At 37.9% G+C, this 144,179-nt stretch overlaps 2 protein-coding genes and 1 pseudogene across 4 annotated transcripts in view; all 3 read left to right on the forward strand.

Moving 5' to 3' along the window:
* The first annotated feature begins 36,437 nt into the window (after nucleotides 1–36,437).
* Nucleotides 36,438–49,952, forward strand: LOC114299987 (uncharacterized). Its single transcript, XM_082913781.1, has 5 exons — nucleotides 36,438–36,560; nucleotides 37,423–37,533; nucleotides 37,916–37,939; nucleotides 49,448–49,560; nucleotides 49,648–49,952. Exons 1-5 carry the CDS (start codon nucleotides 36,438–36,440, stop codon nucleotides 49,736–49,738), a joined length of 462 nt encoding a protein of 153 aa, XP_082769907.1. The 3' UTR covers nucleotides 49,739–49,952.
* A 15,995-nt stretch (nucleotides 49,953–65,947) lies between these two features.
* Nucleotides 65,948–91,588, forward strand: LOC114303035 (rust resistance kinase Lr10-like). 2 transcript variants are annotated; one of them, XM_082883842.1, is made up of 3 exons: nucleotides 65,948–66,946; nucleotides 90,035–90,089; nucleotides 91,283–91,588. In XM_082883842.1, exons 1-3 carry the CDS (start codon nucleotides 66,235–66,237, stop codon nucleotides 91,305–91,307), a joined length of 792 nt encoding a protein of 263 aa, XP_082739968.1. In that variant the 5' UTR covers nucleotides 65,948–66,234; the 3' UTR covers nucleotides 91,308–91,588. The 2 variants fall into 2 exon arrangements, with proteins under 2 accessions (XP_082739968.1, XP_082739964.1); XM_082883838.1 differs by lacking the exons at nucleotides 90,035–90,089; nucleotides 91,283–91,588 and adding an exon at nucleotides 77,233–78,510.
* A 45,826-nt stretch (nucleotides 91,589–137,414) lies between these two features.
* The window catches only part of LOC145819858 (rust resistance kinase Lr10 pseudogene), an 11,269-nt pseudogene continuing 4,504 nt past the window's right edge, over nucleotides 137,415–144,179 (forward strand). The window contains exons 1-2 of the transcript XR_014360619.1: nucleotides 137,415–137,454; nucleotides 137,798–138,413. The product of XR_014360619.1 is annotated as a rust resistance kinase Lr10 pseudogene (transcript). The remainder of the gene's footprint in view (nucleotides 137,455–137,797; nucleotides 138,414–144,179) is intronic.

A 144,179-nucleotide genomic window follows, 5' to 3' on the forward strand; every position in this document is an offset into this window, starting at 1 on the left:
AGAAATGGAAAGTGAATTGTAACATAGACTTGACTGTCATGAAATTGTAATAAGATGTAAATGGAAGTGTAAGTATTGACCATATACCAGTTGCTAATCTTTTAGGCATTGTTCATAGTCGGTTTAGTATATTTCTACTGGGCTGTGGCTCACCCTATATAGGAAAATCATTTTCAGGTACAGGTAGCATGCCACCTCTGAGGACATAGCTTGGGAGGCTAGAGGCAGACATGCTTTTGTTGCCTTATTTTCCTTGATTGTATTACATATAGATTCAAGCCAAGGACTTAATGTGTAATTAAGTTAGCACTCTCTTTGGTAACCAAATGTTAACTTGGAAAGCTGTAAGCCCGTAGGGCGTTTGCTTTTGTTGTAAACATGTAATACTTTTGTAATGAAATACTCTGGTGAATAGATGAATGTGGATTTTTTTTTTTTTTGTATCAATGCATGTCTCTATATGGATGGGTTTAATGTTATTATTTTGAGGGCGTGACAGGTGAGGTGCATACTGATCGATCAGGGCAGCTTTTGTGATAGCATGTATGTTAGATGTTACAAGGAGCTTGGCCTTCACCAAGATGATTTGGAGCAATCTAACAGCCCAATGGTCAGATTCAATTTGACGTGGCCTTTAGGAGCCACAAGTCTGGAGGTACAGGCAGGAAGTAAAAAGGTAACAACAGAGTTCACTGTGATAGATACTCCATCCCCAAACAATATCATTTTGGGACGACCTTAGTTGCATGCAATGAGTGTTGTTCCATCAACTCTGCACCAATTGTTGCGATTCCCAACTGAGCAGGGGATTGAAGAAGTAAGGGGGGACCAAGTACAGGAAAAAAAATTACTCTATGGTAGCAATGAAGTACACATATAATGTAAAGGAAGCAGAGAGCGAAGAGATTGAAAGCGAAGACCACGAGGTTGTGGATGATGTCGACAAAGCACCTGCCGAGAAAAGTGAAGAACCATTGAAAAAGGTTCTGGTGTAAGAATGAGCTAATGAACGATTCTTCCTCCTCGACTTTGGCTTAACCGAGGAAGAAGAAAGAGAATTTGAGGCTTTCTTGAGGGAGAACATCGAGGTGTTTGCCTAGATACCTTATGAGATGCCGGGGATCAGCCCCGAGGTCACTTGTCATAGACTTAACGTAGATAGGTCGGCCAAACTAGTCGTCCAGAGAGCAAGAAGGCCAACATTGATATATGCACATGCAGTTGAGGAAGAAGAAGACAAGCTACTAGAGGCACAGGCCATTAGAGAAGTGAATTATCGTACCTGGTTGTCCAATACAGTGGTGGTAAAGAAGAAGAATAGGAAGTAAAAAGTCTGTGTATACTTCACAAGCTTGAACAATGCTTGCCCCAAGGACAGTTTCCCACTATCCAAGGTTGATCAATAGGTAGATGCAACATCGGGGCATAGGAGGATGAGTTTTTTGGACGCATACAGAGGTTATCACCAGACAGCAATGTATGCCCCAGATGAAGAGAAGACAGCATTCATCACTCCTAAAGGACTCTATTGCTATAGAGTAATGCCTTTTGGGTTGAAGAATGCAGAAGTGACATGCCAAAGACTGGTCACCAAGATGTTCAAACATCTGACTGGAGGACAGTGGAGGTTTACATAGATGATATGGTTGTTAAAACCAAGGAACCTGGAAACCATTTGACCAACCTAAAAGAGGTCTTTGACATCCTGAGATCATATCAATTTCGACTCAATGCCTCGAAGTACGCATTTAGAGTAGGATCCGATAACTTCCTAGGGTACTTGGTTATTAGGAGGAGTATTGAGGCAAACACAGATCAAATCAGGGCCATCCTTGACTTGAAGAGCTCGACAACAGCCAAACAAGTCTACATTTTGACTGGAAAAGTTGAGGCCCTGAACAGGTTCATTAGCCGAAGTTCAGATAAATGCAAACAGTTTTTTGGCTTATTGAAGAAAGCCATAGACTTTTTATGGACAGAAGAATTCGAAGTCACCTTGGCCGACTTGAAGAAGTACCTAACAACCCCACCAGTGTTGTCGGACCGAGTACTGAGAGAAAAGTTCTTATAACTAACAATTTCATACCATGCCGTGAGTGCCGTGGTTACCAGATAAGAAGAAGGTAAGCGGAAGGTAGTGTACTATGTGAGCAAGACCCTAGCAAATGCTGCAACCAGGTACCTACCTCCAGAGAAGTTAACATTGGCCTTGGTAATGGCCTCAAAAAAATTGAACCACTACTTTTGTAATAATTCGCCCCTCTCATATGTTTTAATTCCCTCATTATATGTGTGATTATAAGTGTGCTTATGTGTTTGATGTGAAATGCCATTTTTTAATGGGTGAATTACATGTTTATAAATTTGTATCTGTCGGTTATGAGAAAATTTGTTGAAATTACGCCCTTTGGACTGAAAATTGAAAGCCTTCGAGGTGCGATAAGCTAAAACTAACCACATAGATATGATCAACATGATTTTTAGAGTCTAATATGAATTTTGGTAAAATTTTGATTCAGAATGAATCCTTGTGTGATTTCAACTCGGACTCTGAAATTGACAGCCTGAATAGGTTCAGAAACTGAAATGGTGTGAATAGATAGGTTAACTGGAATTTTTGGGATCATTTGGGAAGTTTAATTAAAAATTTATTTTGTTTGATTCATTAAGGTATGTTTGGGCCACCTTTAAGTATGTGTATATATATATATATATAAGTGATATAAGTCATTTGGGGCTCATCTATATCATGTTTTAAAAACACAAAAATTTGAGAGAGAGAGAGAGAGAGAGAGAGAGAGAGAGAGAGTTCTGGAACGAGAAAGAGAGAGGGAGAGCTCAAGGAGAAGAAGGAAAAGAGAAACTTGAAGAGATAAGCTAATCTGCAACAAAGTAGCCAACTAAGGTAAGCATCTTCCTCTAATTTTATGAATACAAGTTGTATTCTTCATGAGATTATGTAATCTAGGTTGAAATAAGAAGTTGGATGGTGTAAATTGGTGGAAATTAAAGTAAGAACCCTAAAGAAGAAGATTACTTGGTGTTAGCATTTTGAGTTCTAAGCTTACTTGATATATATATATACACAAATGTGAAATTGGACTTGGATTTGTTTGATTAAGAGTTGATTGCTTTGGAATTACTTAACTTGGGTTAGATTGTGAGAAGTTGAGCCTTAATCTTGAGGCTTTATATGAGTTGAACTCATAAAATGATATATGAAATGAAGATTTATGTGGCTTTCGAAGAAGAAATTTTGAAAAAGTTTGGAAAAGAACTAAACAAGGATTTTGATCTTTCTTGCTTAAAGATTCATTGTGTTTTTGAGGTTTGATTTAGAAAATCATTATAATCTCATGTTTTACATTGGTATTACATATTTTGGGATGGATATGGAGTGAGCCCTAGGTGGGAAATTTAGAAATTCAACTTGAAACCAACAGGTCTTGCTCAGATAGGTTTTTCTCACCTAGCGCCGCATATGCAGCGGGGCTTCCCACACGTGTGGTAGTCCATTTCCAGCACCCAATTTGATTATGCTAAAAAAGAACGTTATCCCACCCATGCGGCCCTGTTTCCCGCAGGTGCAGAACACCCCTATTTCAACCCAACTTCAAATAAGCATAGCTCTCTCATCCGGACTCTGTTTTAAGTGATTCTTGAACCTAAATTCAAGCCCCAAAAGTCTAGTTTCCAATGGTGGTGCTCTTACATCCAAATTCTAAGTACACAAAAAGATATGTTTAAATGAGTGAAGATTGTTCACTTTCCTTTTACCTGTTTTATGCTATTTCCTCTCCCAACCCAGTTTCCTTTCATTTCTGAGGACTAATGAGTTTAGAACCAACATAAATAATTGGTTGCAGAGCAAAGTAAGGGATTTGTTCATTTGATTAAGAAAAGATTATGAAAAGTAAATTTGATCAAGAGAGTAATTCCATGTTTCAATATGTGTGCTATGTGTATTGTGATTACAGGTTAATATTTGAGGACCAATCAACCATTTTTGGAACCCACTATGAGTAATAATATTGCAAAGATATGTTCATTTATATTTATTTTGATACATAACTGTTGTGATGATCTAGAATTATGTTTTATGTGAATGAATGAGTTACAAGACCTATGATATGGAATATGGATATGAAATATGAAATGTTTGTAATATGATATGGTAGGCCCAAGGCCATTCCGTTTATGCTATGACATGATATGAACTGTTCGGTCTTTAAAACCTATGGATTTTTAGTATGGAACAAAGTGTTGTACGGAACTAAGTGCTATAGTGGGAGTCACCTTTAAAGTCCGTACAAGTCACCTCTTGGGTCCATACATACATGAATTGGGCCCGAGGCCGTTTTGATATATGATTGGGCCTGAGGCCGTTTTGTTATTATTAAGCCCGAGGTTGTTCTATTATTATTGGGCCCGAGGCCATTCTGTTATTATTGGGCCTGAGGCCGTTTTGTTATTATTGGGCCCAAGGACGTTATGTTATTATTGGGCCCGAAGCCGTTATGTTATTATTGGGCTCGAGGCCGTTCTATTATTATTGGGCCTGAGGCCGTTTTGTTATTATTAGGCCTGAGATCGTTCTGTGGACCCGAGGTCGTTCTGTAAATGTGATTTAAGAAAAGTATGAGTTTATATTATTATGCTTACTATGATGTTGGGCTCATTCATTTAAACCTCTTTATTGTATTATTACTCATTGAGCTTCGCTCACTCAGTATTTTATATGTATGTAGGTGATCAATCTAGAGACCAACCATAGGTTAGCCTCAGGAGTTCTTTTGTGGATCTGTTATGTCAAGCCATTCAAGATACGCCTCTGTGTTGAGGCTTTAATTTTGTCTTGTTGGAGTTTTGTCTTTTCTTGAGTCTTATGTGTATGTGTGTGAGATACATAAGATTTATATATGCATATAAATTACTAGTGTGTCTGCATGTTTTAATTATTCCAGTTATCATGTATGCACAAGCTCAATGGACATTATTATTTGTTTTGCTTCCGCTTTAGGCCCTGATATGATTTAATATTTTGAAATTTTGTCTCTGAGGCCTAAGCACAGGCCGGTCATGACCTAAACTTTTAGGGGCAGGTTTGGGTTGTGACAACTTTCAAGCCTACAAGATTGTGGTGCTAACTGAACATCCACTAAAGTCCTTATTGCAGCATGGAGACCTGATATGCAGAGTAGCTCGATGGATTGTAGTTCTAGGTCAGTATGACTTAGAATTCAGACCAAGAATAGCAATAAAGGGCCAAGTTTTAGCTGACTTTGTGGCAAAATTCTCTCCTGGCGCGATCCCAAGGCGGGCACCGGTAAGCTACGACCAAGGATGTCTAGGAGAGGAAGAGGAAAACCAACTTGGGCCATGGAACCCCACGTCTGTAGAACAAAAGAAGGGGGAAGAAAGGCTAAAACCCTGCGATATTTACATCGGCGACTCATTCCGCCTCTTTATCGATGGTAGCTCAAATCGACAAGGAACAGGGGTATGAGTGGTTTTGGTGTCACCAGATGGGCATATGATAGAACAGTCAATCCATTTGGGGTTCAAGGCCTCAAATAACAAAGTAGAGTACGAGGCACTGATCATTGGACTGAAATTGACAGCAACTATGGAAGCCGAGGAGGTGGTAGTCTTCTGTGACTCTCAGCTCTTTGTAAATCAGGTGACAGGCGAGTACACAGCCCGGGATAAGAGAATGATAGCCTATGTCAAAGAGGTTGTCAAGTTGTTAACATGTGTTTCAAAATTGCCGATTACAGCAAGTTAGCCGAGATGATAACAGCCATGCCGCTGCCCTGGCTAACCTCACCAGCACAATGAAATTGGGTAAGGCAAGGACAACAATTGTTGATTATTTGTCAGGCCCAAGTATAGAGCCCCTAATAACAGAGTACGAAGGGATGTGCGTGGAAATTGATCCAAGTTGTATGGCCGCCATAGTTGTGTTCCTTAGAAATGGCAGGCTACTAGCAAACAGAAATAAAGCGCATAAGATCAGGTTGAAGTCAGCTAGGTTCCGCCTGTCAGCAAAGGGCCATCTGTACAAAAGATCCTTCACTAGACCACTTTTGCTATAACAACCCTGATCCATAATTAATTACTAATCCGTAATTAAGGATGTTAATCAAGTGATTAAGATAAACTATGTGTTTATTGTGCATTTTGTGTGCTATGTGGCTTTCTATCTATTACTCATAGAACTATCTGTCTGGAATTCTGCTTTGATCTGAAAATTGAAAGCCTTATTGGCCTCCAAAACCGAAATTGGTTACATCAATATGTTATTCAGAATTTTTAGAATCATATGGAAAATTTTATTAAAAACTGACTCAATTTACTTAATTAAGTTGTGTTTGGTTGGCCAAATGTTTTAATTACTGTAATAAGCCATTATATCTATATAAATGTGGTTTGTTTGAGTCTAGAACTCATTTGTGAGCTCAACTTCACCATTTTGAGAGCAAAATATAAGATTGTATTCTAGAGAGAGAGTGAGTTCACTTTTAGAGAGAGAAAGAGAGGAATTGAAGGCTTTGGCTTTCATTCTTCAAGATTGTGAAAGAATCCAGCTAATTAAAGATTCTAGGTAAGAATTCAACATCTAAGAAAGCTAAGCCATGTATGGCCATATGAATGAGTAATAATGAGGCATATTTTGTGCTATGTACATTTGTGTTTGTAGGTCAAGACTCGAAGACTGACCAACCATTTCTGAAAGCCCACTGTGAGTAACGTTATTATAAAGATATGTTCATATGAACTATGTTGCAAATGTGATTTGAGAAATTATGATTTCTAAAATGATATTTATTTACGTGAACAAATTTTCTATGTTTGAAATCTATTATGGCATCCATAGATAGTCCCAAGTCATGGGAGACGGCATGTTAATGCGGGTCCATGACATATATGTGATTACGAGATCTCGTTAGCCACTTGTCAAAGTGTTGATGTGTTTAATCAGTATCCGGAACTGATTACTCTAGTCGAATAACAATGTGATATGTTCTATTGGATGTACCATTATTATGTTCGAATATGAGGATGATTATGTTATGTTCTATTTTATGATTATGAAATGTTCAAAATTCGTTCACTAACCTCTTTACCTTAATGTTATTCAATGGGCTTTAGCTCACTGTGTATATATATATGTAAATGAGTGAGTGCAAGATCAAGTCTAATGACACCTATCCAGATCTGTGTTTTGTCAGCCAACTTATGCGCCTCCCGTGAAGGTTCCCGAAATGTAAAGTGATCAAGTTTTGTGATCAAGATACAAGTTTATTTTCTTTGTTGTTGGTCAAGTTTTTGTATACTTTGTACCTGAGGCTAAGTCTCGTTTTGGTTTATCTGTATATAAAGACAACATAAGACTGATGTGATAATGACATGTATAATATTTGTATATAAAGTTTAAATTTGATCTGTCCCATATAAGTCGGCACAGCTCGTTAGACGATTATATTTTTGATATTTGCTTCTGCTAGCCTCTTATATTTTGTTTAATCTGTTCAGAGGTCGTAGGTAATCTTAGGATTATTGGCTGGTTATGACAGTAAACCTATAGGGGCAGGTTTGGGTCATGACATTCGCGATGTGTGAATCCATCCCAGGTAAAGGACTTTCTATACGAGATCTATAAGGGAGTACATGGAAGCCATGCTAGAGGCAGATCACTTGCTCAAAGGGCTATATCTCAGGCATACTGGTGGCCCTACATGCAAAAGGATATTGAAGCCTATGTAAGGAAATGTAAGAAGTGTCAAATGTTTGCACCTTTGATACACTAGCCAGCTGCAGATCTGAATCAAGTGTCCAGTCCCTGGCCATTTGCCCAATGGAGCTTGGATTTTGTTGGGCAATTGCCCCAGGCAACTGGACAGAGAAAGTTTCTACTGGTAGCAACTAAGTACTTCACGAAGTGGGTAGAGTCTTAGCCTTAGCTAAAATCTGAGATGTGGACGTGAAGAATTTCATTTGGAGAAACATAATTACTATATTTGGAATCCCGAGTGCCATAGTAACAGATAATGGCACTCAATTCGACAACAAGTTGATCAAAAACTTATGTAGGAAATACAAGACCAAGACCTATTATTCCACTCCTATCTTCCCTAAGAGCAATGGACAAGCAAAAAGCATCCAACAAGACTATCTTGGATGGAATCAAGAAAAAACTAGAAGCTGCCAAGGGCAAGTGGGTCGAGGAATTGCCTAATGTCCTATGGGCATATCAGACTATGCCGAGAAGATCTACTAGGAAATCACCTTTCGCCATGGCGTATGGCACTGAAGCAATCATCCCACTCGAGATCGGCATCCCTGGAATCAGAACCCAGGGAGTGGAGAATGGAACAAATGAGGCATTCCTTGCCTAAGATCTTGATCTGAAAGAAGAAAGAAGGGAGAGAGCAACAATTCGACTTGGGGCATTCCAGCAGCAACTTGTTAGGGCATACAACAAAAAGGTCAATTCCAGGGAGTTTCATATTGGGGACCTCATCCTATAAAAGGTTTTCGACAATAAGAAAGATCCTAAGGAAGGCAAGCTTGGCCCAAACTAGGACATCTCGATTGCTGGCAATGGCGCGTACCGGCTTGAAGACATTGATGGCAAGGAGTTGCCAAGACCCTAGAACACCAGCAATTTGAAGTTCTTTAACCATTAATTCCTGTTTTCAAGTTTTTCCTTATGTAAAGGTTGTTAGTCGAAGTATTAATGAAATACTAGCTTGATTTTGTTTTATGAAAATGTTGTTTTAAGGTGATGTTCCCATGGTGAACATGACGATTAACTTAGACTTGCCATGATGGTAGAGTTGAACTAAGTATGCGATGTTTTAGCATGAAACATGACGATTAACTTAGACTTGCCATGGTAGTAAAGTTGAACTATATCTGCGATGTTTCAACATGAAACATGATGATTAACTTAAACTTGCCATGATGGTAGAGTTGAACTAAGTTTGCGATGTTTTAGCATGAAACATGACGATTAACTTAGACTTACCATGATGGTAGAGTTGAACTAAGTTTACAATGTTTCGGCATAAAACAAAGCAAAACTAGCCGCTGTTTGGTTAGTTTGAAAGGAAAGCCGAGGAGAATGATACTCTCGGCGCACTAGGTTTAAGCCTTAAGTGCTTCGTTTGGGCGAGCCAAACATAAGGACCTCGGTTAGGAGTGTCTACGTAAAATGATACATCCCTAATGTGAACATAAGTGGTACTTACGTTCACATTAGGGGGCAGGAAGTAGGAATGAGCATAACACTTGTGAAATTTTTTTGAAAATTGTGCAAGTTGAAGTTATCCGAGACCATTGACAATAGACACTATCTGAGATAAGTTAATCTGAGATAATAGTACTGTATTGTACTCGATGTGTATTTATCCGACATACCCAGTTAGGTTGTTAGGCTTGAAAGGATGAAGTCTTGCTAGAAGACAACAAGTACAAGTAAGGAAACAACACTTGTAAAAATTTGATGAGAAAATTTTATAAGTGTGGTTCTAATTCGAGATGTGGTTGTATCTGAGGCCTTAGTATCCGAGTTGAGGAACCAAGTTGTCAGACTTGAAAAGGCAAGAAAAATTCTAAGTCTGAAAATATGCAAGGCATAAAAGAAAGGCCGTTAGCACACATGAATGCAACATTCAACACTTAGGAGGAAAAGGACAAACTTGCATTGAGAAGAAACAACTTGTTCAACTACACAAACAGGCACAACGGCCTGACAAAACAAACATTGTTCAAAAGAAAGACTCCAAACTATTCAAAACAGGAAAGAAGAAGTACAACCACAAAATAAAAGAACAATTAGAGAACAGAAAAAAAATCCTAAGTATGAGGGTCTTTAGCATTTTTCTTAGATTGTCCTGCCTCGGCAATTGATGTTGTTTCAACCTTGGCAAATAGCTGGGCAGACTTCTCGGCCGTGACCTTGGCATCAATTTCAAGTAGGGTTTGGTCTAGGCTCTTCTCGGCGACAAGGACTTCGACTTTAGAGGTAGCCTTCTGGGAAGAGGTGCCTTTGGAACCCTCGTTATCTTGCTCTCCAGTCAAGTTCAGGACTTGATCATTCAGAGTAGGGAACTTGGTCCCAGCAGCAACTTCAGATTTTTCAATTGCAATCTCGGCCTCTACCTTTTCCTTGTCTTCAGCCTCCTTCTTGTCGGCCTCTTATGCTTCCTCTGCCTCATCCTCAGATTGGTTGGGAGAGGGAAGAAAAGAAATGTTAAGATGGCCAATGTCACGAAGGGGAGAATCCTTGGGGATAGACAGCTTTTTGAGGGCTGCCATCCAACCAAGATAGTAGCCCTTGTTGTAGGAAATGTTAAGTTGTGTTTTTTGTACGCATCTCGTATGTCGGTCTGCTCTTCAGTATAGGCCTTTTCATCGACTGCTTTAATCTCTGCTTTTTTGGTCTCCAAGGCCTCTTTCAGTCATGTCTCAACTTTAGCAAATTTCACCTCGACTTCCTTGACCTCATCTTTGGCAACCTCAGTCACGACTTGCTCTTTCTTTGGCTAAGTCTTGGGCATTCTAGGCACCTTTGGCCTTGTCCAGCAGTTCGTAAATGCGAGCTTCAGCTTGGTTGAGCGAGGCAAGATGACCAGTAGCCTCTTGAGTTTTCTTCGTCAGGTCTTTCTTCATTAACTCGGTCTTGACTGCATGGGCGCGCGCATGCTGGATGGCCTAGAAAAGAAGAAACAAACAAGTTAAAAGATGGCATTAAGGATAGGCAACTGAAAAAAAAAATTGAATCAAGAAAACATAAAGTCATACCAAGACAAAGTGCTGCATCATGAAAGCAAAATTCTCATATTGATTGAGCTCATATATGCGGTTCACGTCGGCTGGCAGAAGTACTGCGGTGCACAGAGCGACGCCGACTTCTAAGCTGTCGATGGCACTGTCACTGGCTCTCATAGGTCAGTCTCCGACCATGACTGCTAGAGCTTGCAGAAACCCCATTTTGACGGCCCTTCAAGAGTTGGATGTTCTTGCAGGTGTATCCGATGACGAGTTTGTTTCCTCATCGAGCACTCAAAGTCCTCAACGGAATGCTACAAATTTGAGCCTTTCAAACCCTGCATCCATTTTGTCTTATTTTTGGACCATGCCTTGGTCTTTCCATCTTGCAATCTCTAACGGCTTGCTGGACATCCCTGGAGGCTACCGACCATCAATGATGCCTTGCGCCACTGATGGTTGACCGGCCACCAGTGTTTTCTGCAGATATTTTATGCCAATTGTGCCAGCTATTTGCACAGATGCTTACATCTATCCACACGTAAAGGGCTAAATCTCCTTGTATAGATTTCATGTTTTCTATATATTGGAGGCCTCTCTCTCATGTTTTGGGGTTATAAAATTTTAGACTCAAAATTTTCCTCTCTCTTTACAAATTTTCTACACTTTTGCCTACAATTCCTACACTCTTGCCTATACACCCTTAACGAAATCCTCTCATCTTTGAGCTGAGGTGCTCTTGGGCTTGATTTGAGCTCTTGAAGTTGGTTTTGGCTTGAATTGTTGCCTAGAATCACTCTTCTCTTCAAGAGGTATAATACTAGCTTTGTAGGCATGTTTTACATACTTGTTTTCCTATCGTTTTCTTCTTGTTTTTGAGTTATTTTTGGGCTATAAAAACTTTGTTAAAGTGGGCTGAAATTTATGGTTTGAAGCCATTTTAAGGTAGGGGTGATTCACCCTTCTTTATACCTTGTTTGTAAGGCTTTCCCACTTGTGTTTCCCACTTTCAAACTATCTTTCTCTAAGATTTTAACTACTGAATTTCAGAGCTTTTTCAGTGGTAAAAATCAGGTTTTGAATTCCAAATTTGGAGGGGTTAGCCTCCCCTCCTTGTGTCTTGTTTGCTAGCCTAGTTTGTGCCATGTGTTAACTTATTTTGCTAGCTTAATTCCAGCATGTTTTTGCCTTTGTTTTAGACTACTTTAGCTCTGTTTTAGGTTGTTTGGGTCAGCTGAGTCTTGTTTTGTATGATTGTAGTGTAAAGGTCCTCACAAGAATGGTATTTTAGGCCATTAGGCACCTCTTGTTTGAGTTGATTGCATGTTCTAGTGTCATTTTGCATTTAATTTTAGCACCTAAAGCTCTGCAACCTCCCGAATTTCTTGACTTTTTTTAATTTGCTTTGAGGGTTGTTTCAAACTTAAGATTCCTTAAGCTTGAGATTGAGGTCCATGCTTAATGGTTTAATCCTCTTTTGAGGGTTCATTACGGCATGAAGCTTCTCTCATGCCTCAAACCACCTCTTGGTTAACACTTCCTTCTCTTTAGAAGACTCTCACCAATGGACTTAATTGAATTAAAGAATGGTTGGTAAGTTAAAATGACTAACTAAAACTTGGGACTAAAATAGTGCAAGATAGTAATTGGTTGTGTTCAATCCAACGTTAATTGAACACATGGAACTTGGACCATTTCATACTTGCTAGTGATGAAATGATCCAAGTCTCCAAGGTCAACTTCTTCCCTTGATTTTTCATGAAAGTGAGGAGGTTTGTGTCTCATTTTGCATTTATTGAACTTGCACCTCTTGAGTCACAAACCATCATGCAATGAAATTGCTTTAGTTGGTGGTTTGTGGCTTGAGTTCACAACTCCTTGGATTTGTTCATGAATAGGAGGGGTGAGTTATGCAAACAATCTGTGGGAATACCCTCTTTTTGCTCTGTTTGTCCTCTATTATAGCAAGATGAACTAGTGCATCAGTGGCCGGCAGGCCACTATCTATGGCTGGTAGGTGGCCGGCAGAGCACCTTTGATGGCCGACAGGCCACTTACATGGCCGGCAGATGGCCGACAAGCTTTACCAGTGGCCATGTAAATCTCAGCAGAATGTGGGTAAGGTGGAGCAAATTAGTTTTGGAAAGGTTCAATTCTGCAAACAGAGGCATTCGGGAGTGAAACGGAGGTCTTTTCGGGGGACATCTGAGCATGCGCATGCAAATCTTCTATTTCATGGGGCAGAGTAGTGGCAGAATAATTTAATACTTTAATTACTTGCTTTTTTTCATTTGTGTTGTAACTATTTAATTAGTTAGCTTACTAGCTAGTTAGTTAAAGTTAAAGTGTTGTAATAATTAGTTAATTAATTTAGCTATTTATTCGGTTTGTAATAATTAGCTTAATTAGTTTAGCTCAGCTTAATTAGCTTAGCCTTAATTAGTTGCTAGTTAGTTTTCCTTTATTCATTCGGACTCTCTTTCATGAGAGCGCAATGTAATAATGTGTATGTCTTCCAACCCCACATATTTCTCCATTTTATTTAATTGCTTTTGATGGCTAGATTAGGGACATGTTTCAATTAGCATACTTTATGCTTGCATCCATTCATCTTGTATTGCATGCACCGAGGCTCGGCGCATCATTCAAATTACATTGCCGTTTTAATTATTTCATTGAATACGTATTTAACCGCATGTCTTGAATTGAATCATATGCCATATTAGTACCTGAGCCTATTAATTGCATATCGCATGTGTTGCATTAGACATCTTGCATAAGTTAGGAATCATGCATATTTTCTAACTCATATCTTCTTAGCTTGGAGTACTAGGTGAGTTTTAACGCTTTAGCATACTTGCATGAGTGTGAGTGATTGCCATGACTAGCATGCTTACTGTCACGACCCAAACCGGTCCCTATAGGTTTAGCATCATAACCGGTCAGTAACCCGTGATTACCAAAGGCTTGCTTAAAAGTAATGACAACAGTACAGAGTAAGGGGCTGGCGGAAGCTAAACAGTAATAAAAAGATGTCCAATGAGCTGTGAAAATCTAAATGGAAAAAGACTTTTATAGACTAGTCCACATTCATAACCATAAACATATATACATATCGGATACATGTAACATGTAGGTTAGGGATCCAATCCCTTTACCATAACTGTACAATCAAAAGTCTTAAACATACATTACATAACAAAGACAAAAGGGTGAATCTGGAACACCCCAAAAACAGCCTTGGCTTGAACGGACTCGGAACCTCAAAGTGAGGCACAATGGTTGGCTTAACAAAACATGAGCTTAACTTGACGCTCCTAGCTTCGATCCGGTGCCTGGCCACCTACATACATATATATAACAGTGAGTTAAAGCCTAGTGAATAACAAATGCGTAAAGGGTTAAAAATGAATGTCCTTTCAGTAATTAAAACAGTCATTTGCATTTGTAGATCAATTATTCAATCAGTGACTGATTGTTCATATCATAACAGTCGTTTAGAAACCATAGCAGTCATATGTGGTACATCCAATAGCAGAACAGTACAGTAGATTTTAATAGACCAAACAGTCAGTTGATGGCCATTAATACAGTAACAGTAGTTCCAATGATAGGTACTGACAGAGATCTTTGTAACAGTAACAGTAACAGTACAGTAGTAGTAACAGTAACAGTAACAGTACGTTGCTATGGATGCTACAAATACAGTTCACAAAACAGGACAAACATTCATTCAGTAAACCATGCCACTTCAGAAAGCCGTACAGTCGATCATTTAGAAAATAATTACAATTGAACATATTTTTACAACATTGTTACTCACAGATTACTGGGATATAGGCAAGCTAATCAGCGTCCTCGGGTGCCATCCCTACACAGTTGCAGAAGAAACACACACTAAATTACACACTTGTGATTAATAACATAGCCCCTTAACTTGACTTAGTGTGGTTCAATAACATTATCCTCATTAAGATGCCTTAAACATGGCCTAGGAATGCCTAGGATGGAATGAGGATGCAAAAATGTACTTTAAAACATTTTCAAAATTTGCTAAAAACAGGGGTCTCGCTCGAGCGTGGCTTTCCCCGCTCGAGCCAGCTTACCAAAACAGAGGGGTCGCCCGAGCGTATACTCCCTCGCTCGAGCGGTTTGTAAATATTCAAAAAGTACTGGTTGCTGAAATTCTCCGCTCGATGCTCGCTCGAGCGTGAGACACAGTTCCTTGCTCGAGCGTAGGTTTCGTCACTCGAGCGTACATCTGCACACGCAAACACCTGAGAGCTTGCAATCTACGCTCCTGCACACGCAAACACCTGAGAGCTTGTAATCTACACTCGAGCAAGCATTCCATCGCTCAAGCGGAGCTCTGAACACAAAGGTAGTCGCTCGAGCGTGGAAGCCAAAATCTGGGATTTCCATATTTGCTCCCAAAGCTCAAACTAAGAACCAAACATGCCAAAACTCATCTTTTTGGGCCAATTTTCTGGGAAAACGCTAAGAAACTCATAATAGAACATGTTTTGAAGATCATTTTATAAAATCAAAGCCCAAAAGTATGTCAATTGAACACAATTCCAATGAAACTTTCATGAACAATGCAAGAACATAACATGCATGAGTTCTCATGAACTCTAATGCTCCAAAACATGATCAAATGCAAGATTGAACTCTAAAACATGGTGAATTCTTAGACCACAACTAAAGGATGAACATGAATGTAAGAATTTCATGAGAAATAGCTTCAAACTCTATGATATGGACATGCATGCATGAATTCACTCTCAAATCAACACTTTAAGCTAATTCTTGACTTAAATCACCAATTTTTCCATAAACCAAGCATGTAACAACTTAAATTCATAATTAAGGGAATGAATTTCTACCTTAAGTCTTGAATTCCAAATGTGGTAGCCTAATATGCAATTCTCCTTCAATTCCTCTAATTTTCCAAGCCAATTCTCTAGATGAATCAATTTTCCTCTATTCTCCCTCTCTCTTTCACGATTTTGTCAAGAAGATGGATGAAGAATGGTGTGTCAAACGTGTGAATCAAGCTCCAAACAAGGTTTGTAAAGGTGGCCCGCTCAATGGAAAAAATGTAATAACTCAAGCTAATGTAATTTAACATTAATGATTCTAATTTAATCATTCCAATTTGAATTTTAATTAAACCTACCATAAAATCATATAAATCCTAACTAGCATATAACACTAATCAATTTTTGAATCGGTCGCCGATAAGGCTTTCAATTCGCAATTCGAAATTAAAACATGAACAGATCATTTCAGTAACAAACAGATATAAATGCGTTTAAAACAACACATTCATGTAATCACTTTAGGATCTCCTCTTAATCAATTTCTTATCATGCTTAATCACAATTTATCGCTATTCAGAAGTGAGGGTTGTCACAGTCTTCCCCCCTTAAAAATAGTTTGGTCCTCCAAACTCGAATTACCTTCATTTTGGAAGAACACTGGATCCAGAGGAAACAATTCAGGATATCACTTCATCATATCGTCTTTCTTTTCCCAAGTGGCATAAACGCCACCATAGTTTTGCCAATCCACTTTCACTAATGGGATTTCCTTATTTCTCAACTTCTTAATTCGTCGGTTTACAATCTGAATAGGCCGTTCTTCGTAAGTGTAATCATCACTTAACACCACACGGGTAGGTTCAATAACATGGAAGGGATCTCGAAGATAATCCCTCAACATTGAAATATGGAAGACATTATGCATATGCTCCATTTCAGGAGGAAGCGCTACTTGGTATGCCACTGGATTGGTCTTTTCAATGATTTCATACAGCCCAACATATCTTGGTGCTAGCTTACCCTTAGCCTAAAACCAGTCTGTCCTTTCATTGGTGTCACTTTAACAAAAACATGATCACCCACTTCATATTCCCTGTCTCGCCTTCGTACATCCGCATAACGTTTTTGTCAGCTTTGTGCGGTTTTCAATCTTTGTTGAATCAGTTTCACCTTTTCTGTGGTCTCGTGCACAATCTCGGGCCCAAGTAAAGGCCCATCTCCAACTTCTGCCCAGCAAATAGGAGACCGACATTTTCTGCCATATAAATCCTCAAAAGGTGCCATACCAATGCTCGAGTGAAAGCTGTTGTTGTAGGAGAATTCAGCTAAAGGTAAATGACTTTCCCAATTTCCTTGGAAATCAAGAACACACATACACAGTAAGTCTTCCAGAGTCCGGATGGTTCTTTCTGATTGCCCATCTGTCTGAGGATGGTATGCACTACTCAGTCTCAATTCGGTACCCAATGCCGTTTGCAGACTTTGCCAGAATCTCGATGTAAACTTCGAGTCCCTATCAGAAACAATTGACACAGGCACTCCATGCAATCTGACAATCTTGTCAATATAAATTGCAACCAATTTGTCTGCATTATAAATTGTTTTGACAGGTAAGAAGTAAGCAGATTTAGTCAATCGATCAACAATAACCCAAATTGAATCCATACCTTTATTGGAGCGAGGCAATCCAACAATGAAATCTATGGTGATATGTTCCTATTTTCACTCCGGTATTGGTAAGGGCTGAAGTAAACCTGCAGGTCGTTGATATTCAGCTTTGACTTGTTGACAATGAAGGCATTTCGATACAAACTCGGCAATTCTTTCTTCATTCCCGGCCACCAGAAATTAAGTTTTAAGTCTTAGTACATTTTTGTATTTCCTGGATGGATGAAAAGTTTTGAATTGTGGCCTTCCTGCAAAACTCGTTTTTTTAGTTCCGAATCATTTGGTACGCACAACCTTCCCTGAAATTTCAATACATTGTTTTCAAATTTAAAGTCTGTCGTTGGTTTGGATTCTCGTTCGTCAATGATCTTTTTCAAAAAAAATCATCGTGGTATTGTTTCTCTTTAATGTCCGCAATAAGTGTCGGTTGAGCAGAAATAGCAGCCAATGTCCCACCTTGTTCTCGTAGAACAATCTCAACTTCAAATTTCTCAAGATCACATAGCAGTTCTTTCTATCTGGTGAGTGAATAGGCCAAATTCCTAATTGATTTCCGACTAAGTGCATCAGCAACGGTGTTAGCTTTTCCCTGGATGGTACAAAATTTGCAAGTCATAGTCTTTTATCAGTTCTAACCATCTCTGCTGTCTCATGTTCAACTCTTTCAGTGTAAAGAAATATTTCAAACTTTTGTGATCTGTGTACACCTCACATGTTGCCCCATATAAGTAGTGGCGCCAAATTTTCAGTGCAAACACTGCTGCAACAAGTTCCAAGTCATGAGTTGGGTAATTCTTTTCATGCGGCCTCAGTTGCCGGGAAGCATACACAATAACTTTACCATTCTGCATTAACACTCATCCCAAACCCTTAAAAGAAGCATCACTAAAAATAGAAAATCCATCCGTACCTGAGGGTAGGGTGAGAATCGGTGCAGTCACAAGTCAAGTCTTTAATTCTTGGAAAGCTAATTCTCTTTGATCGGTCCAATCAAATGATATTCCCTTTTGAGTCAACTGAGTTAATGGTAGAGCAATTTTGGAAAAATCTTTCACAAACCTCCTGTAGTATCCGACTAAACCCAAGAAACTCCGAACTTCAGTAACATTAGTTAGTCTAGGCCAATTCACCACTGCTTCAATCTTCTGTGGGTCAACTGAAATGCCATCCTTACTAATCACATGCCCCAAAAACATGACATTATCAAGCCAAAATTCACACTTCGTTAGTTTTGCATACAGTTTCTGTTCTCTTAAGGTCTGTAAAGCAATACTCAAATGACGTTCATGTTCTTCCTTACTCTTGGAATAATCAAAATGTCATCTATAAAAACAACCACAAATTCATCGAGGAATGGTTTGAAAATTCTGTTCATAAGATCCATAAATGCAGCAGGCCCATTAGTAACTCCGAAAGGCATAACAAGAAATTCATAATGTCCGTAGCTCGTTCGGAAGGCGGTCTTTTCAATGTCCTTTGTTTTGACTTTCAACTGATGATAGCTGAATCTAAGGTCAATTTTGGAGAAAACCTGAGCACCTTGCAATTGATCAAATAAATCATCAATACGAGGCAATGGGTACTTGTTTTTCACTGTCACCTTGTTCAACTCGCGGTAGTCAATGTAGAGTCTTAGTGAGCCGTCTTTCTTTTTCACAAATAAAACTGGTGTGCCCCACGGTGAAGTACTGGGCCTGATGAACTTCTTATCCAACAATTCTTGCAGCTGAACTTTCAATTCTTTCAATTCAGTAGGTGTCATTCTGTATGGAGCTTTGGAAATTAGCTGTGTACCCGGTAACACTTCAATAGTGAACTCAATCTCCCTATCAATCAAATCCCCTGGCAAGTCAACTGGAAAAACATCTGAGAATTCTTTGACTATAGGAATATTGTCCACATTAGCTTTAGTATCAGCAGGTACAGTCAATATGCAACATAAATACCCTTTACACCCCTTTTTAATTAATTTGAATGCTTTCATGGATGAAATCAGATATGAGGGAGGTACTACACCAACTCCGTTAAACACAAATTCAAGCAATCTAGGTGGACAAAAAATAACTTGTTTCGTTACACAGTCAGTGGAAGCATGATATTTTGTTAACCAGTCCTTCCCAAAATTACATCGAAATGATCAATATTCAAAGGCAGTAAATCAATATACAAAAGCACATCCCCAATAACAATCTCACATGCAGGATACACATAAGCACAAGTCATAGATCCCCCAGTAGGTGTAGATACAGCTAACAAATAGTTCATGGGTTCTAATGGTCTATTTAATTTTCGTGAAAAAATATGTGAGACAAACGAATATGTAGACCCCAAATCAATTAGAACATAGGCATTTTGAGCACAAATTGAGAGTATACCTGACACAACTGTCTCAGTGTTCCGCACGTCTCCCGGTACGAGTGCAAACACCCGGCCTTGCCTTAAAGGCTCCTTTCCAGTAGCTTTGGGATTAGGTTTCGGTGTAACAGTTGATGTTGCGGCACTAGATGCATCCTTACTATTGCCTTGAGACGTGGAAGGGAAATCTTTGACCATGTGACCCACCTTGCCACACCTGTAACATGCCCTAGAAATTTTGTAGCAAACCCCCTTATGTCTTTTGCCGTATTCGGAGCAGGGTGGTATAGAACTGTTTCCCTGACTAGAGCTGCTTGTTGACCCTGTGTTTTGCTTTTTATTCAATGAATTATTCCGGCCCTTTTTGAAATTGAAGCCTCGCCTCTTGCCCCGCTATTCGGTCACTAGTGTCTTAGTCTGTTGCAATGCAGTGACATTTGCCTTGGCCATAATTGCTCGGTCAAGGACATCTTGAGTAGTTTCAAAACATTAATTCGATCAAGTATCTCTACATTAAGCCCGCCTTTAAACTTTCTGGCCTTTTTATAGTCAGTATCAACCATGTGTGGTGCATATCGGGCAAGTTCAGTGAACTTAGATTCATATGACATGGTACCTTGCTTCAATTGTTCAAATTCGGTCACCTTGCGGTCTCGGACACACTAGGGAAAGTATTTTTCATAAAAGGCCTCTTTAAACTGAGCCCAAGTCATGGCATTGTTAGTATCACGTATAAGCATCCACCACTGTCTAGCTTCTTCTTGTAAAGTAAACGTTGCCAGTAATACTTTGTGTGCTTGGGAACACGGAAACACTTCAAACAACTTTTCGGTTTCTAAAACCCATGCTTCGGCCTTCAATGGCTCAAGGCCTCCTAGGAATGTTGGTGGCTTCATTTTGTTGAACTTCTGTGTCAAAGTAATTACATCATCATTGATATTCAGTTCTGGCTGTACTGGAGGAGGTGGGAGTTGTTGGTTCTGTTGTTGCCCTAGGGCCTCGGTCAACAGTTCGACCATTCTTTCTAATCTTGCCATTCTTGCTTCAGATGATTCAGATTCATCGGCATTTCTTGCATTCTCCATTTCACTATAAGAAATACAGTAATAATAAACATAGAAAATTGCTTACTTAAGCACATTAGCACACATATTCATATCGTGGCCACACACACTTTCTCATGCATATGCAATGCCCTAATTACTTTTCTAGGACATCTTATAGCTCATTTGGACACGTGTATGCAGTATAACTCGTGCTCTGATACCACTCTGTCATGACCCAAACCCGCCCTATGGGTTTAGCATCGTAACCGGCCAGTAACCCGTGATTACCAAAGGCCTGCTTAACAGTAATGACAACAGTACAGAGTAAGGGGCTGGCGGAAGCCAAACAATAACAAAAAGATGTCCAATGAGCTGTGAAAATCTAAATGGAAAAAGACTTTTATATACTAGTCCACATTCATAACCATCAACATATATACATATTGGATAAACATAACATGCAGGTTAGGAATCCAATCCCTTTACCATAACTGTACAGTCAAAAGTCTTAAACATACATTACATAACAGAGACAAAAGGGTGAATCTGGAACACCCCAAAAACAGCCTTGGCTTGAACGAACTCGGAACCTCGAAGTGAGGCACAATGGTTGGCTTAACAAAACATGAGCTTAACTTGACGCTCCTAGCTTCGGTCCGGTGCCTGGCCACCTACATACATATATATAAACAGTGAGTTAAAGCCCAGTGAATAACAAATGCGTAAAGGGGTTAAGAATGAATGTCCTTTCAGTAATTAAAACAGTCATTTGCATTTGTAGATCAGTTATTCAATTAGTGACTGATAGTTCATATCATAACAGTCGTTTAGAAACCATAGCAGTCATATGTGGTACATCCAATAGCAGAACAGAACAGTAGGTCTTAATAGACCGAACAGTCAGTTGATGGCCATCAATACAATAATAGTAGTTCCAATGATAGGAACTGACAGAGATCTCTATAACAGTAATAGTAACAGGAACAGTACAGTAGCAGTAACAGTAACAGTAAGTTGCTATGGATGCCACAAATACAGTTCACAAAACAGGACAAACATTCATTCAGTAAACCATGCCACTTTAGAAAGCAGTACAGTCGATCATTTAGAAAATAATTACAATTGAACATATCTTTACAACATTGTTACTCACAGATTACTGGGCTATAGGCAAGCTAATCGGCTTCCTCGGGTGCCAACCCTACACAGTTGCAAAACGAACACACACTAAATTACACACTTGTGATTAACAACATCGCCCCTTAACTTGACTTAGTATGGTTCTATAACATGATCCTCATTAAGATGCCTTAAACATGGCCTAGGAATGCCTAGGATGGAATGAGGATGCAAAAATATACTTTAAAACACTTTTCAAAATTTGCTGAAAACAGGGGTCTCGCTCGAGCAAGGCTTTCCCACTTGAGCGAGCTTACCAAAATAGAGGGGTCGCTCGAGCGTAGACTCCCTCGCTCGAGCGGTCTGTAAAAATGCAAAAAGTATTGGTTGCTGAAATTCTCCACTCGATGCTCGCTCGAGCGTGAGGCACAGTTCCTTGGTCGAGCGAAGGTTTCGTCGCTCGAGCGTGAATCTGCACACACAAAAACCTGAGAGCATGCAATCTACGCTCGAGCGAGCATTCTATCGCTCGAGCGGAGCTTTGAACACAAAGGTGGTCGCTCGAGCATGGAAGCCAAAATCTAGGATTTCCATATTTGCTCCCAAAGCTCAAACTAAGAACCAAACGTGCCAAAACTCATCCTTTTGGGCCAATTTTCTGGGAAAACGCTAAGAAACTCATAATAGAACATGTTTTGAAGATTATTTTATAAAATCAAAGCCCAAAAGTATGTCAATTGAACACAATTCCAATGAAACTTTCATGAACAATGCAAGAACATAACATGCATGAGTTCTCATGAACTCTAATGCTCCAAAACATGATCAAATGCAAGATTGAACTCTAAAACATGGTGAATTCTTAGACCACAACTAAAGGATGAACATGAATGTAAGAATTTCATGAGAAATAGCTTCAAACTCTATGATATGGACATGCATGCATGAATTCACTCTCAAATCAACACTTTAAGCTAATTCTTGACTTAAATCACCAATTTTTCCATAAACCAAGCATGTAACAACTTAAATTCATAATTAAGGGAATGAATTTCTACCTTAAGTCTTGAATTCCAAATGTGGTAGCCTAATATGCAATTCTCCTTCAATTCCTCTAATTTTCCAAGCCAATTCTCTAGATGAATCAATTTTCCTCTATTCTCCCTCTCTCTCTCACGATTTTGTCAAGAAGATGGATGAAGAATGGTGTGTCAAATGTGTGAATCAAGCTCCAAACAAGGTTTATAAAGGTGGCCCGCTCAATGGAAAAAATGTAATAACTCAAGCTAATGTAATTTAACATTAATGATTCTAATTTAATCATTCCAATTTGAATTTTAATTAAACCTACCATAAAATCATATAAATCCTAACTAGCATATAACACTAATCAATTTTTGAATCGGTCGCCGATAAGGCTTTCAATTCGCAATTCGAAATTAAAACATGAACAGATCATTTTAGTAACAAACAGATAGAAATTAGTTTAAAACAACACATTCATGTAATCACTTTAGGATCTCCTCTTAATCAATTTCTTATTATGCTTAATCACAATTTATCGCTAATCAGAAGTGAGGATTGTCACACTTACCATGAGGCTAAATGCTTACTTGATAAACTGCTTGAATGCCTGTGGATAAAGGCTTGTTGTTTGAATTGGAACGATTCAACGAATGTACGTTTTAAGCCCACTTTGTTGAGTGGCAAATCAGTTTTAAGCCCACTATGTTTGGTGGCAAATTCACAAACTTTAAGCCCACTTAAGGTGGCAAATTCAAACCATTTTCACAAAACAAACATGAAGTTGAATCATTTCAATTCGGGCAAACTAGTCAATATTTGCTTGTGCGCATCACATAGAAAAGTAGCTTAATAATAGGAACAAGGGCACATAATTTTTATAAAAAATCATATCATGATTAGTAAAGGCCGATCTTTGATCGGGCGAGTGGGGGTGATCAATTCATGACCTTCCCCTCTCCTATCTAAGTTCCCGAGCCGAGGCAACATTGGTGATGACGGACACATGGCCTTTGGCACGAGTCATGGGTTTCCTAAATTTTCCTAAAATAAAATATTTAGGTGGCGACTCTGTATCTAGCAAAGCAGTCCAATTTTGGCATTTTTATTCAAAATCGATTTTCCAAAAGGATTTGCCAGATTTGGACTCTTTGGTGTTTATCAATTTCACATTGCACTTGTGAGATTAGATTCAGAACCACAGGAGTCTGAATTGTTCGGCTTTTTTCGAGCTTCTGAAAGGGGGCGCAAAAAAGTCGAGCTATAGAGCCCAGATCTCCTTGGGGTGGAAACCGTGCAGGCCTTCCATGCCCTCGGATCTTGACTTCTTGGACAGTGACACATTGATTGATTTGGCCTCGATAGGCCGTTTTTCGACATCAGCAGCCCCTTTTTCGACCTCGGCCAATTTTGAGATGGGCAAAGTGTCTTCTAAATCGGATACGATGGAAGTGACCTTGGCTTTTGTCTTAGACTTTTTCACTCTTTTTTGTTTGGGTTTTTGTTGGGATTCAGATGAGGAAGACTGGACCGTCAAGATGCCAGGAATATCGTCCAGGAGATCGTCGACGACAGCTGGCTTTCGGCTCATCTCCTCAGTGGTTACAATAACGGTAACTCTGGTGCTGAAGTTGATGGCGGGTAGAGCAATGAGAGGATTTGTAGGATCATAGACTGATGTCTCCAAATCTTGACACTTTCTATTACGCGTCCTTCCGGTAGGAACGTTGGGAGATTGACGATGACGTTGGCGTTATGCTGGTGAAATGAGTTGAGCTACAGCAGAAGTAGAGGGTTGCTCTATAGGATTAGAACTAGATGCTTGGTCTGGCCTTGGAAAAGAGGCAGCTAGTGGAGTCGAGGTAAGTGCAGTGGCCCTGTTCCGTCTAGGAGTGTCGGGGAGAGGTGAGCTGTAGGTTGACACGTAGTTCAACAGTAGCGGAGCCTTTCGTTTGAAGATGGGAAGGTCCAAGAGCCGTTTGAGATCTCGACTAGGTACGTATGACTCCCAAAATGATTTGCTCGATTGAGGAAGAGCTGCAAAAAATAGGAAAAAGTACCAGACATCAGAACAGATATAAGAAATAAATGCATAAGTGGAAAAGAATTGCATTTGTACAAAGTTCTTACCCTCATCCTCTCTAAAAACTTCCTCGGCTCAAAGGGAAGAGATGAAGATTATCATCAGGTGCAAATTCCCAATTGCTCGAGACAATCAAATAGTCATTTTCAGCGCCTTTGTTGGAGTCTAGGAGGTTGGCTATGAGTTTATATGCGGTAGATCTAGGCTTGAGGTAGTAAGTGTAACCACTAGAAAATTTGAGGCTACACATGGTATAGAAGAACTGGATGTCAGCGAGGGTGATCCTAACATTTTCTCGATGTGCCAACTTGACAATACTGTTGATAACCCTGAATGTGTTGATGGCTAATTGCGTGGGATTAAGCTTGTTAAAGTGTAAAACTTCTTGGAAAAGAATATCAAGGGGGAATCTGATTCCCCCCTTGATGATGGACACTACAGGAAAAGGCATGTAAGGTTCACCAAGCATGATAAAGTCTTCCTTTCTAGTCAGCCTGAGATAAACGTCGATGGGAATGGAGAACTCTCGGCGGAAATGTTCTAACTTACTAGGAGAATCTACTTGCAACTTAAACATGCCCATGATCACGGCTAGGGTGATTTGGGTACTGTTGTCTATGAAGAAAAGTTTAATATGGGTTTCAGGACCTCGGCAGAACCCTAGACGAGCACTAGGGTGAGGGTTCTGAAGATCTAAGGGAGGATTTGTTTCAATTTTCCTAAGTATATGATTGATATGTCAAATCCCAAACATAAAATCTATGCAAGTGAACAATATTCGAAGGCAAGAATCTGGAAAACAAGCCAAAAAAACAAAAGAAAAATCTAGTTCATAATCAAAAAGTGCAATCAAAGACATTGATAGATTTGTGAACATCCACAATTGAGAACAAGAAGAACATTGAAAAAATCAAGAGCATGAGGAAAGTTGATTGAATCAATGCATATACATGTAAAACGACAATACAGGAGAGAAATGCATTCAAGAGTAGTAAGAAACCAAAACTAAAAAATAAAAAATTGAAAACTTATAGGATGGAGCCGAAGAAATGGTTGCCAAACTCATGTTCGCCGAAATCAGACGGTCAAAGCGATCTAAACCGAATGGTGAAGAGCTCGCCAGAGGAGCTGACGGGAACACTTGTAGAAACTTCAAAAGTTCAAAATTAGCGATTTGAGGGCTTAGAGAGAGAAAATATGGAACAAGAGAGAGATTGTGATTGCAAAAGTGAAAAAAAGAAGAGAGAGAGAGAAGGAGTTTTGTCATAAACGCGAAAAGGCGACAAAACGTAATGAAGGTGCCTTGGACGACATGCCTATTTGGCAACGTGGGTAGAAATGATGTGACCAGAAAGTGGGTGTCTGGTACAAGCCAGTACGAATGGGGCATGTGAAAGAAATGGTTGAATTGACGATGCATGACAGCTCATGCGCAGTTGAAACTCTTGAAATTCTTGAAGTAATGAGGCAATAACCTCGGCTAGAGGACCGATCTCGGTTGAGATTCTTAAAGAACTTGTTTCTTAGTTCTTGATTCTTGATAAAGTGGCAATTGAGTCCTGGTAACTTGAAGTCGACGTGTCATGATCTCGGTCGGAGTAGTTTCTGCGTTTTGAGCCGACATGTTATGTGGATAGACTATGTAGGTTCTATCACCTCAGGTTGCCGAGGTAATAAAACCTAGGGGGCAGTTGTGGGGAAGTATTTTGCGAATGACGCCACGTGGCCAAGATAGCCCTGAGATGTCGGCTAAGGTGCCACGTGGATGAGTCATGTTGCCGGAGTGATCATGGCATTGTCGAGATGTTCTGCGGTAATGTCAGAATCTTGAGGTATCCAGATAAAGGACAAGAGTCTTAGAACATGAGAGGATCTCAGTCTGGATAAGGATAAGGCTTATGAGGAGTTTATCTCTATCTAGCCGAGAGTCCAAGATAAGCATTGAGCTTGAGTCTAATGAAGTGAGGCTTCTAAAGGATCGGGTCACTAGTAGTTATAAAAGTGAGGTACCTTCGTGGTTCTGATGTGAGTTCTTTCTTCTTGTGAGTTTAAGCACTACTTTGATATCTCTGAGAGATAAGATTAACTGACTTGATCGTCAGAGTGTCCCCAGGTGGATGAACCACTGCAGTATTCTCATCTTCTTGTTGGCAAGTAGTTGGCTTAATCTATTCTATCGGTGCTCTCCAATTGAGTTCCCTGTTTGATTGTGTGGTCAAAAATCAACACCCACAACCATATTGATAAGAAATCAATACTTTCATTCCATGTGTCCTTTTATAATTTATAAATTCAATAATTTGAGAAATTTATTTCAGGGCATTACAATCTACATTCATAATATGAATGTTTATCATGACATCTAAAAATATGAATGTTCAAAATACCATGACCAGAAAAATGTCCATGGATTTCATAATGTGAACATTCACAAAATCATAAATAAAACACAATGATGATACTCACATGGCCATGATGAGAAAAATGTCAACGGATTAAACATGTGCAAAAATCATAATGTATGTGGGGATATATTTTCTGAATACCAACACGTGGCCAAGGTGATGCCGACGTGTCAGCCGAGGTGCCACGTGTCCGGGGTCATGACGCCGAGGTGATCTCGGCAACGCCGAGGTAATCTCTGAAGATATCAAAATCCGAGATAAACGGATAAGGGACAAGAGTCCTAGAATGACGAAGGACTTTGGCATGGATAAGGATAAAGCTTTTAGGGAGTTTATCTTTATCTCTTGAAGAGTCCAGGATAAGCACTGAGCAAGAGTCCATTGAAGCTAGGCTTCTAGTGAGACAATGATTGAGTTAATTATAAAAGAGAGGCACCCCCATGGGTCTAAGGTACACAATTTTTATTCTGAATAGTAAAGTTTAGCACTATTGATTATCTTTGAGAGATATACTGACTTGATCGTCGGAGTGCCCCCGGGTGGACGAACCACCGCCGGAATCTTTTCTTTCTGTTGCAGGTCAGCTAGGTGTCATCTATTCTGCCAATTCTCTCCAGTTGAATACTGAGTTGGGCAGTGTGATCGGAAAATCACTCACACAATTTGGCGCCGTTTGTGGGAAAGAAAAAAGAATAGATGGCCAGTGACGGACAGAAGGAAAAGATTAGGGACGACACTCCCACTGGAAGTGGCAGACCTATCAGCCTTGACGTCGAAGGAGACAACCGCAACACAGAAACTCCTGACCAGAATCATAGCAAGAAAGACATCGGCCAAGATGGCGACGTACCAAAAAAGCCAGATCGAAGTGGGTACTACAATGAGGATGACCTCCGGGTATGGAAGGATAGATACCTACGGAGGGATGAAGAGGTAAAGGAGATGGCAAACAAATTGGCAGACCTGCAATCGGTCGTCAATTTCATGATGCAAAACAATGTCATGCAGCCACCATACCCACTGCAGGACACGCCGATTCCAGCGGCCAATACCCAGAAGGGAGGGCAGAAGACAATCCCAATAGCCCCGCAGCACACCAGAAGTGAAAAACACTCTCACCAGCCTTCTAGGGAGGTCGGGCGAGGAGAGTCGAGGAGAGAAGAGTCGCGGAGAACGCACCACGCCAAGGAGGCAGACCCCAAAGAACATCGGCATATTCAGAGGCAAGCACTCTACTTCGACACAACTCACGGAGAAAGATCGAAAAGGACCCACCATGAAGCTGAGAGTAGTATGCCAAAAAGACTGAAGTCAGGAGATAGCCAAGTTCCTGGGCGGAGCAAAGAAGACTTGAGAGATTACCTCAAGAGGAAGTAGCAGAATGCCGATGCCGAGGTAACTTCCCCAGAAAAGCCGAGAACACCTTTCTCGGTGGAATTAGACAAATTTAAGGCTCCGAAAAGATTCAGTATGCCAAGGTTCCAAATATACGATGATAAGTCAGACCGCAACTTTCATGTTGGATTATACCTAAATTCAATTGCGTTGTACAGTGGGAACGAGCCATTGCTCTGCAAAGTATTCCCCTCATCTTTTAAGGAGATTACATCAGATTGGTTCCACAAATTACCAAAGGGGAGCGTGAAGACTTGGGAAGGCCTGGCTGACATGTTTGTGGCCAGGTTCATGACAAACAAGCTGCAGCCATTGAGGGTGGATGCACTAATGGCTCTAAAGATCAGTAAGGATGAAGGCCTTAGGGCCTATGCAAAATGGTACTACGAGGTGTTCAACCGAATACCAGAGTGTAATCAAGAAGTGGCGGTCGTATCTTTCAAGAACGGCCTAAAAGACAACTGTCCACTACGAAAATCTTTGGCAAAGACATTGCCAAAAAGCATGGAGGAGCTCATGGCGAGGATCGAGAAGTACGCCAGGGCCGAAGAAAATACATCGGGAACCAAGGAGGTAAAGCAAGAAAAGGGAAACGGCTCACCGAAGCGAGGCCGAGGTAACAACGGATCCAGCAAGCAGAAGACAGAACTGAGGGTTGCACAGGCAGTGACTACTGTGTTCCGAATCCCAATTCACAAAGTCCTGGATCAAATTCGGAATCAACCCTATTTCATAACACCAGCAAAGACACCAGGAGAATTCATAGGAAGAAACCTTGGCAGGCATTGTGCTTTCCACAATGAAAACAGGCATATGACTTAGGGCTGCAGAGCCCTGAAAACACATTTGGAAGACTTGGTGAGACAAGGCCATCTGAGAGACCTTGTTGATGAGGCCAGAACAAGGGAAGAACAAGCAAGATTGCCTCAGGCGACAGCATCTCCACCTCCCCCAGCACAGCAACCACAAGCAGGAGGACCTCGGGTAATTAATGTAATTCACTCGAAGGCCAACGAAAATGAGATTTGGGGGGAGACCCAGAAGGTAAAACATCTGCAGCATGTTTACTAAGTCGGGGAGAAGAGACATCGGGCAGAGAAGTGCCAAGGCAGCTCTTGTGACATCATGTATGTCCGATGTTACAAGGAGCTCGGCCTTCACCCAGATGACATGGAACAATCCAATAGCCCAATGGTCGGGTTCAATGGAACGCCGACATGGCCACTGGAAACAACCAGCTTGGAGGTGCAGGCAGGCACCAGGAAGATAACAACAGAGTTCACCGTAATTGACACACCCTCCCCTTACAACATCATTTTGGGAAGGCCATGGTTACATGCAATGAGGGCTGTTCCCTCAACCTTGCATTAACTATTGCGATTCCCAACAGAGTATGGGATTGAGGAAGTCAGAGGAGATCAGCTGCAGGCAAAGAATTGCTCCATGGCAGCAATGAAAACCATCTGCAGCATTCGAAAACCAAAGAAGGCAGAGATTGAAGACAAAGACGTAGAGGTCCTAGAGGATGTCAGCAAGGAGCCGACCGAAAAAAGTAAAGAAACACTGAAGAAAATCCTCGTCCAAGAGGGGGATGAAGAACGCTTCTTTCTTCTCGGCTCGAGCCTAGCCGAAGAAGAAGAAAGAGAGATAGAAGCTTTCCTGAGAGCAAATATTGAGGTGTTCATATGGACGCCCTACGAAATGCCTGGCATTGACCCCGAGGTCACTTGCCATAAGTTGAACGTTGACAGATCGGCCAAACCGGTAGTCCAACGAGCAAGAAGACCGACGTTGATACACGTCGAAGCAGTGGAGGAGGAAGTTGACAGACTTCTCGAGGCCAGGGCCATTCGAGAAGTAGATTACCTGACATGGCTATCAAACACAGTGGTGGTAAAGAAAAAGAATGGTAAATGGAGGGTCTACGTAGACTTTACTAACCTGAACAAAGCCTGTCCCAAAGACAGCTTCCCTCTACCCAAGATTGACCAGTTGGTAGACGCCACTTCGGGGCCTGGAAGGATGAGCTTCCTGAATGCATACAGGGGGTACCATCAGATAGCTATGTACCCCCCAGATGAAGAGAAGACTGTGTTTATCACTCCCAAAGAGTTGTACTGCTACAGAGTAATGCCTTTCAAGTTGAAAAACGCAGGAGTAACTTACCAAAGACTGGTAACCAAGATGTTCAAACACCTGATTGGCAGAACGGTGGAAGTCTACATTGATGACATGGTCGTGAAGACCCAGGAACCTGAAGGTCATTTGACCGACCTGAAAGCAGTCTTTGACATCCTTAAAACATATCTGCTCCGACTCAATGCAGCGAAGTGTGCATTTGGAGTAGGATCTGGTAAGTTTTTAGGATGCCTGGTGACTAGAAGAGGCATTGAGGCCAGCCCAAATCAGATTAAGGCCATCCTGGAATTGAAAAGCCCGACGTCGGCAAAACAGGTACAAATGTTGACTGGAAGGGCCGCGGCCTTGAATAGGTTCATAAGCAGAAACTCAGACAAGTGCAAACCTTTCTTCAACTTAGTAAAGAAAGCCACAGATTTCTTATGGACAGAAGAATGCGAAGCCGCCCTGAAGAAGTATTTGACCACAGCTCCAGTTCTTTCAAATCCAGAACTTGGGGAGGAGTTGTTCCTATACTTAGCAGTTTCAGAACACGCAGTAAGCGTAGTGGTAATCCGAGAAGAAAAAGGGGAGCAAATGGTTGTTTACTATGTAACCAAAACCCTGGCCGATGCAGAAATGAGGTATCTACCCTTAGAGAAACTGGCGTTGGCTTTAGTAATGGCTTCAAAGAAGCTGAACCATTACTTCCAGGCCCATAAAATTGTGGTGCTAACTGAACACCCTTTGAAATCCTTACTACAATAAGGAGACTTGACAGGAAGAATAGCCAGATAGGCAGTCGCCTTGGGACAGTATGACTTGGAGTACAGACCCAGAACAGCAATCAAAGGCCAAGTTTTTGCCGACTTCGTGGCCGAGTTCACACCAGAATCCATCGCACATCGGGCTCCATTGAGCCAAGGTGAACAATGTCCAAACAAGCAAGGAGAAGCCCAGCCAAATGCAACAGAATAAAGAAAAAAGGAAAAACTCAGACCCTGTAGCATTTACATCGGTGACTCCTTTCGACTGTTTGTCGATGGGAGCTCAAACTGACAAGGAGCAGGGGCAGGAGTAGTACTGGTATCTCCAGATGGAGAAGTGTTGGAACAGTCCATTCGATTGGGGTTCAAGGCCTCAAACAATGAAACAGAATATGAAGCATTGATTGTAGGACTAAAGCTGGCAGTAGCAGCAGAAGCAGATGAGGTGATAGTCTTCTGTGACTCCCAGCTCATAGTCAACCAGACAACGGGCGAATTTGCAGTCCGAGATGAAATAATGTCAGCCTACGCAAAGGAAGTCAACAGGTTAATAGCTTTGTTTCATAATTGCCGACTACGTCAGGTTAGCCGAGATAATAACAGTCACGCCAATGCACTAGCCAATCTGGCCAGTGCAATACAACCTGGAAAAGCAAGGACAATAATGGTCGAATACTTGTCGGGCCCGAGCATCGAACCACTGACCACAGAGCACGAAGCAATGTGTGTAGACATGGGACCAAGCTGGATGGATGCAATTGTTGCATTCCTGAAAGAAGGAAAGCTGCCAGACGACCACAAGGAAGCACACAAGATCAGATTGAAGTCGGCAAGATTCAGTCTAATAGCAGAAGGACATCTCTACAAAAGATCTTTCACTGGACCCCTTTTAAGGTATGTACACCCATCAAAAGTTGAAGATTTTTTATATGAAATACATGAAGGAATCTGTGGAAGCCACACTGGGGGCAGATCACTTGCCCACAGGGCCATTACCCAGGGATGTTAGTGGCCTTACATGCAGAAAGATGCAGAAGCCTATGTGAAGAAATGTGAAAAATGCCAAAGGTTTGCACCATTGATACACCAGCCAGCAGCAGACCTTAACCCAGTATCCAGTCCTTGGCCGTTTGCCCAATGGGGCATGGATTTCATTGGGCAACTGCCCCAACCAACTGAACAAAGAAAGTACCTGCTGGTAACGACAGATTACTTCACCAAGTGGATAGAAGCTGAGCCCTTAGCCAAGATCCGAGATATAGACGTGAAGAACTTCTTGTGGAAGAACATTATCACCAGGTTTGGGATTCCGAGAGCAATAGTTGCTGACAATAGAACACAATTTGACAGCAAGCTAATCAAGAACTTCTGTGCAAAGTTCAAGATCAAGAACTACTTTTCAACCCCAAGCTTTCCTCAAAGCAACGGTCAAGCAGAAGCATCCAACAAAGTAATCCTAGATGGGATAAAGAAGAGGCTGCAGGAAGCAAAAAAAAAGTGGGTGGATGAACTACCAAATGTTCTCTGGGCATATCAGACTACGCCGAGAAGATCAACAGGGGAATCCCCTTTGCCATGACCTATGGCACAAAAGCTGCCATTCCGCTTGAAGTCGGCATCCTTGGGATCAGAACCCAGGGAGTAAAAAGTGGGACTAATGATATACTCTTAGCCCGAGATCTGGATCTACTAGAAGAAAGAAGAGAGAAAGCTGCAATTCAGCTCGCAGCCTACCAGTAGCAGCTTGCCAGAGCTTATAATAAGAGAGTCAACCCAAGAGAGTTCCAAGTCGGCGACCTAGTCTTGAGAAAAGTCGTCGACAACAAGAAGGATCCCAGGGAGGGCAAGCTTGGCCCAAACTGGGAGGACCCTACAGAATCACTTTGATATTGGGCAACGGGGCATATCGGCTTGAAGATAGTGAGGGCAAAGAGTTGCCAAGACCTTAGAATACTTGTAATCTGAAGGTTTTTTACCATTAGATTTTCCTTGTTATTTGCCGATGTCATGAATAAAATTTTAGCAGAATTCTTCTATATTTGTGACTGATGAAGATACATAACATTATTTCGGAATACGTGCATAATGAGACCCCAAGTGGAACTTAGATTCATATTAGGGGCAGAGAGAAGAAATGATGTTTAACACTTGTTGAAACTCGAGAAAAGTTTACAAGTTGAAGTTAAACCGAAATAATGTTTAACACTTGTTGAAACTTGAGAAAAGTTTACAAGTTGAAATTAAAGTGAGATGATGTTTAACACTTGTTGAAACTTGAGAAAAGTTTACAAGTTGAAGTTAAACCGAGATAATGTTTAACACTTGTTGAAACTTAAAAAGTTTACAAGTTTAAGTTAAACCGAGATAATGTTTAACACTTGTTAAAACTTGAGAAAAGTTTACAAGTTGAAGTTAAACCGAAATGATGTTTAACACTTGTTGAAACTTGAGAAAAGTTTACAAGTTGAAGTTAAACCGAAATGATGTTTAACACTTGTTGAAACTTGAGAAAAGTTTACAAGTTGAAGTTAAACTGAGATAATGTTTAACACTTGTTGAAACTTAAAAAGTTTACAAGTTGAAGTTAAACCGAGATAATGTTTAACACTTGTTGAAACTTAAAAAGTTTACAAGTTGAAATTAAACCGAGATAATGTTTAACACTTGTTGAAACTTATGAAAATTTTACAAGTTGAAGTTAGAATAAGGTAAAACACTTGTTGAAATTTTATGAAACCAAGGTTATATTTAGAAAGATACTTGGGTACTTGCCGAGATAAATCATTAGCTTGTATTACTGAAGTGTTTCACCCCGAGAAGGTTGCACAAGACTAAAGACATTTTTGAAGACAAAATATTCTAAGTATGGAATCATACAAGAGTAATATAGAGAAGGCACACACATAAGCATTCAGAAAAGAGAGTTATATTAAAAAATTGACATATCGGCCAAAACTTACATTGTTCCAAAAAGAAGAAAAGGAAAAGTACAAAAAAACAAAGGAAAAAGACATCAAAACTATGATTCCTCAGCATCATTAGCTGGCTGGGTTTGGATTTCAGAAGACTGCAGGGAGGAGATCTCGGCTGCCTTCTCGGCTGTAAGCTCAGCATCAATCTCTTGAAGAGTCTGATCAAGGCTCTTGTCGGCGAGGGACGCATTTGATATCGCCTTTTGAGGCGCAACATCCTTGGGAACCTCCTCAACCTCCTCAACCTCCTCATCCTGAGTCAAGTCCAGGACTTGCTCATTTTGAGTAGGTGACTTGGCCCCAGCAGCTTCCTTGGGCTTCCTCACCAAAACCTCCTCCTCAGACTCAGAGTCGTCGTCGGCGGTTTGGCTTGGAGTTGGGGGGAATAGCAGAGAAAGGACATCGGCATTCCTGAGGGGGGATTCCTCGGGGACATCAAGCCTTTTCAGCAAGGTCATCTAGCCAAGGGTGAAACCCCTGTTGCATGCCTGCTTCACCTGCTTTTCGTAGTCCGCCGTGACATCGGCCACCCCTTCGTTGTAGCCCTTTTCATCGGCTGCCTTGACTTCGGTCTCTTTGGTGGCCAGAGCGTCTTGCAGTTCTTTTTGGCCCTAGGCCATCTTTTCTTCAGCCTCTCTCTTCTGGGCCTCAAGAACCTTCTTGATGGCCTCGACAGACTCTGCATTTTCTTCGGCATCATTTTGGGCCTTGATGGCAGCCTCGGCCTGGTCTTCCAATTTTTTCATTTTTGATTGTAAACTTTTATTGGCCTTTTGAAGACTGGAGACCTCCCTCTTCATCTCGGCCAGCCTCTCCCGGTTCTCAAAAGATTGAACTGAGAAAGAATGGGCGTGCTGGATGGCCTGAAAATAAACAGAACAGAAGTTGTTAGAAAAAATTATAAGTATAGAAAGAACAGAAAGAAAGAAGAAGTTTCCAGATAAAGATACTTACTTGAACGGAGCGTTGAAGCATCAGAGCATAATTTTCATACTCGCTCAACTCGGCGTTTCGGTCGAGATCACCGGGGAGAAGCAGAGCAGTATTGAGGGCTACGCCGACGTTGATGCCATCAGCGCTGTCGTTGGCCATAACTGGCTTATCTTCCAGAGTGATTCTGGGGGCCTAGGGGGCATCATGTTTTTTGGACCCCGAGGTGGTTGCAGAGGATGACCTCGGCTTCTTTGATCTTGGGGACTCGGATGGTTGGGCCTCAGAACGCCTCTTCCCAGCAGCGGATTGAGACTTATCGCTTTCAGCCATTTTAGAAATAGGCAAAGTATCCTCAGTATCAACCTGAGTCACCTTTGCCTTTGGTCGAGCCTTTTTTATTCTTTTCTGTTTTGGTGGAGGCTGGGTTAGGCTGAGCATCAACATCAGAAGGGATGCTGGCCAGGAGATCTTTGGCAGCAGCTTTCTGGTGGCCCATTTTAGCAGCAAAAACAGTTCGTCACCGACGTTGTCGTTGGGATATCGGGATCAGGTATGGAGCTGAGGTTGAGGGCTGTTCAGCTGGATCAGAGGTTGATCCTTGGTCTATCCGAGATGTGGATGCAACTTGTGGAGTTGTGGCAGAAGGTGGAAAAAGGCTTTTCTTCTTCTTCTTTGGAACGTCGGGATGAGCCGACTTATACGTGGGGATGAAGTTGAGAAGCAGAGGGGCCTTCCGCTTGTGGACTGGCAAATTCAGTAGTTTCTTCAAGTCTTTGCTGGGGAAGAAAGACTGACGAAGGCCCTTTGGTGGCTGAGGAAGAACTGCAAAAAAAGAAAAAAGCATAGACATTAGAGTAAGAATGTTGAAAACTTTATACAAGAAAGCAAGAAAACTTGTGAAAGGTGGCCCTTACCAGCTCCTTCCCCGAAAACTGTTCGACTTAGGGGATAAAGATGGAGGTCATTGTTTGGCTGAAACTCCCAGTTACCCGAAACGATGAAGTAATCATCCCCTGCTTCCTTATTGGAGTCAGGGAGGTCAATAACAATTTTGAATTCCGTGGACCTCGGCTTGAGGTAATAGATATGACCCTTTTCTGATTTCAGGCGACACATGGTATAACAGAACTGGAAGTCGGCAAGAGTAATCCTAGCATTCTCTTGTTTGGCTAAGGCTATGGTACCATTAATAATTCGGTAGGAATTGATAGCAAGTTACACTACAAGAAAACACATTTTTGGCGACCAAAACAAATTTAGTCGCCAAAAGTGTGGGAGTTGGCTACCAAAATTAATTTTAGTCGGCAAAAGTCAACTTTTTGGCTACTAATTTTTTTTCGTAGGGGAATGTTGATTATTGGCGACTAAAAAAAATTTAGTAGCTAAAAATATTACAATTGGCGACTAAAAAAAATTTTAGTAGCTAAAAATATCACAATTGGCGACTAAAAGAAATTTAGTCGGCAAAAATTCCTGAAATTGGCGACAAAAAGTAAATTTAGTCGCTGTAGGTGTACATTTAGCTACTAAAACCTTTAGTCGGCAAATGTAAAATAAAAAATTAATTTTTACCTTTTGGCGACTAAAATTTTAGTTGCCAAAAGTTAATTTTCAGCGACAAAAAATAATGTTAGTCGCCGTTGGTGTACATTTGGCTACTAAAACCTTTGGTTAGCAAATGTAAAATAAAAAATTAATTTTTACCTTTTGGCGACTAAAATTTTAGTCGCCAAAAGTTGATTTTCAGCGACGAAAATAATGTTAGTCGCCAAAAAATTAAAATAATTGGAGGGAAACATGTTAAATTTTGGAGGGATTTGAAAAATTAATTTTTAGTCGCTAATGGTGTAATATATATAAATATATATAACATTCGCTCCTATTCTCTGTTTATTCTCCTTCACCACACCAAACCTCACCCTACTTCACATGACCACAGACCACCGCCACCGCCCTCAGATGGCAACAGCCACTGCCGCAGATCGCCGCCACCACCGCCACCGTCACCTCTGCAGATCGCCATCGCCATCACCATTGCTGCAGAGCACAGGTTCTCTCTCTCTCTCTCTCTCTCTCTCTCTCTCTCTCTCTCTCTCTCTGCGCGCTTGCTCTCTCTTTCGATCGAGCTGTGTCTCTGTCTCCCTTCCTCTATTTTCCCCTTTCTGATTGTTGCTCTAGGTTTTATATTCTTGATTCAGTTTAATTTCGTGTTGGTTTCTGAAATGGGTTTGGTTTTTCAAATAGTTTTCTACCTTCCCTATGTGGATTGGATTTCAGAAACATGGGTATTCAATTTTTGTTGTCAAGGTTGTTTATATGTGTGCTTTTCGTTACTGTAAAAAAAACCCCACACTAATTGGTTTATATTTTGATTAGTGATGTTTTCTTATATACACTTTCGCCTAATTTGATATGCTATCATGCATTGACAGATTGACATTGCCCACTACTCCTTGGTGAGTTTCCTGTAAAGCAATCTTAATAATAATGATTTTATGGGGTTTCTGTGTATGTGGCTTCTTCTTCTTCTTCAACAATCTGATCAAATTGTATGCGAAATCGTGGATGTGTGAATTGAAGTCTCACATTGTTTCTGTGTTATTGTGTATATATATTGTGTTGCTCTTATATAATAACCTTGGTGGACAGGGTGTTTGATGAAATGCCTCAAAGAAGAATTCATCTTAATTGCAAATCAACTTTACATAGTGTTAGTGTCACGACCCGAACCCGCCCCCATGGGTTAAGGACGTAACCGGCCAGCAATCCTCAGATTACCTACGGCCTCAAACCAAAACGGACTTATCACATCAGAGTAAAGGGGCCAAAAGGGAAGCAAAATTTAAAACTTTGTCCATAGAGCTGTGCTTACATGGCACATCAAAACAAACCATACATATGTACGTTAATAACTCACAACAGAAACATAGTGATATAGGTTCTGTACCGACAGGATCATCCAAAACTAAGTCAACCCATAAAACTATAAGCAGACATATACAAAACTTCATCAACCTGACAAAATGCAAATACACAACAAAAGGCGAAGGCGGGTCTCATGCGTGAGACACAAGGGCTGACTCTCTCAAAACCATAGTGGTTCCATACAGACTTCTCTGAGGCTGGGTCTGGACTTCTCTTGGCTCACCTACAAACACATGAATGAGCGTGAGCGAAAGCCTAGTGAATAATATCAGATCAAATACAGAAGTTACATAACAATGTAGCACAACACGTTCCAAACGGCCTTAGGCCCAATTCCTATTTCTATTTAACAGATATATAACTATACGAAATTCAAACCAAGTGACTGTAGTTCTAAACATTCTGGCCCTTGGCCCATTTAAATTTCCATTCATGTCAAAACGGCCTTCGGCCCATTCATTTATGTCAAAACGGCCTTCGGCCCGTTCATTTATGTCAAAATGGCCTTCGGCCCGTTCATTTATGTCAAAATGGCCTTCGGCCCATTCGTTTAGGTCAAAACGGCCTTCGGCCCATACATTCGTGTCAAAACGACCTTAGGTCCATTCATATATGTCAAACGACCTTCGGTCCACTTATTCATTTCAAAGCGGCCTTTGGCCCACTCATTCATTTCAAAACGGCCTTTAGCCCACTCATTCATTTCAAAACGGCCTTTGGCCCACTCATTCACTTCAGAACGGCCTTTGGCCCACTCATTCATTTCCAAACGGCCTTTGGCCCACTCATTCATTTCAAAACGGCCTTTGGCCCATTTATTCATTTCAAAACGGCCTTTGGCCCACTCATTCATTTCAAAACGGCCTTTGGCCCATTTATTCATTTCAAAACGGCCTTTGGCCCACTTATGCTTATCGAAACGACCTTGGGTCCATTTATGCGTTCATATCAGACTTACGTCCACAATCCCACAATCCCAATTAGCAATTCATAAAGCTTCAAAGGGAGTAAACAATTGGACATTTACAAGCATTCAAATATCGATATTACTCACAGTGATCGGCTTGTGGATTTGCCCTGGAGCTTGACCCTACACGTTTCATGAACACAAAAGGGTCATTAACAGTTAAATCCGTTCTTTAATTCACATATTCCTCTTTAGGCTTTATTATCATCTCATTAACTCATTTACAATGCTTAACATATGCCTAAGAGTGCTTGCAAGTGAAAGAGAACGGAAAACAGAACACAAAATACAAAAACAGGATTTCAGAAAATAGGGTCCCCGCTCGAGCGTGGACTTCCCCGCTCGACCGGACCCTTAGGTCTGCGAAAGTACTGGTTGCCTTCAATTCCAGCTCGAGCGTGAACTCGGCCGCTCGAGCGGACTGCCTGTCTACATAGCTCCCCGCTCGAGCGTCAACTTCTCCGCTCGAGCGGGAACCGTGTCTGCAGAAAATGCTGGGAGCTCGATTTCTCCGCTCGAGCGTCACTCAACCCGCTCGAGCGGACATCAAAAATCTGGGTTTTCCAGATTGAGTTCTTGAGCTTCATCTCGACATTCAAAGGCTCTAAATGCATGATTTCGGCCCAAACTTCACATAATCTTGTATTAACATGGTACAAACATAGAATTACAACATATTGAAGCTCAATTTCATAATTTATTTACATGCACGGCTCATTTCCACCAACTCATTACCAATGTAACCATTTCATGCATTCAAAGCTCATATCTTCTCAATTTGTACATGCATGTGATGGATTAGCCATATTCTCAACTTAGATAGCACAAATGGTGACCAAGACATGAGTTTCCTTTAATATTTCACATGGGTTATACACATTTGTGCTCAAACATGCAAATTTCGAAGTATTTCTTACATGCATGCACATATTAAGCTTCAATTCAACAACACAACTCAACTTCATTACAATCTTGTTCTTGATCATCAAGATAGCTTGGACATGCACAAAATTACAATTATAATCCAAGAATCACTCACCTAGGAGCTTGATCCTCACAATCTATGGTTAATTCTTGAGCTAGCCTTCAAGCCTCCAAAGCTTCAAGAGCAAACTTAGATGATTTCCCCCTTTCTCTCTCAATTTCGGGTCTCTCACTCTCTCTAGAGAGTTTAATCAGCCAAAGCCACATAAGGGAAGGAATTGAGGGTGTAGTGCCCTTTTACATCAAACCCCACTATTCCAAAATAATAATAATAAACAATTGGGCACTAAATTATTAATTTAATCAACTTAATCTGACCCGAATCAATTTCTAATTAAATTTCACCGTAGGCTCTAAAAATTATGCCAACTACAATGGCGTAATCGATTTCGGGTTCTATGGCCGATAAGGCCCTCAATTTAATTCCAAAGCGGATTATTCAAACAGATATTCCTACGGTGAACAGGTAGAATTCCAAAGTCGCATATATTCACATAATGGCACACAAAAATCATATCAAAACATATAGTCACATACGTATTAGGGACCAATTAGCATACTACGGAACAGGGGTATTACAGTCTTCCCCCCTTTAGGAAGTTTGGTCCTCCAAACTTATTTTACCTTTAGTCGAAACAATTCGGAACACTTTTCATTCAACGGTTCCAATCATTCTTATAGCCATTCACTTAGTCTCAAAATCAAGCAACGCTCTATTCTCAATCAGTCATAGATTTCCCTTTTTCCGCCATACAAGGCTTGTACGGTGCCATGCCAAAACTAGAGTGAGAGCTGTTGTTGGAAGCAAAGTTTGCCAACGATGGATAGATCTTTCCAACTCCCCTGAAAAATCTAATGCATATCTTTGGAGCATTCCTCCCAAAACTCTAACAAGTTCTTTCTGATCATACATCAATTTGCGGATGGAAAACAGCGCCGAATCATAATTCAGTTTCGTATCAAATTCATAATTTGTCCAGATCATATACAGAAATCATAAGTCATGATTAAGTTTACGTGACACATCCATTAGCATTAACAGAACAGAACGGAACAGAATAGAACAGAACATATACACGTGAGGTTACGAATAACCAGTTCCATAAGGGAACCTCCGGGTCCGGGTAACATAACAGAATAGAAGCTGAGCCCCCATTCCTCTTGGAGGCTTTTCAGAATTCAAACACATTTTAGAATTCCTGTCTAAACAATAGATACTGGGACCCCATGTAACGAGCGATCTTATCGATGTAAACAATGGCTAGTCTACAAGCATCATACAAATTTTATAGGGAGAAATGGGCAACTTCAAAAATTTTACCTACAATAGCCCAAATGGGACTTATACCTTGGGTGCTCAAGGCAGCCCCGTAACGAAACTCGTAGCCACATATTCCCATTTCCATTCAAAAATGGGGAGAGGTTGAAGTAGTCCCGCCACTATCTAAAATTCAACTTCGACCTGTTGGCACCGAAAAATATTTAGACATATTCACCAACATATTTATTTCAATGTCAGTTAACTTTATCACAGAAGTTCGGTCTATTCTGTGTCACAAAAGTTCAATTCATTCTTCAATAATTCCCCAATTCACGATCTGATTCGGTATTTAGTCCAGTGACTCATCACAATTATCCAAGGTCAATTAGCAGTCTTCAGGAACATAAGATGGATCCAGATACTGATTCCCGAAACAACAAAGGTAACATCGAAGTAATTACCCACACAATACACATAGTCCAGACATCCCCACAATACCGATTGTAAGGTACAATAACATTGAAGCAGGCAATTTCTGACATAATATACGTGTTCTCAATTCATTCAACAGTTTACAGTTCACAATTCAGTTCAGTATCCAATTCTCTGTTCCATCGAGTCTTTCCACACTATTTCGTAGTCGCCAAAGCAGAAGGCAATTCACATATTAATGCCCATGATGTCAAAGATATTATCAAAACAATCAATTACATGTCACACACAATTTACACATCTTCAGATAATCAGGGTTTCTCAAAGCTTCTTGGATGTTAAAACATCTACATAATACCAAAAGATGACATTCTAAACAGAACAAAGGAATAATCGTCTCGGAATCGAAGCACACCCGTTCGCGACCGTCGGTGGCCGATTCCAGATCGATTAGTCAAACCCACCCGTACGAAACCATCGGTGGCAAAAGGTATCTCAATCAAAAGTGCTACATAGGCTTAACGTCCCCTAGCACAAAAGGACGCCCCAAGAATGTCATCAAAACAAACATAGTACCACTCACCGTAACCTGATCTCCCAAAATCCGATAACACTGAAGCAACCACTCTCTCATACACAACATATTCTGATCAGTCAAGGACAACTGTTCAGTACTGCTCAAAATCAAATCAGTCTACCGTCATCGGTTCCCATAGCGTCAAACAAACAAAATGGGACAACACTCCTTACGACACCCAATCACGGGGTTTGTACAATTCGGTTCGCTTTTAACACGTATGTTCTCAATAGTTGGGGATTGGTTCTCAACGGTGTTCATAGTTAGATCAATCTATTGATAGCCCACAAAGGTCTTTCAAATAAGTCAAGCACTCCAAACGGATTCAAGTTTTGGGTCCATCAGTTTTCCTGCCAATAATAATCCGGTCATTTATTTATAGACAATTCTTAACCCCCTTTTACCAAATCAACTTAGATAGAGGTTCTTATCAATCAATCTAAGCAAAGGTCTTGTCAGATTAAATCAAACAAGGTCCCGTCAAATTATATCCAATGAGGGTTCTATCGGGTCAATTCGGACAAAGGTTCTATTGGATCAAGTCAGATAGAAGTTTTCTCAAATAGGGTACATTTGATTCTGTACAGCTCACTTCGTTTGTTTAGGCACATGGCTGATAGTTTCACAACTGTCCTAAATTTATTAGTTCTCAAAGTCGTATCAGAATCATTCATCACAACTGTTCATATCAAAGTGTTTCAAATCACGTACAATACGGTGTTGTCCACATATGTTCAGGTATAGTTGCATAAGCATGCAAGTGTTCATATCAGGAGGTACGTATCATAATCAGTATAGCAGTTCCCAAATATGCCTTACATGCAAAAACGTGGTGCACAGTAATACATTATACAAAGTCCCTCGGGTACAAACAGTATCAGATTGTTACGCAAAAGTTCCAAATTAGTCACATCACCCAGTCAACTTTCCACCAATCAAAATATATGGTCTCACAATTAGAGTTCATCATTTAGGGCGCTCAACTTGGTCACACGATTACAGAATCATAATTCCAGTGGCTTAGTCATTGAAGGCGGTGACATAATAAATCACCCTGAGCATAGGTGTAGATATATATGTGCATGTGCAGAGTCAATCAATATCCCAAAACGTATTTCACAAATTTCCCAAACGGGGCATATACCTCCAATGAATACAGTCTCGATCATGTGAGTCTAACCAATCTAGATACACATACAGCAGATATGAAATATATGCCGATCCGAATCAAATAATATCCCAAGCGAAGATGTACAAACGTACTAATTCAGAATCAATCAACACATAAGCATTCATTTGTACACAGTATAGATACCTGGGATGATGGTTACAACATTCTGGGTGCCTTCTGGGATGAGTGTAATTACTCCATCCTGAGTAGCAATTCCTACCACTGGTACGGATTTAGCCAAGGCAGAGGATTCATGCACATTTCGTTCAATCCGGGGACAGTTCCTTGCCGTATGGTCCATTTTACCATATCTATAACGAGCCCTAGAAGTCTGATAACAAACTCCTCGGTGTTTCTCACACTGGTGGTGGCAAAGGTTCTTGCCGTAGCGGCAACTGACACCGCTGTCTCAAGATCTCTGCCAATTCTTGTACTACTCTTTCCGGACTATCAAGTCGGGCTGTGGAAGAACCTTCCAACCCGTATGCCCTTAATTTGCCCATACTCTACACAAATTCTTATCAAACTTTACCAAATACTGGGATGCCCAATACGAAATTAAACACAAAATCACATGAGTACATTCGCACATAGGCACATTGTTATATTCTCCTTTCACATATCGTACGCAATTAATCACTTACGCAACAGATAATTGCATATTTATCAAATATCGCATGCTGAACATTTACTAAGTAATTATATACTCAAATCATGTTCATGTTTCACATAGACACCCGTACGCAGAATTGAATGCACATAGACAACTTTTCATGATGTGCATTATAACAAAACAAACTTATTATACACATTAGTGTAACAATCTATATCTCATATTCGAATCATGTGTGGTATTTCTTTTAGCGTGACATATCATGTTGGTCAAGCATATCAACATATCTCATACATAGGCCACGGTATTATTTCCCCCAGGCGAGGGCCTATGCCACGGCATTATTTCCCCCGGGCTAGGGCTTCATGACCATAAGCCACAGTATTATATCCCCTGGGCGAGGGCCTCCGCTACGGATACCACAATCATGTTTAAGGAGAATTTAGGAAATCATTCATTCATTTCATATCATTAACAAATATTTAAAGTTAAACATAACTTTACGGAGTTCTTATTCACCGTCTGATTAAACTTGCATTATACAATATACAAAAGGTTCCCAAGTATGCGTATACAAAGGAGTACATATATTTAGATAATTGCAATGCAAGTAGTTCACAAACTTATATCACATAATTACTCAAATCGAAACACCTAAGCATATTCTTAATGCTTTCAAATTCATACTTATCACATGAATGCATCCTAGATCTTTTCTAGACGCTTATTGCTCTTTTGGACAAGTGTGTGAGTTATTAACCGTGCTCTGATACCACTCTGTCACGACCCGAACCCGCCCCCATGGGTTAAGGACGTAACCGGCCAGCAATCCTCAGATTACCTACGGCCTCAAACCAAAACGGACTTATCACATCAGAGTAAAGGGGCCAAAAGGGAAGCAAAATTTAAAACTTTGTCCATAGAGCTGTGCTTACATGGCACATCAAAACAAACCATACATATGTACGTTAATAACTCACAACAGAAACATAGTGATATAGGTTCTGTACCGACAGGATCATCCAAAACTAAGTCAACCCATAAAACTATAAGCAGACATATACAAAACTTCATCAACCTGACAAAATGCAAATACACAACAAAAGGCGAAGGCGGGTCTCATGCGTGAGACACAAGGGCTGACTCTCTCAAAACCATAGTGGTTCCATACAGACTTCTCTGAGGCTGGGTCTAGACTTCTCTTGGCTCACCTACAAACACATGAATGAGCGTGAGCGAAAGCCTAGTGAATAATATCAGATCAAATACAGAAGTTACATAACAATGTAGCACAACACGTTCCAAACGGCCTTAGGCCCAATTCCTATTTCTATTTAACAGATATATAACTATACGAAATTCAAACCAAGTGACTGTAGTTCTAAACATTCTGGCCCTTGGCCCATTTAAATTTCCATTCATGTCAAAACGGCCTTCGGCCCATTCATTTATGTCAAAACGGCCTTCGGCCCGTTCATTTATGTCAAAATGGCCTTCGGCCCGTTCATTTATGTCAAAATGGCCTTCGGCCCATTCGTTTACGTCAAAACGGCCTTCGGCCCATACATTCGTGTCAAAACGACCTTAGGTCCATTCATATATGTCAAACGACCTTCGGTCCACTTATTCATTTCAAAACGGCCTTTGGCCCACTCATTTATTTCAAAACGGCCTTTGGCCCACTCATTCACTTCAGAACGGCCTTTGGCCCACTCATTCATTTCCAAACGGCCTTTGGCCCACTCATTCATTTCAAAACGGCCTTTGGCCCATTTATTCATTTCAAAACGGCCTTTGGCCCACTCATTCATTTCAAAACGGCCTTTGGCCCATTTATTCATTTCAAAACGGCCTTTGGCCCACTTATGCTTATCGAAACGACCTTGGGTCCATTTATGCGTTCATATCAGACTTACGTCCACAATCCCACAATCCCAATTAGCAATTCATAAAGCTTCAAAGGGAGTAAACAATTGGACATTTACAAGCATTCAAATATCGATATTACTCACAGTGATCGGCTTGTGGATTTGCCCTGGAGCTTGACCCTACACGTTTCATGAACACAAAAGGGTCATTAACAGTTCAATCCGTTCTTTAATTCACATATTCCTCTTTAGGCTTTATTATCATCTCATTAACTCATTTACAATACTTAACATATGCCTAAGAGTGCTTGCAAGTGAAAGAGAACGGAAAACAGAACACAAAATACAAAAACAGGATTTCAGAAAATAGGGTCCCCGCTCGAGCGTGGACTTCCCCGCTCGACCGGACCCTTAGGTCTGCGAAAGTACTGGTTGCCTTCAATTCCAGCTCGAGCGTGAACTCGGCCGCTCGAGCGGACTGCCTGTCTACATAGCTCCCCGCTCGAGCGTCAACTTCTCCGCTCGAGCGGGAACCGTGTCTGCAGAAAATGCTGGGAGCTCGATTTCTCCGCTCGAGCGTCACTCAACCCGCTCGAGCGGACATCAAAAATCTGGGTTTTCCAGATTGAGTTCTTGAGCTTCATCTCGACATTCAAAGGCTCTAAATGCATGATTTCGGCCCAAACTTCACATAATCATGTATTAACATGGTACAAACATAGAATTACAACATATTGAAGCTCAATTTCATAATTTATTTACATGCACTGCTCATTTTCCACCAACTCATTACCAATGTAACCATTTCATGCATTCAAAGCTCATATCTTCTCAATTTGTACATGCATGTGATGGATTAGCCATATTCTCAACTTAGATAGCACAAATGGTGACCAAGACATGAGTTTCCTTTAATATTTCACATGGGTTATACACATTTGTGCTCAAACATGCAAATTTCGAAGTATTTCTTACATGCATGCACATATTAAGCTTCAATTCAACAACACAACTCAACTTCATTACAATCTTGTTCTTGATCATCAAGATAGCTTGGACATGCACAAAATTACAATTATAATCCAAGAATCACTCACCTAGGAGCTTGATCCTCACAATCTATGGTTAATTCTTGAGCTAGCCTTCAAGCCTCCAAAGCTTCAAGAGCAAACTTAGATGATTTCCCCCTTTCTCTCTCAATTTCGGGTCTCTCACTCTCTCTAGAGAGTTTAATCAGCCAAAGCCACATAAGGGAAGGAATTGAGGGTGTAGTGCCCTTTTACATCAAACCCCACTATTCCAAAATCGCATATATTCACATAATGGCACACAAAAATCATATCAAAACATATAGTCACATACGTATTAGGGACCAATTAGCATACTACAGAACAGGGGTATTACAGTTAGTATGATTTGACATCAAACCTTCCAGACTAGAGTCAGTCCATTAGATCATGTCAAATATTTGGGACACTAAACAAGCTTAGTTATAGATTAATTGAGAGAGAGAGAGAGAGAGAGAGAGAGAGCATGGCTTCAAACTTGGTCTTTTGTTTTAATTAATGTTTTTAGAGTCTGCTTTTAGGTTTCCATATATTCTTGGATTTTTTGCATTTATGATTGTCATTATGTTGCTATGCCTCCATGGTTATTTGCATTATTTTGAAATGTATTTACTTCGCTGAATTGTTATGCTCATGGGTCATGGCAATGGTATAGTTATTTTGAATTTCTTTGTATAATCTCTTTCATGGTTAGTCAATTATTGTTATTATTATTATTTGTAGTTCATTTGCATCTGTTCAGGTTTTCCTTAATTTTTTTCCACTTTCTTTAATCTTGGGCTTGGAACCAGAATTATGCATTATTTCTGTGTTATATAGCCATTTCATTTTTATTTTATTTTTTGCTTACTTGCAAGCACCTTAAGCTACCATTTCAATATGCATCATTGCACAGTTTATTCTCACATTGAATTTGATATATATATTTTTTAAGGGAATTTCTCTTAAATTTAATTTTTCTATGTTGATGTCTAACCTTACTCAGCAGAAAAGAAAAGAAAAGAAAAGATGTCTAACCTTGTTATCATGTCCTGCAAGGGGAAAGAAACCTTGTTAGACTTTAACTTCATAAATTTATGAAAGCTAGGTTGGCACAACGTTATAATGTATGTTATTTTTGTCCCTCATAAGCAGTAAAAAAATATTGTTTTTTCTTGGCAACGGAATATGCCCAGAAAAGCTGGAAGTTAGGAAGTTGTCTAACAGATGCTCTGAAGCTGGTTTTGTTAATTGGTACATTTTTCCCACATAGTTTATAACTTCCCGAATGTTTTTTATTTGTAGATTTCAACTTCTTAGTTGGTCTCTATTCGAAGAACTATGTTTAAGTATGCTTTTTGAAGCAATTCACTCTAACCAAGCCACACACACAGACCTCACTCCCTCTTCCCTCAAATAAGACTAGAGGGGGATCTGATAAATTAGGTTACAGAAAGGTTCCTATCAATGTCCATAATTACTTGCAACCATGGATATTGTTATCCTGTTTTGTCTTTGTTTTTAACTCGAGCAATTCACTCCGCTTTATTTTAATTACAGTGGTCTAGTTACCCTCAAATACTCTAAAGAACTCTGTGGACTCGTTCTGTGGCCGTTGGTTGTCAACCCATCTGTTAAATATGTCAACATGAGAGCTTTAGCTATGAAACTAATTCTTTGCGAAAGCAAGTGCCTCATACGTCAAACTTGTTGGGTTAATTTTTCTGGGCTGTTTTGGAGTCACCTGCCTTTGTAGTGTAGTTCAATTGTCCATTTTGGGATATTTGGAAAATTAAACAAAATAAATTCGCCATGGCTCTTATCCTAACCATTTTAACATTGTCCCCTTGGATACTAGTATTTATGGTTGTCAGAAGTCAATTCTTCTTTGAAGATGATCCACAAACCTACTTGAAAACTATATTACCTTGATGCAATAGACTAACACACTACTGCTAGGTGGTATTTTCCAATAGCATCATTATCCATCATTTTAATTGATCTTGTTATTGGGCCTTTTGCATTTGCATAACAAGTTCCTCATGTTAAATAGTTTATCCAGTATGCTTGAATCTTTATTCACTAATTCAGTTCTCTCGGGATTTTTTCTACATTAGCAGAACAACTACTCTGCACCTCATGTTCCGCAAAATGTTAATGCATGTCCAACACTATTTGTAGCAAATTTGGGGCCAACTTGTTCAGAGCAAGAGCTAATTCAAGTCTTTTCAAGGTTTGGAGTAATTATTTTTATCATGTATTTTCCTAATATGTGAAGCTTGTGGAATTTAATTTTCTATTTCTTTTTGTCCTTTCCCAGTTGCCATGGATTTATAAAATTGAAGATGCAGAGCACATATGGAACTCCGGTGGCATTTGTTGATTTTCAGATACTTTGTTACTGTCATTGAAAAGCTAAAACAAGAAATCATGATGGGTCCATGTTTGTATGTCTTTCATTAGTTAATATAATTTTTGTTGTGGTACAGAAGTTGTAGGTGTACAATTAATTTGGTTAGTCATGTATTATGTATGGAATTAAAATATTGACGTTGGATTAGACTTGGTTCTTATGGAATTTGTAATATATATATATATATATATAATTGGACGTTCAATATTAATTATTTGGATGGTTGGAACTGAAATGTGTGCACGTGGTTGAATGTTTGATAATATATTTAGCGTTGATGGATTATATTGTCTATACAGGGTACAGGTTGTATTAATAATGGATAAAGGTTGTTTAGAAAAAAAAAATCGAAAAAAAAAAGCACGTTAAAGCATTTGGCTACCAAATGTTTTGGTAGCCAAATAGGTAATTAAAAGTTTTGGCTACTAATAATTAGTAGCAAAAACATAACCCAAAACGTTTTTGCCACCAAATAATTAGTAGCTAAAAGATTTGAGAATGAAAGAAAGAAACTATTGGTGACTAATACTTTAGTGGCGGAAACATACCTTTTGCCGACTAAACTAAGATTAGTAGCCAAATGTGTACTTTCGGCGACCAATTATTTAGTAGCTAAAAGTGATACCTTCCCCGACCACAACAAGTTAGTAGCCAAACAGCCTCATTCGGTGACTAATACTTTAGTGGCGGAAACATACCTTTTGCCGACTAAACAAAGATTAGTAGCCAAATGTGTACACTTTCGGCGACCAAACAAATTTTAGTCGCCAATACTATCGCCGACAGGGTAAAGGCGACGAGCTTAGCGACAAAAAATTTTGGTAGCTAAACACTTTCGGCAACTAAATAAGTGACTTTTGCCGACCAATATTTTGGTAGCAAAAAGTGACATTTCTTGTAGTGTTACATTGGGTTCAACCTATAGAAATAAAGGATTTCACGGAAGAAAGGGTCAAGCCAACCTCAGATGGACGTCGGCAGGAATGGAAAACTCTCGCCTAAAGTATTCTAATTTTGTCGGGGTGTCTATCTTATGTTTCCACATACCCATGATATCGGCCTAAGCTAGGAGGAATAGGATTTCAGAATAAAGGTGCTTTAAAAGGGTTTAAATGACCTCGGCTAAAAACCTAAAAATGTACTGTGGTAAGGGTTTGTATGGATCTAAAAGGAGTTCGTTTTAGTTTTTCCTAAAAACTTGTGGGTTCTACAAGCAAATCCCAAAACCTCACTCTATGGAAGCAAGGTTGGAGGCAGAAATATGGAAAAGACACAGAAAATAGAAAATAAGAACGTGTTTCAGAATCAAGAACAAGGGTGAACTACCAAGAACACTGTGACAGAGTGTGTGAAAGGGTACAAGGTCAAGAACAGTTGCAAAAATGCAGAAAAATTGTGAGCAGTGTGTGCTTTCAAGACATGAGCAAGGGCAAAATCGTGAAATAAACATATTCAGATGCATGATTCATAAATTAAATGTTTGAGTAAAACAACAATGACGACTAATGATAAAGTAAAATTTCATGAAAAAACAACAAGAAATAAAGAACCAAGAGGAACAGTGGCTTACCAGAAAGAGGGAAGCCGAAATGGGATTTGCCGAAGTTTGACGACGGTTGCAGAGACGGAAGATCGGTGGAAATCACGTTGGAGGTGGTAAATGAAGCAAAGTCACAGATCTCAGAAAGCTTGTGTAATGGCAAACCAGAGGAAGAGAGCTAGAGAGAGAAAGAGCTAGAGGATTGAACAAACAGTGAAACAACGAAGAGAGGGAAAAAGTTTTTGTTAAAACTTGAAACGGCGGCAGACGGAATTAATGCGCCTAAAAAAATGTGAGGATCAGACGGCGCACGCATGCGCGAGACGATTTAGAAGCACGTCAAAAGCACGATCCAGTAAGAGGAAAGTACGTGGTTAGAAATGGTTGAGTTGTTATGCATGACAGCTCATGCACGTGAAGAAGTTCTTTGAAATCTTAATCTTTAAGAAGACATGTCGGCCTAAAGTGATAATCTCGGCTTACGCCGATATACTAGCAGGAAGTACCGATATAGGTTCCATCACCTCAGAATGTCGAGGTAATAGAACCTAGGGGCAGTTGTGGGGATATATTTTCTGAATACCAACACGTGGCCAAGGTGATGCCGACGTGTCAGCCGAGGTGCCACGTGTCCGGGGTCATGACGCTGAGGTGATCTCGGCAACGCCGAGGTAATCTCCGAAGATATCGGAATCGGAGATAAACGGATAAGGGACAAGAGTCCTAGAATGACGAAGGACTTTGGCATGGATAAGGATAAAACTTTTAGGGAGTTTATCTTTATCTCTTGAAGAGTCCAGGATAAGCACTGAGCAAGAGTCCATTGAAGCTAGGCTTCTAGTGGGACAATGATTGAGTTAATTATAAAAGAGAGGCACCCCCATAGATCTAAGGTACGCAATTTATATTCTGAATAGTAAAGTTTAGCACTATTGATTATCTTTGAGAGATATACTGACTTGATCGTCGGAGTGCCCCCGGGTGGACCAACCACCGCTGGAATCTTCTCTTTCTGTTGTAGGTCAGCTAGGTGTCATCTATTCTGCCAGTTCTCTCCAGCTGAATACTGAGTTGGGCAGTGTGATCGGAAAATCACTCACACAATGTACAATATGAATATTTGAAAAATCATGATTAACACAATGAGAACATGCAAAAAAAGATGTAATCAAAACCCAAATATCATACGATGTGAAGAACAACAACTTAAAATATTGTACAAGGAAACAGATGTTATGTGTTTCACATTGCTACACATTCATACTTCATCAAAATTTCACCTATGTTATTTCATGTTTTCACAATCGAAATTGAGGATTTCAAAATAAAAACCATACAACCATTCACAATATGATATTTTACATTTGGTATTGGTAAGTCATTACAAATTTGACAACTAGGGTAAAAAAAAAAAAATACCAATTGACTATGTTTGGTACCCATTTCCAACTACACAGAATGACCAACAAAGTTAATGTGAATGATCGTAGCAATAGTGTTTTGGTCACCGAGGACGGAACATCAAAGACAGAATGATGCAAAGATGGGTGTAGAAGATAGATGACTATTTTCAAAGATTATAGCACACCGACGAAGTCAAACTCAAATATTAGCAAACATTTGGAAATTTGGGATGCAACTTTCCTATTATGAATAGAGTCTTTGAATCGACTAAGTCGCTCCTTACACTCCTACTCAAATAAGGGTGTTTTGGTAAGTATGTCATTTATAAGACTTATTGAAACATAATAAAACGATTTGGACTTATTAGAATACTAGTAGAAAAAGAATTTATGAAAAGATGCCTCAATTTAAAATCAAATTCATATAAAAAATAAAAAATAAAAAAAAAGGTCAGAGACTCTTACAATAGACAAAAGAGAGAGTTGTGAGGGCAATCTAGTAATTCAATGCTATAGATTTTATGTATTTCGATGTAGTGTTGTTATTTACTCTTACATTTTTTCTTAGGACGCCATTTCTTTGATTTTTTTATTTTAATTCTAATTTTGTCCAAATATAAAATTATATTTTTACGCTTATCCCTAACCTTCTAACCCTATTTTCCCAAATCCTTATCGTAATCCCACTAGCCATCCCTATCACTTGGTAGCCGCCACTCACTCTCCTTGTCACCCAACACTGGCCATCCACCTTTCCCATCACCCTGATATTGTGACATCCCTATTCGCAACCCTGCCAATCTCTACTTCCGACGTCGTCCCAATCTATCTCCACTCCTGCATATGTCCTCCCACAGGCCTCTCAGCACCACCTCCCAATCTATCTCTATGCTGCCTTTTTTCGATCGCGAACCCTAACTGCCACTAACTTCTGTGATTGCGAAAGAAAGAGGTAGAAACAGGCCACAATCATGACACGAGATAAAACGAGAGCAATGTGGTTGGGTGTGGATGGAGATAGATGGTGACGATGGTGGTTGGGGATGGGTTGAGAGTGGTATTGAGGTAGAGAATGGACAAATAGAAGTTGAGGAAGGGGTTAGAATTACTCGCTGGAGCATGGCAGTTGGAGTTGTGGTGGGTGAAGTAGTGAGGTCGCTAGTAGGGATGGAGTTTGCAATGTGGAGGTTGCCAGAAGGAAAATTACCAACGGTGAATGGTTGCCGGTGATAGGACGAGGTGAAGGTTCAAAGAAGAGGAGTATAGTTGAAATTAAGGTCAGTATTCAAAGAGAAAACAGGAGAGACTCAATTGAGTATGGGTACAAAGAAGTGAAGGGTACAAAGTAAAAAGTTAATCCGTTTGGTTTAATTTTAGAATCATGATTTGAGTGTAGAGTTGTGTTTTAGAAGATAAGTTTTTTAAATAAGTTTTAAAAAAAGAAAATTTATTTGGTTAAGAGTTTTGAAAAATATTTTGAATTTAAAGTTGTATTTTGAAATTGTTTTGGGTTTTTTTTTAATATTTAAAATTAATTTTATTATTTAAGGGTAAATATTTTTTATTGTAAATATTTATTTGTTTTTTTTAATGTGTGTTGTATTTACTATATTTATGCGTTGTATTTTTTAAAAATATTTTAAATATTTAAGAATTTTTAAAAAATTATTTTTATTTTACATGTATAATTTTTTAAAAATATTTTTTATAAATATTTTATTTTATTTTTCAAATATTTTTTTAATATTTTAATTTTTTAAGTATTTAAATATTTTTTAAATTTAATTTTTTTAAAAACATTTCTTCAAAAAAAAAATTTTATTTTTTGAAAAAAATATTTTTTTAAAAAAAATAAAAAATAATTTAAAAAAAAAAACAACAAAAAATATTTTTTTGAATTTTTTTAATTTTAAAAATAGAGTTTTAAAAAGAATTTGATTATAAATTTTAAGAAGAATTTAAAAAAAATTAAATTGAGTATTTGATAATAAATTTTAAAAAGTATTTTAAATTTTTTTAAGGGAGCTTTTTCGATAAATCCACATTCTAAGATCTTTATTCCATCCAACCCATATTCTTTTTGACTATTCCATTAGGTCCTATTTGAGATAAGAAGACCAAAATACCCTTTTCATCTACTTATGTTCCATGTAGTTCACATTATTTTCTTATGTTTCAATAAGTCCTATGGGTGACATAATTACCAAAATACCCCTAATGTGAATGTTCACACCGTCAATGTGAATATTCATATTGTCAATGTGTAGGGGCCCGGCCCATGTCGATCCTCGTGGGTGCCTGGAAAAGTTCGGGATGCGAATATTCACATTGACATGTTAACATTCACATTAATAGGAGTGTAAAATTGGCCCGCATCCCGTGGTGGCGCGAAACCCGCCTACGGCCCATGGGCGGCCCGGGGCGGCCCGGGCCCGGCCTGTTGACAACGTGAATATTCACATTGACATGTTAGTATTCACATTGATAAGAGTATAAAATTGGCTCGGCCCGTTGACAATGTGAATATTCATATTGACATGTTAACATTCACATTAATAAGAGTGTAAAATTGGCCCACGTCCCGTGGCGGCGCGAAACCAGCCCACGGCCTATGGGCGGCCCGGGGCGGCCTATTGACAATGTGAATATTCACGTTGACATGTTAACATTCACATTGATAAGAGTATAAAATTGGCCCGCGACCCATGGGCAGCCAAAAGCCCGCCCGCTGCCCTGGGCAGGCCCGGCCCGTTGACAATGTGAATATTCATATTGACATGTTAACATTCACATTGATAGGAGTTTAAAATTAGCCCGCGTCTCGTGGCTACCCGAAACCCGCCCACGGCCCGGGGCGGGCCCGGCCCGGCCTGTTGACAATGTAAATATTCACATTGACATGTTAACATTCACATTGATAAGAGTGTAAAATTGGCCTGCACCTCGTGGGTAGCCCGAAGCCCGACCGCAGCCCAAGGCGGGCTTGGCCCGACCCGTGACAATGTGAATATTCACATTGACATATTAGCATTAACATTGATAGGAGTGTAAAATTTGCCCGCTGCCCGAAGCTTGCCCGCGGCGCAGGGTTGGCCCGGCCCAGCCCGTTGACAATGTGAATATTCACATTGTCATGTTAATATGCACATTGATAGGAATATAGAATTTGCCCGCGGCCCGTGGGCTGCCCGAAGCCCGCCCACGACCCGGGGCAGGCTCGTTTGGGTCCGGGCCCGAGCATGTCCGAGACCCTAGGCTAGGGCCTAGGCCATCACTTTGAAGCCCCGCCTGGCCCATCAGCCCGCTTAAGGCCCATTCAAGGCTCGGTCCGAGACCCAGCATGCCTAAGGAGCAATGTCTTTTTTTGTGAAAAATAATAAAATTTTGGTAGAAAAAATTAAAAAGAATTAAAAAAAAATGGCCAGGCCCGCCCAAGCCTGACCTAAGCTTGAGGTTAGGTCCAGACCCACTGCCCGACTCGAGGCTCGATCCATCGGCCCATCCAAAGCCAGAATACCCTTGTGCCAGGACTAGGGCCTGGGCCTAATTTTTTGGCTCGTGGGCCTAGCCGGGCCGGCCTGGATTTTTTTGGACACCCACGAGGCTCGAAATGGGCCGACCCGGGCCTCTACGTATTGATGATATGAACATTCACATTGACGATGTGAACATTCACATTATGGGTATTTTGGTAATTATGTCTTCCATAGGACTTATTGAAACATAAGAAAATAATGTGGACTAAATAGAATATAAGTAGATGAAAATGATATTTTGGTCTTCTTACCTCAAATAGGACTTAATAGAATAGTAAAAAAGAACGTAGGCTGCTCGAGACCTGCCCGCGGCCCGGGAAAGGCTCGTTTTGGCCTGGGCTCGAGTCTAGTCCAAGACCCTATGCTAGGGCCTGGGCCATCACTTTGAAGCCCGGCCCGGCCCATTGACCCGATTAAGGCCCATTCATGGCTCGGTCTGAGGCCCGGCCCGCGCCGAGGCCTAGTGTCTTTTTTTGTGAAAAATAATAAAATTTTGGTAGAATAAATTAAAAAGAATTAAAAAAAAATGGCCAGGCCTGCCCAAGCACGACCCAAGCCTGAGGCTAGGCCCAGGCCCATCGGCCCGACCTGAGGCTTGACCCACCGGCTCGGGCCCGGACCCAAACGAGCCTGCCCCGGGCCGTGGGCAGGCTTTGAGCAGCTCACGGGCCGCGGGCCAATTCTACATTCCTATCAATGTGCATGTTAACATGTCAATGTGAATATTCACATTGTCAACGGGGTAGGCTGGGCCTACCCTGGGCCACGGGCAAGCTTCGGGCAGCGGGCAAGTTTTACACTCCTATCAATGTTAATGTTAATATGTCAATGTGAATATTCACAATGTCACGGGTAGGGCCAAGCCTGCCTTGGGCTACGGTCGAGTTTCGGGCCATCCACGGGCTGCGGACCAATTTTACACTCTTATCAATGTGAATATTAACATGTCAATGTGAATATTCACATTGTCGACGGGCCGCGTCGGGCCCGCCCTGGGCCACTAGCCAATTTTATACTCTTATCAATGTGAATGTTAATATGCCAATGTAAATATTCACATTGTTAACAAGCCGGGCCGGGCCCGCTCCGGGCCACCCCCGAGCCGTGGCCGGGTTTCGGGCAGCCACGGGGCGCGGGCTAATTTTACACTCCTATCAATGTGAATGTTAACATGTCAATGTGAATATTCACATTGTTAACGGGCCGGGCTGGGCAGGGCCCGCCCCGGGCCGCGGGCTAGCTTTTGGCCGCCGATGGGCCGCGGGCCAATTTTATACTCTTATCAATGTGAATGTTAACATGTCAATGTGAATATTCACATTGTCAATGGGCTGGGCCCGTCCCGGGCCACCCATGGCCGCGGGCGGGTTTCACGCCGCCACGGGACGCGGGTCAATTTTACACTCCTATTAATGTGAATATTAACATGTCAATGTGAATGTTCACATTGTCAACAGGCCGGGATTGCCCCGGCTCGCGGGCGGTTTCGGGCTGCCCACGGGACAATTTTACATTCCTACCAATGTGAATTTTAAAATATGAATGTTCACATCATAAAATTACTTACCGTTCAAAAAATATTTATAAAGGTATCGAAATTAAATATAAGGGCATAAGTATCCAAGAAAATAGTGTAAATAAAAAAAAGGACTTTATAGATTAAAACTATACATACATGGGATTAAATGGATTAAAAAATTCATGCATGAATTTCTTGAATTAAAACACTTCTAAATGAAATTTATCAATAATTTTTCTTCTTTTTAATTAAAATTATAATTTTAAAATAAAACCAAACACTGATAGAGATATTTAGCCGCCCTCGTTTTGGCATCTCCATATACTTTTTGATACCTCGTTACTTTTGCATTTTTGATACATCATAATTTTAGGGTCTGATTCACAATTTTTTCAATAATTTTATAGCCAGCTGATCCCCACCTTATCACCAAGATGTGCTTCAAAGTCTGTCGAAAGAAATGTCAAAGTCTATTAAGGTCAAGTTTGACGTATTGTAAAAATGTCAAAAAGTTAAAAAGTTATTCAAAAGGTTAAAAAATTAATACTATTTATTAAAAGTCAACAGTTATGCTGCATAATTTTTAATCCTAATTTTTTCCTACAAATCAATTTTTACAATTTTTTATTACACATTTTTCCATAGAAAGTCAAAAAGTTAACCCAAACATCCATATTTTCTTCCTCAATTTTTTAGTCCAAAAAGACAAAAAGTGCACTTATTTATGACACCCCAAACAATCCCTTAGATTAGTTTTGGACGTGAGTTGATTTTTTAATTTTTTAGTTATTTTAATTTGGAGTTAAAATATTTTGTTTAGGATAGATTTTTTGATTTTTTTTAATTTTTGTGAGAGAAAAGTACAATAATTATAATTTGGATGTGACATTTTATCTTATTAGATTAAAAAATATATTTTGTCTTTTTCTGATTATCTTAGCCAAAAAGCCACATTTTAACTTATGCCAAATAAAAGCTAAGTAGTTTAGTATTATTAGAAAATGACGGGCAAAACTTATTGGAAATTAATCCAAGTAGTTGTGGCATTTTAGTAAGGTTTTCGAGCATAAGTCCTAAGGTCTCAAGTTCTACACTCTCTAGGACCAACCCCTAGAGATTTGGTGTAGTAGTCCTAAAACGATCTTTTAAGTGTTGGACGACTTGTATCTAGGGGTTAGGTGTAGGGTTGAATCCTGGCAGCTACACTCTCTGACTGAAAGGTGTTTGGCAAAGGCTATTATTTGAATTTTTTGGCTAAAATTTACAAAATGATAAAATAAGCTAAAATAACCAATAAAACAAAATGTCACATCAAACTCATAATTTTTTTACCTTTTCTCTCATAAATATCACATCGAACTACAAATAAATCAACTATTTTCCCAAACACAAAAATTTTAACCTATTAAAATAGCCAAAAACTAAAATAACTTACTAAAATAGCAACTTTCCAAACACTTACAGTGTGTACGCTGTGGAGTCGGTGCACACACCTGAGATTTACCTCTCGTCCAATTCCGATTAACCAATATTAAGTAGTTGATTTCGAAATCGACGGATGACAGATTTGAAAAATTTATTCGTTAACCAAAACTTTTTCAAAAAATTACAAATCAAGATAATTTTTAAAAAATAATAACATATGAAAAATATATGATAATTTTTTAAATAATTTTACAGGTAGTTGATTGTAGCTGAGTGGTGGGTGAGTCTTCATAGGAAAAGCAGACATTTCAAAGATGGGACTAAAGTCCCCACCTTATCGGCCAGGTTATGGTCTTTATGAGTTGCGTAGAAATGTGATCAGTGACTAATTGGGGGTTGCTTTTTAAGTCAAAAACAGTCTGCAAGAAAAGTCAAAGTCTACTGAGTGGTTTAGTATTATTAGAAAATGATGGGGCAAGCTTCTTGGAAAATTACAAATCAAGCTAATTTTAAAAAATAATTACACATGAAAAAATATGGCAATTGTTCCAATAATTTTACAGCTAGTTGATTGTAGTTGAGTTATGGGTAAGTCTTCAAAGGAGATGCAGACATTTCTGAAATGGGATTGAAATCCCCACCTCATCACTAAGATGTGCTTTATATTAGTTGCATGGAAAGGTGATCGGTGGCTAATTTGAGTGCCAAAAATGTTTTGGAGATTTAATTTGTGAAATTTAATGTGTGTGGGGGGTCTATTTAATGTGATATTTTGATTTTATTTTATTTTATTTATTTATTTATTTTTGATTTTTCACCTTATTAAAGTTTAATTAGAATTCTAATTTTAGAGAAATGTATGATTGTTGTTTGAGTAGTTGCTTTTTAAGTTAAAATCTGCCGAAAGAAAAGTCAAAGTCTACTGAGTGGTTTAGTATTATTAGAAAATGATGGGAGACACTTCTTGTGAAGATTACAAATCAAGGTAATTTTTTACAAAATAATTACATATGAAAAAATATGATAATTTTTTCAATAATTTAACAGCTAGTTGACTAAAGTCCCCACCTTATCACTACGCTGTGCAAAATGTCATTTAATTTGCTAAAGTCACATTGATTTGTATTAATTTATACCGTTTTAATCACTATTTGCAGTTTAAATTTTAAAATTTATAATTTGTCAACCGAACTATTCCGCTCCGCTACAGTTAATACATGTATATTTTTAAATTTTTAATAAAAAATCAATGTAAAAATGAGTGTGAGAGAGATTTAAGATATAGAATTTATTACAAATTAGTGGTTATATATATGAAACATATTATTTAAAATTATATTGTATTATATATCTAAAAAATATTATACAAATGTATGATAATTAATTAGAATATTTTTCAATTCGTCAATTCGTCAAAAACCGCCCAAATATGAAATTTGTTAATCTGCTAATCCATTAACCCACTACTCAATTTATAATTTTACTCACAAACCGCTCTAACCGTACTGCGCATGTCCTTATCCCCAAGATGTGCACTATATGAGTTGCGTGGAAATATGGTTGATGGCTAATTGGGTGGTTGCTTTTTAAGTCAAAGTCCACGCAAAAAACAAAAAGAAAAAGTCAAAGTCTACTAAGTGGTTCAGTAATATTAGAAAATGAACTTCTTCGAAAAATTACAAATCAAGGTAATTTTTAAAAAATAATTTCATATGAAAAATTATGGAATTTTAGTAATTAAAATTCATAAATTTTACTATTAATTTGATTTTTTTTTTTTTTTCAACCTTCAACTAATTTGTGGTTTCTCCAAACTTCTAAGCAACTCTGTATAGCATTTATTAATATAGAGATATGAACCTCATTTAATTAATGATTTTAAAATAAATATTTTAAGATAAATTACATTAATTACCTTTAAAATTTGAAAAAATATTGTAAGCTTTATAATTTTGATATAATTATGTTGATATATTTTTTAATAAAGTTAAATAGACCAAAATTAATATAAATTATGAAGACACAACGATATACAATGCAAAAATATATATTTCAATATAAAAACAATGGCTACATTATTATTTTTATTTATTTATATGAGTAATAAATTTATGATGAAAAAGAAACCAAATATTATATGACCTAAAACTTTAAGAGAGCTTAGTATAGTTATGCCAAATTTATAAACTTATTGTATATATATATTTTTTAAATCTTAAAAGAGGTAAATGTAATTTACCTAATATTTTAAATTCAAATACTATTCGATTCATTTGTTAAAAGTCTTGTTGGAAGACGTGTTAACAATATTTAAAAATAGAGAAAATTAGTCTAAGGTCCCTCTCCCATTTTTAGTAATTGAAGAAATTCACAATATTATTTTGTGATGTGTAAGGTCCCACACCCTTGACACCTATATATCACAAAGAAATTTGATTATCTCAAATCAAACCCACATCTCCTTCTCTTCCTCTCTCTCTGCTCTTCTCTTTCCAACAAACTCCACCTCTATCACCGTCGTCGACAACTCTTCCCTACTGTTGCCGCCATCTTCTCTTGCATCTCCTCTCACGAGGATGAGAGGCGTCAGAACGCTTCGCTAGCGTCAGAGACAGCAACGAGAGTGATGTAGGCCATGCATGGTGTCTCGTTTAGTGGATTGGCACCTAGTTAGGTAAATCAAGTCTTTGAAGATCAATGGATTCATTAGCTCAGAAGCTTGAGACCACCTACAACCACAAATCACAACTGACAGAGACAAAGATGTTGGTTTTACATTTTGTTTTTGTTTTCTACTGTTATCAATCTTGCGTTACTTGGAGAAGTTGAACAATTATAAATTTTCCTTATACCTCAAAAATAAATAAATAAATAAATAAAATAAATAATAATTCTACAGACACACACACACATATATATATGTATAGTGTATGGAGTTCTCCGATCCACACCTTGCACTTGAATTTCTCTCTCTCTCTCTCTCTATATATATATATATATATATACAAATTTTCATTGGACTATGAAATAATTGAACACCAACTTGATACTTATCAATAAATCGTCTGTCATCTTCAATTAGTTTTGATTCCTATTCAAGTTTTCTGGCTATATAATCTTTGATGACAGAGAGAGTGAGACATGGATGTCTGGACAGGGTCTGAAGAACAATAATAGGAGGCAAGATGTTATCCCTCTCAATATAAGTCAAAATTTCCTTAACTTTTTTTGAGCAATCTTCTCTAAGTTCACCAACTTCAATACATTTTCCCAAAGGGTTGAATCACCTCCCTTACCTGAATATGTGTTTTATTTTTTGTGATCTTGAAAGCGAATTTCTCTGGACTTTTATTCAGTCCAGAGAAAATTAATCCAGAGAAATTTGATGTTGGTGATGTGTAAAATTTTCTCTGTAATATGTACAGAGAAATTTGGTGTTGGTGATGTGTAAAATTTTCTCTGTGATGTGTCTAGAGAAATTTGGTGTTTGAAATGTGTAAAATTTTCTTAGTGATATGTCCAGAGAAATTTGGTGTTGGAGATGTGTAAAATTTTCTCAATGATGTGTCCAGAGAAATTTGGTGTTGGAGATGTATAAAATTTTCTCTGTGATGTGTCAAGAGAAATTTGGTGTTGGTGACGTGTAAAATTTTCTCTGTGATTTGGTGTTGGTAATGTGTAAAATTTTCTCTGTGACTTAAAATTTGGTGTTGGTGATGTGTAAACTTTCTTTGTGATGTGTTTAGAGAAATTTGGTATTGGAGATGTGTAAATTTTTCTCTGTGATGTGTCTAGAGAAATTTGGTGTTGGAAATGTGTAAAATTTTCTCCGTCATATGTCCAGAGAAATTTTTTCTGTGATGTGTAAAATTTTCTCTGTGATGTGTCCAGAGAAAATTGATGCCGGAAATATGTAAAATTTTCTTTGGATCAAATTTTGTTTGGAAAGTCCAAAGAAATTCTCTGGATCAAATTTTCTCTGGATTGATACTGAGGGACCTTAGATATTATGAAAATATTAGACGTCTTTTATGTTATAAAATCTTAATACCAGAGACCTTGAAACAAAAAAAAATCTCCTTAAAAATATTTCGTGCACTTATTCTTAAGAAATTATATATATACGATATTATTATGACTCATGTTGACATGTGTCTCAATTACACTAATTAGTTATATTTTATTCTAGTGTTTTGAAATTTGTTAGATTATTATTTGGGACAATTAAAATTTAATCTTTTAATTTATTTTCAATTTAAATCATTAATCTATTTTTGTTAAATAAAACCAATAAAAAAGAGTATTTGAGTAATTAAACTCGATTTAGGTTACTTAAAATATTTAAAATACCATTTTTATTGAGTTTAATAACAAAAATATTCATTTTTTTTTATTGATTTTATTTTATGAAAATAGAAAAATGGTTTAAATTGAAAACAAATCAAAACATTTAGGATTTAAATTGATAAAATAAAAAATTTAAGATTTATTTTGTTACAAAGTTCAAACTCTAGGTTTTATTTTCTGATTTTCGCTTACTATTTCCATAGAGTGGTGCTACATAGACCAATTAGTGTAGTAACTAGTGTACCAACATTAGTTATGACATTATTATTAACCACATTCATTAATAACATTACAAATACCAAAATTTCTTAAATTATGTCATATCATCAATTGATACACCAGTTGGTACATTAATTAGTTCATATAGCATTATTCATTTTCATATATATAAAAAGGTGAAATATTAATTACAGTGTGGGTTGTATACAAATTCAAACATTCAACAATAAATACATTTAATTAATGAGTAGTTAAAAATAAAAAGTTATAAATTAAATGAGTAGTTAAAATTCAAAACTTAACAAAATCCATCACTAAATACACTTTTACTAGTGTCTAAGGACATTTATTAGCATTAGGCATTAAATTTTTGATAATTATTTTTAAATAAGGAAATTAATCATATGTATCTATATAGACGGTAATATAAGAAGGTGATAAAAAAAATTGGTGATATATAACATGTCTTCTTATTTTTATACAGAATGTACATTTTTTAAAACTTCTTGTTTAAGTAGATAGGTTAACAAAATTTCTAAAGTCATATTTTGAAATTATATACTTTGAAAATATAATTTTAATTAATTTGTAGTAAAAAAATAACCTTGTTCAGTCTATTCTGTTTTTTTTTTTTTTTTAAATTGAGTTTTTTTTTTCCTCATTTTTTTTTTAAATTTTTAGTATTTTTTTAATACTTTAAATAAATTTTTTAAAAAACTTTCTAGATGCATTTAAAAAGTATAATAATTGTTTAAATTTTTTAAAAAAAATTCACTAAATTCAAAAAATATAAAAACTCAGTATATTTTCATAAGTACAGAAAAAATTATGAGTTGTATAATGATAACATACATTTATTAAGTAGTTGAGAAATAAATAATAATTCATCTAATATGTTTTATAATTTCTTATTTACTAGGAGGATAATGTTAACATTATCACATAATATTCTGAAACTATCAAAGTAATTTCCTTACTACAAGCAAGGAGATGTAGAGAGCAGTTGAGAGAAGTAGGAAGAGATCAAATGGTGATATTCGTAATTCTGCTCTGGTTGCTTTGATCTTTCTTGAAATCGTCATAAAAATCACACCATTTTTGGAGAAGTTATTGATTGGTCATGAGGTACTGTCATGTGATGTCCTATGTGTTTTCTATTTGGTGAAGAGAAAAAGATTCACAATTTTATATTGAGTTATTGAAAAACATAAAGGAACATGAAAATTTGTGATTGACTAAAAATTTAACCACGTTACGTCCCTAAATCAACAAATAATTTTTCCACCCTTGAGGTTCCATTCTCTGTCAAAGTAGTTGTCCAATAAATTGAATTCAAATACGTACATATTACTACTGGTACTGCCTCTCCCCTTCAACTGGCAACAATTATTTAATTTATTTAATTTTTTATTGGGAACGAATTAGAACAATAATTATAGCTTTTTCAGTTGCTCCTCAACAAAGCCAATCTCATACAATTATCTGATTGATTGTTTTAGTGACCCCAATGCCGTTCAATGGGATGAGTTTATGTACAATTATCTTGCAAAAAGATGCCGCATAACATTTCATCACCCCTATTTGGGCTACATCCGGCTTGGGAAGTCTCTCTTATTCTTTGTCATTTTTTTTATACTACGTGAAGTGTTAATATGTTATTTTTTATTTAATTTTTAATAAAAGTTAGTTTTAAAAATAAATTGAAAAAAACTTGATACATGACGGGTCAAAATAAAAATAAAAAAATTAAATTAAAGTAAAAAGTGACCAAATATAAATGAACCAAAATATAATTTACCATAACAAATATGATAACAAGTCATAATTTGCATAATTAAATGACCTGTAATATTTATGTCACATTGCTCATATTGTAAGGATAATAGTTCATGATTTTTACTTTAAGTAAATTTTTGGGCTTAGCCCTGTTAAATACCCCCCCCCCCCCCAAAAAAAAAAAACACAAAAAAAAAAACAAAACAAAAAGAAAAATTATGGACAAAATTCAATTTATCTCCTTATAATTTGGCTCATATACGGATTACCTTTCATATTTAGAAATAACTACATAACTTTTTCATAGTTTATGAACCGGAGTGCACCGTTAAACCTGTTAACGATTTAATAAAAAAGAATAAAATATCATGTATATAAGTAACCTAAGTGTGTAAATTACAGATATTTTCGTTATTTGTTTGGAAGACAAAATGTAATTTAACTCTTTGTACTTTATTTTGTGTGTAATTTATCACATTGAAATTTAAAGATTAGTATATCACTTCTTATGTCTGACACGTATTTCACATTTGCTATTAAGTTAAACAAAATATTCAACGATATATTTCAATCCACGAACTACAACAAAATTATGTGAATATTTTCATATGAGAGGGATAAGGGATAGTGAAATTTGCCCTAAATTCGTCATTCGAATTGAAGAGATTAAATATTGATTACTTTAATCTAAAAATTTTGTAACTCGAGAGAGAGTTAGCAAGAGATCAAATGGCTACCTTACTAATTCTGCTCTTGTTTCTCGACCTCTCGGCAGGACTCAGAGCAGGAGCAGCAGCAACAGAACATGAGGATTGCAAGCCAACACGATGCAATAGCGACGGCCCAAAGATACGGTACCCATTCCGGCTAAAGGACGATGAGCAGCCAGAACACTGTGGCTATCCTGGCTTCGATCTTTCTTGCGATCATCAAAACCACACCATGCTTGAGCTTCCATTCTCTGTTAAAGTAGCAGTCAAAGAAATCGACTACATATCTCAGTTGATACACACATATGACCCTCATGGCTGCTTTCCTCGACTGCTTCAAAACCTCAGCTTATATACGACTGCCTCTCCCTTCCAACTAGCAACGAATGACAAGTTCAATTTTAGCTTTTTCAGTTGCTCCTCAACTGAGCCAATCTCATACAATCCGATCACTTGTCTTAGTAGTGACCCCAATCACAAAGTTTATGCCTTTTGGTCGGACTATTTTATGTCCGATTATCCCTTATTATCTTGCCAAAAGATGTCGTTTAAGATTTCATCGCCAATTCCATATGACATATTTTACCAGCAGCCATATCAGCTTACATTGAATTGGTTCAAACCGACATGTGGGATCTGTGAAGCGCAAAGTAAGTATTGTAGAATGAAGGATAACAGCAGTGATCATGAAACTGAATGCGTTGACGACACACCAAACTCACCCATTACAGGTACTTCTCTACTTTCTCATATTTTACTGGTTTTTAGATCAACTCTCCCATTACATGCTTAGAATGAACATCTTTATTCTAATCTAATATAAATAAATACTAGAGGGCATGTCTAAAATTTAAAATAATAGTTAGTAGTATTTGAAAGAGTTGGATTGATAATTATAGCAGTTAATTGAATAAGTTGAATTTAAGAGAATTTTTAGAGTATTTATCAAAGGTATTTTGAAAAAATAAAAATAAAAAATGTGATAGTATATACCAAATCAAGTCTAGACTTTATATAATATATAATAATAACAGAAAAAAAAAAAAGTTTGCTATGTGCACCTTCTAAGATATAATTTCTACCAATTTTATTTATTTATTTTGTTGACTATAAAAGTATTTTTCATTAATTTTCATTTTCAATCAAATCAATCACCAAAAAATATAGAAAACATATAATTTCTATCAAAACAGAGCCATAGCTTTCGAACTCATGTACCACTATGAGATTTAAATTCAATGTTTCTTGGGGACAGAACTTTAAGATCATATTAGTTCACAAATTATTTGGAATGTTTAATCAATCAGGAGAGTGTAACTTTATTTATTTATTTCTCAATACAGTCCTCACATCTTTATTTATTTTGTAAGCACTATTTCATTTGTGACTATGGATAGACATATGTTTATGATTGATATTTTAGCTCACAAGTCAAGCAGGGTCAGTTTTTTAGGCTTGTTTAATTTTTGGGTTGGACTTGGAATGTAGATTTCTAGCCTACTCTACTAATAAAATATTTCTATAATTTTAAATGTATTATTTATATAAAAGTATTAGAAATTAATTATTTATAATTCCACTACGCCAAAACAGGGCATTAACGGCCGTTTTTTTAACGACGGCAACGAAAACCGTCGTTAATGATACCTTTAACAGCGGTAACGAAAACAGTCATTAAAGGTATCATTAACGGCGGTTTTGTTACCGCCGTTAAAAAAACCGCCGTTAATGCCCGCTTTTAACGGCGGTAACAAAACCGCCGCTAATGCCCAATCATTACTGCCGTTAATGACGGCGGTCTTTGCCGGCAAAACTCCGGCGTGCTCCGGCGAAACTCCGGCGAGCTCCGGCAAAACCATCTACAATCAAGTAAAAGTAATGTTTAAATATTTATTTAGGGAATATATTTCATGAAGAGTGGCTGTGGTAGAGTGGTTAGTGTGGGTGGATGAGAGGTTGAGGGTTCAAGACTTGGGGAGTGCAAGAAGAAAGAATTATTTTTTGAAAAATTTGAACCTATTTACGGCGGTAAAAAACCGCCGTTTTTAGTCCTATGTTACCTCCGTTTTTGGTCGACTTTTAACGACGGTAATTTACCTTTTTACGACGGTTGTACTTTTTCTGACACGTGCATAAACGGCGGTAACAAAACCGCCGTTAAAGGCTTTAACGGCAGTTTTACAGCCTTTAACGGCGGTAAAAAACCGCCGCTAAAGCCCAACTTTGGCATAGTGTTCCATTCTTCCAAGAATTTTTTAGTTTGAAAGCTTATATTATGCTGTTGAATTTATTACCTAATTTTTAACAATTAATTACTTAAAGCTAACTTTGTTTCTCTTTTGTGTTGCCGCTTTTCCCTTTGTTTTTCCCTTTGTATGATGACCGTTATTATTGTTATTTTTTTTTCCTTTTTGCTCATTTCACGAAAGGCCTATGCTGTTATTTATAGTGACCCCAATCTCAAATTTGATGAGTGGCTTATAGATGGAATCAATTTCCTCCTTTTTTATTATTTTATTTTATTACATCACATATTTATAGGACTTGGGAATTACAATGTCCTTAGGACTAGGCTTGGGGGAAACTTCCATTTGTGCACCAATTTTTTTCTCAACTAATACTACTTTTTTATGTTCATATATCAATTATTGAATAAAAATTAATAAATCAAATATCAACTACATAACAGAAAATCAATTATTCGGATATCAAGTATTAAATTGGGGTTTTTCATTTGGTTGTTGATATTTGAACTATTAATTTTTGTTCTGTATTTGATATTCGAATAAGAAAATGGAGTGAATTGAGAAATTTTGTGACGTAGAAATGGAAGCTCTTGTGTTTGGGTTAACCACATCAGCACAATGCTTCGGCTGCACCGAGTTTGGGAAGACACAAGGTCTTTTAATAGGTAGTGTAATCCCAAGCCAACTGATGGCCACCCCTATTTGTTACTAGGCTTCTCATCAGATGCAATATGTAAGAATTTTAATTAGAATAATGATATATAAATAAAAAAAAACATACATAAATTTTAGGGAAAATTATAATAAAAAAAACTCAGCATTTTATTCTGATAACTAAATAAATGTTGAGTTTTAATTTTGTCAATTTAAACCCTAATTTTTATTTTTATTTGTTTTTTCAATTTAAACCATTCACTTATTTCTTGTAAATAAAACCAACGGCAAAATGATATTTTAACTATTAAAAATGTCTAAAATATTCTTTTCGTTGAGTGTATTTTTTTTAATTTTTTTTTATTTTAAAGAGAAGACTTTATTAGTGCATTCAACATGTAGTACATATGAAATTATATCAATAAAGGAGATGTAAGAGTAAAAAGTATATCATAATAAACTTTCATGAATGAAATCAGGATTTCATTACTAGAGGGGCAAAAAAAAAAAAAAAAAAACTCACCATATACACTAGCAAATATGTATGTATAATATGATATCTAAGTTATATATACATACAAAAATAAATAAATAAATCAAACACTATGGAAGTAATTTGGTATTGGATGAAGAGGTTTTTTTTTGGTGCAAAATAAAAAGAAAAATCAAGGTCGGAGAAGAGTGAGATATATAATTTTTGTTGAAGCAAACAATATCTTTCACAGAAAGATGGGGGCCATGACCTTCTATAGTCTTCTTCTAATTCTATCCCTGAATTCCAACTATGTTGGCACCAAGAAAAATACTCAACAATGTTGGTGAGAAACCAACAGAAAGAGGGGAAGCAAACAAATAACAATCCTCAACAATACATCAACAAGCTCACCACATTAGCTAAGAGCCTTAATAAATCTCCGCAGAAAGAACCAGCAAGAGCTGCTTCCGCCTGTGTTCCAGTGCATCCTTAATAAAGATGGATTCTTCTATAGATCAATGCTTATCAGGGTGAGTCACAGACACAACCAAACACAGTGAAATGTGAAATGTGAAAAAATAAGTGAAATGTGAATAAAATATACTTATATTTCATCTAGTTTTACATAACTTTTTCTCTTTCCTTTTTCATATCCCTCAACCAAACACAGTGCAACATAACCAAACTCTATGAAGTTTACATCTCCTGCAAATTAGCAACCACCTCATGGACTGTGTACATAAACTTCATAGATGGGGATTTAACCCTAAGAGCAATTCTAATTTTTATCAATGTGCATAGCTCTTCAAATAAAAAATGCAACCCATTAAAGATATAATCATTCCTAGTTCTCCATATAGACCATAGTGCAACCAGTGGTAAAGCCTCCAGATCATATTTACTGATTTCTTCCATTTGAATCCCCATCACCAGTCAAGTAACCCCTCCACCCTTTCAAGTATCACCCATTGTATTCTCCACCAGCTCATCAAATTTGACCACACCCTCCAAATGACAGGACAAAACATTAGAACATGGTTAACTGTTTCCAGATCAGAGTTGCAAAAGACACATTCATTTCTAGCATTAGGGTCCAGAACACCTAATCTTTGTATTTAATCAGTGGTTTCGATTCTATCCTTCCAGGCTAGCCACCCAAAGAATTGAACTTTTGGGGGGGAGATGCCATTCCAAATAAGATTAGTGACCTCCGTAGTATGCAGATTGACATTTCTACTATATAATGATGACACACTAAACATACCTAAAGGAAAAGCCTTCTACATGATACAATCATCTCTGTTTGAAAAAGAATGACGAATTGGTGATAGCAATGAATTAAGTCTTCCAACTTCATCAACTTTCCAAGCATCCTTCTGAACCTTCTCTCCTAGCCACCATACTTCTCAGAGATGCACCTTCTCTAATGATAGTGAAAATAGTCTGGGGAATTTATCTTTCACACACCAATTACGAGCCCATTTGTCTTCCCAGAACTTGACTCTATTTCCATTACCAATAACAATTTCAAAGTTATCCAAGAAGAAGTTCAGCAGATTGGGATTGAACTAAGCAACACTAACATTCCGTTTGAATGGACGGCTTTGGTAAGAAAAGAAAAGAAATGGTGAGAATAGGAAACCTTTTCACTTGTTTGGATGATTAAGTAAGTGAAAAATGGTGAGAAATAATGAGGGATAGTGAGAAAAGGATTCTTACCAAACCTATGTTTTATTTCTCACCAAAAGTGGTGAGATTTGGTGAGAAAGAAATTGGGTTAATGAAAGTTTTCTAAAATATAAAAATTACCCTTATGAAAAAACATAGCTTATTAATATGAAAGGTTACTTTGGTAAAATGAAATACAACATTTTCCTTTCTTTTCTCTTATTTACTCTATCCAAACAAGATTGGTGAGAAATCGCATTCTCTTCTCTTTTATTCATCCAAACATAATGGTGAGAAACCATAATCATTTCTTTTGTTTTCTCAGTGAGAAACCACAATCATTTCTTTTCTCAACTCATCTCACTATCCAAACGGAATGTAAAAATGACGAGGAAGCCACCTCCCACCTGAGCTGATGTACTTGCTCTATATAATATTTTTCCAAAGAACATTGGGCATGTTTAGGTTGATTTTCAAAAACTTATTTCAGAAATTTTTTCTAAAAATCTAAAAATTAATTTGGTGAAAGAAATAAAAAAAAAAAGAAGAAGAAAAAATTATAATTTTATCGTTTGAGAAGTCGGAAATAATTTTAAAAAATTTAAAATTATTTTTTTTAATATTTATTTTTATCAAAGTAGTTTCCATTTTTTTTTAATAAACTTCTGATATTTCTTTTCCTTTTTTTTCCTAAAAGATAAACAAACCATGGGAATTATCTTCAGGGCCATATCTCCACCACCATTTGGTCAGAAAACAATCATTAACCTCTAAGACATTCCTAATTCCCAGTCCCACTTGACTTTTGCTTTTGGTAATGTCAGCCCATTTTACCATGTGTAGTTCTTTTTTAAATTTGGACCCCCCTCTTCCCCTCAGCTTGAATCCTATTAACTGTCTTAGCAACTCCTTTAAGCATCTTAAACAAGGAGAGATAGAACACTGGCAGACTTGACATAACAATCTTAATAAGAGTCACTCTACCCCCAAAAGAAAGAAGAAACTAGTTTTGACTTGAATTTGTTGAGAATAGGAATTTAGGTGCTCTTTCTCCTTGGATTAGCCCCAAGTGGAAGTCCAAGATAAGAAACGGTAAACTCTGACTTTTACAGTTCAATCTAGTCGTAAAATCATCCACCATGACTTTAGGAACACCTACTCAGCATACATGACTTTTGTGAAAATTAATTTTCAGCCCTAATAGTACTTCAAAACATCTCAAGATCCTTTTGATGGTTGTTACCTCCAGCCATTCAGCCTCAGAAAATACAATTGTATCATCAGCAAACTGTAGATGAGTTGCAGATATTTCCTTTTATCCCACCACAGCTCTGTTGATCAATCCCATGTCTTTTGCTCTTTGTAATAACATGTTAAGACCGTCAGGCACTAGATTAAAAAGGAATGGTGACATTAGATCACCTTGTCTGAGTCCTTTTTCAGGGTAGAACTCAGCTAAAGGGGAGCCATTAACCAAGATTGAAATTTTGGTTGTAGACAAGCATTCCTTCACCCATCTAATCCATTTGGAACCAAAGCCAAAGTTGGAGAGCATAGATAGTAGGCACTCCCATTCACTGAATTAAAAGCCTTCTCAAAATCAAGCTTTAGAATCAGTCCCTCCTTGCTTTTTTTCCACCAATCCACTACTTCATTGGCACGTAAAACCCCATCTAAAATATTTTTACCCCCGAAGAAGGCAATTTGCGCTTCCCCTATTACTCTACTTACAACATGTTTCAATCTGTTAGAGAGGACCTTAGATAAAATTTTGTACATGGACCCAATCAGACTGATTGGTCTATAATCCGATATGTTGGCTGGACACTCCTTTTTGGGAATCAATAATATGAAAGAGCTATTGATTCCTTTAGAAAACACCTCATTATTATGGAACTCCTTGAAGAATTGTATCACATCTTTCTTGACCATAGACCAGCACTTTGGAAAAAATAGTAAATTAAACCCATCTGGCCCAGGTGCTTTGTTACCCTCAGTCTTTGATGGCAGCCTAGACTTTAGCTTCATAAAATCTTTCTTCCAATATAAGATATGCAAGGTGTTGACTAATAGAATTGAAGCTTCCTTGTAGCTTAGGCCTAGAGATCCATCTCTCGATGAAAACCTCTTGAAATGCATGAATATCTCATGCTTGACCCTCTGTGGTTCATCAGACAACACCCCCTCCACTGAGATTGAATTAATCAGATTTTTATTCTATTTGCATATTGCCATAATGTGAAAAAATATTGTATTTTTTTTTATCTACTTTCATAGTCCAATTCATCCTAGACTTCTGTAGCCACAGCCACTCTTATTTTCTACTTAGTGACCAAATATTCTTTCTTACTTCTCTTCTCTTAGCTATTCAGCCTCATCTAGGCTCCTAGTTTCAGCCCCAACTCCAGATCATGCAATTCCTTTTCAGCAGCTTTTAAGGAGGTTGCAACATTGCTAAAAACCTTTGTGTTCCATTTCTTTAGTGTCATTCTTAAGTTTTTGAGCTTCAAAATTGTGGTAAATCCAGCCCATCTAGTAATGGTTGGATCATCCCAAGCCTTTTTTACCACTGCCAAGAAATTTGGGTGTAGTACCTAAGCATTTATAAACCGAAAGGGTCTTGGACACCAATCCCTCCCATCGTCCATCAAAAGTAACGGACAATGGTCAGAGATTCCCCTTGGAAGACCCCATAACTTAAATTTAAACGTCCTCAACCATTCTATTGACAGCAAGATCCTATCAATTCTACTCCATTTTCCCCCTTCACAAGAATTGCACCATGTAAATTGCCTTCCAGGCATATTCAAATCAGATAATTCCATAAGCTCAATGAAATCATTGAATTCCTTCATTCCCCTATCATTTTTAGAACACCCTTTCCTCTCCCTTAATTTCTTGATTTCATTAAAATACCCCTTAGACACCAAGGCTTCTCAAATCCAGATTTTAATATAGAAAGTACCTCCCATAAGTGGCCCATTTCTGTGGTATCATTAGGTGCATACACATTCACTAGCACACAATCAAAATTTGGAAGTAAAGTAACCGAAAGTAAGATGAAGTTCCTTGTGCTACAGCATTGAGAAAGCTTGAAAACATTTGGATTCCAGATGCATAGCAGCCCACTAGCTAACCCATCTGAGTCATGAAATCCAAGTCATCCATAAGACATAAAGACTTTACAAAATCTGCTGACAAACCTGATTTCTTGATTTCTTGAATAAAGGAAAAATCAATCTCTCTCTTTACGTAGCTTCCTTATCTTCCCCCTTTTCTCTACTTTGCCCAAACCCCTAACATTCCAAGGTAGTAGCTTCATTAAAACAACAACAAATCTCCTTATTTCACCTGATGTAGTTGCATAATCTTGAGCAACCCCATCTTTCTAAGCCACTCTTTCTGCATCATCTTCTTCCACCTCTATGATTTTACGAGTGGATTCCTCTTCTTTTCTTTGAAAACAAATTCCCAGAGCTTTGCCTAATTGTACCATAGCATGCGCTTCATTAAGAAGTTCTCTCTCTCTCTCTCTCTCTCTCTCTCTCTCTCTCTCTTTCTGCTTGTGCGATGTCCGATCGACCTAGATGATGACTAAAGCTGCAACTGTTGCTCTAAAGGTTGCACCTCTACTCCAACTTCCCATTACCATTGATCCACATTTTCTTGTCTTCTTTCTCCTTTAGCCATCCTTCTATGCATGCTTACTCCCCTTTCTGGTAGTGAGCCTCCTTTCATTGCAGATAATGGACTACTACAGGCTATGCAGTTTCTTTTCCTCCCAAACACTTTCATTGAGTTAGGAATGGGCTCGATAGTAAGTAGGAACGATGGTATAGCCATTTAGGCTTGAACTTCATTATTATGAGCTAAGCCAGAAATGCCATCAATAACTCCTCTAGGCCCAGAAAAATCCCTTACCTTTTGGACTTCATTTAAAGCCACCTCAAGATTTATTCTAAGCTCAATTTCCCCAGATCCACTAAGGCTTATCATGAACCCAGATGGGTTGGCCTCTGAGTCCCTTTCTTTATTTGCTTCATTAAGAATCTGGTTGGCATTCAAATTTCTCCCTGTAGTGATTTCATTGCATACTTCTCCAACATTTGGATTTCTCATGAGCTCACACTGTCTCTTTCACTATTGAGGAAGATGAACCATCCTTCCTTTTTCCTTTTACACTTGTCCTTCTGAAATCAAGCTCATTCTTTTGGGTAGGTGCCACTTCATCACATTTGTCCACATCATCATGCACCCTGCCATCCACGTTCTCATCTTTTCCTTTCTTACTATCTCCATTGTCAAGATTATGCTCATCAACTTCATTGGAGCTGTACAGTTCCTCTCTTCTTAGATGCACAACATGATTACATGATTCCGTAACTTTGGTTACCATGACTTGCTCTTCACAAATTCTTACTGGATAGAAATTATCTCTACACTTCACTTGCACAACTGTGTTGATAAATTTCATAGTTTTTGTAGCAATTTTCACCCGCCTACACTCGAAGGATAAAGAGTTTGAGGTTTCTTCATCTAAGCCCACCATCTCTTCCCATAAAATTCCAATTTTATTGAACATATAAGTGCTCCATAGATTTAGTGGCACACCATAGCAACTTAGCCAAACCATTCTTTCTTGCTCCAAATACATCCTTTTCTTCCATTGAGTGACATAATCACACCATTCCTTAAGGTAATCATCAATTAGTACTAGCATTTCCTTCATAATTGCATTTGAATTGAAAGATTAAACAACCATTCTTCATCCACTCTTCCTTACCAAAATGTCCTTAGACCCTTTTTAATGAACTACATTTTGAAACTCAGAGAAGGCATAGTAGCTTTTTAGCTTAACAATAACACTATCATGTAACCACCCATTTCCCGCCTTGTATGCCATGATAGTTAAGTCTTCATTCTCTCTTTGATTCCATTTCTTAACACCTCTGCATATGATTTTTGCCCTGTGATCATCCTCCTAGTCATATCCTCTCCATCTTCATTGAACTTTCCACCAACCTTGTTTACATTGCAACATATAAGAGTTTTAGAGACAAAATTTTTTGGTCTCTAAAAGTGAAAATTATGTTACAAAAGACATTTAGGGACCAATTTCTATCGTTATGAGGATAGTCGCTAAAAGATCGTCCCGAAAAGTAAAAAAATAAGGCTTTAAGCGACAAAATTTTGAAAATCTCAATAATAAATAGACTTTTAGGAACAAAATAATTTGATCTTAAAATGATTTATTTTTTGAGACAAAAAATTTGATCCCAAAATGATAATAATTCATCACTAATGTCCAATTTTCGTTTTTAAAACTATAATGGCGACATTTTTCGCAACAAAAATATTTAGTCCTAAAAAATAATTGTCCCTAAATTTTGGTCTCTAAAACCTTAATTTTTTGTAGTGTTATGAGGGTCAAACTTGGAATTGACAAAATTAAAAGCTCATGATTTATTTTGTTATGAGGGTCAAACTTTGAATATTTTTTGTTGTTGTTGTAATTAATCCAAATTCTTATATAGATTGATGCAGCTACATTGGGACTTACGATTTTGAATCAAAATGTCCATTAAAATGACATTTAATTACAGAATACCACTGTCATATCATTATGAGAAAAAAATAATGTATAAACTTCTATAAGAATACTATTTTCCTTTTAATTGATAAATACATCAAGAATAGTTTACATAAAAACAAAGGAAAATAAACACATACACCAACATTTCAATTTAATATCTCCGAGAACAAAGCTATAATACCATTGATTTTTAATTATTTCCCCCATATAAAAATGAAATTGATAAAAAAAAAAGGTGTAATTTAGCAATTTATTTCTCAACCTAGTGTTTATAGGTCATTAAAAATAAATAAATAAAAACCTAGCATTTGTCGGTGAAGTTATCCATCCACCTTGTTTATGTTGTTAAAAGTTTCTTAGTTTGACTGTTTTAAATTGCAGGTATACTCCGATGGATGTTTCTTCTTGTTGTAGTCATTATTGGCATGTATTGTGTCCTTAGATTAATAATAACAAAGAGAGAGGGTCAGGCAAATATTGAAAGATTTTTGGATGATTACAAAGCCCTCAAGCCTGCAAGATATTCTTATGCCGACATCAAGAACATTACCAATAAATTTAAGGACAAAATAGGCCAAGGTGGCTATGGAACAGTGTACAAGGGAAAACTATCCAATGATGTTCATGTTGCAGTCAAAATCCTTGACAATGTCAAGGGAAATGGGGATGAGTTCATTAATGAAGTGGGAACAATAGGTACAATCCACCACATTAATGTTGTACGTTTGGTCGGATATTGTGCGGATTGATTTAAAAGAGCTCTTGTTTATGAGTTCTTACCAAATCATTCCCTAGAAAAGTTCATATCGTCTAAACGCGAAAAGAATTCACTAGGTTGGGAGAAGCTGCACGATATTGCTCTTGGCATAGCGAAAGGAATTGACTATCTTCACCAAGGTTGCAATCAACGAATCCTTCACTTTGACATTAAACCTCATAACATCTTGTTGGACCACAATTTCAACCCAAAGATCTCTGATTTTGGTCTAGCAAAGTTGTGTTCCAAGGAACAAAGTGTGGTATCCATGACTGCTGCAAGGGGCACGGTGGGCTATATTGCACCCGAAGTGTTCTCTCGAAATTTTGGAAAGGTGTCATGCAAATCAGATGTATATAGTTTTGGAATGCTGCTGCTAGAAATGGTTGGAGTAAGGAATAATAATGTAACACAAAACACAAGTGAAGTGTACTTTCCTGAATGGATTTACAACCGTTTGGAGAATGGAGAAGATCTAGAAGTCCAGATTGATGAAGATGGAGATGCAAAAATTATAAAAACACTAACTATTGTGGGACTGTGGTGTATACATTGGTATCCTGTGGACCGACCATCGATGAAAGTTGTGGTGCAAATGTTGGAAGGAGATGGAGGTAGTCTGACCATGCCTTCCAATCCATTTGCCTCTGCAAATCCAATGACAACAAGGGGACAAATGAGGGGAAGGCTGTTAAATAGTGAGTTAGAAGATATTTCCGAATCTGAATCGTTTTCTCATTGATGCCAGCAGCTACATAGCATTAGTGGTCGTTTTGCAATAAATATCTTCTTTGCGTTGATAGGTCTACAATAGGTATGGAGAACTTTGAATTATTTACAAACAATGGGTATAATGTATAATTATTATAAGAAATAAACAAACATCCAGTGTTATTTGTTGAGCTTTGTCTCTTTTTTTTATTATATATATTTATTTTTAATAATCGGGTGTCCAGATCAATTTACACATACCTCAACTATTCCTAGGAGACCAATCCTATTGCCCACATGTAGGGGTCCCATTTAAAGTCAGAACAAACAAGACTAACTCCAAAAAGGTTATTGTAAATAGTGAATATTGAACTTGAGACCTGAAAGGTGTACACCCCAGGCCTGAAGTTATGTCCACTAGACCAACCCTTTGAGGTTGAACTTTGTGCTCTTGTAGTTTGTTGAATGCCCAAGTAATTCATAAAGGTTCTGATGACCTAGCATGAGTATTAAAAAGGAAGAATTACAATTTAGTTTGAATTTAGAAAAAAAAAAAAAAAAAAGTACACATGTGTGGTAAAATTTATAAATATTAATAATTAAAATCATAATTTTTTAAATTTTGTTTTTTCTAAAAACCATTTAATTCTAAAAACCATTTAATTGTAATTACCCCTATTGTAATTACCATTTCATGCAAATGCAGTTTTGTTTACCAGAGTGTTTTCCTAAGTTCAACTAGGTGTTCCTCCACCTTAGTTCACTAACGCACCCAAAATGAGAAAGTACTAAACCCATAAATAATTTAGGGTCACAATTACAAGAAAATTATGAAGTGTGGTGAACTCGCACGACCGACAAGGCCTTGGATTTAAATCAAAGGTCTGAATCAAGGAACTAACGGAATAAAAGGAGAGTAACGCGGTGTATATACCTGGGACATCACATCATATTTGTGGTGGCCAGAGAGAATGAGGAGTTAGAGGTGGCGGCGAAGGTTGGTGGTCGTGCACCGCGGTAGAGGGTGTGGCTGGAGCCAGCAGTGGTTGGGTTAGGAGGGTGGGTTAGGGAGAGGGTATAGTTGGAATTAAAGTGGAGGTTCAAAGAGAAAATGGAGGGGACTCATTTAGCTGGGTGGGGTTCAAAGAAGTGAGGGGTGTGATGCCCCAAATAATCAGGGACATCAAAAGATATATTAACAATAATTACAGGGTTTTTTTTTTCCTTCTAAAGTTATAAGCGTAGAAAACGTCACTAACGAGTCCTTTACTCAATAACCAAGTAAGATCTCAGGAAGTCGAAGGAGTCAATATAGCCTCCCTTCTAAGTCCAACAATCTTAGATAACAAGCTATTTTTTTGACAGATCTTATGATATATTAACACAAGGTATCATAAGTAACGTGGAGATAGGTATAGGATCACAAAAATATTCATATGTATATAAGCAAATAATATTTTAGTGTTACAAATTTTTATTACAAAACAAGGTTCTATCAATCTTACAATTCTGGCAAAAAAATGAAAATACGAATGGACTTATAACAAAGCAACTTCTAACTTTGTCTATGACAACTAGAAATCTTCGAATGTCTCCTATTCCTCGTTGGCTACGAAGGTTTCTTTAACACCTGGTATGAAAAGCCATGAGCTTTGAATGCCTAATAAACACACACGCATCCCATCCCTTTTTTTCCCAATCCAATATACTTAATACAACTAAATAATTAAACATGATGAACAAATAAGCACGTAATTAATTAGAGAGTCATAAGGTTAGATGTTAGAATCAAGAAATCCACCAAAGAGATTTCATTCTCCCAACCACAGGAATTGGATTCGAATTATTCAATATGTCCCCTCTTTTGCTGCTTTGCAGACCTTATCTCGGATGCCTACAACAGTTATGTAATGTGTAGCGCCAACTCAGTACCTCAAAAGAGTAAAAATAAGGGCTTTGCCTATAACCTCCTCCAACCCTATCCATCATGAATACCTAGGGTCCGAATACAACCGATCCATTCAAGGGTTACGATACAATAGCTTGCACAAGACTTTACATCAAATAAGGAACACGTCCCACCAACCGATTCAATGTAAACACAACAATTCTTCATAATACAATTCAAGTGATTGAAATCCAGTTACCACCCCAATTAAGTTTCCAATTGTGTTAAATGTTTTAAGTTAAGGTTAGAACTATTTATCGAGACAATAATTTTCATACAAGTATGAGCATCATCAAAGTACCATTACAAGGAAATAGAGCCACAACATATGTAATTGCCATACTAAAACTCAAACAAGTGATAAGAAGCACGTTCATAAAATTAATTAAATGAAATCACCAACAAATATAAATTTTTAGTTTAGATACATTTTAAAGATCACAATCTAAGAGACATTTCCAGATTTTTCCCAAACTTTGTCTTGCCATAGTTTGTAGAGAATTTTATCTAGTTTTCAGAACATTTTTCAGAAGTGGCAAAACTTTGCTAGATTTTTAGATGTTTAAGAACTACGCCAGTGCTATCCAGATTCACCAATCGTCACGAAAATCGATTTTTCTCTCAAACCAGTCATCTTTTTCGATAAAAAAAAAGTTTTGCATGAAAGCTAACGCTTAAAAGAAAGTTTTGACATAAAAATGAGGCTGAGGAGTTCTTTTTTTTTTTTTTTTGTATTTTTCTAGAATTTTTGCAACTGGGCTATAAAATCCAGTTCTTTGAGCACAAGGTTTGAAATAAAAGAAAAAATAAGAAAAGAGAGTAGCCATGAGTAATTTTTCACCTCCATTGTGATGAAAACATGCTAAATAATATATATATATAACTCATAATTTTAGACTCAAGGTGTTCTTTTGAAAATTATGTGAGATAGGTGTAGAAAAAGATAATTTTGCTCCGAATACGAGGAAACACGAGTAAGGGTGGAATAAGGCTCAACTCTCTTCATTTTTAACACAAAAACACCATGTATACACATCGTAAAATGATATTTTAAACATCTAATTCCATGTATTTAGAAGAGAAAAAAGAAGAAGAAAGGGTTGTGTTGTGGCTTACTTGAAGCTTTGTGAAGAGTTGCACAAATTTTTCTCTCTTTTTCTTTCTCCACCACCAAGGCTCACTCTCTTCCTCTCCACTCTCTCTTTTAGCCGAATGTGTGTGTGGGTGTATAAGATGTGTAGATGTGAAGGGTTGTGGTGTTTTTATAGAAAAAAAAAATGGTGCAAATTGTCTAAAATGCCCTTAGTTCAATTTGAATATTTACAACTCTATCAAAGTCAAAAACTTTTCCATGATTTAAGCAATTTGTCACAATTTGTACCATTTTTCAAAAAAATTTCCATTATCCAAAGCAATTTGTCCCATTAGTCAAAAACTTTTCCATAAATCATGCTTTGATGTTTGCAAAAGTATACCAAATATAGTATCCTAGAATTTGTCGGCTATGTGCTTGTGATTTGAGGGAATCTTTCAATCTATTTTAGTGTATAAATTCATACATATATATATATATATATATATATGTATACAGATATTTTGTGTAGTAATTATCTATTTAAGAAAATGTGCAAATATGTATATATACATATATATAATGGTACTAACTTGGGGTTAATTTGTGACTCAAGTAAAATGTGAGGCTAACGCCTTAATTTATAAATTGAAACATTTATTTAAGTGTAGTATTTAATTGAAGAATAAAGATTGAGACCCCCTTTACCCCCCACCCCCTTTGACCCCCTTTCTTTTTTGATTGGTCACTTTTTCTTTTTCTTTTTTTTCTTTTTCTTCTCCTCCAATCCCCACCCGCCGCGTGTGTGTGGGGGTGGTGGGGGTTGAAGTTTGAGGGAGTCTAAATCACTGCTGTTAATTGAATTAGGATTTGAGAATTCAATTTGGTTAAAGTTTCTTCGTTTCGAATTAAATGGCGAATTGTAATGAGAACCGAAAACCTAAGGTTTTGAATGGTAAATCTATAATTAGGGTGTTAATTAATTATTACTAGAGTGTTAGAAATAATCCCTAAGTTCCTGGGGTTCGATTAGGGTTTGTGAATTTTTTATTTGCGCGCACTTTTCGACGCTAGAGTTAAAATTGAAATCAAGTAAGGATTTGAGGGTCTTTATGGAAATAATTCAAAATTAAAGGTCTTAGAAATAAATTACAAAAGGTTACGGGCCTCACAACTTCCCTTAAACAAATTCCATCCCTGAAATTTAAACTATACTTTGTTTACAAATAATTGCGGACAGTTTTCCGGCATCAAGTCCTCGCATTTGCAAGTAGATTCTCCAATCCCTCGATAATGCCAAAGTACCTTTATTAAATGAACCATCTTGCCTCTAAGGTTATTCTCTTGTCTATCTTAAATTGCTACAGGTTATTCTTCAAAAGTAACATCCTTATTAAGCCTAATTTCCTCCCAATTGATGACGTGTGACGGATATGCGAGGTACTTCTGCAGCATAAATAGGTGAAAGACATCATGTATCCTAGCCAATTGCGGGGGTAAAACTAGTCTGCATGCAACTTCTCCAACTCGTTGTAATACTTCACAGGGTCCAATATATTGTGGCGAGGCCTCCATTTCTTTCCAAAACGTATGATTCGTCGGTTGAACTTTCAAAAACATATGATCATTGACCTTGAACATTAGAGGCCTTCTTCTTCTATCCGCATAACTCTTTTGGCGATCTTAGGTTGTCTTTAATCGTTGTTGGATAAGTTTGACATTCTCAGTAGTCTCTAGAACAAGTTCTGGTCCCACTAGACCTGCTTCACCCACTTTAGTCCAACAGATCGGTGATCGGCAAGGTCGCCCATACAATGCTTCAAAGAGGGCCATACCAATACTGGCTTGGAAACTGTTGTTGTACGAGAATTCAATCAATGGAAGGTGCCATTCCCAACTTCCTTGAAAATTCATTACATAAGCGATCAACATGTCTTCAAGTGTTTGGATAGTTCGTTCAAATTGCCTATCTGTCTATGGATAAAAGGTAGTGCTGAAACACAACTCGATGCCTAGGGCTTCTTGTAGACTTCCCCAAAATAGGGAAGTAAAACGTGGGTCACGATTTGACACGATAGCTACTAGGATTCCGTGAATCGAATGATCTCTCAAATATAGAGGTTGCACAAGGACTCCAAGGTGTTAATTATCTTATAGGGTAGAAAATGTGTGGTTTTTGTTAGACAGCCCACTTTGCCCGGATAGTATCACAGCCCCTTAGGGTTTTTGGTAACCCAGTCACAAAATCCATCGTCACATGTTCCCACTTTTATTTAGCTATTAGTAGAGGCTGCAACATTCCTCCTAGTTTCTGATGTTCCGCTTTCACTTGTTGGCATGTAAGACATCTTGCCACAAATTGAGCCACATCCTTCTATCACTTCATCAATACTGTTGCTTCAAGTCTTGGCACATTTTAGTCCCTCCGGGAAGTACCATAAATGTAGAGTGATGAAATTCCTTGAGTACCTTCTCTTTAAGTGACTCGCTATTTGGTACAAATAGCTTGCCTACCTCAAACTCCCATCCGAGTGGATTTTCCAGTTGGGTGGTTCACCTAATTCTACGTATGTTCTAATGAGGCTACTTCTTGATCGTGATTTTGGGCCTTCATGACCTCATCCATTAACTTACGCATCACATTTTGTGCACTAAGGTACACCTTCCCGTCCTTAACCTTCACTTGAACTCTAAATTCATTGAGAGTCTTAATCATATTCCACTCCTTCATAGCTATTATCTCTTTACTCTTGTGGCTTAGTACGTTTGCTACTACATTGGCCTTACCAGGATGATATGAGAGAGTGAACTAATAGTCTTTGAGATATTCTATCTATTGTCTCTATCTCAAGTTTTGGTCCTTTTGCGTAAATAAATACTTCAAACTCTTGTGATCAGTGAAAATCTCAAATTGTTCCCCATACAAGTAATGTCGCCACTATTTTAGAGCAAAGACCACAGCTGCTAATTCCAAGTCATGCGTTGGATAATTTTGCTCATGTGACTTCAATTGTCTAGAACCATACGCTATTACTTTTTTGTTCTGCATGAGTACGCAACCTCACCCTTCCTTGGCTGCATCACAATATACGGTGTACCCCATATCTTGTTTTGGAATGATTAGTACTGGTGCATTAGTTAATCTCGTCTGCAACTCCTGAAAAGACTTTTTGTAATTCATTAGTCGTGTCATTGGCTTAGCTAGTTTAGAGAAATCTTGAATGAACCTTCGGTAGTACCCAGCCAAACCTAAAAAGCAGTGGATTTCCGTCACGATCTTTGGTTGCTTCCAATCCAAGATTGTTTCTACCTTGGTTGAATCTACTGCAATCCCATTCTCAGATACTACATGTCCCAAAAAATTTTACTTCTTTTAACCAGAATTCACATTTACTTAGCTTGGTTTACATCTGATTATCCCTAAGAACTTGAAGAACAATCCTCAAGTATTGCTCATTCTCTTCTTCAGACCTTGAATATACTAGAATATCATCAATGAATACCACCACAAACTGGTTGAGATACAGTGTAAAGATCTTATTCACTAGGCTCATAAACATTGTCGGTGCATTGGTTAGTCCGAAGGGCATTACCACAAACTCATAGTGGTCGTACCTAGTCCAAAACGCAATCTCTGGTATATCCTCACCCTTGACTTGTAGTTGATGGTAGCATAACCTGAGGTCAATCTTTGAATAACACTTTGAACCTCTGAGTTGATGAAAAAGGTCATCAATCCTTAGAAGCAAATACCAGTTCTTAATCGTAACTCGATTGAGTTGACGATAGTCGATGCATAATCTTAATGTCCCATCTTTCTTCTTGGCAAATAAAACGGGTGCTCCCTATGGCCAGGTACTTGGTCTGATAAATCCTTTTTTGAGCATTTCTTGTAGTTGTATCTTTAACTCCCATAGTTCCGCAGGTGCCATATGATAAGGGGCCATTGATATTGGAGTTGTCCCGGCTTGTAACTCGATACTAAAGTCTACTTCCTGGTTTGGTGGTAATCTTGGTAATTCCTTGGAAAAACATCTGTGTATTCACAAACTATTTGAGGGAGTTCCAACTTGACACGATTTTTCTCATTAAGAATCAAACTTTCCATCCATCCTACAAGTTGATCCTGCTACTGTGTCCTACATTTTGTTAGGGAATCTTGCATATCCCCCTTAAATTGGAAACGTGTTCCATTAGGCGCATAAGCCACTACTTTCTTCTGACGACAGTCAATAATTGCTTGGTGGGCGGATAACCAATCCATACCCAGAATAATGTCAAAATCAAACATTTCCATAACTGGAAGGTCGAAGGTTAGGCGCAAGTCTGAGATTCCTAGTTCACAATTTTTGCATATCATTCCTACATGGACACTTCCTTCCATTGGTGACATTACACATAAGGCAACCTCTAAGGGTTCACATTCAAGTTTCAAAGATTCAACACAAGCTGAAGATATAAAAGAATGCGATACTCCTGTATCAAATAAAACACGCACCCATGAGTTATGGAGTACCAAATTACCTTCTATCACAGATGGAACCTCCTCTTCTTCCAGCAGTGCAAAGACCCTGCCAATTGCTTTCTAATTATTACTGGTCCTAGCATTTTGATTTCCCCCATTCTTCTGGTATTGTTGATTGGTTAGCCCCATCTTGTTTATCCATGGCTTCTGCCCACCTACTACTTAGGTGTTGGCTCCAGAGCCTCCTCACTAGTACCTTGATGAAGGGAGTTGTGGGCATTCATTCTTTCTGTGTCCAAATTGATAGCAATGGAAGCACTAAATTTGTTCTGCTGATTTCTGCTAAAAATTTCCCTTCTGATTTTGTTGTTGTTGCCATTGTTGTTGTGGTTACGGCCTGAATTAGGATTTTTGTGCCACATTTCCCTTGTGACTCCTTTGTGGTCCCACAGATGATTGTCCTCCCTTCTGCTTGTTCCAAATTCTTTTTGCATCGACAATTTCTCTTTTCGAGTCTAAGGCTGTATCCACCACCTCAACATATGATTAGAGAAGCTGAGGCAAAACTCTTCTTCAGATCATAAGATCCAAGCCCCATTTAAATTTTCTAGCTTTCTCCTCGTCATTTTCCATATATCGAGTGGCATAGCAGGCTATTTCCTTAAACTTTGCAACATACTATGCCATAGTCATACCACCTTGCTCCAGTCTTTGGAACTTTAAAACTCGTTCTTGTCTAATGGTGTTAGGGAAGTACTTTTTCAAAAATATTTCCTTGAACTGTGCCAACATCATTGTGGTGATATCCCTGGATTCCTAGATCAGGGTCCACCAATGATCCGCTTTCCCTTCTAATTGGTAAACTGCTAGTGCAATCCTATCAGCGTGTTCATTTATTCCCATCGTATTAAGCATCTTTTCAATCTGCCAAATCAAGTTTTTAGTGATCTTAGGATCGGACTCGCTAGTGAAGATCGGCGATTGCTGCTTATGAAACTCAAAAAATAAATGTGTTCTCTCATTCTAACGTGTTCTGCCTAACCTTTCCAATTCTTCCAAAATTTGATTTTCGATATTCCTAGATAAGTCAGTAGCAGGGTTATGATTGTGACTTCGAACCCCAGATGCCCCATTCCTATTGCTATTGGCATCATCGTTGTGGTTGGCATCATTGCTATTACCTGCATAATTGTTTGCTCTGGTATGGTTCATCATCTGTCAAACGCACAGTTAAGTGCAGGTTAGGGCTTCGCTAACGCAGTTAGTAAAATGAATTACTAAGGTGAATTGCTCTAATCAAAATATAATAACCATAACGTAGTCTTACTCAACTACCGATTCCAATGTTGGAATTGCTAGCACAATACCATACCCCTTCAAGAGTCGATGAGATCATGCCCGAAATTCAAAAAGACATCCTAAGGTTGTTCAGAAAATTTTTCATTTCGATATCTTTTAGTTGATAGAATAGATAGTGTTATAATAATATAACATAGTTGGAGTAAGGTTGTATCTAACTGCAGGCCAAAACTCGTAGGTAAAGGTTGAACCTAGGCTCTGATACCAAGTTATGACACACCAAATAATCGAGAACATCAAAAGATATATCAACAATAATTACGGGGTTTTTTCCCCCCCTAAAGTTATAAGCGTAGGAAACATCACTAACGAGTCTTTTTGTCAATAACCAAGTAAGATCCCAGGAAGTCGAAGGAGTCAATATAAGCTCCCTTCTAAGTCCAACAACGTTAGATATTAAGCAATCTTTTTGACAGATCTTAAGAGGTATTAACACGGGGTCTAATAAGTAACACGGAGATAGGTATAAGATCACAAAAATATACATATGTATATAAGCAAATAATATTTTAGAATTACAAATTTTTATTACAAAACAAGGTTCCATCATTATTACAATTCCGACAGAAAATGAAAATATGGATGGAATTATAACAAAGAAACTTCTAATTTTGTCTATGACAACCAGAAATTTTCAAATGCCTCCGATTCCTCATTGGCTGCGAAGGTTTCTTCAACACCTAGCATGAAATTCCATGAGCTTTGAATGCCCCGTAAACACAAAATACACTTACAAAAATACAACTGAATAATTAGACATGATGAAATAAGCATGTAATTAATTAGAGAGTCATAAAGTTAGATGTTAGAATCTAGAAATTCTCCGAAGAGATTTCATTCTCCCAACCACAAGAATTGGATTGGGATTATTCGGTATCCTCTCTCTTTTGCTGCTTTGCAGACCTTACCTCGAATGCTTACAACAGTTATATACCGCGTAGTGCCAACCGAGGACCTCAAAAGAGATGGTAAAAATATAACCTCCTCCAATCTTATCCATCATAAACACCTAGGATCCGAATTCAACCGATCCATTCAAGGGTTCCGATACAACCGATTGAGCAAGACTTTACTTCAAATAGGAAGCACGTCCAGCCAACCAATTCAATGTAAACAAAACATTTCCTCGTAATACAATTTAAGTGGTCAAAATCCAATTACTACCTAAATTAAGTTTCCCATTGTGTTAAATGTTAAGTTAAGGTTAGAACAATTTATCGAGACAATAATGTTCATACAAGTATGAACATCATCAAAGTACCACTGCAAGGAAATATAGCCACAACATATGTAATTACCATACTAAAACTCAAACAAATGATAAGAAGCACATTCATGAAATTAATTAAATGAAATCACCAACAAATATAAATTTTCAGATTAGATACACTTTAAAGATCACAATCTAAGAGACATTTCTAGACTTTTCCAAAACTTGGCCTTGCCATAGTTTGTAGAGAATTTTATCTATCTTTCAAAACATTTTTCAAAACTGGCACAACTTTGCTAGATTTTTAGATGTTTAAGAACTACCCCAGTGCTACCCAGATTCACCGACCATTACGAAAATCAAACTTTCTCTCAAACCACTCATCTTTCTTGATAATATATATATATATATATATATATATAATACGAAAGCTAACACTTAAAGGAAAGTTTTGACATAAAAATGAGGTTAAGGAGAGTTTTTTTTTTTTTGCATTTTTCTAGAATTTTTGCAACTGGGGTATAAAATCCAGTTCTTTGAGGACAAAGTTTGAAATAAAAGAAAAAGTAAGAAAAGAGAGTAGACATGAGTAATTTTTCACCTCCATTGTGATGAAAACATGCTAAATAATATATATATATAACTCATGATTTTACACTCAAGGTGCTCCTTTGAAAATTATGTGAGATAGGTGTAGAAAAAGATAATTTTGCTCTGAATAAGAGGAAACACGAGTAAGGGTAGAATAAGGCTCAACTCTCTTCATTTTTAATACAAGAACACCATGTATACACATTGTAAAATGACATTTTAAACATCTAATTCCATGTATTTAGAAGAGAAAATAAAAAATAAAAAAAATGGGTTGTGTTGTGGCTTACTTGAAGCTTTGTGAAGAGTTGCACAAATTTTTCTATCTTTTTCCTTCTCCACGACCAAGGCTCACTCTCTTCCTCTCCAGTCTCTCTTTTAGCCGAATGTGTGTGTGAGTGTATAAGATGCGTAAAATGTGAAGGGTTGTGGTGTTTTTATAGAAAAAAAAATGGTGCGAATTGTCTAAAATGCCCTTAGTTCAATTTGAATATTTACTATAGCACTATGTACTTCCTGTTATAATGGAATTATATTTGACTCTTTTAATTTTCTTTATTGAGAACCTTCTTAGTTGATATTTGAGCCTTGATTGAGCTGTTACCATAGTGGTTGGGCGAGATTGAGTCAAAAACTCCAAATTTGAATAGATATTATTGAGTAATTTACACTCTTTTATCATTTTATCTCTCCGCACTTTGAATCTTGAGGTGAGGCTATAGCCATTGGAAAGCTTACTCCCAAGGCTTCAATTTGGATACAAGAATGACCCTAAATGGAGTCCAGACAAAAGAGTTATGCCTGTTTGAAATTTGCGAATCTGTTTTGTCAACATAGTGCGCTCGAGCGCACTTTTCACCGCTCGAGCGAACTGTCCAGAATTAGATCTTTAAAAGTCACTTTTTTGGTCAAACCTCTTCACTTTTCACTCCCTTCTTTCTCTCCTTTCGCCATTTTTTATTTTTTCAAGCTTTTTAGCCTTGATTTCATCTATTTCTGGATATCTTTGACCCCTAGTCCCTTATACCAAAACATAGAGCTTGATGAGGGCTTCCATTTAATCTGAACAGATCATCTTTTTGTCGTCGGTGGTTTTTCCAACTTGTCTTCTTCTTGCTTCAAGAGGTAGGGTCTATTTCTTAAACTCGATGTGAGTTCGGTATTGTACTTGTGGTATATTTTAAATACATAGATTTCGTTGTTTTTGGATAGATTTTAAAAATTGAGGGTTTGTTCCAAATAGGGTAGTTGAGCTATGGATTAAGCTATAAAAAGTTTGTTTTCTATTTACAAAAATGCATATGAATTTTTAAAGGTAACAAGCCCTAATTTGAGAAATACCCTAAAATGTTAACCTTTTGGGAAAATTGTTGGATTATTAAATTAAAAGAGAATTTGATCAGAAATGTGTCTTGAGATTTGGAAAGAAATATTGAATGTTGGATGCTCCTTTGGAAATGTTTTGGAATACATATTCAGATTGTTACCTTTTATTTATTGCATTAAAGATATCTGTTTTGGCTATCGGTGGAGGATAGCATTGTCGTGTGTTAGAAATTGCACGTGGACTAGGCAAACAGGACTATTTATAAATCATTCATAACACGGTGCATATAATGGATTTTGGGAATTTAAAAGGCATGTTTTGAAAAGAGGTTTTGAAAATTCTTGTGTCATGTTTTAAAAGCATTTGTTTCATTTTAAAAACCATATTTTGGATCACATGTATTGTGTTATTTGGAAAAGGGTAAATAAATTGGTGAATGTGGGAAGTAAGTATTGTTTTGTTGAAATAAGTTGGCCTGAGTATCCCTGGTGAAAATCCTAAAAACTGCGCATATACATGGGTGTCGATACTGCGGACGAAATATCCATAAAACGGCAATAGTAGCGCTTGTATAGCCTACATTTACATAGGTGCCGATTTACAGTTTCCCGCAGACGAAATTTCTGTGTAAGGTTGTATTTGTTTTGGAAATTTATCCATTTTATTTATTATGGTTTTTGGTTTGGAAAAGAATGGTTTGGAAACTATTTTAGCAAATGTATTGAGATACCTGGATTTGTTTGGAGATGGATTTCTATTGTTTTAAACAAATGTTGTAAAACTCGAGAAACGTTTTGAATAAACGAAAGGTTTTGGAAATTAGAAAAAAGGGATTCTTATTGAGAAATCAGTTGGACTATTAAAATGCATTTGGGCAAATTGCATATATGTATTGCATCATGATCATTTATACTAGTGGAGCATATTTAGTTTCTAAAATATCCTCTATTGGATTTTATGCTCACCCTACGTGACTGCAAATGTTTTTTAGATGTGCTTACGAGGATGTGGACTGAGACATCAAAGTTGCGTTGGAACCGTGTAGAGTGGTTCCCTTATTTGTAGGCAATGGGCCATTCATGTTATCTATTGGTTGTGTGTCATTCTTGTAAGGGTTACACCCTTTGTATGTGATGTAAGCCTTTGGGCGTTTCAATTTGATTTATAACATCTTTGTATGTTTTAATTATAAGAACATACATTTGACTTAGATGTTGTATCTAGGAAGGTATTAAATTGGATAAACACATGTACTGTGTGACTTTATATCATTTACATCTGCATGAGTATTGTTATCTATTATTTATCGTTGGGTGATTTATTCACGTGGGCCAGACCTCGTAAATCTAGGGTGTGACAACTTGGTATTAGAGCTAACCAGGTTTGAAAACCTTGGGCTTGTGGGAAGTGGTTGGCCATAGTGGGCTTATCATGCTCAGTGAGGAAATTTGTATGTTGTGTGCTAAGTGATAACATGCTTATGTGTTGCATTTATGTGGGTATGGTGTTGAGACTCATAGATATTATTCGGTGTCTAGTTGACTAACTTGGAGGTCTTATTGGAAACGTGCTTGATCAACGTTGTTTCTAATGAAAAATCTAACTGAGCGTTGGAACGGATAACTATCTTTGTAGACTTAGCACCATTATATGCTATGTGTTATATGGTAGGTGATGTGTGATTTGAGTGGAGTCTCAATGTGGTGGTTCGAATAATCGTTATATGACTGTGTTGGTATTTTAGTAAAGGGTACTCATGTTATGTATCCTAGGTTACGTGTTTTCTCTTTAATAAAGACATGTTGGGTGGTGGTAGTAAACGTTGATGGGCACCTCTGCGTGTGTTGTATAGGTGATATGTTGTGTGTCTAATGCAGGAGTGTATGAGATTTTGTTGGGAGCACCATTTGATGTGTGCTAAATTTGTTATGCATGTTTTGATTAGGATGTCTAGGCGAGGATGTGATGACTTTCCTCCTTCCACACAGGAAGAGTTAAGGAAGCAATTTCTGGAGTTGTGCTAAGGTACTACACCTTTGGCACAATTTGAGGTATGGTTTACCAATCTTTCTAGGTTCGCTCCAGAGTTAGTGGAAACCAAGGAGCTCTGTTGGGCGGAGTTTGAGAGTAAGTTATGTGTTGATGTTTGGGGAAGGATTACTGGGTCTTGGCATAAGAACTATCGTATGCTTGTGGAAACGACGACTTATGTGGAGGTCGTAGTATTAGCTATGGGGCGGAGTGGGGAGGAGACCACTTCGGCAACTCCTGTAGTTTGACGTCGTGGTAGGCCTAGTAAGAGCCAAATAAGAAGGACAAAGGTGTTGCCTTGACCAATAGTTATACCAACGGGATCATCTAGCCAATTGGGACTTAGGGCGATTGAGCTCTCACAAGGGGAGCAGCTATTAGGATCTTTACCAGTTTAGGCTTCGAACTAGTCACATCTTTGGGGGCCACCTATTTGTCATGCATGTAAGCAACCGGGTCATATTAGGCATTTTTGAACGCAATCGGAAACTTATTTGGGTAATCCATAATCTAGTCGGGTTCAGCCTTATCCATCTGGGCAGGGACGATACCAATACCAGAACGGAGTAGGCCAAACTTCGAGGGCTATTGGAGGGTCGAACCTTTACCCTCAGAGTGGAGAGAGTGATTGTTACAAGTGTGGCCAGCTAGGTCACATCTATAGTTCTTGTCCTTAGCGTCATAGTTTTGGGAGTGTACCGGGGGTTGAGAATAACCCGTCTTAGCAGTATGGTTAGGGTTCTGATGGAGGTGTAGGCGGAGGAATAGCTGTTTTGGGCAATCCATTTTGGTTATCTTGTTTTGTGATCAAAAGGTTAATGGTTGTAATAATTATATAGTCGTTTTGTTTTGTAACCGGTATGGTGTGGACCATTGAAATATTATGACTTTGTTTATGTATGTATGTATGGTGGATTGTTTATTTTATGAGTTGTCATGGAATTTGAAAATCTTCGTATTGACGTGTATGAACTATTGCGTTTTGACTTGGGAATGTGATGACCAGAGAGCCTTATTTTGATTAAGGATGGTATGTTATGCTAAATAAATTGTGTTTGATGAAATTGTTTTAGAATGGGTGCACATTTTGGTTTGTGCTAGAGATATAATGAATTTTGATTTAGACCAGACCGTTTTTGGATTCGGGTTTCCTTGTCTTTAATGGTTGATGGTATTCTTGTTTGTCTTATTTCTCATTCGTATTGGGTTGTTTGAGTATTGTGGTTGTGCTTGGGATAGGTTGGGGGTTTGTTTTTTAATAGAAATTTTGCCTAGATTTTGGCCTCTTTGCTCAAGCGGTACTTTCTTTACTCGAGCTATCTTTGAGAACTCCTTGTACTTTTGGAGGTCTGCAGAGATACTGGGAGGATAGCATTCTTCGCTCGAATGGTATTTCTTGCGCTCGAGCAATGTTGGCTCGAGCGGTACTTGTTACGCTTGAGCAGTTAGCTTCTTTTGTAAAATTTCTGGGAGTGTGGTGTTTTGGTCACTCAAGCGGTCTACGCGTATACAGGATCCATTATAAGGATGTTTGGTGTTGGAGTATTATTGTTTTGGTGCTAGGTGAGAAGAGTAGTTAGGCGAATAAAGTGTGAGTCTTATATATCAATGTAGGGTAAAGCGTTGTTGTTCATACCAAGAAGTAGGTTAGATGAATCGGTGTCCTTAGAACATCTTTAAGAATTCCTTATTAGGTCCTTAGGAGTTAACAGTGTTAGTGTTTGAATTAGTTAAGAGTGGCTAGCGTGAGAGTGACTTGAGTTTCTTTATGGGGCAAGAATTTCTGGTCTACCGAGGGAATAAGTTTTATTTCACGATGACTGCTTTTAATTATAGGTTCTCTTTTGTTTTAGTTCTACGGTTTGTAGAAGTATACTATTAGGAGATGTGTAGAAAGGGATTGGTTATGGGACTATTCCAAGAGGTTGCCTTGGTATGGTAGTATTAAGCTTAGTGTATTGTTGCGTGGTTAAATATTTGCTTAAGCTAAATTACTTTTGTTGTAGGTGGAGTTGTTTATAAAACTCATGTAGGATCCCTAGTGTTGGGGTGATTTTTTGTTGCGGTTTTGGTTTAAGAGTGGAACTTCTGGTGGTATAGTAAGGTTTTGTGGAGCAGGTAGTGAATTGTGCGAGTTTGTTATTAACCTTATCAGTTTCTGGAGTGAGTACGTATTTTAATCTTTAGGAGTTCAGCTCGAACTCAAGTGTGCTGCGAGGAAGTGTTGTCATGTACGCATAAGTGCAGGGGATGGGCAAAGATTTGAGGTAGCATGGATTAACTTGCGGGATCCGATGTGATTCAGTGAAAATGTAAGATTATGTGAGGAACTCCATCTTGGTGCGCCGTAGCCCGACTATTTCTCGCCCCTTTTCAGAAGGCAAAATAAGCCCTACAGTATCAGACTCCCGCGGTTCCAAATCTGATTCACAAGTGTAATGTGAAATAGATAAACACCAAAGAATCTAAATCCGGCAAATATTTTAGAAAATCGATTTTGAATCAAATTGCCAAAAATGGACTGTTTTGCCAGATACAGAGTCGCCACCTAAATATTTTTGGAAAATCTAGGAAACCCATGACTCTTGCCAAAGGCCACGTGTCGTGTTCATCATCACCAAGATTGTCTCGGCTCGAGAACTTAGGTACGAGAGGGGAAGGTCATGAATGAATTTGAGCACCTCTGCTCCCTTAATCAAAGATCAGCCTCTACTAATCATGATATGAATCTTATTTACATTATATGCTCTTGTTCCGATTATTAGGCTAGCATTACTATATGATGCGCGCACACACACTAGACTATCTTGCAAAAATTGGAACACTTGATTCATGTTTGTTTTGAAAATTGTTTCGAATATGTACCACTTGAAAAAGTGATCGCATATAAACATTACTCAAATTATTCTAATTCAAGCAACGAGCCTTCATCTACAAGCATTCAAACAGTTATAGCACTTAAGCAATTAGCCTCATGGCAAACATGCTAGACATGGCAACATCAACATTCATGCGATATGCTAAAGTGAGTAAAGGCTCACCTAGTACTCCAAGCCAAAATAAACATGAGTTAGAAAAATGCATGATTCCTAACTATGCGATATGACTAATGCAACACACGCGATATGCAATTACTAGGTTCGGCTACTAATATGGCATATGGATCAAGGAAATAGCATGCGGTCTATGCACGTATTCAAAGAAGTATTAAACTATCAATGCAGTTAGAATGATGAACCGAGACTTGGTGCATGCAATACAAGTGAATGCAAATATGAAGTATGCTAATTGGAACATGATGTCCCTAAACTAACCATCATAAGCTAATAAATAAAAGGGAGAAAGACGTGGGGTTGGAAGACATACACATTATTACATTGCACTCTCACGAAGGAGAGTCCGAATGAACTAAGCTAATTAACTAACTAATTAAAGCCAAGCTAATTATTACAAAATAAATGAATAAATAGGTAAACTACTTAACTAATTATTACAAACCGAATTAACTAACTATTCTAGTTAACTAATGATTACAACATCGCAACTAGTTAACTACTTTAACTAATTAAATAATTACAACACAAGTGCAATTAAAAGATGTCGGTAAGCTAAGCAATTAAGCATTAAACTAACTACTCCGCCTCGGGAAGCGAGGGATGTTCATGTACATGCTCGGTTTCCACTCAAAAAGGCCACTGTTTTGCTTCTAGAGAGCCTCTGTTTCACAGAGAACACATACATTATTGCCCACTTCCAGAATAACTTTGTTTTGCCTTACAAACAAACTGCTGAATTTTGCATCAGTGGTCGACCGGCCAATGATGAGACCTGCCGGCTATGGAAAGTGGCTTGCCGGCCACTGCTACCCAGTTCACCTTACTGCAACAGAGAACAAATAGAGTAATGCACAGGGTATTTCAAGGGTTTTTTTTTTTTTTTTTTTTGCATAACTCACCCATTCTTTTCATGAACAAATCAAAAGAGTAGTGAGCTTAAGCCACAAACCACGAACTCAAACAATTTCATTGCATGATGGCTTGTGAACGAAAGCTTGCAATTTCAATAAACGCAATGAAATGAGACTCTCAAAACCACCTCCCTATCATGAATGATCAAGGGAAGTGGTGACCTTAGAACCTTGAATCATTTCATCACTAGTGAGTATGAAATGGTTCAAGCTTCCATGTGTTCAATTAACGTCTGATTGAACACAACCAAATTATTATCTTTCACCATTTTTAGCCTTGATTTTACTCTTTTTTAAATTACCAACCATTCTTTAATCAATTGAGTCCAAAGGATGAGTTTAAGTCCTCTAAATGGAAAGAAGGCTTAAATCAAAAGTTGTCTTAGGCATGAAAGAGACATCATACAGTTAGTAATGAACCCCTAAAAGGGATTAAACCATTAAGCATGACACCTCAATCTCATACATAAACAAACAAGTAGTCTGAACCACTTTCAAAGAAAAACAAAAGCCAAGAACAGAGGGAGGTTACAGAGATGATTAAGTGTGATCACAAGTATGGAAAGCCATAAATAAATGCAATCAACTAAAAAGAGATGGTGTCTAAGGCCTAGAACACCTAACTCATGAAGACTATTACATTACAAGCATGCAAAGCAAAGCTCAAACGCAACTAACAGTCCAAAACAGTGCTAAAACAGGTCTAATACAGTCCTAAAACATACTGGAATTAAGACAAAAATAACTAGATTAATATGCTAAAACATAGCACAAGCTAGGCTCATAAGCAAGACACAGGGAAGGGAGGCTAACCCCTCCAAATTTGGATTTCAAAACATGATTTTGACTACTGAAAAAGCTCTGAAAATCAGTGTTTAAAAGCTAAAAAAACAGATGGTAAAGGGATGGGAAACAAAAAGGCAAAGGCCTCCAAAACAAGGTACAAAGAAGGGTGGACCACCCTTCAACCTTTAGTGGCCTTAGAACCCAAGTTTCAACCCAAAAATACAAAGGTTTTTACAGCCCACAAACAGCTGGAAAATTGCAAGAAAAAGAGTAAAGAAAGCAAGCTAATAGACAAAGCCTTATACCTTTTGAAGAGGAAATCAATTCCAAGCAACAAAACTAAGCAAAAAACACCCTCAAGAGCTCCAATAAGGCTCTAGGATACCTCAGCTCAAGTATGGAGAGATTTGGTTAAGGGTGTATAGGCAAAGGTTAAGGATTTGTAGGCTAAAGTGTAGGAATTTGCTAGAGAGAGAGAGAGAGAGAGAATTGTAGAGAGAGAGGAAAAATTTTGATCTCAAAATTTTTTATCCGTAAAACATGAGAGGGAGGCCCTCTATATATAGAAAACATGAATTCTCCTCAAGGATATCCAGCCCTACAAGTGGGTGCAGATGCATGCATCTGTGCAAATAGCAGGCACAGTTGTCACAAAATATCTACAAAAGAAACTAGTGGGCAGTAGGCCACATCAGTGGCCGGCAACCCAAAGTTGATGGCCGGCAGCCCAAAAGGGGTGGCCGGTAGGCCACCAGAGGCTGCAGGCTTGAAGAACCAAGAGCTTGGTCAAAGAATAAGGCAACAAGAGTGTAGGGTTTGAAAGGCTCAAAGCTGTGGCATTCCGCTGAGGACTTCGAGCGCTTAAAGAGTGTATAAACTCATCATTGGGTGTGCATGCAATGGTGTCCAAGTCGTAAGGGCTGTAAAAAATGGGGTGTCTAAGTTGCCCCTCTTTGACAAAACTCGGAGTCATGAAATGACGTGAGTGAATCTCAAAGCCCGGAGATGACCCATTTTGACAAGGCCGTAAGACTTGGACAAACAATCAAGACAGAAATAAATGGTTGCGCCCACAGGCTGCCTACGTATCCCTTTACAAGGAATCAAACCAGCGTAGTTCTGGGGCAAGACGCAAATGATATGCACAATGCAACTTTGAAAGCTGGACTCACACGGTTTGCGAAGCCGGCTATTTTGAAAACTCATGATCATGCGAGATGATGCAATAAGCAAAATAATATGATAATAACAAATGAATGAGCAGCTTCAAGCTTAAAATCAACACAAGTTCAATGCAAAAGATAAAACCACACTCTAACCACGCCAAAACAAAGAGATGAGGAAAGAAAACGCCACTCGAGGTTGCGTTTCACGCATCCTAAGAAACAGAGAAAACCACTCGGGGTCGTGCTTCACTTGTCCCGAGAAACTAATGAATGAAAACCGCTCGTGATCATGTTTCACACGTCCCGAGATACAAGAAAATCTGCTCAGGCTCGTGCTTTGCGTGTCCCGAGAAACAAGAGAACCCACTTGGGCTTGCGCTTCGCGTGCCCCGAGAAACAACACCACTCAAGATCGCGTGTCACGCATCCTGAGATACAAGAAAACCACATGGGCTCGTGCTTCACGCGTCCCGAGATACAACACCGCTCAAGATTGAGCGTCACGCATCCTAAGATAAGAGAAAACTGCTTGGGCTCGCGTTTCATATGTCCTAAGATGAAACTCGCCCAGGGCCACGCGTCACGCGTCCTAAGATAAAGGAAAACCACTCGAGCTCGCGTTTCACGCGTTCCAAAATGAAACACGCCTAGGGTCATACATCACGCGCCTTGAGATACAAGAAAACCGCTTGGGCTCGCGCTTCGTACATCCTGAGATGAAACATGCCCAGGGTCACGCATCAAGCTTCCTGAGATACAAGAAAACCACTCAAGCCCGCGCTTCGCACCTCCCGAGATGAAACAAACCTAGGGTCGTGCATCACGCGCCCTGAGATACAAGAAAACTGCTCGCGCTCACGCTTTAAAAGATAATTTTATTTTAATATTAGAAGATATTTGGGTAACTTTATTTTTTCTATTAGGTTAGTTGTAGTAAAAATTTTGACAATGAAATATTTATAATTCCTAAAAAATGACGAGGGAATTTGTACTTTTGACAAATTTCAGTGAGTATTTCTAATTATCTAAAAAATTATCCATTTTTTTTATTGCACTTATGTTTTAAGATTATTGATACAATGTTAGAAGTTCTATAAAACAGTAACATATAACATTTCTTTTTACTGCTTATAAAATGTACATTTTTTTAAAAAAATTCTTAACAGGTTCCTCGAGAGCATACTTTAAAAAAATATTATTTTTTAAATTTTATTATTTTGCATCTCATGTGTGGGAGAAATGATTACTGGGTCAACATGAACTTGTCAGGCTATTGGGTAATTAGTTGGCCCTGTAATAGGCATGATCTATAACTCATTACAATAGCCTAGTTGAATGATTGAGCAGTCTAGAAAAGTGCCCCTTGCAATTTGGGATTCTTTTGGTTGTAGATGTGTTGGGAGAGGGAAAGTAGTTGGTGGCAAGGGGTTGGAAATGAGGTGGCGGATGGCAAGTTGGTGGGGGTTGAAAGAGGAGATTGTGTATGGTGGTGGGTAGGGCTGAGTAAGGAATCCGTGAAATCCGTAATCCGATTCAGTCCAATCCAATCCGATAGTTTTGGATTGATTTTTTGAATCCGTGGTTCGGTTCCGGATTGAAGAATTAAAAATCCGTAGTCCACGGATTGGTTCTAGATTGAACCCCACGGTTTTGGATTGGAACCGATCCGAACCGTATACAAATAGTCTATATTTTTATTATACATCCTCCTCCATAGTATCTTCTCTTATTCCATATAAAACCTAAACTCAAACCTAAACCCGCACCATATCTTCTTTTATTACTTTTGCTTGTTAAGTTTTAGTTTTAATTTGTAATGGCCTAAATACTTATGGTGAAACCAATTTTCTTATGGTTGTTTAAATTCTAGAACAGTATGTCACTATTATAGAAAGACATGTTGATATTGTGGAACTAATATATCGCTGTGTTTATGTTTTTATGAAATTCAAGTGTTATATATATATTTTTTTGTTATTTAATTATGTGAATCCGTGGTCCTAAACCGATCCAATCCGTATTTAAATGAATTGGTTCGGATTGGTTCCATGATTTAAACGGATTGGACTGGTTCCAATTTTTCAGGAACCGTAAATAACGGATTGGTCCTGGTTTTACCCCAATCTAGTCCAATCCGGACCATGCTCACCCCTAGTGGTGGGAGGTTGATTTGAAAAATTTTTGTGAGAGTGATGAGAGAAATTGAGGAAGGCAATTGTAGCGTGTTATAATTTGAGGGTAAAAAAGTAATTTGATTTTTTTCCATAAATAGTGTTAAGTGTATTTGTAATTTCAATAGTTGAAGGGGGTTAAATTTTACCTTTTAAGCATTAGCAAGGCAACTTAAAAGAGTGATACTATTAGCATTCCATATATTATTTTGGACCCTTCATTTATTTGGATCTCCACTTATAAATTTTGAAATCTTTAAATTTTTTTTTCTTTCCCCAAATAATACCAAAATTGTCCTTGTGAAAACATTCAACTCATTCAATTGAATGCACACCCCCCACACTCCAAAAAAATCTCTATTTTAAAAATCCTAATAAAACTCACAAAGAAGAATAAGAGCCAAGTGTGATTACTGTCTCTGCCGCCTTATCATTTTCTTTGATTTAACTAGTGTCATAATTGGTATGCTCTGTGTGTGTGTGTGTGTGTGTGTTTGTGTGTCTGTGTCTGTGTGTGTGTGTGCTGCCTTACCTGGTTCCGAACAAATATTAAATGTTCAGTTACCAACTCCCGAACAAATAAACAACTTTCGGACCTATATTCTCAAATTTCAGTCATGTGTTCGGGAGTCTAGTCTCGAAAAAATAACAAACTTATTTTATTATTTTTGCCATTTTTTTTTTAAGAAACTTATTCTTACAAGGCCAATCTCCTCTGAGCTATGAACACCATCAAAGTTATGAACCTCCTTTGAACTTTTATTGTTGCACTCCACTCGTCTCATGGAGTTGTGGTTGCCGAAAAACTTCTACTCATTGTCATTGCCGGAGAAGTGTAGGTAATCAAATGGTTGCTACCGTTACCGCATGAATATTGCTACCAAAGGATTTTCAAGGTTTTGAGGATGGGTAAGTTTTGAAAGAGGGATTTGGCAAAGATAGATAGGTAGTAATGGAAGTGGGTACTCTCATAAACTCTAATTCATGATGTAAGGGGTATGTGAGTTTAATTTTGAGATGAGGTATTTCAAAATTAATGATGACTTTTTTAATAATTTTATTTGAAGTTATTATTATAATAAAAGAAATTACAAAATAAAAGGTTTAAAATAATTTATAAAGTGTTAATAATAACACTCTTTAAAAATAAGTTATAAATGAGGTGGGTTTGATGTAATTTACCTTTTCAATAATTTTACAGCTAGCTGATGCAGACATTTCAAAGATGGGAGTGAAGTCCCCAACAAACACCAAATTGGGTGGTTGCTTCTAAAAATGAGTTATAAATGAGGGGGGTTTGATGTAATTTACCTTTGCAATAATTTTACACTAGCTGATGTAGACATTTCAAAGATGGGACTGAAGTTGCCACCAAACACTAATTGGGTAGTTGCTTCTAAAATCAAAGTCCGCCGTAAGTAAAGTCAATGTCTACCAAGTCAAGTCGGTTCAGAATTATTGAATGAATGTGCAAAGTTTCTTTACCAATTACGTAGATAGAGATGTGAACCACACACTTAAAAAGTAATTTTTTAAATTTTTTTAAAAAATAAATTTAATTCACCTACTTTGTATTCAAATTTTGTTAACGTGCGAATCTTTTAAAAAGATACATATACATATGTTATAAATATATTATTAAAAATATAATTTTTTTTCTCAGTTTAAAAAATTAAATTAAATTGGTTGAGATTTTCAATCACATAATAAATTGTTCCCTTATGTTAATCAACGATTAATGTCAAACTGACATCGTGTATGATGTAATTAATATTTTTCTTTTTCTAATATATTAACCATCATAAAGTTAATTATTTTATTTTTCTTATTTCACATTATTTATTGTTTATTTTCTCTCAACTAATAACATCACTTTGCCCAACTATCACACTACTCTCTCCTACTCTTGATCAGCATCACCATTATTAATATTTACAAGCATTTGGTGTATTTGTAACGCCTCAAAATAATAATCAAAATTTATCCCATGAAATTAATTAAATAACAACATGTGCCAAAATAATTGTCTTCCATTCATATGATCTCATTGTACAAAAGGTAACACATGCAATTATACATTCATAAGCCCTAATCATGAATCTATAACATGTGTCACAAGTTAATGATATGAAATAAAAATTAAACATATATATATATATATATATATATATATAAATACCTTAATGGCTACAATTTTACAAGACTATACTTGATTACAACAAAAGTGAGTTTAAACTCAATACAATTAAAACCCTAGACTCGTACAAAAATAAATACAACAATAACAAAGCAAGAAGCTCTTGGCTCAAGTCCTCCCAAGTTACGGCTTTGGTGGAGGCATATCATCAACATCTGAAAATGGTTTTTCACATAGAATGAGCCAAAACCCAATAAAGATGCTCTAACATAGTATATAAATCTTAACAAAGTCATGACAAAACATTTTATATCTCTTTTCCAAAAACCATGCAATACCATATTTATATCACAATTCATGAAAACATTTCCTTTACAATAAAAAACAAGATAGTGGATACAAGCACTCGAAATCTCTAAGAATATGTCTGCCAGTAGGCTATACAAGTGCTACCAATGCCATTTTTACCGGTATTAACCGGAAGGCTTGGCACCTAACCACGCGGGGTTCTGGACTTTCACCATGAACACACAGACCAACATAATACCACAACCACACCCTCTACCTAGATTCACCAAGGTATTCACCCATTTTTCTCAAAACAATATATATTTTCAATGTATTAAATATGTAACAATGCTCAATGCAGATGGACAAGAAATTTGTTTCAATTCATCTAATTCTCGTGTAATTTTTACAACAATCATAGCTATCATTCACCGATAACTCAAAACAGATATCTGTAAACAAATAAATAATTTCCAATAAAGATATACTTTCCAAAATTTTAAGATGGGAGTAATAATACATATCTAACTCCACCGTCCTCATCAAAATCATCATCATTCCGATTTCACAAAATCTAACATCATTTCCATTTCTTTCTTTACAAATCAACCATCTAAGAATTTAGAGCAAGAATTTCCTTTTCTTTATAAATCAATTTCAAGGATAGAAATACATTATTTTATCACAACTCTAAAACATTTATAATCCCACAACTATTTTCAAGAATTCATTTGAAAACACCTCTTTTGATTTTTGAACCAAAACCCTAGATTTTGTTCAAAAATTTCCAAATCAAAATATTATTTAGAAAAGCAAATAACCAAGTTAAATACTATACAAAACTGTGGAGAAATTTTTACCTTAAAGCTAGGAGACAAGAGAGATAGAGTGAAGAAACCACGATGAAGCTAGGGGTGAGCATGGTCCGGATTGGATCGGATTGAGATAAAACCAGGACCAATCCGTTATTTACGGTTCCTGAAAAATTGGAACCAATCCAATCCGTTTAAATCATGGAACCAATCCGAACCAATCCATTTAAATACGGATTGGATCGGTTTAGGACCACGGATTCACATAATTAAATAACAAAAATATATATATATATATAACACTTGAATTTCATAAAAATATAAACATAACGCTATATTAGTTCCATAATAGCAATATGTTTTTCTATAATAACGACATACTGTTCTAGAATTTAAACAACCATAAGAAAACTGGTTTCACCATAAGTATTTAGACCATTGCAAATTAAAACTTAAAACTAACAAACAAAAGTAATAAAAGAAGATATTATACGGTTTTAGGTTTGAGTTTAGATTTTACATAGAATAAGATAAGATACTATGGGGGAGGATGTATAATAAAAATATAGACTATTTGTATACGGTCCGGATCGGTTCCAATCCGGAACCGTGGGATTCAATCCAGGACCAATCCGTGAACTACGGATTTTTAATTCTTCAATCCGGAACCGAACCGCGGATTCAAAAAACCAATCCAAACCTATCAGATTGGACTGGACTGGATCGGATTACGGATTTCACGGATTCCTTGCTCAGCCCTAGATGAAGCTGAAAATCAACTTTGTTAGGTGAGCTCTACATTTTTATCAAGGGGACTAGGGTGTAGAGATCAATGGATGATAGTGTATTTGAAGGTAGAAGATGAGTTCTAGGGAGAGAGAGAGAGAGTAGATCTGAGATTTTGGAATGTTTAGAGAGAGAAAGATGAAAAAGTGATCCAAAAAGTGACTTTTACAAACTGATATACGTGCATACCACTTGAGCGACCAAAAAACCACTCAAGCCACTAGACACAATAAGTGAGACCGCTCGAGCGAACAAAGTGACCGCTCGAGTGCACAATGACACCCTTTCAGAAGTTTTGCAAACAGAGGCTAACCGCTCGAGCACAAGACGGATCGCTCGAGCTAAGACCGCTCGATCAAAGAATGCCATACTCCCAGTACTTTTGCAGACTTGCAAAAATATTGGAAGTTCTCAAAGTTCGTTCGAGCATAAGAAAGTTCACTGGAGCGAACAAGCCAAAACATGTGCAGTAACAGTTTTGAAATACTAACTCCCAACCTATTTCAAACACAACCGAGACGCTCCAATAACCAAACTCAACAACGAATAAGATGAAAGAAGACATGAACAACCATTCAAGACACGAATCACCAGACCCAAAATAATAAATGGGTCGGGTTTAAACTAGAATCGTTATAGTATTGCCGAGAAAATATTGTAATGGTGTAGAGAAAAAGAGTGGTGGGTGGATAAAAGTGAGTGTAAAAGATAATTTTATTTTAGCATTAGAGGATATTTGGGTAATTTTATTTTTGTCTATAGGTTAGTTGTAGACAAAATCTTGACAATGAAATATTTAGGTGTCGTTTGGTAATACTTACGTTTTCAGTTTTTTATTTATATTTACAAAAATTTTAAAAACTCAAATAAAAACTTGTTTGGTAAATTTTTGATTTATAAATCAGTGGTCTCAGTTTATAAATTTGGCCAAAAAATGTAAACTCAAAAAATGTGTTTCCGTTTTGAGTTTTGAGTTTTTTTTTTTTACCACCCAACACTAGCCATCACCCGCCACCATTTTCCACCACCGTCTTCCGCCACTACCACCCACCTGCCACCCACCACCCACCCCTCGCCACTACCACCACCACCCATCACCCACCTGCTATCCACCAGCCACCTGCCACCACCATTCACCACTCGCCACCACCAGCTACCCACCACCACCACTCACCAGCCACCTGCCACCCACCCGCCACCACCACCCACCACCACCACCACCACCCACCACCCACCACCACCCACCACCCACCACCACCACCCACTCGCTACCACCCGTCACCGTCACCCACCCACCCACCCACCACCACCACCACCCGCCATCCGGCACCCACCTGCCACCACCACCTACCACCCGCCACCACCACCACCACCACCTCCACCACCTCCACCACCCACCACCTGCCACCGTCACCTATCCACCCGCCATCACCACTCACTCGCCGCCACCACCACTCACCCGCCACCACTCGCCATCCGCAACCCACCTGCTACCATCACCCACCACCCGCCACCACCACCCACTCGCTACCACCCACTACCCGCCACCGTCACCCATCCACCCACCCACCACCACCTACCTGCCACCACCACGCATCCGCCACCACTCACCATCCGTCACCCACCTGCCACCACCCACTCGCTACCACCCGCAACCGTCACCCACCCACCCACCACCACCACCACCACCCACCCGCCACCACCCACCACCTACTGTCACCACTTTCCACCACCGTCTTCTGCCGCCACTTGCCACCACTTGCCATTTCTCACTATTTTTTATATTTTTAAATTTTTTTAAACATTTTGTCAGTTATCAAACGCGCTTGTAGTTTATGTTTTTCTAAAAATAAACAAAAACCAGTTTATAAATTTTTTGTAAATATAAATTGAAAACGTAAACGTTACCAAACAGACCCTTATAATTTCTAAAAAAATGACGAGGGAATTTGTACTTTTGACAAATTTTAGTGAGTATTTCTAATTACCCAAAATATTATGCATTTTTTTTTTATTTGTGGCACTTCCGTTTTAAGATTATTGATACAATGAAAAAAGTGCTATCAAACAGTAACATATATATATATATATATATATATATTTCTTTCTTTTTTTACTTTTTATAAAATGTACATTTTTTTTTTACTTTTTATAAAATGTACATTTTTTAAAATTTCCTTAACATGTTCCTCAAGAGCATACTTTGACAAAATTTATATTATTTTGCATCTCATGTGTGGGAGCAATGATGATTGGGTTGACATGAGCTTGTCGAGCTATCGGGTCATTAGTTGGGCCTGTGATAGGCATGATCTATAACTCATTATGATGGCCTAGTTGAGCGATTGAACAGTCTGGTAAGGAGCCCAATGCAATTTGGCCTAGTTTTGGATCGGTCAACTGAATGAATCATGCAACATTGATGACTAGGGTCCGGGATTGCATGGCCTTGACAAACTTTTGAATGTTGTGGTTGGTTTGGTTGTTCGGTTTGATAAGTGGGAAGACAAGATTAGCCCAAGATGATGAATAGAACTTAACCAAATAGAGAGTAATATGCTCGGTTGATTTAGTCGGCTGAACTGGGTGACTCGACTAATTATAGTGGTGGATGACAAGCATTATCGGTGTGGGTAAGAGTTCTTGATGAACATGAACCCCATGTTCAGTCAAACAGGTGATGAAAAGCTAGTAGAGATACTTGAACACTATGTATGAAGTTTAACAAAGTCATATAGTGGATGCATATGCATGCCATTTACCAAAACGTTATTCCTCCTTTTTAAAACAATGTAATGCCATAGTTATATATCAATCTTAAAACAATACATTTTAAATAAGAAAACAGGGCAGTGGATACATAACACTAGGAATCTCTATGTATGTGTCTACCAGCAGGCTATATAAGCACTACCAAAGCTATTTTACCGGTACTAACCATAAGGATCGACACCTAATCGCATGGGGTTTCTGGACTTTCAGCAGGGACACAAAGGCCAACATAGTAATACCACAAACACACCCCCTAACTAGATTCACCAAGGTATTCACCCATTTTCTTAAAAACAATACATTTTCAATGTAAGGATATAAAATAATGTTCAATGCAAAATGTATGAGTAAATGGTTTTCATTTAAACTATTCTTCATGCAATTTCTACAACAATCAAAGCTATCCTCCACCGATAGCCCAAAATAAATATCTCTATGCAAAAGATAAATTTCCAACAACAATTATAATTTCATAAATTTCAAAATGGGATTGTTAATACTTATCCAACTCCACTCTCACTACAAGAAATAACACTTTTAGCGACCAACTTTCTGGTCGCAGAAAGTTCATATTTGGTCGTTAATAGTTTTTAGCGACCAAAAAAAAGTTGGTCGCTATTTAGTCACCAAAAGCCCATCACAGAAGGTTTTCGCGACCAGAATTGAAGTTGGTCGCTGAAAGTTACCATTAGCGCTCGTATTTTTGGTCGCGAAAAGGATTTAAATTTGTTAAAGATTGATCATTTGCGACAAAAAAACTAGTCACGAAAATGGAGGTTTTTGGAGACCACAAATTAAGTTGGTCACTGAAAGTTTATGTTTTAGTGACCACAGTAGTGGTCACCAATAGTTATTCCTAGAACCTTTCTCAAAGACCTACTGCGACTAAAATGTTATTGGTCGTAAAAAAGCATTTAATTTCAAAAAATAATTTTTTTAAATGTAATGCTAATTTTTTTGAATACCTATAATACATTTGCAATCAATACATAATTCATGTCCATCCAATCAATTTCAACATATCAATCTATCAATAATCCAATCTAAAAACAAAAAACCATCAATTATAAAGTCAAAATAGTAGTTAATCTATCTAATTACTACCACCTGTCAACATGAACACATTACAAGTCCAAAATAACCATCCATCCTTTTAGTTTACAACGAATTCACCACATCAAAAACATTTAACAAAACCATCAAAGATTTCAAATGCGTGTCATATTTGTCCAATGCAGAGCATATCAAAAACTCCACGTATAAGCACGACTTAGAATTAATGCACCGGCAAACTCAGGTCCATAAACATGCATGACTACACCTCTAGCTACCTGCAGTATATATATAAAAAAAAAATAAAAAAAAATTGAAGAAAGCGTTGTTAATAATAATATTTTTGCTTACATTTCTATTTTAATTTTGTAAAAATCTATGAATCTAACTCCACTCCCAAAACTAGCAATCACACATAGCCTTACTGCCCAATTCAAAAAAAAAAAAAAAAAAAAAAAAAGAAAAAAAAAAAGGGAATTAATCTAACTAGAGAATGCTTCATTGATGGAAAATATTAATCAAACTTGAAATGCCGTCCCTACAAAAATGAATAAACAGATGGAAAATATTAAAACTAACCCTTTTTGTGTATCACTAATCACAATTCACAAGTATTGCACATACTGACCTCAAGCAAAAGACAATTGAATTCTGGGGGTAAATCATAAACATATATAAGGGGCCTTTTCTTTTCCACCACAACATTGAGATTGACAAGATTCCCAACGTGTTGTGGACTATCAGGAATATCAACTTGAGCTGGTCAAAGCCATTGAGGCCAATCCCTTATAACTGATAAAACAAATGGTATGCTGCAATCTATTCCATACCAGCAATTGTCACACTATAGAAAGAAGAAAAAAAACCAAATAATTTTAGACACGAATTTGGAGCAAATTTGACAAGTTTTAATCTAATGATGCAAGGTATTGGAAACTATTCTTGCATTTTCCCTAAAATTATACTCCAATCCTGCACACGCTTAACTCCAAAATAGATTGGATAAGCAACCTAGAGCATCAAAAAACATGTTGTAACACGTCCGCGAGGGACCCCGCTACAGTTCGGACTCGATTTGTGTCACGGTTCTAAATCTGAACCAAAGAGTCCAAATCCGGCAAATCATTTTGAGAAACAAATTTTTGAAAAGAAGTGCCAAACATGGACTGCTTTGCCAGATACAGAGTCGCCACCTAAATATTTTATTTTTTGGGGGAATTTAGGAAACCCTGACTCGGTGCCAAAGGCCACGTGTCCGTCATCACCAAAGTTGCCTCGGCTCGGGAACTTGGGTACGATTGGGGAAGGTCAGCTATGAGCACCCTCTCTCGCCCGATCCGAAGATCGGCCTCTACTAACCATGATATCCATTTTTGAAAACGTTATGTGTTCTTATTCCGGTTATTAGCCTAGAATTACTATGTTATGCGCACAGCAAACAAGTATAGACTAGATTGCCTAATTTGGGAATAAGCATTGCATATCCGATTGTTTTGGAAAAATGTTTTGGAATTTGCTACTCGCAAGTAGGCTAAAGCACGGATTTCAATTAATCATTCCAACTCAGACAATCCAACCTTCACCCACAGGCATTCAAGCAGTTATATCACATAAGCAGCTAGCCTCATGGTAATCATGCTATCTTGGCAACACTCACACGCATGCAAGGATGCTAAAGCATAAATACTTACATCGTACTCCGTGCCAAAACAAAAACTAGTTAGTAATCACATGCATGATCCTAGTTCATGTTAAAAATGGCTAGTGCAACACATGCAAAGATGCAATCTAGACAGGCTCGGCTATTCTAAGATGGCATATGATGATGATACAACTAGCACGTATTCAACTTTGAATTGAAGTACAAATGCAGTTAGAATGATGCGCCGAGCCCGGTGCATGCAAGACAAATGTATGAATGCACGTATGCATTGCATAAGGTATGCTAAATTAAACGTGTCTTAATACTAACCATCAAAGCGGGTAAGTAAAAGGGAGAAAGAAGTGGGGGTTGGAAGACATGCACACACGCACCCACACTTATTACAAATTAGCCCTCGCTCGGAGGGACCAAAAGAATAATACAATTAACTAACTATCAAGCTAATTAATTATTACAGACAATTCACTAGCTAAGCAAATTAACTAAGCTAATTAAGCAATAAAATCAGCCTCGGGAAGAGGGTCCAATGCAATGCATGCGTAGTTCCGCTCGGAAAGTCACAGCCATGCACAAGTTGCCTCCACTTTGACTGTTATCCTCCTCTGAAGACTGCACAAGTCCCAGGGTTGCTTCTCTGAATGCTTCGGAACATCACCGGCTAAGGGGATTTGCCGCCGGCCATGGAGAATGACCATCGGCCTCTGATTGAGATATCGGCCACGGATGGATGGCCGGTCGGCACTATATATGGCCGGTCGGCCAAATCTTCCTGCAGAATCTGTTTTGACAGTAGCAGAGGGCAAAACATAGCATGACAATGCATTTCAAGCAATGTTTGCACCAACCACACTCCTTATCATGTTTATGACTCAAAAGAGGATGGTGTTTGACCCTTGGACCACCAATCGCGCATTTCAATGCGTGATGGCCCAAGAAACCAAGTTGTGCATTTCGATTTCAAATGACATGCAAACCAATTAAACACATAAAGCCCAACCTCTATCATACTCAATTCAAGAGGCAAAGCATGCATGCTCTATTCAATGCAACCTAGGCATAGAGGCTAAGTATGCAACATGAACATGAGGACAAGTATACAAGTTAGCAAACATGCAAAGTGTAATCTTAACCATGCACACATGCAAGGCATGTAACATGTTAGGAAACTTAGCAAGAAATGCATGCCGAATGCAACACCAATTAAACATGCAACAAAATGTCATGAGCCAAGTACCTAAGCATACAAACATGCATGCAAACATGATTGAATACCTAAGCATATAGAAGCAACTTTCAAGCACACTTAAAAGGGGCAAACATTGGCACATAGCATACATGATAAGCTTTGAAAAATATGTAGAAGATGATGCCAAATCAACCTACCAATGCAAGCAAAGCATGCATCCAAGCCCAAGGACTTAAACTATGATCATATGATACACGAAGCAAATGATCAAAGTGAATCAAAACAGTCCCAAATCATGCCAAATTAAGGTCAAAGACACACCTAGATGGCATCTAAATGGCCTATACATGGAAGCATACAAAAGGGGCCAAACATGGAGCATAAGATACCAACCTCTTAAAGCATTAAAGGAGCATCAAATGCAAGCATACAAGCATGCTATAAGGTCTGAAATGGCATGATAAATGATTCCAAACCATTGAAACAAAGCAAGTAAAGCATGCTAGGGGGGTCAACACTCAAGGCCTACAAGGGAGATTGCATGGTAGCTATACAAAGCAAAGCATGGATGACCCAAATGACCAAACACAGACCTTAAGCACACTAAAACATGCATAAAATCTTCACAAAGCTAAGCCAAAATAAGTAAGCATAGCGGTCTAAGTGCTAGATACGTGTTAAGGCGGTTTCATGGCATTACATGACAAGTATGCAAAGCAAGCATGGTGTGTCTAAACCAAGTAAAAACAGTAACATGGTATGTCAAATAAGCCCCAAAAACCCATGGAAACAAGGTCCACACATACTAGGATGGGGTGTTCCTTTGAAAGGCCAACAAGAGGGTTACTCTACACACGCAATAAGGACATTCAACAAGACCAAACCAACTCTGGAAATGGCTTATGGGGGTCCTAAAACCCACTTAAACCACCATCCTCACCACTGAAATCCCTCAAGATTTCAGTGGTGAGGAGGCCCAAACAAGATGGTCCCGAAGTTCACCAAAAACAGCACAAAATGGGGCCAAACAAGGCCTAAGAGGGGGTAAACGACCCCAAACACAAAAGTGTCCTTAATGAAGTATCTTAAACACAAAAAAACAGAACTTTTTTATGTTATACACAAAGCTCAAAACAGCAAGCAAGACAGGCTAAAAACTTGTGCAAAAACGGGGGATAAAAGAGGGTTAAAGGCTCACCCTTGTAGACCAACGAAACCAGCAGCTTCTTGGACAAAAAAACAGTCCCTTAGCCTCTGAAAATGGCTTCCAAGCTCCTTAGGTTGATGATGGAGGTGTTAGGCTAGGGGTTGGTGTGCAAAGGAGCCAAGAACCAAGCAATTTGGAGCTAAAATGGAGGAGATATGGAGAGAGATATATGTATGGAGCCTTAGACCAATTCTTGGAACCTCTTGAATGGAAGGATAGGCTCTATATTTATAGAGCAAGACAAGGGGACAAAGCTTCTCTTGGAAGCTTTGAGCAAAAAGGCCAAGCTTCTCTTAGAAGCTTGGATCAAAAGGGCCAAGCTTCTTGGAGAAGCTAGGCAAAGGGGTCAAGAGGGTCAAGCTTCTCCTAGAAGCTTAGAGCAAAAGGGCCAAGAAGGCCAAGCTTCTTCAAGAAGCTAAAAAAAAAGGGTCAAGCTTCTTGGAGAAGCTAAAAAAAAGGGTCAAGCTTCTTGGAGAAGCTAAAAAGGGTCAAAAGGTTCAAACTTCTTGAAGAAGCTAAAAAAGGACCAAGCTTCTTGGAGAAGCTAAAAAAAGGTTCAAAAGGGTCAAGCTCCCTCAAGAAAAGGTCTCGGTCAGGACAAGTGGCCGATTGATCAAAAACAGTGGTTGGCCGGCCAAACATAATGCCGACCGACCATCAAGAGTGCCGACCGGCCATCACCAATGGCCGGTGGCCAGGAAACAAGGCCGGCGGCCTCAAGCCATGGCCGGTGAGGTGTGGGGATGGCCTACAAGCTACTTCCCACCCTCAGAAGCAAAACAACAAGTGTTTGGTGCAAAACCAGACACAAAATAGTCAAGTCAAGAGATCTTGAGGCAGGGCGCGTAGCCGAGACCTCCGGGAACTCAAGACGAACACGAATAGGGATGATCACCGAGTGTTCAAACGGTGACGTCCAAGTCTTGAGGACGGTCAAAAATGGGGTGTCTACACATGTCTATTAAAATTAAAGAGAATTTATTTTTTAAAATTACAAATATTTAGGAAGTATTAGATTCATATCAACCACTATTTGAGGAGTATTGAGATCCAACATAAAAACAATAACGAAACAATTCCTTTCAAGAAATACTTCATAGCACAGAGGACTTTTTTTAGAATTTGTACTGAACATGGATTTCTTCATTTGGTAAAGAAGATTATAAGTTCTTGTTTCATAAATGCATGTATACAAGGTAATGCCTCTTCTAGCGCCTTTCAATGTTGTTCATATTTACTTAAACCAAACAAAACTAAACCTTGTGTCTCGTTTAAGTAGGTCGGCTGCATGAATCCTTTTTGAAGTGGATAAGATTAGGTACTGCACATTCTAATAGTATTAAACACATAATTACTACCTAACAAAATCCACCACGGCAATGTCCATGGCCAGAGCATTGATTAATACAAGTGCATAGCACAGGCACCTCACAAAATCGCCCCCACAAACAATCATATTTGCAATCGCATTCCTTTTTGAATCAAACCTCGGAAGCATATGCTTCGGCTGGGTTCACATTACGCTATTATTTGGTGTGAAAATATTATCTAGGTCAGGTTTTGTCTAGTTAGTCAGTTTAGGACCTTCAGGTTCAGAAGGTAAGCTGAAACAAATATCAGGACATTAACTTGTTAATGTTTAGTTTAGATCATATTCTAGCAGAAGTGTCTATTAGGATTCTAAGTATGCTTATTTCACTTTAAACCTGCATGGCTCACTCTTCTATTTAGAAGCCAGACAAAAAAAAAGAGAGATGATAAGGATTAACAATGTAACTCCCCACCCACCAATTGCTTAACTAAATTTTTTTTTTAAAAAAAATACCAAAATACCAAAATACAATAAGGATATACCATAATCTACAATTTGACAAAACTGAATCCTTTCAGATACCTTTCTTATTATTATTACTCACACCACTCTCCTATCTCAATTGAAAGTTAAAACCACTCTACATATAAATCCCTCAGGCTTTCCAAAATAGTGTATCTCAATTCCAAAAAATGAAACATGGATGACCATTTCATTTAAACATAATCCATCAACATCTCCCTTTACTCCCCATTTTCTCCTTTCAAGACAACCCTTCCATATCACCCGTTTTTCAGATGTGTATCCTTCACCTCAATGACATACAAACACACAAAATGGCCATTGGCCTCAAATTCCACATCTTTTTATCTCTTTAGCCATTGGCCTCTCAAACCAAAGTTCCAGAATTATCCACCAAACGACTCTTTGTATTCTAACACAAAAGCTCATAACATTGGGCAATCAAATAAAAGTGGTAGTTATTATTTGTAAAAGCACCATCAGATATGAATTGACATGCAACAACCTCTTATGAATTAAATCAAGCAGAATTGAAAGGGAAAAGCAAGGATTAAATCAACTTCATAGAAAAACTACTGTAGTCAATTCAATTTATTGTGATACTGCCTTCGAAGCATAAGCCATGCTACCCTTCATGCAACCCATCCACAATGCATGGTCTATTTGTCATTCAAGGCCAAGAATTTATTGAAATGACAATATAATTTTCTCCATATGAAAAAATATATTGTGAAACAAATCACTAAAAGTTATCATGAAGATGTAAAATATAGACCAAGATTCATTATAGGAAAAAGAAAAAAAAATTGTAGAAAAAATATCTTTGGAACACCTTGCCTCTGTTGTTTTGGTTGATATCACAGATGTAAAGAAATTGAGGGTCAAAAGAATTTTACCTAGATTGTAAGACAACATCAAATTTGCTAAGGGAAGCACATAAAGATCTCATTGACAACAAGGTGATTGCACTTCCCGAGAAACCAAATGTCACCATTAACCCTCTCCCACCACATAACAGCCCCCCTCCTCCACCCAGGCAGATAAACCTGATTCAAACCACGGCCGTTCTATACGACCCTAGCATATACATCACTCCTTCCCACTTGCCCAAGCCTGAGATGTTCATCCTAGATAGCACGGACTTGTGCATGATGAGCACTTCCCTAACCCAGCCCAAGCCAGTGGTGGTGACTGTCGAAGACAAAGCTAGGGTGACCTTGAAGGAGAGTGGGAATGTTGGTTCAGAACCTGAGGGATCTACAAGCTTAACTGAGGAAGCATACAACCCATGCAGTTATATTGTATCAACAGATTAGGCCAAGCCAATGGTAGAATTGCCAACTGGGACAGAGGTCAATATGGTTTGGGAAGACAGGCCAAGTCATGGGTTGGATGATTTAGCAGAGCTTGAGGAGGACATTGCGAATCTGTAATTCTTTTAAATATAATAGGACTTAGTTAGGGGTGTAAATCTGGCCCGGTCCAGCCCATGTCGGGCCTCGTTGGCTCCCGCCAAAATTCTGGCCAAGTCAGGTCAACTCACGAGCCAAAAAATTAGGTCCAGACCCAGGACTAGGCCCAAGGATACTCGAGCCTTGGGCGGGTCGGTGGGCCTGGGCTTGGCCTGGGGCTTGGGCAGGTTTAACTATTTTTTTTTATTATTTTTTTTCTTTTTTCTATCAAAATTTTATTATTTTTTACAAAAAAAAAATTGAGCCTTGGGCGGGCGGGCCTTGGGATGGGCCATGAGTAGGCTTTAAACGGGCTGATGGGCAGGGCCATGGGTCGAGCCGGGTCGGACTTCAAAATGATGGCCCAGGCGTAAGGGCTCAGGTTGGGCTCGGGTCCGGGCATCAACGGGCCAGGCCCACCGGGACCGCGGACGAGTTTCAGATCACCCACGGACCGCGGGTCAATTTTATACTCCTAGACTTAGTAGCCTATAAAAAAAAAATTATTAGACTTTTTAGTACATACTTTTTTTGAAGGGATATTTCTAAATAAATTTCTCATTATTTTATTTCATTAAACACTCCACATATTACCGCATCACCGTGCCTAGTTATTTGGTATATCTTTTGAGAACTAAAATTTGGGAGATGTAGAATCACCCCTAGTAATAATTTGCTCAATTTCTCACTCGGATACAGGTTTTCTAATGACTTTTTAAATAATTGACTAACTAGTGATTATTTAATAATCTTTGAGCATTGTTTTCCATAATTCATATTATTTGACATTTAATAATTATTTTAGGATTATAACATCTTAGTGGTGTTAGAGAAAAAAATAAAAATTTATGACAAAATTTATAAGTTTAATTATTAATATTTATAAAGTTTTCATTAATTTATAAGTAATTTTTTAACATTCCACTGATGTAACCTAATTAAAAAACAAAAATAAAAATAAAAAATTCCACTGTAATATTTTTTTTCAATTATTTTTTAAAAACCTAACAAAAAGTAGCAAAACAATAATTTCTCCCCACCAAAGCTGACAGATAGTCTTTAAATGGAGTCATTTCGAAGATGGGATGCTGAAGTCCCCATCTTAAGTCATCACGAAGGTAATGTTTGTTTGGTCCGTAGGCGGGGGATTGGACTATTAATTTTGTCAGTTTTACATAGTTTATATTTGGTTGATAAAAATAGAAGATGACTAATAGTCTCATAGGATTATGAATATTCTCATATAGGAGGATTTATTTGGTTGAATTTTGAGTAAAATTAGGAAAATAGTGAGGAGATTGAGTTTATTTTATATAAAAATTTTATTTTTTTTTACCAAGTGCATCTGTTTGTTTTAATATTTGTTCTAATTTTTTTAATATAGAAATAATTTATTTATTTATTTTATATAAAAATAATTTAACAATCTCATTACTAATCATCTCCAATACTATCATAAAAACAAACACAATTTTACTTAATCCATTCGCTAACAATTCTCACATTAAGAATCTCTTCACTAACAATCATTTCACTAACAATCTCATCTAACCTAATCTGCCAAACAAACGTGGCCCAAGATATGGTTTTGAGCAATGATAGAGAATTTTAGGCTCTGTTTGGTTGTATTTTCTAAATATATTTCTACCCCTTTATTTGTGTTTGACATTTGTTTACGGTTTTCAAAAATTAATTCCACATTCAATTTTGAAAACGCTGTCCAAGGCGGAAAATTTGGGCTAACCGATCGTTCCACGGGACGTCCGGAACAATACAATTTTTTTTTTTTTTTTTGCAATTGACACATGTTAATTTTTATATATTCAATAAAAAATATTTTCAGAATTTTTTAAAATTTTTTATAAGTTTTGAATAGAATTTTGAATTATGTATTTGGTTATGAGTTGTAAGTTTTTGTATCAAATATCATATGTCACATCAAAAATTTCTCACTTAATTCAAAACTCTTTTCAAAACTCATTCACCAAACAAATTTTTCACACTCAAATCATTATTCTAAAACTCATAAACTCAAAATATAACTTATATTCTCAAATCATATTTAGTAAATTTTACCAAACACTACCTTAATTTTAGAATTTTAATTTGAGGTTTCATGATGTGATAAGAAACAAAAAAATAAAACATATAAACACATACATCACATTATAGGTGGGTCTCACTTATTTAGAGCTTTTCTAGAAGAGCTCCAAATTATTTTTGTATGGTTTTATATATAACGATGTTATATTCATATAATTTTTAGAGTTTGAATTTATATAATTAAGACTCTAATTAATAAGAGTTTTCAAAAGGAAAAATTCTAACCGATAAGAATCTCATTTAAATATATTATTTTTTAACAGATTATTTGAATGCATTTGAATTTGAAAAAGCTTATTTTAGAAAGATAATTAAAAATTATCTTTTAATTTTTAATCTATTTTAAATCATATATTTTTTATAACTTTTATACATCTTTTAAAAAATTAAAAAAATTAACTTTTAATCAATTTACGAAACGAATCTAAAATTGTATGGTTGAGTTATTAATCATATACGACATGGTATACAGCCCCATGACTTGCGTGGAAATGTGGTCCACGGCTATTTGGTTGATTGCTTGTCAAGTCAAAGTACGAAAGTAAAGTAACAATCTACTGAGTCAAGTCGGTTCAGGAGTATTGGAAAATGATAGGGGAAATTTCTAAGGTGCTGGTTGATAACATTTATATTTTTAATTTTTTTGTTTATATTTATAGAAATTTAAAAAATTCAGAATAATAATTTGTTTGGTAAATTTTTGATTTATAAATCAGCGGTCTCAGTTTATAAATTTGACCAAAAAATGTAAACTCAAAAAATGTATTTTCGATTTAAGTTTTGAGTTTTTTTTTTTTTTTTTTACCACCGAACACTAGCCACCACCCGCTACCATTTTCCACCACCGTCTTCCGCCACGACCACCCACCTGCCACCACCAGCCACCAGCCACCAGTCACCTGCCACCCACTCGCCACCACCACCCACCCCTCGCCACCACCACTACCACCACCACCCACCACCCACCCGCCTCCACCCGCCACTGCCATCCACCGCCCTCCATCTATCCGCCACCACCACTCACCACCCACTTGCCACCACCACCCACCACCCGCCACCACTGCCCACCCACCACCACCAGCCACCAGCCACCACCACCACCTACCACCCACCTGCAGCCACCACCCACCACCCACCTACCACCACCACCACCACCACCACCACCCACTAGCTACCACCCACCACCCGCTACCGTCACCCACCCACCACCCACCACCACCACCACCACCACCCGCCACCTACCCGCCACCCGCCATCCACCACCCACCTGCCGCCACCACCCACCACCCGCCACCACCACCACCACCCGTCATCCGCCACCTACATGCCGTCACCACCACCACCACCCACTCGTTACCACCCATCACGCGCCACTTACTCGTCACCATCCTCCATCCGCCACCCACTTGCCACCACCACCCACCACCCATCACCCGCCACCACCACAACTACCACCACCACCCACCACCCGCCACCGTCACCCATCCACCCACCACCACCCCCCACCCGCTACCCACCACCCACCACCACCCGCTACCCACCACCTACCGTCACCATTTTCCACCACCGTCTTCCGCCGCTAGTTGCCACCACTTGTCATTTCTCACTCTTTTTTATATTTTTAAACATTTTGTCAATTACCAAATGCGTTTGTAGTTTATGTTTTTTTAAAAATAAACAAAAAATAAACAAAAACCAGTTTATAAAATTTTTGTAAATATAAACTGAAAACGTAAACGTTACCAAACAGACCCTAAGCAACTCTCTATCAATTATGTCGGTAGAGTTATGAAGAAGTGATTTTTGAATTTTTTTTTTAAAATTAATAAATTTAATGCACCTATTTTGGATTATAATTTTGTTAACGTGTGTGTGGTTAGGAATACTTAAAAAAATTATAAATATATTTTTTTAAATTTATTAAAAATATATATATATTTTTTTCACATTTGAAAAACTACATTCAATTTGTTGAGGTTTTTAATCACATAACAAATTAATAGGAAATTCTATTTTCACACACTTTTGTTTTCTGTCTACACACTTAATGAAAGAAATTTTCATTACAATTTTACCATAAAATAAAATGACCATAATAGATATCAATACACACATTAAATATTAAAACCTAGTTTTCTCGGTACACATCTTTTGAAAGCAATAATTCTCAATGCACATCTTTTGAAAAAACAAAAAGACTAAAACCCTTTATTGTTTCTCACTTTCTCCATTGCTACACTCTATTGTCCTTCATTATTTGCCATAAAATTCGTTGATATTTCTTTGTTGTTCGCTCTCTAGATTTGTGTAAATTCATACTCCATTGGTTTTACCCTTTTTCCATTCGAACCCACCATCATTCTTAATTTTTGTGATGGGTGATTTGCAAACCAATGGAAGTTCAGATTTAGATAAGAATATGACTGTTTACAATCAATACAATGATGAAAATGTGAGTTGTATGCAAAAGTTGATTTTTTTTTTCCTATTTATAGTTGTCATTCAGAAAATCAATTTTGAACAAATAGACAAATTTTAGAAGTACAAAATCGAACAAATAGACAAAATTCAGAGGTGTAGAACTGAATAAATTCAATATTTTCAAAAGTATATAACTGAATAAAATGAATTGATTAAAAAAACCAGTTCCAAATGAATTATTTTCGTCTCATCATGAACCTACGTCGAACGACAATCGAAAATGGTAAAACTATAACTTGCTTTTGTAGATTTATTCCATAATATCCACGAAATGGATGGGAGATAAACATTCCTTACCTTCAAGAATGCAGCAGAGTTGAATGCAAGTCTTCAATGGAGTCAAGTATTGCTGGAAACGTGTCGAATTGTTGGAAGAAGATTGGAATTGTCGGAGTCAAGGATTTGGTGTGCATAGTGAAAACGATTTAGGGGTGTGAAGGTGTAATGTGTGGAAATGTGTTTATGTGTGGTGTGTGTACAAATTATGGGTGAGGCTATATACAACTGGAACATTTGTTGTGTAGAATGAGAATAATAACGTATAATCAAATTTATAAGTGTGTGGACTAAGACATGATATGCATAGAGACTAAAGGGTGTGTTAAAATAGAATTTCCCAAAACTAATATGACGTAAGTAAAAAAACAAATTTGAAAAATACTTATATTATATTGGATGTCATGTATGGGAACAAGTATGACCGGGTCGACATGAGGTCGTTAGGCTATTAGTTCGTTAGTTGGGGCATGGTTTATAGCTCATTATGACGGCCTAGTGAGTGACTGAAAGGTATAGTAGAGAGCCCAGTGTAGTTAGGCCTAGTTTTGGACCCATTAGCTCAGTGAATTACGCAACATTGATGAATGGGGTCCGAGATTGCATGGCTCAGACAGACTTTCGAATGATATGGTTGGCTTGGTTGTTTAGTTTGTCTAGTGGTAACGTAAGATTATCCCAAGATGATCAATAATTGAACCAAATAGAGAGTAGTGTGCTTGGGTGGTATAATGCCTCGAAATAATTAACATTAACCCATCACATAACAGTACTACAATTGATCAACATTCTGATCAGTTCTATTCATTATATATTTGATCATTATAAAAGATACATATGCAATATATATTCATAAATCCTAAATTCTGAATCTATAGCATATGGCATGAATACAAGAGCACAATGGAAAATAAAATCAAATAAAGAAAATACCCTAAAGGTTATAACTTCCAAGATGATGCTTGGTTATAACAAAATGAGTTTGAACACAATACAAGTAAAGCCCAAGGCTTAAACAAAATAATTACATAAAGAAAACAAAAAAGAAAGCTTTAAGCTTCTTCTCCTCCCAAACTATGTCCTTTGCAGAGGCATATCATCAGCACCTAAAAGTTGTTTTCCATATAGGGTGAGCCAAACCCAGTAGAGATACTCTAGCACAACATATGAATCTTAGCAAAATTATAAGGTGAATGCACATGCTTGCCATTTGTCAAACCTTTCTTGTTTTCCATCTCAAAACAATGCAATGCCAAATTATGTATCAATTCATGAAAATAATCATTTTATACAAAAAATAAAGTAGTGGATAAAAAACACTCGGAATTTCTAGGTACGTGTCCGCCAGTAGGCTATACAAGCACTACCAAAGTCATTTTACTAGTACTAACCAAAAGGATCGACACCTAACCGCACGGGTTTCTAGACTTTCACCAACGAGACACATGCCAACATCATAACCACAACTACATCCCCTAACTAGATTCACCAAGGTATTCATCCATTTTTTCTCAAAATCGATTCATTTACAATGTTCAATATGAAATGATGCTCAATGCATAATGTATGGGTAATTCAATTCAACCTAATCTTATGCAGTGTCTACAATAATCATGACTATCCTCCACCGATAGTGCAAAACATATATTTCTATTTGAAAGATAATTTCAAATCAAAAGATATAATTTCATCAATTACAATGGGAGTGATACTACATATTCATCTCCACCATCATCATCAACATAACCATTGTTCCAATTTCACAAACCATAATCATTTTCCATTTTCCTTCAAAATTCTAAGGGCGAATTATACTAACAGTCCCTATAGTTTGAGGCTTTTGTCACTTTGGTCCCTGACTTTTCAATTGTGATATATTTGACCCTGAATTTTGAATCTTATTCCAAATAAGGACAATTGAAGATACCATTACTCAGTTTTAAGGGCAAAGTGGCCAATTTGATGAAATATAAATCAATTTGACAAAAATAAATGTCAAAACAATTTGGTAAAATAAATAAAGTGTTGTGGGGGCCGAGTATTGGGAGTCGTAGTGATTCCGGATAGTCGAATCTGGGAGTCGGGATGCAAAGCCTTCGGCGATCAGCTCGAAAACTCAAATCCAACCCTACTCTGCCAAATAGCCAATTAAGCAAGGGCCGAGTGAAGATCGGTAAATTATAAAATATGCCGAATAGGAGGCTGGAAATAGATCTAATCCCGAGGCCCAAAGAGGAAAGGATATAAATAGAGAAGACATCAAGCAGAAAGAAGTATGTAAAAAAAAGAATGGTGCTTAACTTAGAATACAAGCAATATTGAGTGTGAAACTGATTTGCCCGTCGGAGTGCTAATTCCAGCACCCCCGACTAGAGTGTTCATTCTTTTTCAGGTGACTAGAAGAGGATCAAGAGTGTCTCCCAGGATCAAAAGAGTATTTCTAAAACCACTTCTCCACAATTCGCGCCATCTGTGGGAATACTCAAGCATATCCATGGCGGGTGTGACAGAGGACCCTCCAATGGTCACTGATGATACCACGCAGAGATACGCCCTCACTCCAACAAACATGCATGGCCCGGAGATCATCCCTGCCAGACGCGCTTTGCACTGCGCCTCACCTTCAACTCCGGAGCATGAGGCAACGCAAGCGATCGTGGAAAAAGCAAAGCAAAACGAACAGAGATTGGCGAACATGATCGCTGAAAATGAACGTCTCTGTCAGGATTTGGCCTCGGAGGTGGAAAAGTCCAAACGAGCTGTACACCAAGCCTCGGAACAACTTGTGAAGGCAGATGGTCGATGATCTCGAGCCCGACGACACGACGCTGATAGCAACTCCGACTTATTATCTCCGGTCCCCAAGAAGAAAGGACGATCTGAAGTTTCCAGTTCCTCCGAAGAGAGTCTGCATGTAAGGTGGGCCCCCTCATTTTTCAAATGGCCGTAAAAAATGGTGGGACCTCCCGACACGAGAAGGGATAGGCGGTGTGCATATCGCAAACACCACGGTCGTGACTTTGACAGTAGCTATACTTTGAAAGATCACCTTGAGGAGTCGTTCCTGGATAGTCAGCCCCAGCAACACGTCCAAAAGAGCGCAACCAAAACAAATGTACTTCGGCAGGATTCACCTCCGCTTGGTGTCGTTCATATGATATACAGCTTGCCAACACCCCTAGCCGTGCATACAATTCAATCACACCCAGTATCCCAGAAGCAACTCACGCCGGCAAAACGACCACGTGAAGCTCCGAGTATCACCTTCGACGATTCCGATCTTATCGGCATAACAGTCCCCCACACTGATCCACTGTTTATTGAACTACGCATAAACCGATTTTCCATCGAGCGCGTTCTCATAGACCAGGGAAGTACTTCGGAGGTTATGTATTACAAGACCTTCATCAAACTTGGCTTCAACGAATCAGACCTGTCTCTGGCTCCTTATCCACTATTCGGTTTCAACGCAAATCCAGAATATCCGTTGGGAAAAATCATACTACCCATCCGAGCGGGCTCCCGAACAGTGGATGTGGAATTCCTAGTTGTCAAGCTTCCTTCGCCGTACAATCTCATCATGGGGCGAACTTGGTTGCATACTATGCGGGCCGTCCTAAGCACCTATCATCAGCTTCTACACTTCCCGACGGAACACGGCATTGAGCAGATCCGTGGTTCCTAGCAATCCGCACAAGCATGTTATCTCTTCTCCGAAAAGACGCCAAAGGAGTTACACGTCAATTCCATTGAGGTGCCGGATCGAGATAGCCTCGACGATGTCGGGCGGCTCCCAAATGAGAAAGCCACGGAAGATCTAGACCGAGTTGAGATTGACGGCAATCCAGAGAGGTTCTTCATGGTCGGCGCCTCTCTAAGTCAAGCCGACAGACAACAGCTAGTATCCTTCCTGCTCGACAATCTTGATGTATTTGCGTGGACCCCATATGAAATGCCGGGCGTAGACCCATCTGTTTCAGAGCACCGTTTGAATGTTGACCCTAAGTGCAAACCGGTCGAACACCTTGGCCTCATGCCGATTGATATGTGCCACAGCCACTTCATGCACTGATTTTGGCTTTTAAAACGGCCTAGTTATCTAAACGGCAATTTTAGATGAATGCCTTGGAGTTCATGCACTGGCTGGGGCAAGGGCAGATTTATTAATCTATCCGGCCGAACACCTTGGCCTCATGCCGATTGATATGTGCCATAGCCACTTCATGCACTAATTTTAGCTTTTAAAACGGCCTAGTTATCTAAACGGCAATTTTAGATGAATGCCTTGGAGTTCATGCACTGGCTGGGGCAAGGCAAATTTATTAATCTATCCGGCCGAACACCTTGGCCTCATGCCGATTGATATGTGCCACAACCACTTCATGCACTGATTTTGGCTTTTAAAACGGCCTAATCATCCAAACGGCAATTTTAGATGAATGCCTTGGAGTTCATGCACTGGCTGGGGTAAGGGCAGATTTATTAATCTATCTGGCCGAACACCTTAGCCTCATGCCGATTGATATGTGCCACAGCCACTTCATGCACTGATTTTGACTTTTAAAACGGCCTAATCATTTAGTCGGCAAGTATACAAAACGTTTTTATTCACAACAGCAACCGAACAATTCCATTCATTCGCAATAGCAAAGTACAAAATGAATTTTCATTAAGTAAATTGGGCACAAATTGTAACCATTTTACATATGAAATTTACTAAACAAAAAGCTGAAAATTACACACAAATCCTAAAACAAAAACAAGAGCCGCCCAAATTAACCATCGGAGTCAGACTCCAGCGGCTCAACATCCACTTGCTCGTATGGAATTGGCGTAGCCAATGTCACATCAACAGCAGGAAGGGCTTTGAGCCAGCAGTGTTTAAATCCCCGATTCTCAATTTTGGGGACTTCGTCTACATATTCATCATAAGCAGATTTTTTCCCGGCATCGAATGCGCTGGAAACCTTCAGGTCGGCTGTTTCTTTCGCCGCCTTCATCTCTTCCAACTCAGCCTCCAATTTAGAGATCGCCTCTTAGGCCAATTTAAGCGTGTCGTCGCTCGCATCTGCCCTCCTCTCGGCGACCGACCTCAATTCTTCAGCATTGCGGGCTCTCTCCATCTCGGCCTCGGCACAGGCACCCTCTGTCTGCACCCTACTCCTTTGGCCCTCAACCTCTGCTTGTAAACGGCCAATTAGCTCGACGACTTCGTGATAGCGACGGCCCATGTCAGCTATCCTCCTGACGGCCTGTAAGACAGGAAGTTAAGAACAAAATAATATCCACATAAAGAAAAAAGACAAAGTCCAAATATATACCAAAAGAGCCGAATGCGCGGCCAACGCAATGGCAACCAAATCAGGCTCTGCCCGAAAAACCGCCTTGTCAGCTGGCAGTGAAATGGACGTTGCCAAGCTGAGTGCAACCGCTGGATCTCTGATCACCGAAGCATCGGAGGAGATCGGCGTATTTTTTATCTTGGGCTGAACAACAAAGGGTACAATCACATCTGACTCCTCCAAACGAGGTCGTTTGTCGGCACGGTCTTCCTCTGAGCCGACCTCGACATCGGCAGGGCGCTTCTCCACCATTGGCTCAGCTTCTACACTTGCCTGCGCAAAAGGTTCCACCTCTGTACTTCCGTCTTTTGCCGTCCCCTCCTCAATAACAGGCAAGGACTGGGACTGAGATTCGGCAACCCGAATCTCCTCCGCCCTTCGCCGCGCGGCCATCCTTTCCGCGTTTGCCTTCTTAGCAAGTTTAGTGAGGCTCAACCCAGCCATATCTTCTGGGTACGCGCCGGGAAGATCCTCTAGACCGTGAAAAATATCGTCAAGTGAACGGTCCTTTCGACCCAAAGGGAGAAAGAAGTGGGGGTTGGGAGACATGCACACACACACCCACACTTATTACAAGTTTGCCCTCGCTCGGAGGGACCAAATAAATATTACAAATTAATTAACTACGCGAGCTAATTAAATATTACAAATTAATTAACAAATTAATTATTCTAAGAAAACAGTAAACTGCCTCGGGAAGCGCGCCGCCATGCGTAGGCTGCCTCTGTTTTCTTTCCTGTGCTCCTCTGGAGGCTGCCAAAATTTCAGGACTGCTTCCTTGGATGCTGGGAGACACCACCGGCTGGGTGAAATTGCCACCGGCACTGAGATGTTGCCACCGGCACAAAATTGAAGCTGTCGGCAGAGAAAAGATTGCCGGCCGGCACCTTACACTGCCGGTCGGCAGAGTATTCCTGCAGAACCTGCAACCCACAGCAACAGAGGACAAGGCAAAGCATGGCAGCACATTTCAAGGCATATATGCACCAACCATGTCTCTTATCATTGTAATGACTCAAAGGGACATGTGCCTCGATTCTCGGACCACCAATCACGCATTTCCATGCATGATGGCCCAAAGAACCAAGTATGCAACTTTGATTTCAAATGCAATGCAAACCAAATAAACACACAAGGAGGCCTAACCTCTATCATACTCATCTCAAGAGGCAAGGTGATGCATGCAAGATGCAATGCAACTTAGGCATACGAGTTAAGGATGCAACATGCCGATACAAGCAAACATGCAAGATGAGCATGCAAATAAGCAAAGGATGGTCTTAAACATGAATTAGGCAGCTCTAGTTAGGCCCAAAACAGTGGCCATAATATGAAAATAAAGTGCCTCGAAATGCGTGCACACGGGCACGCAAACCGAGGCAATGGCATATGCAATGCAATGGCTAAAACGGCATATAGAATGCAACATGGACTTATACTAACATGAGAGAGCCTCAGCCACACTCACATAAGAGGCCGATGAATGAAAGTGGAGTGCCTCGAAATGCGTGCACACGGGCACGCAAACCGAGGCAATGGCATACGCAATGCAATGGCATGGAAATGATATGCAAACATGCCAATGGGATTTCAGCAGTAAAATGAGGGGCAAAACAGCCCTGAAATGAGGCGAAAGTACGCCCGATGCATGGAATTCCTCCCGAAATGCGAAATTAGGCACCCGAAATGGCTTACAGCTATACAAAGCATGCATAATATGGACATGGAGCATGAAGACAGAAGCAAGAAAGCTCTGAGACAAGCATTTTTACAGTTTATGACATGGCCAATCAGCAAGCAAATATGGGGCTAAAATGGCATACAAAAACGGCCCTAAACATGCGATTATGAAGCAACTCACAGCTGCTAACTCCAAATAGGTTAGGGCCCTTCAACAACATTGAAGAGGGACCCAAAATATGCACATTTACAGAACTGTAAAAGCCTCAAAAACAAACATGGATAGGGCTAAGCTCTTATGCAAGAAATGGGCCAAAAGGTGGCCAAAGAAGCAAGTATGCAAAAAATTCATCAAACAGCCAAAGACCCTTAATAAAACATGACAAGGGGGTCAAAATATGGCTGTTTTTAGTTCGGACCAAAGTCCAAAAACAGCAACATCAGGGGCTGCCAAGACATACAAAAATGGGACCAAAAGGAGGATATAAAGGGGAGTACAACATGGAAGTCCCAAACAGTGTTGAGCCCTTCTTCAATGTTGAAGAAGGGCTCAAAATAAGCCTATTTTCAGTTTACATCAGGCTCTAAAACCGATCATACACAGGCCAAAAAATACATGCGAGATTATGGCATTTAAGAGGGGTAATGAAGCAAGTGCAAGCTACTGTCCTCAAACAGCAATAGGTCCTCAATCAAACATGAAGATGACCTCAAAATATGATGATTTGAAGTTTGGGTCGGAGCCCAAAGATGTAAGCAACTATGGCTTAGATATTAAGCAAGAAAAGGCTAGAAAATGGAAGATGAGGACTCACCCTTGAAGACCAGCAAATCAGCGCCTCTTGGACCAAGTTTAGGTGCTCCTAAGCTTTGGAGAACAGCCTCAAGCTACTGGAATGGGCGTTGGATGCCTTGTGCTATGAGTTGATGAAGAAATGGCCCAAGAACAAGGGTATTTGATGGTTGAATGAGAGAGATATGGAGAGAGATGGAGGGTTGCATGTATGTATATCAGATATATGTCTATATATCTCTGGTTTTTTGTTCCAAAAATCCAACCTCAACAAAGGAGGAGGAGAGGTGCTTATATAAGCAATGCTAAGCTTCTAAGACAAGCTTCAAAGGGGCCAAGGGGTTCAAGGGGGGGTGCAAGGCTTCTAGAGGAAGCTAAAACAGCTGGCCAAGCTTCTCCAAGAAGCTTGGCCAAAAGGTTCAACCTTCTAGAAGGTTAAGGGGTTCAAAGGCTCACAAGGTGCAAAACAAACACACATGCACGTGGGGGATCGATTCTGTGCATTCCAGCTGGCACAGCTGGAATCCACTCAATCTGCAGAATGCTCCGGAAGGTCGTCGGCTAGCAAAAAAGGCCGGTCGGCCACTTTAATCTGCCGGTCGGCACAATAAATTGCCGGTCGGCACAAACAGAGTGCTGATGGGTGGCCGGTAAGGTCAAAAAACTGCCGATTGGTGTCCAAATTGAAGCCCCGGAAGTTAGCTTTCCAATGGCGCAAACCTTGCATCAAAATTCCTCCTGTGCAAAACGTTATGCCCTTTTCCGTGAAGTCGCGCAGATTCGATCCAACCGGGATGATGCCTGACTTCAACTGATCATATCTCCCCCACCCGGACTTGGCTTTAAGAGATTCTCGAGTGCAAAATGAAGCCCCGGAAGTAAGCTTTCCGACGGTGGTGGCCTCATAGCTAAACTCCAAGTGTACAGATAGATAAGCCCGATTCAGCGAGGGCTGCTCAACTCGCTTCTACCCGGATTCATGCCGAACTTCTCCCAAACTAGTTTTCTCCTCTCCTTTCCTCTTTTCTTCAACTCCAAAACCCTAAACAAAGTGTTTTGAAAGATTTGCCTCTCTTCTAGCCGAAGAAACTGATTCTTTGCCCTGCACATCTCTCAACACCGAGCAAACCATCAATAGTGCCCAAGTCTTAAGGGCGGTCAAAAATGGGGTGTCTACACATATCTTCTGGGTACGCGCCGGGAAGATCCTCTAGACCGTGAAAAATATCGTCAAGTGAACGGTCCTTTCGACCCAAAGTGGACGAAAGATCAGCCGAACTGAGGCTGGCTTCTTCAAATGCTAATTTCAAAGCCTCGTCAACCTCAGTTTCGGATTCTTCTGTTTCGTCGGCCTCAACTACTTCCGGTCGCTCCGAATCTGATCTCTCGCAACCGACTTGTCTTAAATGTCTGAAATCAGTCAAGATAAGGGCAGTAAGAAACTCCTCACCCTTCGGAATTGGTATATTTTTTGCCGCCGAAAAGGTCGTATAAGTCGGTTCGTAGCGGTGCAGAACGTGGGCCGCCCTTCCTTGCTTCTGAAGACTCCATCGGCCGAAATACTTGAGCTTAGTCTTGATTTCTAAAAGGACGGCGTCGTCAGTCGAGGTCAAGATTTTCTTCAAATCGTTTCCTACAAAAGCAAAACCATGAGGTCCCGAAAATGAAGTTTTATAAATATAACAAATAAATAAAGGCAGATATTCGACCACCTGGTTCTCCTCTCCGTCTAGGAATACAATCAAGGCGCTCCTCGCCTTCGCCGAATTCCCAGTTTCCTTGGATGACGACCATAACATCATCGACTCGCTTCCCAGAGCTGGAAAGCATAGTCACTAGTTGATGGTCGGTGTCTTTGGCCCTAAGGAAATAACGCCCGTGCTGACCAGAAGACTTGGCCAAGGTGTAGCAATGCCGAATAGCGGGAATGCCAAGGTTAAGCCCAAGGCGGCGGTTTAGAGCGATAATCCCCATCACGATTCTAAAGAAGTTGATGTTGGGTTAGAAAGGGATTAACCTCCAATGGCAAAGCACGACCCTAAGGAGTGGGTGAAGGGGGAAACAGATCCCACCCTCTGCGATTGATAGACGAGGGAAGACGATCGTGGTTTCATCAGCCCTCTCCATATCGAGGGTGCCTTCTGTCACAAATGACAGACGAACGTCGCCAGGAATGGAAAAATGGCGTCGGAAGCCAGAAATTCGATTCGGTGAGAGGAGATCTTTTAAATGTTTCGCCATTCTCCCCAATCAATAGGGTTATGCTAAGCCAAAAAACAAAGCAAGGAAAGAGATTCAAAGCAAAGAAGGAGAGAACTTACAAGAGGCGAAGGAGATGGAGAAGAGTAGGAAGTTGCAGAGGTAGCTCGGAAGGCAGTCCAACGACGGGCGTCTAAAAGCGTGTATGCATTTGAAAAGACGTCAAAATTTTAAATCACAATAAATAGAAGTGCACGAAGAGGCGGGAAGTTGAAATGATAACTGAGAAGCGTGTGCACAGACATTTGCGTTAGAATGCAGTCAGCCGCCAAATTTCGGCTCTGGCTCTTCGAAGTTCTAAGCCAAACACTCCAGCCAACTGTCGTTAGTGGAGCGTTTGGGGGGCAATTGTGGGGGTCGAGTATTGGGAGTCGTAGTGATTCCGAATAGTCGAATCTGGGAGTCGGGATTCAAAGCATTCGGCGATCGGCTCGAAAACTCAAATCCAACCCTACTCGGCCAAATAGCCGATTAAGCAAGGGCCGAGTGAAGATCGGTCAATTATAAAATATACCGAATAGGAGGTTGGAAATGGATCTAATCCTGAGGCCCAAAGAGGAAAGGATATAAATAGAGAAGACATCAGCCAGAAAGAGGTATGTAAAAAAAAGAATGGTGCTTAACTTAGAATACAAGCAATATTGAGTGTGAAACTGATTTGCCCGTCATAGTGCTAATTCCGGCACCCCCGACCAGAGTGTTCATTCTTTTTCAGGTGACTAGAAGAGGATCAAGAGCGTCCCTCAGGATCAGAAGAGTATTTTCAAAATCACTTATCCACAAGTGTAAATGATTTATCAATTTTACATAATTTTATCTTTGGTGGGTAGAAATAATTTTAAAAAATTCAAAAATATTGACATTTATTTTTGTCAAATTAGTTTATATTTTTATCAAATTGACGATTTTGCTCTTGAAATTGAGTAATGGTATTTTCAATTGTCCTTATTTGGAACAAAATTCAAAATTCAGAGTTAAATGTGTCACAATTGAAAAGTCAGGGACCAAAGTGACACAAGCTCCAAACTATAGGGATTGTTAGTTTAATTTACCGAAATTGTAAATACTCAAAATCTAAGACAAAGCCCCATTTTCTTACAAAATCAATTTTAAGAAAAGATTTCCATCTCTCCAACACAACTCACCCATAACCACATCCCCACAATTTTTTTTTCCGCAATAATCAATTTGGAAAACCTCTCTTTTGATTTCAAACCAAACCCATGGTTTTCTAAAAAATTCCCAAATCAATAACCATTTTTAAAGAGCAAATAACTAAGCTAAAAATCATATAAAAGAGTCAAGGAAATCCCTACCACAAAGTAAAAGACCAAAGGAAACAAGGAGTAGAACTCGACCTCGACGTAGCCAAAAACACTAACTTCTGCAATTACAACGAAGCCCTTGACATGCTCTATCTTTTAATCCAAAGGACTAGAGTGAACAAATGCATGGATTGAGAATATTTGCAGCTAGAAATGAGAAGTAGAGAGAGAGAGAGAGAGAGGGTGTATGGATCTAAGGTTTTGAAATGTTTAGAGAGAGAAGGAGATGAAAAAGTGACTGAAAAAGGCTGTCTCTCGGACTGATATACGCATAGACCGCTCGAGTACAAGAATGGTCGCTCGAGCAACAGACACAATAAGTGACACCGCTTGAGTGACCAAACCCACCGCTCGAGTAACTAAACACACTGCTCGAGCGAGCAACGACCCCCTCTTTGAAGTTCAAACTTGCAGAAGACTGCTTGAGTGCAACAAAGACCGCTCGAGTGAAGATGTCAAACTTCGAGCAGTTTGCAGACTGTAAAAGACTGCTTGAGCACATGAATGGTCGCTCGAGCGAACAAGCTAAATTCTAGGTAACAACTCTTTGAAAAACTAACTTCCTAACCTATTTCAAACACAATTAGAACTCCCAATAGCCCAACCCAACAATAATAGGATGGAAATGAGCTGAACAACAATTAAATACATATGGGTTCTCGAATCCAAAAGCAATAAATAGGTCGGGTCTAAACTAGAATCGTTACGACTTGACTAATTACAGTGGTTGATGTATGTACAATAAGCATTATCTATGTGAGAAGAGTTCTTGATGAACATGAATCCCCACGTTAAGCGAAACAAGTGATGAAAGCTATAAAAAAAGATAGAAGCGACAAGGGATTTGACCGAATTCCACACATATGTAATATCCTTCAGCCCTTTTAGTTCTTTTCCATAAATTGATCCCAGCGTTAACTTAGGCATTACAGGGACTTTTTCAGTACACCACTTGCTGAATAGTTCACTATTCTTGTTTTGCAGGAGCAAGCCATTAGAGGAGGCTTCAAGAGGGGTTTTGGCCGCATATTGTTCATGTGCGGAGAAATCTGTGATCGTACATCATGTTTTGAAAATACACTTTCAAAACATAATTTTAATTAATTTACTGCAAAAAATTAAAAATTAAATTATATTTTAGAAAGATTACTTTAAATTTGAAGTCATGTTGTTAAAGTACAATTTCAAGAAATAACCCTATAGTTTAGAAAACATATTAAGTATAACTTGCATTCAAGAACAATTAAACAACTAGACTTTAATAAATAACTCACTATAACATATAAAAGTTTTAGACACCAAATTTTTTGAATTTTAAAAATGAAAATTTTGTTGTAAAAGGCATTTAAGGACCGATTTCTATTGTGTGAGGTCGCTAAAAGGTTGTCCTAAAAAGTCAAAAACAAGACTTTTAGCAACAAAATTTTGAAAATGTCACTAATAAATAGACTTTTAGGGACAAAATAATTTGGTCTCAAAATGGTTTATTTTTTGAGACAAAAAATTTGGTCCCCAAAGGGTAATAATTCACCACTAATGTCCAATTTTCGTTGCTAAAAATATAATGACGACATTTTTTGCAACAAAAATATTTGATCCCTAAAAAATAATTTTTTCTCCTAAATTTTGGTCTCTAAAGGCTTAATTTTTTGTAGTAACTTGGGACTAGAAATAATTCCAATTTAGAAAGTATATTTAGAATAATTTGCATTTAAAAAGGGAAAATTCACACATAAATCCTATCTTGAGGAATGGTGATCCGTTTAGTTCCAAGAATTTTTTTATGGACTAATTAGTCTCATTGATTTTAAAAATATTTATTTAATATATTCTTTGCAAATTGGATTTATGGTTATACCCTTATTTCCATTATGTTTTTTTTTTTTCTTTTTCTTCTTTTGTGCGAAAAAAGGTATGATACACAACTTGATATGAGAATCTTTTTCATTTGAAATGTTTGAAAATATGGGATTTTTCAAACATTTTAGAAGGAGTATTAAATCCCCTTAGTAAGTTTTGGGCAATGTATAATTTCAAACTATGAGATTATAATTTGGAATGTTGCAATATGGGATTTTTCAAAGGATAATTCTACTTACACTACATATTTATCTCCTTGCACCCTATTTTTTATTACACCACCTTTTATCTCATTACACTTTTCATAATTCCCAATATATCCTCATCTCTACCAATTCATTCTCTTTTTACACCCATTCACATTTGAAACCCTAATTTCATCCTTCCACTTTCTACCACCGTCTTCTCTACCTTCAGTCACCACCATTGCCACTCAGCCTCCATCATTGCCTTTCACCGCTGCCGCGACAATTACAACCACCAGCCATCACCATCTATCATAAACCCAGTCCCACGACAACGTACTACCACCCGCAAATGTAACCTTTGCAACCACCACCATCGCAAACCCACCCCTGCAACCTAGAGAGAGAAAGAGAGAGAGTTTCAGATCTAGGGTTTAGAGAATAAGAAGAAAAAGAAGAAGAAGGAGGAGGAGGAAGATGTGCGGCTGCTTAATTGCTTTATTTTTGTCGTCAAAGTAGGTGGGCATAAATGCATATAAGCATTAATCAATGATTTATCTCATCAAGCAACCATGAAATCATTGGATTTGGTCAATCAACATTGTATATGCACATTAGGTAACAAATGAATTCATTTGTTGATATCATTATATTCTTTGTTGTATATACACAGATCCAATAACCATTATTCCAATCATAAGAATTCTGAAGAGAGTTTCTGGTGGCCAAAAGTGTGGCATCCTGAGCAAGTTGGCGTTGGTCAAATTCATTGTCGATGTAGGGAGGACAAATAGATGGTGGGTTGTATAAGTTGAAATCGTCGCGGGGGGCGGTTAGAGGTAGGGAAAAGAGTGTTGGAGGTTGGGAGAGAGCTACCGAAAGTGGAAAACGGTAAGGGGAAGACTATCGGAGATTGGCGAACAGTAGAGGAGGGCTGCTAGAGGTGAGAGCAGAATAGAGAGAGAGAGAAGGGCTGGGTAGAATGCGAAATTGGTGGTTCAACTTTTAGGATTTAGGAATCAATTGGTAATTTTACAAAAAAGGATAAAATTGTGATAAAAGAATAAAAATTAAAGGGTGTAATGAGTTTTTTTTGTGGTGTAAGTAGAATTACTCTTTTTTCAAACATTCCAAAAGGAATACAAAAACCCCTTAATAAGTTTTGGACAAATGTGTAATTTCAAACTGTGGGGTTTGGAGTGGTTTGAAATGTGGGATTTTTCAAACACTTTAAAAAGAGTACAAAAACCCTTTTGGTAAATGTGTAATTTGAAACTATAGGTTTTTGAATAGGAATGGCTTAAAATGTGAGATTTTTCAAATATTCTAAAAGAAGTGCAAAAATCCCTTAGTAAGTTTTGGGTAAATGTGTAATTTCAAACTGTGGGGTTTGGATTTCCAATGGCTTGAAATGTGAAAATTTTCAAACATTCCAAAAGGAGGACAAAAACTCCTTAGTAAAGTTTGAGCAAATGTGTAATTAGTTTTGGTCATTTATAAGTATTAACTAGCATCCACTAGTGTAAATTGTAGGGTTATACTATCATTTCTACACAAAGAGGACTATTGGATTCATTAAATTATTTGGAGGACTTATTGGTTACTAACCTATGGAAATGAAATTTATTGATGCTTCCGCTTCAAAAAGTAGATTTTTAAACAACTTTACTTAAAAAATAACTCTTCCAATTTTCAATTTGCAATTTGCAATATTTATGGGGTCATTTATGGATTCAAATTTCAATCACAATATACATACCTAACACAATCACATAAGCGGTAAATTACACTTTGCCCCTTTATTTGATTACTTTCTCACTTTAATCCTTAAAATTTGTTTTGTTTATATATATATATATATATATATATTTTTTTTTTCATTTTAGCCCTTCATTTTTCAAAATTTTTCCAATTTATTCTTAAAGCTAACTTCCGCTAAAAATTAGATAGAAAATAACACATTTGACAATCATGTGACATAAAAATATTTTGTTACATATAACTCACATATTTGACACAAACTCAATTTTAATATAATAATATATTTTTTATGCCACATGATTGTCAATTTGTCATTTTCTATCTAATTTTTAACGTAAAATTTTAAGAATAAACTAAGAAAAGCTTAAAACATGAAGGATCAAAGTGAGGAAAAATAAATTTAAAGGGTCAAAGTAGAAAAGTGGCCAAATATAAAAATGGCAAAATGATAGTCTTTAAAGTTACAAATCCACCCTTGAAATTTCTAATTTAATAACAAATGACACATTCTATTAATAAATCATCAAATCAATTAACAATTTTTAATAATATCAGAAATATATTTTAGTTAATAATGTAAGTGATTTTATTATTATATAGGAGAGCAATTGGAAATTTTATTTTTTAAAATTAATTTATAATTTTTCAATTCACAGGAGGCAATATGTATTTAAAATAAATCTCAAGGTGTGTATTTGTAATTTACCCTTTTATTAAAAAATGACATATATATCAAAATTTATATAGTTTAAAATATTAAATTACTCATTAAGCATATTTTGGTAATAGTGATATCTACTGGACTTTTCAAAAAAAAAAATTTGGGCAAAATCCATTTTACCTCCATGTAAAAACACTTTACCTCTTATCTTCTAAAAATAGCCATATGCCCCCATGTGGTTTTGGATTAAAATGCAACCATTAATTGTAGATGTGAAATGACTATAATACCCTCAAACCCTATATTTCTTATTATTTTATTTCTCTTTCATCTCTCATACACATAATTTCAAAATTTTAATTCTTAAATTCCTTTTTTATTTGTTGCAAATCTTAAAATTTTATTATAATTACAATTTAATTATATTTATAGATCACAATTAATCCTAAATTCATAATTATTTCTTGTAATTTCTAACATGTTAATCTAATTTTTAATTTAATTATAATTTGGATCACAATTAATCATAAATTCTTAATTATTTATTATAATTTCTAACACGTTAATCTAATTTTAATTTAATTACATTTTAGATCAATTTTTGATTATTTTTTATTTTTTATTTTATTTAATTATATTTTAAATCATTTCTTTATTATGTTTTATATTAATTAATATACTAATCTAATTTTATGTTTAGAGAAAATGAAAGTAAAATTGTCCTTTTGTTGTATTAATTTCATTCTAATTTTTCAGAAAATAAAATCCACTCTAGAAAATGGTGTGTGTAATACGCCTTTTGTTAGTTTGGATAGAAAAACTAATGGTAGCACTTTAGTCCAAAATTACATGGGATTTTCTAATTATATTTGAACAATAAGGGGCAGAGTGTTACAGTCCCAAACCACAGTAGGTAAAATGAATATAACCCCCTTTTTTTGGGTGCTTTTCCTTAATACATAAAAGAGTATTATGAGAATGATTTTGACCAAATTCTCCTAAAATATTTCTTAACATTTTGCGGTACAAATGATTCATAATAGATGGAATTACTGTTTAATGGAGAGTAGAAAAAACTTATAAACATATGGGGAATGCAAGTGAAAATTTGTGGCCTCCATGTTCTTGTAATTTTTTCTTTTTTTCCCAATGGGCATCAATTCCCCTTTTATGATATTTATATCACATAACTAAAATATTCGATAGTTTGTGATTTTTACTTTAATGTTATGGTTGGTTAGGAGATTTAGAGAGAGATTGGGAAAAAGAAATGAAAAATATGTGTAAAATTAGGTAAAATATAAGTATATTTTATTCACATTTCACTTAATTTTTTCCTTTCTCTTTTTAAATCTCCCTCCAAATTTTTTAACCAAACACAACGGAACGTGTTTGAGTAGAAGTGTGTTGTGTTAAAATAATTCACTACTACCTAAAATATTCAATAGTTTGTGTTAAAATATTCAATAGTTAGCGACAGCCCAAATATCCGGTACCCGTTCCGGCTGAAGGACGACTAGCAGCAGCAGCAGCCAGATCACTGTGGCTACCCTGGCTTCGATCTTTCTTGTGATCATGAAAACCACACCATGCTAGAGCTTCCATTCTCTATTAAAGTAACAGTCAAAGAAATCGACTACATATCTCAGTTGATACACACATATGACCTTCATGACTGCTTTCTTCAACTGCTTCAAAACCTCAACTTATTTACTACTACCTCTCCCTTCCAAATAGAAACGAATGAAAACAATAATTATAGGTTTTTCAGTTGCTCCTCAACTGAGCCAATCTCATACAATCCGATCACTTGTCTTAGTAGTGACCCCAATCACAAAATTATGCCTTTTGGTCGGACTATTTTATGTCCTATTATCCCTTATTGTCTTGCAAAAAGATGTCTTTAAGATTTCATCGCCAATTCCATATGACACATTTGACCGGCAGCCATATGAGCTTACATTGAAATGGTCCAAACCGACATGTGGGATCTGTGAAGCGCAAAGCAAGTATTGTAGATTGAAGGATAACAGCAGTGATCATGAAACTGACTGCGTTGACGACACACCAAAGTCACCCATTGCTGGTACTTCTCTACTTTCTCATATTTTACTGGTTTTTAGATCATCTTTCCCATTACATGCTTAGAATGAACGTCTTTATGCTAATCTAATATAAATAAATACTAGACGGCATGTCTAAAATTTAAAATAACAGTTATTAGTATTTGAAAGAGTTGGATTTGATAATTATAGCAGTTAATTGAATCAGTTGAATTTAACAGAATTTTAAGAGTATTTATCAAGGGTATTTTGAAAAATAAATAAACCAAAAATGTGATAGTTTATACCTAATCAGGTCTAGACTTTATATAATATATAATAATAACAGAAAAAAAAAAAAAAAAGTTTACAATGTGCACCTTCTAAGATATATTTCTACCAATTTTTTTTTTTTTTTTTGTTGACTATAAAAGTATTTTTCATTAATTTTCATTTTCAATCAAATCAATCACCAAAAAATATAGAAAACATATAATTTCTATCAAAACAGACAGGGTTAGCTTTCGAATTCATGTACCACTATGAGATTTAAATTCAATGTTTCTTGGAGGCAGAACTTTAAGATCATATTAGTTCACAAATTATTTGGAATGTTTAATTAATCAGGAGAGCGTAAGATTAGACCTGCGGGAGGGTAGGGAAGATTTTCCTGTAAAAAAAAAAAAAAAAAACTTTAAGATCATATTAGTTCACAAATTATTTGGAATGTTTAATTAATCAGGAGAGTGTAACTTTATTTATTTATTTCTCAAGACAGTCCTCACATCTTATTTATTTTGTAAGCACTGTTTCATTTGTGACTCCGGACAACATAGGTTTATGATTGATATTTCAGCTCACAAGTCGAGCTGGGTCAGTTTTTAAGGCTTGCTTAATTTTTGAGTTGGACTTGGAATTTAGATTTCTAGCCTAGTCTACTAATAAAATATTTCTATAATTTTAAATGTATTATTTATATAAAAGTATTAGAAATTAATTATTTATAATTCCATTCTTCAAAGAATTTTTTAGTTTGAAAGCTTATTTTATGCTGTTGAATTTATTACCCAATTTTTAACAATTAATTACTTAAACCAACTTTATTTCTCTTTGTGTTGCCCCTTTTCCCTTTGTTTTTCCCTTGTATGATGACTGTTATTATTGTTATTTTTTTCATTTTTGCTCATTTCACGAAAGGCCTACGTTGTTATTTATAGTGACCTCAATCTCAAATTTGATGAGTGGCTTATAGATGTAATCAATTTCTTCCTTTTTCATTTACTCTATCCAAACAAAATAGGTGAGAAATCACATTCCCTTCTCTTTTATTCATCCAAATATATTGGTGAGAAATTATAATCATTTCTTTCATTTTCTCGGTGAGAAACCACAATAATTTCTCTTCTCACCTCACCTCACGATCTAAACGGAATGTAAGAATGTCACTCCATAGTCTTGACGAGGATGCCACCTCCCACCAGAGCTAATGTACTTGCTGTACATAATATTGTTACAAAGAACATTGGCCATGTTTGGGTTGATTTTCAAAAACTTATTTCAGAAATTTTTTCTAAAAATCTAAAAATTAATTTGGCAAAAGAAATAAAAAAAAAACTTATAATTTTTATGTAATTTTATCTTTTGAGAAGTCGGAAATAATTTTAAAAAATTTAAAATTATTTTTTTAATATTTATTTTTATCAAACTAGTTTCCATTTTTTTTTAAAAAAAAAAATTCTGATACATAAACAAACCATGGGAATTATCTTCAGGGACATATCTCTATCACCATTTGGCCAGCAAACAATCATTAACCTCTAAGACATTCCTAATTCCCAGTCCCACTTGACTTTTGCTTTTGGTAATGTCAGCCCATTTGACCATGTGTAGCTCTTCTTTAAATCTGGACACTCCCCAAAGGAATGCAGCTTGAATCCTATTAACTGTCTTAGCAACTCCTTTAGGCATCTTAAACAAGGAGAGATAGACCACTGGCAGGCTTGACAGAACAACCTTAATAAGAGTCACCCTAACCCCAAAAGAATGAAGAAGCTAGTTTTGACTTGAATTTGTTGAGAACAGGAATTTAGGTGCTCTTTCTCCTTGGATTAGCCCTAAGTGAAAGTCCAAGATAAGGAAATGGTAAACTCTGCCTTTTGTAGTTTAATTTGGTTGCAAAATCATCCACCAAGACTTTAGGAACACCTACTCCGCATACATGACTTTTGTGAAAATTAATTTTCAACCCTGATAGTACTTCAAAACATCCCAAGATCCTTTTGATGGTTGTTACCTCCAGCCAAGGAAGCACGGGTGCGGGTACGAGTACGGTACGGGTACGAGTGCGGGTACGCCGATTCGGCAAAACTCAAAAAAAGTACGATACGGGTACGGCTACGGTACGCCGATATTTTTTTATTTTTTTTTAAATATAATTTTGATTAAAGGATCCAACCTACAAATTAAAATTAAATATCAAAACTAAAAAAAGAACTACTCATTTTCCTATAATTTAAAACCATTAAGCGTTAAAAATAATATTTGTAAAATCTCTCACTTTGATATGTTATGCACTGTGAATTTGTGATCATAATTTATTTTTAAAATCTTTCTTTTTGCTCATCAATTTGCTATTTTTATAGGGTGAGACCAAAGAAATAACAGGAGACCAAAGAAAGATTTAAAGTTAATTACCAACAATAAAGGAAAAAAATTCTCAATTGGTGCAGGTTGTCAATTGCAATTTGCCTAATACATAAAATTGCATCATTCCCAACAACTACTAATCAACTAATACAGTATCAATTTTTAATGTTATGTGCATAAACTTTAAAAGTTTGTTATGATTAAAAATTTTATAAAGAAATTTTAGGAGGATCTAAAGCAAAAGCATAATGCATAGTCATACACAGAACTACCCTTTATAGGCCTTGTTATTTTTTTTTGTTCAAATTGCTTTTTAAAAACATTAAAATCATTTGTTAATATGCTTCTACAATTTATACAGACAAACAGGACAACAGAGAAACATCAAAATTACTGATCTGCAAGGACACCAAAAAAAATAAAAAAAAATAATAATAATTGCTAATTTGCAAGGGCAGAAGAAAAAAAAAAAAAAAAAAAAAAAGGCCTTGGCGTACCCATGGCGTACCCACGCCGTACCCATGGCGTACCCGTGGCGTACCCATGCCGTACCCGTGGCGTACCCATGCCGTACCCGAATAAGCCAAACGTACCGGACCCTCTTTTGCCGTACCCGGTACGCGTACCGCCGTACCGATACGCGTACCCGCACCCGGTAAGTACCCGGTACTCGTACGGCACTATTTTTGGAGTACCCGTGCTTCATAGCCTCCAGCCATCCAACCTCAGAAAATACAATTGTATTATCAGCAATCTGTAGATGAGTTGCAGATATTTCCTTTTGTCCCACCATAGCTCCGTCGATCAATCCCAAGTCTTTTGCTCTTTGTAATAACATGTTAAGACCCTCAGGCACTAGATTAAAAAGGAATGGTGAATTTGGATCACCTTGTCGGAGTCCTTTTTTAGGATAGAACTCAGCTGAAGGGGAGCCATTAACCAAGACTGAAATTCTAGTTGTAGACAAGCATTCCTTCACCCATCTAATCCATTTGGAACCAAAGCCAAAGTTGGAGAGTATAGATAGCAGGCACTCCCCATTCACCGAATCAAAAGCCTTATCAAAATCAAGCTTTAGAATTAGCCCTTCTTCTTGCTTTTCTTCCACCAATCCACTACTTCATTGGCAATTAAAACTCCATCTAAAATATTTCTACCTGCCAGGAAGGTAGTTTGTGCTTCCCCTATTACTCTACTTACCTGATTCAATTTGTTAGAGAGGACCTTAATAAAATTTTGTACATGGACCCAATCAGACTGATTGGTCTATATCTGATATGCTGGCTGGACACTCCTTTTTGGGAATCAATAATATGAAAGAGCTATTGATTCCTTTACGCTATGTTTGGTTGGGAGATTTGAGAAGGGATTTGGAAAGGGAAAAGGAAAATGTAGGTGAAATGTAAATAAAATATACCTACATTTCACTTAGTTTCACACATCTTCTCTCTTTTTCTTTCCAAATCCCCTAACCAAACATAGCGTTAGAAAACACCCTATTATCATGGAACTCCTTGAAAAATCGCATCACATCTTTCTTGACCATAGACCAGCACTTTGGGAAAAACAGTAAATTAAACGCATTTGGCCCAAGTGCTTTGTTACCCTCAGCCTTTGATAGTAGCCTAGACTTCAGCTTCATAAAATCTTTTTTCCAATCTAAGAGATGCAAGGTGTTGAGTAATAGAATTGAAGCTTCCTTGTAGCTTAGGCCTAGAGATTCATTTCTCAGTGAAAACCTCTTGAAATGCATCAATATCTCATGCTGGACCCTCTGTGTACAACACCACCTCCACTGAGATTGAATCAATCAGATTTTTATTATGTCTGCATATTGCCATAATGTGAAAAAAATTTGGTAAATTATCTACTTTCATAATCCAATTCATCCTAGACTTCTGTAACCACAGCCACTCTTATTTTCTACTTAGTGACCAAATATTCTTTCTTACATCTCTTCTTCTAGCTATTCAGCCTCATCTAGGCTTCTAGTTTCAGGCCCAAGTCCAGCTCACATGCAATACCTTTTCAACAGCTTTTAAAGAGGTTGCAACATTGCCGAAAGCCTTTGTGTTCCATTTCTTTAGTGTCATTCTTAAGTTTTTGAGCTTCAAAATTGTGGTAAATCCAGCCTATCCAGTAATGGTTGGATCATCCCAAGCCTTTTTTTACTACTGTCAAGAAATTTGGGTGTAGTACCCAAGCATTTATAAATTGAAAGGGTCTTGGGCCCCAATCCCTCCCATCCTCCATCAAAAGTAATGGACAATGGTCAGAGATTCCCCTTGGAAGACCCCATAACTTAAATTTAAACCTCCTCAACCATTCTACTGACATCAAGATCCTATCAATTCTGCTTCATTTTCCCCCTTCACAAGAATTGCACCATGTAAATTGCCTTCCAAGAATAGGCAAATCAGATGATTCCATAAGATCAATGGAATCATTGAATTCCTTCATTCCCCTATCCCTTCTAGAACACCATTTTCTCTCCCCTAAATTCTTAATTTCATTAAAATCCCCCTTAGACACCAAGGCTTCTCAAACCCAGATTTTAATTTAGAAAGTACCTTCCACAAGTGTCCCCTTTTTGAGGTATCGTTAGGTGCATATACATTCACTAGCACACAATCAAAATTTGGAAGTAAAGCACCTGAAAGTAAGATGAAGTTCCTTATGCTACAGCATTGAGAAAGCTTGAAAACATTTGGATTCCAGATGCATAGCAGCCCACCAGTTAACCCATCTGAGTCAACAGTCATGAAATCCAAGTCATCCATAGGCCACAAAGACTTTAAAAAATCAGCTGACAAACCTGATTTCTTGATTTCTTGAATAAAGGCAAAATCAATATCTCTCTTTAAGTAACTTCCTTATCTTTCCCCTTTTCTCTGCTCTACCCAAACCCCTAACATTCCAAGATAGTAGCTTCATTAAAACAACAACAAATCTCCTTATTTCACCTGATGCGGTTGCTTAATCTTGAGCAACTCCATCCTTCTAAGCCACTCTTTCCGCATTATCTTCTTCCAACTCCATGGTTTTACGAATGGATTCCTCTTCTTTTCTTTGAAAACAAATTCCCAGAGCTTTGCCTAATTGTACTGTAGCTTGCGCTTAAATGAAGCGTTCTCTCTCTGTCTCTCTCTCTCTCTGCTTGTGTG

The sequence above is a fragment of the Camellia sinensis genome, chromosome 1, assembly GCF_055761805.1.
Source record: "Camellia sinensis isolate YWXY chromosome 1, ASM5576180v1, whole genome shotgun sequence".
NCBI lineage: Eukaryota > Viridiplantae > Streptophyta > Magnoliopsida > Ericales > Theaceae > Camellia > Camellia sinensis.

Coding starts and splice junctions, on each gene's coding strand:
- LOC114299987 (XM_082913781.1), top strand. CDS start 36,438: ATGGAGGTCATTGTTTGGCTGAAACTCCCAGTTACCCGAAACGATGAA. Junction 36,561..37,422: donor TCCGTGGACCTCGGCTTGAG/GTAATAGATATG, acceptor ACATGACCACAG/ACCACCGCCACCGCCCTCAG. Junction 37,940..49,447: donor ACATTGCCCACTACTCCTTG/GTGAGTTTCCTG, acceptor CTACATTAGCAG/AACAACTACTCTGCACCTCA.
- LOC114303035 (XM_082883838.1), top strand. CDS start 66,235: ATGGCTACCTTACTAATTCTGCTCTTGTTTCTCGACCTCTCGGCAGGA. Junction 66,947..77,232: donor ACCAAACTCACCCATTACAG/GTACTTCTCTAC, acceptor TTTAAATTGCAG/GTATACTCCGATGGATGTTT.